The 121,896-nt window shown below is 38.8% G+C and overlaps 5 protein-coding genes across 7 annotated transcripts in view; 2 read left to right on the forward strand and 3 right to left on the reverse strand.

Annotated features, from left to right (window-relative positions):
* LOC130095525 (protein sprouty homolog 2) overlaps nt 1–7,003 on the reverse strand; it is a 12,540-nt gene extending 5,537 nt beyond the window's left edge. Inside the window, exon 1 of the mRNA XM_056262280.1 lies at nt 6,607–7,003. The gene's annotated coding sequence lies outside the window, so the exon portion shown is untranslated. The remainder of the gene's footprint in view (nt 1–6,606) is intronic.
* A 23,292-nt stretch (nt 7,004–30,295) lies between these two features.
* On the reverse strand, nt 30,296–79,585 carry pof1b (POF1B actin binding protein). Its single transcript, XM_056262335.1, has 14 exons — nt 79,572–79,585; nt 76,720–77,524; nt 62,900–62,968; nt 49,380–49,597; nt 47,952–47,985; nt 47,444–47,524; nt 45,524–45,616; nt 44,184–44,297; nt 41,854–42,006; nt 41,000–41,119; nt 36,944–37,072; nt 33,848–33,918; nt 33,616–33,742; nt 30,296–30,344 (listed from the first exon to the last, which is right to left on the reverse strand). Exons 1-13 carry the CDS (start codon nt 79,583–79,585, stop codon nt 33,619–33,621), a joined length of 2,025 nt encoding a protein of 674 aa, XP_056118310.1. The 3' UTR covers nt 30,296–30,344; nt 33,616–33,618.
* A 2,952-nt stretch (nt 79,586–82,537) lies between these two features.
* On the reverse strand, nt 82,538–104,013 carry slc25a14 (solute carrier family 25 member 14). Of its 3 annotated transcripts, none has more exons than XM_056262284.1 (9): nt 103,849–104,013; nt 103,181–103,276; nt 102,309–102,447; nt 95,800–95,894; nt 91,013–91,098; nt 89,796–89,891; nt 89,540–89,664; nt 89,232–89,445; nt 82,538–82,593 (listed from the first exon to the last, which is right to left on the reverse strand). In XM_056262284.1, the coding sequence occupies exons 2-9, from the start codon at nt 103,242–103,244 to the stop codon at nt 82,552–82,554; spliced, it is 861 nt and encodes a 286-aa protein (XP_056118259.1). In that variant the 5' UTR covers nt 103,245–103,276; nt 103,849–104,013; the 3' UTR covers nt 82,538–82,551. The 3 variants fall into 3 exon arrangements, with proteins under 3 accessions (XP_056118259.1, XP_056118258.1, XP_056118257.1); XM_056262283.1 differs by having other exon boundaries at nt 103,181–103,279; XM_056262282.1 differs by lacking the exon at nt 103,849–104,013 and having other exon boundaries at nt 103,181–103,419.
* A 9,433-nt stretch (nt 104,014–113,446) lies between these two features.
* Nucleotides 113,447–114,765, forward strand: LOC130095526 (glucose-dependent insulinotropic receptor). The gene has a single exon (XM_056262281.1). It carries the CDS (start codon nt 113,447–113,449, stop codon nt 114,605–114,607), a length of 1,161 nt encoding a protein of 386 aa, XP_056118256.1. The 3' UTR covers nt 114,608–114,765.
* A 964-nt stretch (nt 114,766–115,729) lies between these two features.
* rbmx2 (RNA binding motif protein X-linked 2) lies at nt 115,730–119,176 on the forward strand. Its single transcript, XM_056262336.1, has 7 exons — nt 115,730–115,818; nt 116,393–116,508; nt 117,398–117,449; nt 117,542–117,671; nt 118,363–118,543; nt 118,674–118,914; nt 118,966–119,176. The coding sequence occupies exons 1-7, from the start codon at nt 115,814–115,816 to the stop codon at nt 119,174–119,176; spliced, it is 936 nt and encodes a 311-aa protein (XP_056118311.1). The 5' UTR covers nt 115,730–115,813.
* The last annotated feature ends 2,720 nt before the right edge of the window (nt 119,177–121,896 follow it).

The raw sequence follows: 121,896 nt of genomic DNA on the forward strand, positions 1-121,896 counted from the left end.
CCAGATTTGCGATGTAGCCTAACATTTGGAAGCTTAACTATTTATGTAAAGAAAGCTTCATGCTTCAGTCCCAATATAGGCCTACACGTATCAGCATCTTCACATTTGGAGAAATGAGATTGGAACAACAGCAAGTCGACAGTATATGATTGACCGTCTCTGCCTTCATAGTGTACAACAGACAAATTAAATTAAGCAGAACTTTTTATAAGTTCGGTGAGTATTTTATTTTGATAATGAACAGGTTTTGATGTCAAATTAGCAGTGCTAGAACTGACATATTGTGCGCGCACATGAGACGCCGGCGCGAACACTTGGATTTTTCCTCAGCAGTGGTGTGGTCATACAGATAAGAGTACATCATTCAAAACGGCAAAGTGTCTATTTTTTATTTGTGTATACATTAAAAATGACTACAAAATGTCATGCCTTTTAAAAATAAAGAACACAACAGGATGCGCGTTCTGCCGTCTCTGTCTCCTTTCTGGCGCACGTGCCCAAAAATCGACCAAAATACAGCGAATACTTGACGCACAGACATAAGAAATATAGATAGAATATCTATCTATATAAACCTTTAAGAGCCTACTTTTTTATTATTTGACATTAAATGCATTATATAAGTCACTTTGGAATAAATAGCAAGTTTTCAGATGCTAAAGAAAAGATGACTTATAGTCGGGAAAAACGGTAGGCTGTTATAAATTATTTCGCGGACCCCCTGGCTATAGTTCACGGACCACCAGGGGTCCGCGGACCCCACTTTGAGAACCACTGGGCTAAAGTAGGCCTACACTCACAGGCTAACGACAAAACGTTTTCTCGCTCATGACAAACAAACGTTTGGGCATTTCTCAGTGAGAAAATTCATAGCCGAGTGGTAGAACTTACGGTTCGATCATCAAGATGACACGGGTTCAAATCCCGAACAAACATGGTCTATTGTAAATTTTATATTTATTAATGCAGAGAGATTTGTGTAGCTCTAAAACTCTGGTACACCATACAGTTTTTTGCTTATATTTATAAAATAAAATTACCATGCATTTCCATTTTACACTAAGGAACAATAGTATCCAACAGAACGACTTTGCATCTGTACCAATCGTATGAGGCCAATCGTAATTTCAAAAGCAGTTCTGTAAAAAAAGTAATTTTATATATATAGCCAATATATATATATATATATTTTATTAGGCCTATTATTATTATTTTTTTGATTCCCTACAACCTAGAGTTTTTAAAAACATGGTTTTAAGTAAAGTGTGATTTGCCAGGGGGACGGGGATTTCCTTCTGGTCTAAACATCCCTGCTTCTGCTGAATTATTTGAATCCCCACACCCCTCCCTCCACAGTAATCAATGCTATAGGCTACTTCACCAATAGACCATATCAAATATAAAATAGAGATATGCAACAGAACAAGCACGTTTAAACAACGATAAACAATAAAATCAAAACCAGCGTTTCAGTTGTCCATAGTTCAAGTGGCCTTAATGCATGCACGGCTTTTCAAAATTTCACAAAGCGTTTTGAGATTATTTTGAATGAAATATTGAAGTTTATAATTAAGTGTTTTGGCAGACCACGCCGAGTGGCCCTATGCATTTTTCTAAAATCGGGTTTTATTCGAACTTTTGCTAACGACAAAAGTTTATCTGTCGTCTCTGTCTCCGGGAACTGCGCGTCACAAAAATGAACCGAAAGCCACTTCAGCTCAGTCACTATAAGAAATCGGCTCTGTCTAATGCCTTTAAATGTCTAAATATTCAGGCTAATAAATGTTATCTGATTATGTAATCCATATGAAAACGAGAGGTACAGAGGATCTACTCAAACATGTAGCCTATGTAAGCGCTTCCCAATGAGAAAATGACAAGGGTGAAAATCTCGCTCTAATGAAATGTAGCAGGCTAAATCGCCCTGAATTAAAATGTAAAAACAGATCAAATAATGTATTTGTCGAAATGTTGCGATATTGTTTCATTTAAGTTCATAATTATTCTATAGGCCTACATGTTATTTAATTTAGCAGCATTACCACGAAGCACCGTGGTTCGATATTTATTTGAATAATAAAAAAAATAATAAAAACTTAATTCACAAATTGCATGCCTGGTTGAAAGGATCCAAAGATCCCTGTAGAATTTATTATTAAGTTGAACATTTTGTTCATGACAACAAATGAACATGCGTTTTTTCAGATTATATTTAGTTTTGCTTGGAAAAAGCTGGCCCAAACCAGTTTTATTTCATCAATTATTGAAATAATGAAATATTTAGTAATAAACTTTTATGACAGAAAATTCACTAGGCTACATGTAACTTAAATCATTTAATTCCTTCATTATCAACACTGTCTAGAATAGCGATTTAAGTGTGAATTACGACTTCTCTTTGTGTTAAATCAGCCTCAGACTCCGATAGCCTGTGGGGGGTTGGGGGACAGTTCAGTGCTGTGCGCGCAGGACAATAGGCCTAGGTGTTAATGTTCCTCTTTCATATGGAGAGCGAGGGAGACTAAATAAACTTGTTAAAAAGAGATTCAGCGCGAGAGAGGCAAAGAAAAACGCATGTTTTAATTTAATTATGTTGCTTTGGACAATTTTCGTTTTGTAGGCCTACTGTTTTAATTGTTTAATGTCATTTATTTGGCAATACAAATTTAAAATGTCGCAAGAATAATATTAGCCTAGTGTTTCTTATTTTGCATCGCAAAAGAAATAAACTCTAAACCCGATGCAACCCTGTTTTAAATAAAAAAAAACACTTTATTTAAACCTTGAAATGTTCGAACTTGGTTTCAAACTTAAGTAATTTTAGTGTTCTTTTACATTACACAATAATTTAGCAGACTAAAGACGAGCTTCTTCATTTTCATTTTCTGATGCAATCGGCTGACAATCTTCCTTCATCAGTTTGTGTCCTTTGTGCAGCGGCTGCGGTTCTACTGGAATGTAGCAAATTTATGTTGTAATGATAATTAAACAAAACTCTTGACTTTAAATAAGTAAACAGTTATAAACAGTTAGCTATTTAAGCATCAAGAAGGTAAAATATAAACGCTGTTGGCCAACATCGGTTAACAACATGTATGCCACATTGAGATTCGATCTCGGGTCGATTGAAGCTCCCTGAATCTCGTGTTGATGCGTTGATCACTGAGCCACCGTTTGTACGCTGTTAGAGTTAAAGTCTTATGCTTTTGTAAAGCTTCATTGATGTAGCCTAAATGTTTTTATTGCAATGTTTTATGTTTTCATTATTTATTCAATTTCATTTCAGTATTTCAGCCTAATTTCAGTATTGTGGTAATGAATTATTTTAACTACGTTTCACTTGTTGAATTCATCTGCTACCAGCTTTCAATCGCTCTGAATGAGCAGCAGATTACGCATTAGAGAGAATAAACGAACACTTTTCAGAGTCTATGATTGTAGCGCCTCTTAGCGGTAAAAGGTAGCAAATACACCCCACATTTTACCGCCGCGGTGGAACGGCTGATGTGGGCGTTGTCATGGCTTTCCTCTACATTTGCGTTTGAATAGCGCGCGTTCTCCGTGGGCGTGTCAGATTAACGCGTAATGAAGTGTAATGAGCTGGGGAAAAAAATTCTGACAGCACTCTCTTTTCATACAGATTACATAAACTGAGAATATTTGTTTTTTATATAAATTACTTCATTGAAAAGAAGAGAATTCAAGCTTCATAAAGAAAAATCTCTCGTGCCTGTGTGACAAGTATTTGCAGAGTTAGAGTTAATTTTTCGGACGCGTTTCAGAATGGACTGCACTGACAGAGAGAAGGCAAAACTCGCATCATGTTTATTTTTCTTCATTTGACAAAAAGCACAACACTTTGTTTTTATTGTGAGTATACAGAAAAATAATATACACTAAACAGGATCGACTGATGTATAACACTTACATGTAAGATTAAAATCAACAGAGTATTTTGAGTCTCTTTTGCACTGATAAGAAAAAAAGTCTGCCTATCGCGCCGGCGCGATAGCCGACCCCAGGGGGTTAAACCCCAACAAAGAGCACACTACCATTCCCTACTGAGTCCCAGAGTACTATTTAGCTCCACCTGCCCCAGACTGCACACCAGGGCGAGGCCGTACTAGGGCTGTGGACTGGTCTATCGTGTCTCTACAGTGGAGCTTGCACAATTGTTTTCTCTTAAACAAATTCTGTGGATAACTGCTACTTGAGTGCCTTCCAAAGTGCTACTGACTGTTGTTTAGGAAACATTCAATAGACGTTGGACATGTTGATTCAAGTCTACTTACATTGTGAGTGTATGCTGAGATATTGATTATGCTGTTCAGGTCAAGTCTTCTCATTTGTAAGTTCTGACCATGACCTCTAAAAGAATTACTCTAAATGAGCAATAACTTTGCTGAAACTGATACATTTTATAAAATTGTGATGACTGGGGAATGAGGGAAATAGGAAGGTTACTACACTACACTACTTCAGCATAGCGCTTGGATGGATCAGTTTAGACCAGGTCAGAATCTGTTTCTGCAATCTAGCATTCATCCAAAGTATTGTTTTTTCCCGATCCCACATCTGAAGACTCCATCTTCTTTTTTTTTTGCTGGATGGTTTTATAATTTAAAAGGATATTCTGTATCTGGGTCTCCAAATTTGATAGCGCTTCTTACATTGGATGAAGTAAAGTAAGTCCATACCCATTCACCACAAATGGCTGTCTGTATTTCTCTTTTTCTTTCAGGTCACATGAGCACTCATCCAACTTTTTTTTTTTTATCACATTTAAACCACTATACTAGGGGGAATAGACATGCAACAGACATCTGATCTAAAAAAGAAAAAGAAAATGGAAGACTGTGAGTACACAAGAAGACAACACCTATCCCAGGATAAGGCACACTTTATGTCCCAGAACTGTGGATACAGCTAAGAGCAAGTGAGAGACAGCTGCATCTAGTGATAGAAAAAGGAGAGAGAAAAAGAAGGAAGAGTGTGGCCTTGTTTACTCAGCCCTGCCTGCCATGAGGGGTAACCTGAAGACAGGCCTCTGCGCTCTGGGAGTATCAGTGCTGAGTGAGCTGTACCTCGCGGCTCTGCCCCGGGGCTCCTTGCACCCGTTACCTTGCACACATCCTTGGCCAGAGTAATCCAATCCAGGGCAGGAAGAGGATGAGAAGCGCATATTATTCATAACAGTCACCACACTCCACTGACTGGGAGAAACTTTAAACCACCAAACAGGGAGGAGAGAACAGGCAAATGAGAAAAGGCAAAACATTCGTCCCGTAAAGGGTCGTTGGACAACATTGGCACAGCTGAAGATTGTTCAGCCTATTTATCTATTGGTGGGTGTGACCATCAGGTGAATGAGGTGCTGATGCTGTTGTTTGGGGGCTGATGGGATGTTGGCAATGACATCATGCTGTGGTGCTATTTTTAAAGCCTCCAGTCTCCTTTCATTGACCCCTGCTGCCACTGATAAGCATCCAGCAGTTCTGCAGCCAGCCATCAGGCCAGTCTGACTTCCTGCAGGCTAACTGTCATTAGAGATATCCATTTTCCATTTCTGCTCTCTCTCTCTCTGACTCAGATAGAGTGGCAGATTGACAATTGCTGACTGAGGGTTGATTAGCTGGTAGTCGTGGGGGGTAGGGGCCGGGGGCCTTGCAGAGGGCATATATATGCTCCTAGGGGCCAGGCTTAACTGTGGCTGGGCTTGAGTTGTCAGGCACCAGGACCCTGGGATCTGCCCTACAGGCCCCTCTGGGAACACAGTGGGATTGAATGACAATAAACTGTATGAGATTCCGGATGTGCCGAATCCGACCCCCAGGAAGGACTGAAATAGACACTGCAGACCAGCAAGTTTGGGTGAGAGAGAGACAGAGAGAGACTGAGAAGAGAAAGGGGGGAGGGTTACTTAGAGAAAGGAGGAATATATAGGATAAAGATAGTATTATGGAGCAAAACACACACACACAGACACACACACACACACACACACACACACACACACAACACTGACAAACATGTAAATCTAAAGCTGTAACTCTAAATATTAACATAGTAATATAAATAAATATTGACAACTATTATGAAAATATAAAACGAAATTTGAGACATTTTAATAAGTTTTTTAAACTGCACCATTCACAAAATTCACATTCCTTTTGCCGGCCTCTAGTTTGAGAAATTTATCACAAACCAATTCCAAATACACAGAAACTTCACCATAGACCATTGTGAGCACACATGTGTGCAGCGCTGTCCCATGTCCAAACTCTCCATCAGCCTCTGCCAGCACAAACTGGGTAGTATTGACATCTCCAACCTTGAGGACAATCAATTCCATGCCTGTACACCCGAAGCCCAGTGCATTGGCTGGGTCAGGGTAGGACTTGAGTTTAGGGCACTACGCGACACACAGAGATCATCTCTCACTCGGATGCTATTCTACTCCCATTATATGTCAACTAGATTATATTTCATTCAGAGAACTAGATCTAGAGAATCTCAAGAGAAAACAGTTTGAGCTAAAAAAAAAAAAATTAGACTTAAACAGATTAGGACTAAGCCTTAAAGAGATTTAAATAAAGAATCTCTTACCCCTAAAAGGAGGGAGATCCATTTTGCGCCAAAGCAGTGTTTTATGTTTGTTTGTTTCTTGTTTTCTTTCTTTCCTTTATGTTTTCTTGAGCAGTTTTCTCTCTTCTGCCTCCTGATGCTTCTTCACAAGTGTCCCACACGTGCAAGCAATCCTGGTTCCTCAGTGCTCAGTCATTCCCTCTGAAGAACACCAACAGCCTTTATCAAGCCAGAGCACTGCATGTTCAAAGAGCACTCAGAAGTAAGACGAAGAAACGAGGGCAACATGTCACACGAAATATCCCAATTTATTTGAGTAAGAAACAAAAATGTCCCCAGGGCAAAGTAACTGAGAGGAGCTTCGCTTTTCAAAAGTAACTTCCAAAAAACAGTGTGGAAAGACCACAGCAGCAGCTCTGTTGTTTGTCGTCTCTCAGTATGAGCTGAAAGTGTGAGTGCTGGATTGTCTCTCTCGGACTGTCTATCTCTCTCTCTTTTTCTCTCTCTATCTGTGTATGGTCAGCGCTTCCTGCTCATGCGATCATCCACTCACTCCCAGAGTGTGTGTATGTATGTGTGTGTGAGAGAGAGAGAGAGAGAGAGAGAGATAGAGATGAAGGGTGGGAAACAGTGAGGGAGAGAGGGAGGGAGATGGGATGGGGAGGAGAAGGAGGGGTGGTTGGATATGAATGGTAGAAGGAAAGAGGGCCGGGCTGAGGAGGGTTGGGTTGGGTTGGGTTGGGGTGGGGGGCACTTGGTTTTGCTGGAGATAGTTAATGGCTAAGTGGCATCATCGGGCTGAAACCCAATCTCTCATTTTCTCCCCCTCAGGAACTGTTCTATATGATTCCCTGAGCTAAGCCTAACAAGACGGATAGAGGGAGGAAGGGAAAAGGAGATAAAGAGAGAGAGAGAGAGAGAGAGAACAAGAGAGAACACAGTGAGAAATGGATAGAAAGATAAAGAAGGAAAATATGAGTCAACAATATGAAAGGTGATGAAAACAATGAAAGAGAGAGAGAGATCAGAAACACAATAACTGACAAGAACTTTACCGATGAATATGTGTCAGTTCATAGAACCATCACGAGACAAACAGTTCTGTAAACATTCTGTAGACATATCAACAATTTCATTCTTGCTGATCTTTCCCTTGCATGCAGTGGCACCAAGTCTTCGGGCACTTAAGCTACCGTTAAGAATCTGTGCATTAGAAAATATCACATTTACTGTAGATATCCTATTCAGAATTAACCCAAAAGGTATCGACACTTTCTGATTTTGAACACATGTAATGACTGGGACACCTGTGTGAACTTGAGGAGAACTGCCTTCATACATCCTCTAAAATCACTTTGACACAAGCTGATTAAAAGTCATTGCAAAAAAAATATGGCTCCGATAATTAGATAGTTCTGTAAAAAGACGTTTGTTTGCAGATACCACTTGGTTTGATAATGTTTCTAATGCAATAAAAGTGTGTCTTAAGTGTCCAAGAACATTTGGCGCCACTGTATAGGAAAAAAAGTAAATGGACTAAATATATATATATAAAGGAAGACCTTGATATTTCACAGAACGTCACAGTTGGTGAACATGAACAGAACATCGAAGTATATGAACATGCCATTTTTAACTCTAAGAGCCTCGTGTGGTTGTAGACTCAACATTTGGGAACTCACTGACCCATTCTGATGTGTTTGTGCCAGCAAGCAGCTGTCCTAGAGCAGGTTACATCCTAGAACAGTGAATAATTCAGTGTCTCAATCGAGTGCATGACAGATTGGAACCCAGCCCATGTTCTTTCACTTCAGTCATTGCCAACAGACAACAAGCTGCCTTATCATAATCGCAGTTTATGAACGAACAAATGTAAATTATAATGAAAAAACAAAAAAATAACTTGAATGCATTAAATATACAGGATATTCATATGTGTCCATGTCAGTCTATTGATAGCACATGGAAGGTATCTCCAAGGTAACAGGACACATTTTGTGTGTATGTGACTGTATATATGTGTGCGTGCGTGCATATGTGTGTGTGTGTGTGTGTGTGTGCGTGCGCGCGTAATAGGGCAGGAAGAGGGGTGCTTCCTGGCTTCCTGTAGAGGGAAATAGCTAGGATGACCAAACAGTGCATGAGAGACGAGAGTGAATAAGGTTTCTCTATACTAAACACATTCAAAACGCATGACAGAACAGCTTCAGCCCCAAAAAAGAATCAGCTTATCTACATATCTATGTTCGCAATGTAATTTGTATAATTTATGCTCTCTCTATAACCTAATGTTCTATGAGATGGATGTTAATTTACTGCATAAATAGCAGTAACAGTTCTGTTTACAGCTATTTGATTCTACTTTTGCCCATCATTTGTTGTGGTCTCGTAATATTCAACTATTCATGAAACATACCATACTTATGTTATTAAATTTAACACACATCATTTTTTTTTTTACAAAAATTAAAAAAAGAACCTTAAAAATTTAGAAACTGACTGCAAATCAAGAGATGCTCTCGTTAAAGTTCTAGCAATTTTTTAAGCAGCTTGTTTCATCACAATGTTTATGATTTGATAAAAAGAAAATAAATTATTGAAACTAAATGTAATTTACAAGTTAATGCCTGACAATCTAAGGATCTAAGACTAAGTTTAATAAATGTTTGAAACCAATGTCCTCAAACCTCTTACAGAACTGTAAAACTTTTAACTACTGATTTTATGGTTTGTTTGCATTAGATATTTGATCATTTACATGGTTGTTTGTATGCTGATTGTTAATGGTGTTCACATTTGAACCACATTTTTAAAAATGGTTATAATGAATGTTTGTGAAAGGCAAGCCATTTTAAAAAAAAGGCTATATTAAACCAATGGAAAATGGTCCAAAATTGTTCATCTAATTTAGTTAAAAACTAATATATTCTTCAAATAATATCTCTATTTATCTTAAAAGTCTTGTAGCTGGCCATGAATGCATTACTTACAGCACCACTGGAGCTCTGCTTTAGGTCAAAAGTTTGTAGTGACTAAAAATACTGTATGGCCATAGTTGTGGGGATCTACATTTTATATTTGAAAGAAGAAGAAAAAACATTGGTAACACTTTAGTTTAGTTTAGTTTATTCTCAATATTAACTAGTTGCTTATTAGCATGCATATTACTAGGATGTTGGCTGTTTATTAGTACTTATAAAGCACATATTAATGCCTAATTCTGCATGACCATATTCTACATCCCTAATCCTACCAAGTCGCAGTTAATAGTTAGTTAACCATTTAACCCATGCAAGGAGTTAGTTTAGAGTTGTTGTTTTCTGAGTGGCATACACAAAAGTAAAGACTCATAACTTCAAAACTATTGCAAGGAGAGTCAAAAGGTAGGTATCGTTTGATAGAAAACTAAATAAAAAGAAAAAAAAACATTACTGCTGTTAAAAGACAAAAGATATATATAATTTGTTATTATTATTTTACATATCTTTCTTATTTGACATGCAATAGCGCAGGAAGGAAATAACAAGGAGGACCAATCTTTTTTGGTGAAGTTTCTCTACATGTGAGCAGAATCTGGATCAAATTTTGTGGTGATAGCATAAAATAATCAAGTTACAGCATTTGGAATCAATGTAGTCTTTTGTTTAGCCCTTGACACCGCCTAATGGCCATTTTTAAAATGATTCCTCCATGAGGAATATCTCGTGATCAACGCAATGGATAATGTTGATTTTGGACTCATTTCAATTTGGATCATGCATTGTAAGTAATGATGTGCCATTTTTTTATGATCTGTGCAAGTGTAAACGTCACGTGAAAGCTATAATTGATTTTACTTAGCTACACATTTGCGCCTGTGGGGTTTTATGTGTCGTAAATCCGTGAGGATGGAATATCTCGTGATCGACGCAATGGATTATGGTTTTGACTCATTTTAATTGTGATAATCTGCTGTAAATAATGCTGTGCCATTTTCCACAATCGGAGCATGTTTCATGAAGTTATAAGCGAAAACGTGACATAAAGTGCAAGTACCACTGGAGTTACACTTTGGGTTTAAAGAGTTAATAGTAAAAATGGGAACCTAATCTAAAGTGTGATCAAAACATTTTATAATTTAAATTGATCTTTTTAAAATAAAAATAAGTTAAAATATATATTTTTTAAAAATAGCTCTTGTTTTACAGGTGTTTCCCATTGAAATTTATTTGAGTATAAGGATCCTTTTCAATAGTAGCTACTGGGAAAAGTAAAAATTTCTGAAAATAATACATTTATAGCTATGACGTACAATTACTCAAGTCCTTTTTTATCTCTACCCATCTGTATGATGCAATAGCATGTATCCATCTCACATTATCAGTATGTGTGTGAGTGTGATGGGAACATTTTCCCTCAAGGCCTGCCACTGCCTCAGCCCATGGCACTCATACTGCCTGAGAGAGAGAGAGAGAGAGAGAGAGAGAGAGAGAGAGAGAGAGAGAGAGAGAGAGAGAGAGAGAGAGAGAGAGAGAGAGAGAGAGAGAGAGAGAGAGAGAGAGAGAGAGAGAGGCAGTACGGGGCCATAGAAGGATCAATGTTAAATGGCCTGGTTAATGACCGGCACACAGCTGACAAAGTCATTCATTTCTGCCGGCACTATGTATTCTGTGTGTGTGTGTGTGTGTAAACAAGAGGGATTTGCACGTTTGTGTGTTTCAAACTCAAATATGAAAAAGAGAGATAGAATGAGAAAATTAAAAGCAGAAAAAGAGACCCAACAAGGCTAGATAAACAAACAAATGCTGATATTGGGGTTTGATAAATAGAGAAACAAAGAGTGTTTGTGTGAATGTGCGTGTGTGTTCTGTTATGACAGTGTTAGTGTAAAGATCACTTCCCATGTCAAAGCACCACTGCAGATAAAGCTGTAATATTGAGTTACAAAACACTCCTCATTCACGGCCCTGCCTCTTCTAGATCGCTTAAAGGGATAGTTCACATAAAATAATTGAGCTGATAAATAGAATAACAAAGTAAACAGTAAAATTTATAATATATGATTATAATATATTAAAATAGTACGATAACTAATACCCGTTTGCAATATCAAGCAGCATGAACTGTTTTTGTACTGCTAAATACCTGCAAAGCTGCTGACAACAGAAGCCTCAACACATTGGTTACAAATGGCTGTGATTTCTGAATTACTTTTTTTTTTTTAAATCTTTTCAATGAATTAACTTTCACAGTGGCTCTTTGAATGATTTGTTCACAAATCAGACCGGGTTCGTTTTCAAGTTCAACTCACTCACAGAGGTTAACGTCTTAACATTTCTTGAAGTATCATTTTTAAAGTGGTCTTAACCCCACACACTCAAGTGGAGCTTATTCTTCCAAACAACTAGTCAAGCCCTCTCATCCTCCTGCTCTGTACCACTGAGCTACGTAAACACCACCATCTGTATCTGATCAGAATTAGTGCCCACCCCCCTCCACATTCTCCATCTTTCCCCGCTGCCCCTTTCGCCGCCTGGTCCCATGCACACATGGAGATACTTACACATCATCACCCCATTACATGGACATGGGCGAAGATATGAACACACACACACACATACACAACCCATCAAAACACACCCCAAACTCCTCTCATAACAGACAAACACACACTCCCTGTCCCCCCTACGCACCACGCAATTGTCGCTAATAGATTGGGGGTGAAGTATCCATATTCCATTAAGTGAACCAAACTCTCTGATTGGCTGAGCTGACGGCCCCTCGGAATAGCCGAGCTGGCCGCCAGCCAGAGGCTCATTTCCTGCCGGCCTGAGAGCCTCCAGCCGCTCCCGCTGCAAATGCACTTCCTGACTATGTATAAAATTTTTATTAATGGCCAGGAGTGCATCAGCAAAGGCTCAGCGAAGGAGAAAGAGAGAGAGAATGACAGAGATGGATGGAGTGAGGGGAAAGACAGCATTAAGTATGATTGAGCTCTGATAGAGGAAGGGAAGAAGAAGGAGAGTTTCCAGAATGCCCTTTTAAGAACATCTTTAAGACAGTGCAGACCTGCCGTAAGTGTCTGTTCGTTGTCTCATAAACAGATAAAGAGAAAACAGACGAAGAAATGGGAAGATAGAATAAAAGACAAGACTTGATGAATGAGAACGAGAGAAAGCACCAGTTCTCCCTAATAAATACTCAGCTTGGGGTCCGGTAGACTGCTGAATAGTTCATACTTTCAACATTTAGGCGTACACTAGTATGAGTAGAGTGAAAGGAGGCCAAGAGAACATGTGGAGAGATTACACAAATGAAGGCAGTCAGTCACCTTTCCCCTGGAGAGATCAGGAGGCTTATGACTGGAGAGAGATAGAGATTCAACAGATGATGGAAATTAAATGTCTAGGCAGGCCACGTCCCCAATCAAAACCATGACTTGACGGACAAGCCAATTGGAGAAGACGAAGGTACTTGCCCATCCCAAAGAGGTCTCAGTATCAGGAGAGTTTGTGTATGTGAGGGCTGAAGGAGAGGGGGGACTCTGTTGACCCTTGGTAGGAGCCCTAGTTACAGGAGCAAGGGGGCTGACAGGAGGTCATATGAAGTAGATACGCTGAGATTTTAAAGGAACGGTTCATGCAAATATGAAAATTCTGTCATTGTAGACTAGGGCTGGATATTGACAAACATTTCACGATTAGATTCCGATTCCAATTTTAAAGGTCTTAATTCGATTTGATTTCGATGTTGATTCAATATTGCTTAATTTCGATTGGGTGCAGTGTGTCGCCAATTTTCCTTTAAAGAAAAATCTCTCTCATTTAGCTGTAAACTATACAGTGATCCCTGTCAGTTAGTATATTAAGTAGTTAATATTACAAATCTATTAGTCCAAACTATTAAATTCAATTGCTATTTAGCTAAATTGTCTTCTATAAAGTTAAAAAAAAATTCTAGTTGACTAATGAGTTCCCTATCTGTTAGTCACTTCAGCGTGACGTTGAATGCTGACACTAGGGGTCGCACATGGGAGCCCCAAATACCTCTGATACTTCAGAAAAGGCCAATGAGAATTTGGGTCTAAATAATACGGGTATAAAATGAGCTAACATGTCACTGCAGACAGGCGCTCATTCTCATTCACCTTGTTGCTGGAAGATTACAGCGCATTGCAGCTATATATATTAGCTAAATATCAGGGGAAGTGTAGCTTCCCCTGGGCTATTCAGCAATCTGAAAAGAGCAGTTTTCCTCTAAAAGAGCTAGAATGGGCCTCCCATTCCTCGTCACACACATTGCACCCGGTGGAGCTTCCGGATGAGTTTGACGTTGCATTACATGATGCACCTGATTTCTCATACAGGGCTCCGGATAAGGATGAGCTGTCCTCAGCAGCATCGGCGGACGGGCCAGTGCCTTCCGACATGGAGGACTCGGCTAGAGTCTCACCCTTGGGTGCGCTGGCCCAGTCTGAGTGTGACGCGGAGTTGCCGGCTATGCTTGCCTGGGCTGGCGAGAGAATTGGGCTAGAATGAAATCCTCCGTTCTGTCCTGAGCACTCTCAGTTGGATGATTGATATCTGAGCTTGGAGCGCGATTCACAGCCACTCCCCACCCCAGTGGCCTTCTTCTCGGAAGTGCATGAAGAGCTCACGAAGTTGTGGAAGCCAGATGTTTTACTGTCATATCACGCTTCACAGGCTTTTCCACCCTCACTACCCTCGATGGTGGGGCAACCACGGGGTACACGGATGTTCCTCAGGTGGAGCGTACAGTTGTGGTGTTTGGCAATTGTTTGGCAATTGACTTCGCTCTAAGAGCGACAAAAGTTACAATACTGGCTCACAGCCAGGCGAGGCCCACACTAGTGATCCAGGAATGCCATCTCTGGCTGAACCTTGCTGAGATGAGGGAAATCGACAAAATGCGCTTTCTCTACGCCCCCATCTTTCTCAATTATCTCAACGACTGGTTGATTCTAGCTCACTCTCGAGATCACCTGTGTGTACACAGGAGCCTGGAACTCAGGTACCTCAGCCGACTGGTGCTTCAGGTCAACTGGGAAAAGAGCAAGCTCTCTTCATTGCAGAGAATCTCTTTTATCGGGATGGAGTTGGACGCAGTCACTATGATTGCGCATCTCATGAACGAGCGCACAGTCAGTCCTGAATTGCCTGAATTCGTTCAGAGGAAAAACAGCTGTCCCACTGAAAATAATTCAGAGGCTGTTGAGGCATAATATGTGTCCTCTGCGGAAGTAACGAAGACTGGGAAGGCCACAGAGATGTGCAGTCATGTCAGAGCTTTTCTTCATACAAGACAGGTTGGAGTCTGTTGTATTCCTTTACCCCTGAAAGTGTATGTGGCATATCGGCACATCACAACACATTGGATGGTAGGTCTTTAGAGAAGCCCAACCTGATCATCAGGTTCCTTAGAGGTGCCAGGAGGTTGAATACCCTTATTCCCTTGTGGGATCTCTCTGTTGTCTCTGTTGAGAGCTCCCTTTGAGCCACTGGAGTCAGTCAACCGTAGGGCTCTCTCATTGAAGACAGTTTTTCTGACCTCGCTCACTTCCATCAAGAGGGTGGGATACCTACAGGTGTTCTCTGTCAGCGAAACGTGCCTTGAGTTCGGTCTGTCCTCTCACGTTATCCTGAAACCTATATGCCCAAAGTCCCCACTATCCCTTTTAGGGATCAAGTGGTGAACTTGCAAGCGCTGGCTCAAGACAAGCCAGACCCAGCTTTATCGTTGCTGTGTCCAGTATGTGCTTACTGCAGTACGTATTTACTTGATTTTGACGTATTTACTCGTATTTACCTTTGCGAGATTTTAGATTTTACAATTTCCAGGTTGATGCAGTTTCGTCCTGTGTGTTGTCAGTAAGGAGCAGGTAAACTGCAACTAGCCGGGTGCTCCCCTGAGGTGAGGAGAATATATATATATATATATATATATATATATATACACTATATACTGTATATATACACACATATACAGGGGTGCACCTAACCTTTTTAATTGGTTCTCATGGGAGAACCTGAAGATGCTGCTTGGTACTCATATTTTACGCGGCACACTTATCCTACAAGTTGTCGTCATCACTTTCCTTCTGACTGCTCTCCTCACTATAACAGTATTTGTAGAATAGTGTTTTCTACACAGTAGAAATTAAATATAGGTTAATCTTTGTTAAAGCTGCATTTTTATTTTATTTTATTAACATTAATGACACAGACAACAGCAGAAATATTAGGTGGATGTCACTTTAAGACTGACACACATCCGGTTTCTTTCTTAACTGTTCACTTATGACATAACTGATAGAATTAGGTATTAGATGGGTATTTTGACATAAGTGTGTATGTGTCGCGAAAGAGGAATCAATTTGGTGTTCGAGTGTTGTCTGAAATGCGCCTCTCTCTCTGCCTGCGCGTGTGTGTGCGGGTGTGTGCGGCTGTGGGCACAGATAACAGAGCGGGAGTCCCGATTTTCGCCTTTTCTTCCACGTTTAAAATCGTTTGAATGTGTAAATTGGAAAGACAAAACACGTCCAAATGAAAAACTTTCACTCTATGATGGTTAAACTTAGCAGTTAATCCGCGAATCACATGGGGGCCTGGTCTGTACAGATCATGGATCAACTGCGATCCGTTGCACCCCTATTAACAACTAATAATTAATGGACACACTTATCATCATGATTGCTATCTTACCAGAGATAGAGAAAAATCCTCATTAAGTAAGTAAACATGTTGCTGTCCCCAAAACTGCCCGAAATGTTGGTACTCAAAAGCACTTCCCTCCACATTTTCTGCTGTGCATCGTTTATTTTTACCAGTCATGCGCACCTGCACACCAGTTATGTGCATCCCTGTATAGGCCACTCTGGTTTAGGCCAAATACCACAACAAATATAAGATAAAAAATATGCTTGATAATGTATTATTTAATTTATTATATTTGAATCAATGTAAAAAAAAAAAAAGCAATGTTAATGAGACTTTGATGTAATATAGTTTTAATAAAATATGCATCAATACAAACATTACAGTTTAATGTTATTAATACTGGAGTGTTTCTCCTTGTTGATAGTGGGTATCAAAAAGAATGGGTAACACTTTACAATACGGGTGCACTAATAAGCATTAATTCATGCTTAACTAATGCACAGATAATACTGAATTGTAACTAATGATTATCTAAGCTATTCATTAATGATTACCACATTAGGAACTAATTAAGAGTCTGTATGGTTAATGTATTAGTTCATACATGCATTGTTATTAATTAAATATGTAATTGTGGATTAATTCCCTAATAACTCATTTTTTTAACTAATAGTGTTAATTAATATGGTAATTACCAGAATGAGCCAAAGCCTTGTATTTCAACTTCCAGATAATACAGGTACACTAATATGCATTAATATATGATTAATTACTTCATTGTTAGTGCAAATTCATGTGTAAATTACTACAATTACTAAATGACTAGTTAATAATGATGTGCCTCAACAAGTAAAGTCATAACATAATGATACCTTTGCAAATCATTAGCTAATGATTAATTAAAGCAGACAACTGGTAGTTGAAGTGCATAGCTTTGACTAATTGTGGTAATTAACACATTAATTTACACTATTAGTTAATAAAATATGTTATTAAGGAATTAATACACAATGACACATTGAATTAATAGCAATTCATGTATTACTTAATCTATTAATCATATAGACTCTTTATTAGTTGCTGATGCAGTAATAATTAATTAATGGTTTAGTTCTTCATGAGTTATACATTAACTCATTTATCTGTGCATTAGTTAAACATGAACTAATACATATTAGTGCACCCGTATTGTAAAGTGTTACCAAAGAATGTATACTGTAATGAAACATCAGCTACAATTTTAGTTATTGGACCAAATCCAGTGGTGAATTTGACTTCAAGTCCTCCACACCCCACTGCAATCTGATCAGCAAAAAAGAAAAGTTAAAGAAAGAAAAAGAAAAGCAAAAAGTTTGCTTCTTAGTCTTTTTTAACTCTAAAATTTGTGTCACTGCACTTAATTGTATTAAGTGACCACCCACTGGCATCGTGTGACAGGAGGCTGGCCAACGCTTGCCAACTTCAGCTGCATGCAATGTAGAATAAAGCTATTAATATATGCTGATGTGACAATGGAAAATAATGTTGGTGATGGGATCAGTCATTCCGCAGAGGAAGCTGAGGGTGTTCTGCTGACATGATATGCGATTATGAATATTAATTATTGAAGTGCAGCAAGAAGTGAGGAAATATGAACCTGGGGCGGAAGCACTTCTGTCTGAATCAGTCTCTCTCACTGCTGAGTGTAGAGTGGACAGAGCCTAATGGCACATCCAGAAAAACTTACTCAAAGCTTTTGCTGCAGTCTCCAAACACTGGTGCTGAGCAGTTTCTATCCCCTTTTTAGGGATGGTTCACGCCAAACTTAAAATTATGTCTTAATTTGCTTACTCTCATTTTGTTCTGACCCTGTACTATTTTCTTTTTTCTGTGAAACACCAATTGAGATGCTAAGCAGAATGTCTAAGCTGTTCTTTTCAATTCAGTGGATGTGGATGGTGGTTCATATTCTCTTATTGTATAATGCCAAGCTGAATTGACTAGAAAAGCTCTATCTTTTCAAAAGGTCATCAATCAATTTCGGCTATCACTCAAGAATGTTTTGTAGACTGTAAAAACTTTTAAAACACAACCATTTCAGCTATTGTTAATTCTAAATCTAATTGTAAACACAGATCATGCATTCTAGGCAATAAAGTGTTCTTCCACCCTGGATGTGTGATAAAATACATATGCATTGCCATCTATGGTGGATTGGCGACATTCAAATAATGTACTGTGCATTCCATCGCTGCTGTACACAGGGGCCAGTGTCTCTCTTCTGAATGGCAACACATACAGAGAGTTTTTTTTTAACTCGCTCCCCCTGGCTGCACCCTCTACTGACATTTGTGGGTATAGCAACTCCAAAATAGAGATAGGGTCGCTTAAATTGACTGTTTGTTATGGGAAAAGAACACTGCCCTCCTTTGTATTCCATGTGGCCCGTAGGGGGGAGCAAATGTGATGGGGTTGAATCTGTTCACTGCTTTGGGGCTCGCTTTGGTGGACATGGGGGGGCGGTATTCGGTGTAGTGGGTGAATTACAGGGGTAACAGCGGGATTGAGGAGAGGTTGGTGGGTAAACTTGGTGAGGCAGCCCAACCCTTCGAACAGTACTGGCCACTACAACGTGGCAGCAACAGTGGCCAGTACTGTTCGAAGGGTTGGGCTGCCTCACCAAGTTTACCCACCATCCTCTCCTCAATCCCGCTGTTACCCCTGTAATTCAACCACTACACCGTATTCCCCTGGCCCTTTGTGATGGTGTGTCAGCTGCAGTGGCTGTGGGATGCAGATATCATTGAGCCTGTGGACGCTTTGCCCTTCGCCAACTAATCAAATGTAAAGTAACTGTACTTTATAACTAAAATATACATTACAAATATAGTTACAAAAAGTTACTCAGTCAAGAACAGCGAGTGAGTTTTCTCTTCGTCTTTTGCTGTTTGATTAACGTTATTATAGCGACGGCAGCAGGAATAATAGGCTGCTGTCACTTTAAGAGCTGCACAGATCCAATATACTAGTAGTAGTAGTATCCTTTTATTCAGACTCATGGTCCATCCGTACAAATAAAATAAAATACAATAATACAAATACAAATACACAACACAAAGTTACAAATGACTCGTTTTTAAAAGACACTTATACCAGTGTTCCCAAAACTGAGACATGCAGCGTGTGGCACTGTACCTAACATTCACCAGCACCACAACAACTTGATTTACAGAATCATTCAGTCGACAAATGAACCTGAACATCGCTTTTCGCAGGACAGACTGCAGTGTGTCCACTCTGGTCATGGGCGTCAGTTTGGTTTGAAATGTGGGGGGGACAGAGACGCATTCGGAAGGGCATTTTCAAAAGTGCTGGGTACAATGACGCGTTCATTCTTTTTTCTCTTTCGCGCAGGTCATGGTTTGAAAGACGCCGATGTCCTGTAGCTTACTGATTTAAATAAATAAAAATGTATACAAAGATGTGATGATGTCCGACCAAAAATGTGATGGTACTTTGGGTTTAAATTTAATATTATATTAAGATCTAATATAATGTTGTTAGTATCGTGAATTTTTACGTGAATATATATATATAGATCCGCCTGCGATGCGTATGTACTGTAATGGTCCAGTGGCAGAATTTTTGCCAAGCGTGTCGGAGGTTGAGGGTTCTAATCCGCACTCGTATAGTTTTTTTCCCCACATCAAAACCGATAATTGTATATCAAGAATCTTGATATACTTTATCACTGATAAACATTATCGGTTTTGATGAGGGGGAAAAAAAACTATACGAGTGCGGATTAGAACCCTCAGAAGCAGGGACACGTTTGTGTGCATTTTGAATTGTGATTTCTCTGGAACGAATAGAATCTCTGCAACGGATTGAAGCGCGCGTCCGAGTGAAGACAACACATTTCAGCGCTAGATCGCCTCTTATTTAACAAATGAATTAAACGAATGCTGCTAGTTAACTAGAGATTTTTTATTTGTATTGGTACATCCGTGACGCGAGATGTTTCAAAAGTGGTGGGGACAATATCGACCCTGGCAAAAAGTGGTGGGGACATGTCCCACCCGTCCCCCCCGTAAATGACGCCTATGACTCTGGTGCTCACAAACAACTCACTCGCACAAGTTGATCTGGGCTTTTTTAGAAACATCCTCAGATGAATGCTACTTGCAATTTCTGAAGACTAGCTTTTTTATAGTTCAGCCACAGATGTGCAGTGTACAAAGGCGAACAGTATGCTTTAAATAGGGTCAACTTGACTCCAGCAGTGCAGCAACCAAATTTGCGTACCAGAACATTTACCCGCACATACAGCATACGGCACTGACGATTAATGTCATTGTCATCTGTAAGCTGATCTGTAATCAGATGACCAAGATATTTCACTTTACTGCAGATATTAAGAACATTACCTGGGAGCCTAAAAACAGGAAAAGTTAAATGTCTGTCTTCTGCGGTTCTGCAGATCATGATAACACTTTTGGAGTCATTGTACTTTACATCATGTTCTTCCCCAAACGCAGAACATATACTAAGGCCCCGTCCACACTACTGCGTTTTCGTTTAAAAACGGAGAATTAAAACGAATACGATCTCCGTCCACACCAGCGTTTTATCTGCGTATTAGAATTGATCTCCGTCCACATTAAAACGCCTGAAAACGCGGATCACGTGACCATTCACCAACACTGGGCATGCGTGTGCCGGTGTAAACAGGAAACGGATTGACATGTGATGGGTGGCTGACGAATCAGGGAAGGATATGTCATGACTGATGACACCCAATCATAGAGCCGAGCGTGAGCCTCTGCGTCATCGTTTCTAACGTCCTCCGTTTTGTCCCGTCTTCACTAAAACGCCCTCCGGAGATTCAAAACGACGGGAGGGGACGGGAGGTGCAAACAAAGCAAAAGGTCTCCGTTTTTAAATGAAAACGCAGTAGTGTGGACGGGGCCTAAGAAGATGCTGCAGTCCAGCTGAGCTCGGGCTAAAAATCACACAATCATCTGCATACATAAGATGGTTCATCACTGTACTACCGACCATACAGCCAGTTTTACCTCGGTTTCATTTATATGATAAATCATTCATGTAAAAATTGAATAAAATGGGGTTACACACTGTTACACATGCATTTTCTTTGTCAACTGTTTACGACCACTTCAGACATAACAGACCATGTTTACGAGGATATTTTTTGTGTGTATTTGTCCATTCAAGTACAAAAAGACGCAGAAGAGAACTCAGTTCAGTATCGTGCTCAACGCAATATGAGAGTCTGCTTTCTGTGCGCATGCTTTGGATGTTCCCAACCCAAGCTCTGACCTTTCCTGCTTACAGAAGATAATGACTTCATATAACAGGCACGCTCATTTATCTTGACAATGTGGTTGTGAATGGGGGGACCAGGATATTTCATGATGAGCGCCTCAGTAAGTTGTTCGATGCACTAGCCAAACATCACTTGACCATCAACAGTGACAAATTTCTCTTTGCTCTCGCCACTGAATTTGTGGGATTCAAATTGTCGACGGAGGACATTTCCCCACTTAATTCCAATGTGGAGGCTATCCAGTCCATTCCCCAAACCAACTTTGCCAGTGCAGGAGGCTTCCTTTCTATGAATGATGGGCTATTACTTGAATTTTCTTCCCCAGCTACAGTCCCCCTGCAGCAACTATTGTGGAAAGATGAACCCTGGGTGTGTGGACTCAACCATTAAGGCTATGGGACACACTCTTAAGGCTCAACTCACATTGCCCCCAGTGCTGGCACATTTCAGCACCTCCGGTGATACCCTGGTAACCTGCAACTCGTCTGCCACAGCCATCGGAGCCGTGCTGTCAAAGACACAGAGTGGCGTTGAAAGGCCCATAGCCTTCACCTCCCAGGCCCTTGACCCAATGGAGCAATGGTATTCAGTGGGGGAGCGGGAAGCACTAGCATGCGTCTGGGCATGCAGAAGATGGCACCTGTACCTTTATGGCCGCTGTTACATTCTATGCGGGTTTGTTGTTGTGCTTTTGTTTTTGTTTTTCCCTCCCTCTCTTGTTACGTCTCCTATTCGCTATCTCGCTCTCAGGTTCCTGTGAGAAGCCGTGTCAGCTGTCAATCATCGTCAGGGCGGCTCTTCTGCATCCAATCTTCTGTCGCCCCGCTGGTTTAAAAGACTTCCAGCGCGTCTCGTTTGGCAGAAGTGTGTGTGTTCAGTGTCCTGAATTGCGTACTCAGTTATTAATCGAATCCCATTTGTGAATGTGTAGTCTAACATTCATTACTTTAGTAGTTGTGCTTTATTCTGAGTTTATTGTTCTTTATGTGGGAAAAGAGAACAGGTCAGCCCGGCAGCAGATCGCGTGATGTACATTGTTCCAGTAGTAATGTCAGGTGTTAGACACACTAGGTAAGAAGTGTGCGCCATACTTTGTATTTTTGTTTTCTTAGTTAGAGAAAGATCTTAGGGCTTCGAATGCGCTGAAGAATTCGGTTTATTTAATAGTTTAAGGGAATTATATTGTTTTATTTGGCTCTTTAATTTGGCGCCACTTGTTCCTTTTCCCTGTGATTATTTGTATTTTCTTTTTCTTTTCTTTTTTTGTGTCTTCATTTGCATTGTACATAGCTCACTCACTGTATCTAGTGGCTTCGGCTTTTTATAATAAATTATCACGTTTCCAACACTGGCTGTATCCTATTCATGGTTCTTTCTGCTTTTTCCAATCTACAGTACCAGCAGTAGTGTGATATCTGAATGCTGTGTTCTATCTCCTACACCTTTAAAGATCGTAACAGCCGCCATTTCACAGTGAGGATGGAGCATCACACTAGTGACATTGCTGGCGACAGGAACAGGCCACAAACCACTGAAACTGCATCGCTGGTACCACCATCTTTGCCAGTTTAATTATAGTCTGCAGTTTACCCTAGGCCGCGTCAATGTGATTATTAAAACCTTTTTTCACCCCCAGGCCAATGGTGGCATGGAGCGTTTCCATCAGTCCCTTAAAAATGGTCTCAGAGCACACCTGGCCCAAGGGTGCTCTTTCAACCAGGCCATTGGCCTCACCCTGCTGCACTACTGGGCCTCACATCATTGCACCACGGGCATTTCCCCCATCACTCTCATGTTGGGTACAGAGCTCAATTTAAAGCTTACCCCTGAAACCTCTCCCAGGTTTGACAGACTCAAGCGCGCCAAAGCATTGCTGTCAATGACTGGTTTTGGGTTCGCAGGCCTCACAGGGGAAGCAAACTGGCATGATCCTGGTCCCTTCCTCTGAGAATTCCCCTTCGGCTTGGCCCGGCATCTTAGCTTTTGAACGACGGCAGTCTAGCCGTCTTTTTAAAGTTCCGAAACCATGTCCAGCAGTTACACAAGGCACACAGGCCATTCCCACAGTGAAGCAAGACGCTCCAACACCTCAGGCTGTCAGGTCAGGCCCAGACCTCCCAGCGACCTGTTCGCACCCGGTCACTGCCAGGTCACTTAAAGGACTTTGTAGCTACATTCCATGTTTAGAGAGCACGTAGGGAATGTGTGTGTGGGGTGGGGTGGGGTGGTGGTGGTGGTGGTGGTGGTGATGGGTTGTAGTGTTGTCTATGGTGGATTGTTCTGTCACCATTAGGCATTAGGGTGACCAGACGTCCCAAAAAATTCGGGACAGTTCCGAAATCTAAGCTGTTGTCCTTAATCCCGAATCCAGCCCTAATTGTCCCGAAAATTATACTAAAGCAAAATCTTGAGTAGTTATTGTCTGATAAAACATTAAAAACTGTCCGTGGAGGTTGAGTCGTCCTGGCTGCTCATTGGCTGCAGCATCTTTTTTGTTTCTTTTTTTGAAGTTCTACAAAGATACCGTAGGTGCGAATTTAGATATGCATTGATAAGCTAATTTTTCAATCAAAATATGAATGGCTATATAGCCTGAAAGGTCTTTTTTTTTTTTTCACAATGACATTTGAGTTCATGATTTTAATGTTGTTTGTTTGTGGCAGACTAAAGACTAATGACAGACTGTTGTTCTTTGAATAAAAATATGTTTGGTTGAAATTCATTATCTTTTATTATAGGCTATGTAGTCTAATATCATAGTAGAAAAAATAGAAAAAAATGATTTAATTATGAATATTTGATATAGAAATTTCCTAAAATGTTTGAAATGTAATTTCCACCCCATGATTATATTAGACACTATACATCATTTGAGATGTGGTGGATATGACATAGGCCTTCAGGTCTTCAAATTAAATAAACTAGTGTTAGTGTTAAAAGTGTGCTTTAAACCCACAGGATCAAAAGGACCTGCAAGATGCTGTGTCTTAAATACAAAATAAACATATTTTGCATTAAATTTGCCAATGCAAAAAACAGCACCAAATGAGCATTCATCAAGTCTAAGTCAACCGCAGCTCAATGTTAACAAAAAATGAGTTGGTTCCTTTCTTTTGTCAAACGAGGTCTGCGTCTATTCACATGAATCAGTGTCTACGGGAAATGGGAAAAACAGGCAGTGAAAAAAACAAGCATGCAAAGGATTCCAGACACAAACAGACACAACTAAATAAATACAGTGGAGACACAGTGGAGAAACAGAGGAAAAAAGATCATGGAACACATGATTTACACAAGAGAGACATATCCTGACACACACACACACACAAGCATCCTCAGAGGATGCAACACAGGTACACACACACATACACACACACACACACGTTTAGCTAAATCTAAATGGGGACTTTCTATAGACGTAATGGTTTTTCTATCCCCTTACACTAACCTCACCCCTAATCCTATCACACAAAACTTTATGCATTTTTACATTTAAAAAAAAAAACTTTAATTACTTTATTTTTATACAAGATTTACAAATGAAGACGTCCCTAACGGGAGGTTTTTCGAGATGTTGTCAGGTTTTGGTCACTTCTGGGTCCAAATTTGTCCCCAAAATATAGTTAAGTAGGTATACACACACACTCGTAAATCTGTCTTTGTGAGGACATTCATTGACACAATGCAATCTCTAGTTCCATACCCTAACCTTACCAATCACAACTAATGGCCTAATCTGAACCCTTACCCTAACCTACCGTTAACTTAATTATAACCTTATTTCTTAAATCATGTCTTGATCCTCAAACAGGCCTTTAAAGGGGTCTCAGAAAGTGGGGATCGGCCAAAATGTCCACACTTTACTCTCTTTTTCCTCACTCCAATGGTCTAAAACTCAAACCAGACCTCACAAAACTAGTTGTACAATTGCACACACACACACACATCTGGTCCACTGTCTTTGTGGGGACTCTCCATAGACGTAATGGTTTTTATACTGTACAAACTGTATATTCTGTCCCCTTACACTAACCCTATACCCCTAAACCCATCACAGAAAACTTTCTGCTCTTTTACATTTTCTAAAAAACATTATTAATCATGTTCATTAATCAATTTCCCTTGTGGGGACCATTGGCTAGTCCTCACAATGTAGGTGATTTCCCGTTTTACTATTCTTGTGGGGACATTTGGTCCTCACAATGTAATAAAAACAAGAGCACACACACACACACACACACACACACACACACACACACACACACACACACACACACACACACACACACACACACACACACACACACACACACACACACACACACACACACACACACACACACACACACACACACACACACACACACACACACAAAGCAACCAAGACAGAAAAACTAAATGTCTCCTCTTGATAATCAGATTAATAGTTAATAAAACTCAGTATTATAAATGAATGCAAATCTGTTTAATAAAATACTGTAATTTGCCAAAGTCCAAAGCGTATAAAAATGTGCAGGAGAAATGGACTGAGTGATATACTGTAGAGAGAGAGAGAGAGACTGAGCAGTGTCTGTAAACCCAATATCCTCTGTGGCCCCAGGGGCTGGGAGTGAACGGCCAGTGCAGGAAGAGATGGGCTGCATTATCCACATCAAAGCTCTGAATTATCAGCCATAATCAATGCGTTTGCATTACTGCCCCTGCTCTCCCACTGCACTGTACAGCACAGCAGGGCCGTGGGATCATCCGGAGAGAGAAGGCGAGCAAGGAAACCAGTGAAGGGGGAAATGGCATTAGTCTGGAGTGATGTCTGTTCTTAAAGTCTTTGTAGGTGCTGTGGGACACCAGGCTTTGGGCTGGACATTTAACGGTGGGCTTTAGGGTCTTGCTGATTGGTGACATTTTGGACAGGGTTTGTATAATTCTGCATCTCATCTTTGTAAATGTTGCAGTATTGTGCAAGCAATTTTTCAAAGCACTTGATCACAATTTTTGTGTGATCTTAAATAGTCTACTGGTGATATTACATTTAACAAATGACATTTTTGTGTACAGGATATGCACATCGCCAAAATTACCATTCTGCATTCTGAAATTAACTTTAGGATTATCATAGGTAGGATTTAAGAGGGAAATACTTTAATTGAATCTTTTTATCAAATATATGAATGAACCAAAATAGTATTCAAGCCCTTTCAGATATAATGACCTCATAGATGGAGGGGATGTCAAAAGCTGTCCTGTGTTACAAAGGAAAAGCTGTGGTTTTGGCGCCCTCTGGTGAATGGACTAGTGATTTCTGGACTTTATTTTTAAGCAATTCATTCCTATATTTTATGGTTACCAAAAACAAAAAAAAAACATTTTCGTTATTAAAAACAAAATAAACTTTAACTGAAATAAAATATTGTTTTTTAAAAAAGCTTAAACCTTTTTTATTTCAGCTAGTTGCCAAGGCAACATTTCACATTTTCATTTAGAAAAATCATGATCCTAACTTTTATCTCCATAGCGAAATCTCAGTTGGCCAGAGAGTGATTCGTCTTTTATAAATCTTTCAAATATTCAGTGTCCGGGACGCCATGAGGAGACTGTTAGTGTAGCGTTTTAAAATCTTAAACTTAAAAGTGTGATATGAATAAATAGTGCTCATAAATGGTTGTAGAGATTATATTCTCAATTGAAACGAATGGAGGCTTGGACCCGGAAACAGTATTCCCGACGTCACGACTAACAAGCCAATAGGGCTTTTTTCACACTGCGCTTAATCCCAGGTCAACGTTGGTCTAAAGATAGCTTTTAAGGAACGTTTCACATTTGTAATTTAGAAGTGGGGTTAGTACCATTTTTTACCCAGGGTTATGTTAACCCCGCATTCCGGAGCCAAATTTGTACAGTGTGAAATGATGTGGTGTTAGAATGTTACAGCTAGACGCTTAGCAACCATAGACTGTAAAAAAAGATGGATGACACACCTTCAAGGTGATGATACACAGGGTAACTTTTTGAGCAATGTTGCCGTCAATGGCCAACCAGATGAGACACAGGGCCCAGGACCGATCTAAATTATCCAGATAGAAATGTAGCTATTGCCCATTTTCAATAGGAAAGTACCCAAGCAACAATCGCGTGGCAAGATTGCCCAGCAACATTGCTCAAAAACTTGCCCTGTGTATCATCGCCTTCACTCTCTTCTATTGTAGAAAAGTGAAGCCGCCAATGTCCCAATATGGCACTGACATCTTGTGCTGATTACGCATAGACAGTAAAAGAGTGATTATGGTGTCATGAGAAATCGAGTCCCCCCCCAGGAATCGGGTCTCCTTTAGGACCCATGTGGTGCCTGATCAAAAGTTGTTATCGCGATGTCCTGACTTATTATAACCTATTTAACTACTGAATCTCTGAGCTGCTGTGAGTGAGTGGAGGCGGGGCTCATTTGCATATTCATAGAACCGCGTATAGGCCTACTAAATGAGGCAAGGGTGTAGAGTCACATTCAAGCTATTTTAAGATAAGAATATTTTTTTTTCAAGGAAAAAAGTTTAAATATGTAATTTTGGTGATCAAAGAAGAGTTTTAAGGGATAAAATGATTGACTACATGGGGACTTAGGGGAAAGCACAAACAATTAAAAGATGTGAAGTTTCATGCAAAAGAGATAAACGCTGCAGATGCAACACTGTTAAGTTAAAGCAGTTGCTCTCCAACACAAAAGATAAAAGATGTATTTAGTCAGGATATCACACATCAAATGTTCTTTACAGTTTAAGAGGACTCTTTCGTAGTTAAATCATATATAAAAATAAAAAAAAGTCTAGATATAACTTGTAATGCTACAATCTACCACTTGATGACATTAGAAACCACTTGGACTTGTCTTGCTTTCCAAATTTGTAATGAAAGTAAACCTAACTAAAAGCACACTCAACAATAATACTGTCCCTTCAAGTGTCAGTGTCTTATGAAGAATTTTAATTGTGTAAAAACACAGGCAGATAGCAGATCTGCAGAGATCCTATGTACCATGCCAAAAACAGACTTAGACATAGACTTTTAAACTAACAGTTTCAGACTATAAAACAAAAATGTTTATTGAGGTTTTAACGTTTATTAACTTTATTTAAAAACAGACAATGTTTACATAAGCTAAAATGAACCATTTGACAGATAAAAGTTACATACAGTATAGCTTTGAGAAATGAGCTTACACTAATCAGTTATTCCATATGCTATCAACCACTTTAAAGCAGTATACCCCCTCACCAGCTTACATTACATACTAGTGGTCTACCGATGTATCAGCCAGAGATATTACACTTTTTGTGTTTTTTTTAAATCGCTAGGAGGGTCCGACTCCTAGAGATGTATAACGATCTGCCATCGGTTGATAACTGTGTGTTTGCGCCCCCTTGTGCCAGTTACAATATCCGACAGCTTTGTAAACAGATAATGAGATTTAATTTTTACATTCTTGTGCTTCTCGTGTACGTTTTCTAGGCTATAAACTACCATTCAAAAGTTTGGGGTCAGTAAGACTTTTATTCAGCAAGTATTCATTAAATTGACTAAAAGAGAGAAACAACTTTTACATTTTTACCCAAAAAAAAAAAAAAAAAAAAAAAACTGTTCAAATAAAATATTGACTGTTTTCACCAAAGTATCCTGAAAATAGCCAGACAGACAGGCAACATGCATTACGGTTTCCACAACAACATTAAGCAGCACAACTGTTTTCAACATTGATAATAAGAAATGTTTCATCATATTAGAAGGATTGAAGGATCATGCAACACTGAAGACTGGAATAAATTACATTTTAAAATAGATTCAAATAGAAAACAGTCATTTAAAAATGTAATAATTCACAACATTTGTTTTTAATGTATTTTAATCAAATGTGCTATGAAGCCTGGTTGAGGTTTATTTTTTATTAAAAACATTAGAAAATGCTACTGACCCCAAACTTTTTGTATTTAGTGCAGTGGTTCTCAACCTCTCCTGCAGGGACCCCCTGACACACCATGTTTCTGTTTTAACCCTGAAATGGCACACCTAATTCAATTAATTGAAGGCTTAATGAGTAGTTGACTAATTGATCAATTAACTAATTCCTACTTCCTACTCTAATAATGACTCATTAAGCCTTTAATTAATTGAATCAGGTGTGCCATTTCAGGGTTAAAACAGAAACATGGTGTGTCAGGGGGTCCCTGCAGGAGAGGTTGAGAACCACTGATTTAGTGGGTCATCCTGCTCTCCAGATATCTGTCATTGAAAAACATGTATCGGTCGACCACTATTACATAATAGGCATCATTTTCTATATAAAGCATCAACTCTGTGGCATAAGAAAAAAAAAGAATAAAATTAGCATAATTAATGTACCCAAATGAATAAGAAAACCAGCAATCACCTTTTACATTACTGACAATGCTTAACTTTCATTCCAGCCAAGGTATATGATACTTGCAAGTCGTTTCTCTCCAAATATTTACATCCTTACAGTAGTGTTGTGGTGCATCATATGAAGAGATGACACACAAATATAAAAATAACTATCAGTAGTCACGCTATATCGTAATAAACAAGATGCTTCTGGAAGATTTTGTGCCATTAAATGCTGTGGTTGCTTCATACTTCATTTGGCATTATCCAAATCCAAAGCCCAAGCACTAAAAGTCAGCGCCACCGCCACCGATAGGAGCCACTGGGAAGAGGGCGGCATGCAGGGAGAGAGAGAGGGAATGAGATTCAGACGGGGAATCTTCTTCTTCCTGTTCATTCCTGTCAGAAAGAGACACTTCTTTAAGAATTGGTAACAAAACACAAATTCACTAGACAGTTTGGCTACTTGTGCATGCTGTATTTTAGTGAGAAACACATTTTTTATTCACTAACCACATGATAACTATCTCATAATTCTGGGTATTTCCCCGTCGGCGTTCATTACGGCTTGAGAATGCTTGGCAGTTTGTCAGATTTCAGGATTCGTTTCGTATTGTAGTAGTTTTGATAGTATTCCGAGTGATAAAATGTCACTCTGACATTCTTTGGAGTAACACAAATCTTTGCAGGAAACTCAATGGATACAGACACGCTGGCTTCCTTCCCAGAAAGTACGCCCAGCGATGAGACTTTGAAAAATTGCTTCATCCATTCTGAAAATATGATCCGACCACAAGATTGGTCAACTGAACACATTTTGTAAAGATGTTCCGGCACTGCTGGTGTCGATGTAAACATTCACTGGGCTGTATAGAGCACATGCTGCAGTTAACGTTTTATCTTAAAAATGATAACTGGTGCAAGAACAGCACCTTTTTTTTGTGGTCTTTGTGGTGCTTACTGGCAATTCTTTGTCTAAACAGAAATGTGATTAAATATGCATTCTGCTTTATTGCATCATTTTGTTTTTCCATCGGTTATTGTGTATAAAATAATGAGGTCACTGGCAAAAAAGCGAGTTCAATGACATCATTCATCTATGCCAGCAGTAGAATTTAGCATTGGCCCTCTACGCCAGGGAGCGATCTATTATTAACTAGTGAACTGTTCCCAGACAAACACATGCTTAAGATAAATGCTGTGGACAAGGTGTGAAATGATGGAAATTATGTGAAACTTCTAGTGCAACTGAAGAAAACAAATGTCGTCTTACCACTTTTTTCTCTCTTTTTGCATAAAAAAAAAATACAAGTACCCAGAATACTCTAATCAAAGTCAATGATGATGAGTGTACCCTACTACTGTTCAAAAGTTTGAGGTCGGTACAATTTCATGTTTTTTGAAAGATGTCTTATATTCACCTTATATATACATATAATATATACAGACTGACAAACCAACACATTATGACCATTCACAGGTGAAGTGAATATCATTGATGATCTCCTAACAAGGCCACATATTGATGTCTGGGAAGATTAGATGTTAAACAAACAATCAGTTTTGAGCATCTGTAGGATGTGCTGGAACAAAAAGTTCGACCAACGGCGGCTCCACCTCGAAAACTACGACTTGAAGGATCTGCTGCTAACGTCTTGGTGCCAGAGACCACGGGACACCTTCAGGGTTCACTGCTGTTTTGACAGGACGCCAAGGACCAACAGCATAGACAGGTGGTCATCGTGTTTTGGCTCTATATATATATATATATTAGGGGTGTAACGGTTCGGTTCGATACGATACACTTGTCACGGTTCGGTACGTTTTCGATATAGCAAAAAGAAATTTTCCTTGATTTCAACTTTTTTAATTATACTTTTATTAAAACTAACATCATAAAGTATGATATTTTTTAACTTTGAGCAATGATGGAGCTATACTTGAATTTTCTTAGGAGCTTATAAAACAAAACAGCTCCTTGGACAAAATGAAATGTAATATTGTAGTAGTTATAAACAAAGGTTTATTTTAGTTCAGATTAACATTTGAGGGCAGCAATTGTATTCATAATGTCAAAATAAACCGACGTAATGTTACTTGAAAGCATTATAGGCTACTATTCCTGCCAAACTTCCATGGTTACAGTTAGTAGTGTTACTACAGTAAATCCATGGTGAATGTTGCTGATCTGTGGATAGTTCATTCATGGCACAATGTTTCTTTCTGGTTTCCACGTCAGCGCTGTTTGATCCGTTAATAACGGAGAAATGTGAATTTTTCTCACTAGATCTCGCAGCGATGTTATTACTTCAGTGGCGAATACATTTCGCTGTGTAGTAACAGTGGTCCTTGATAAAGATCGGCTCGCGCTGCATTTGCCATTTGGTGTTGGGCAATGTTGTGGTCACGCCAGCGTCTCTTACATTATGAGCGCGCTTGCCAAGCGCGACGCGCCTACATTTGAAATGACAAAATTTTGGTCGGCAGGAAAAATGGTTCAACGAACCGTTCGGTTTAAAAATGCGTACCGAAAACCAAACGGTTCAATAGGAATACGTGTATCGTTACACCCCTAATACATACACTACCGTTCAAAAGTTTGGGGTCAGTGAGAATTTTATTTTTATTTTTTGGAGGAAAGAAATCAATACTTTTATTTATCAAGGAATAATTAATTTGATCGAAAGTGACAGTAAAGAGATTTATAATGTTACAAAAGTCTTTTGAACTTCCTATTCATCAAAGAATCCAAAAAAAAAAAAAAAAAACTGTACAACTGACAGACCAACAACTGTTTCAACATTGATAATAATAATAAATGTTTCTTGAGCATCAAATCCTCATATTATACTGATTTGTGAAGGATCATTTGACACTGAAGACACTGACACTGGTGATGCTGAAAATTCAGCTTTGATCACAGGAATAAATTACACCTTACTATATATTCACACAGAAAACAGCTGATTTACACTGGAATAATATTTAATACTATAACTGATTTTTGTTGTATTTTTAATCAAATAAGCGCAGCCATGGTTAGCAGAAGAGAATTCTTTTAAAAGTATTTAAAATCGTACCGACCCCAAACTTTTGAACGGTAGTGTATATATAAATATGCTGATTTGACTCGAGAAACATTTCTTCGTTGAAAATGGTGATGCTGCTTAATGAAGTGTGAAAAGTGTGTGTTTTTTTCACATTTTAATAAATAGAAAGTTCAAAAGTACAGCATTCATTTGAAATCGAAATATTTTGCAACATTATAATTGTCTTTACTGTCATTTTTGATCAATTGAATGCATCTTTGCTGAATAAAGTATAAAAAATAAATAAAAAAAAAACACTTACCGACCCCATACTTTTTAATCATAGTGTATGTTTGTAATATTAAATATAACAAATTATCCAATAAATTCAGAATTTAGCTTTACATGAGCATTTGTGGTAAAAAAAAGAAAGAAAAAAGTTCTGGCTGCTGTACCTTTAACACCTCTATGTAAACCTTTTCTAAAAGCTTTTTTTCCCCCTTCAAAATATCATAGAACATTTATGAACATTTATAATTTACACGACCCCTTTTTAGGTGACCATAGTAAAAAGTCATTTCTACACAACACCTGGAAAAAAGCCTTCCATTCCAACAATTTCAATCCTTACAATCTAGATTACTCGTGTGGTGACCTCGCCCGTCGTCTCGAAGACGATGGTCCTGTCCTCTTTAATAGGTGGTGTGTACTTGTAATCGTCACTCAGCAGACCCAGTAGAGGGTACTGGGTCGCGTATCTGTTCCATGGTAAGAAAGAATTCACAATATAACATTAGGACTGAATGCCAATTTAGTTTTCGCATAGTATTCAGACTATTCATACGTAATAAAAACACACACACCTCTTTGTAACGACAGTCTTCGTCGCACTGCTGGAGCTGTCAATCCTCTGCTGTCGGAGTCGCTTGAGCTCCTGAGAGTGAAAAGTCAAAGGTCAGAATGAAGTACTCCGGTATTGTACTATGACTTCACATTCCTCAAGTGTAATGAAGCTGAGGTAACGCAGAGACGGAAGAAACGAAAGAATGCCAACTATCAAGTGCTGTTCCTTACACTGATGTCCTCATTCAGTGATTTGTTTAGAAATAGATGTTGTTTTCATTGAACATGTCAATATTGTTTTCTGATATAATTCACTTCAGTAAATATCTATTTTTCCAACAAACACATCTAACAAAAAAAAAAAAAATTGCGTTGAGAATGAATGACTGAATTAACCTGGACTAAATCAAGGTGTATCTGCTAGTTCAGCTGCACCAACTTTAAACCCTAGTTTGTTTCCTTCTTTTAGTTTTACAGTAAACCTAGAACCTGTAATTTTGTTAATCCAGAGTTAAAGGTGACATATTATGCCCTTTTTCACAAGACGTAATATATATCTCTGGTGTCCCCAGAATGTGTCTGTGGAGTTTCAGCTCAAAATACCCCACAGATCATTGATTATAGCTTGTCAAATTTGCCCCTATCTCTTTAAATGCAAATGGGCTGCTCCCCGCCCCCTTTCCAGAAGAGGGCGGGGCTTTCACAGCTCATGCCTCTGATACTCCACAAAACTGGAGAATGTCGCGTAGCCAAAATGTCAGAAATGGTCAGTAGTGGTGTTCAGCCTTACATGTGCAAACCAGAGTCGGACACTGATGGACTCGGGAAGACGGTACAACTTTTAGAATGCAACTGGACGTTTCTGAATGGTTAGTGGATACATTTATGTAGTTGTTGTGGAGTTAAGTTGATTCAACTCATCGACTAGCATGCACCGTCATGTTAATCTAAAAATCTTTTAGAAACAGGTTTAGTTCAAATCCAGTGTTGAACTGACACTGGTTTTTTGAAGCAGTCAGGCGTAAATTTGCGCAAATATATAACACATTAACGACTTTCTTTGGCACATTTCCTTCGTAAATGAAATTCAACCACGGTGTCCTCAGTGGCTGGTCACTCTTATGTTTGTTGGTACATCCAATAACACAACATTTGTAATGTTGTTTTGGCACAGACATTGTAATACTCTAGCTAGCTGATACAGCGAGTAAACAGAAATGGCAGACTCTGTGCTTCTCACTCAGGACGGGATCTATGCTAATAGGGCAGATCGTCACCAGTCATGGGCGGGGTTTCACCCTATTCTTATATATATATATATATATATATATATATATATATATATATATATATATACACACTCACCGGCCACTTTATTAGGTACCCCATGCTAGTAACGGGTTGGACCCCCTTTTGCCTTCAGAACTGCCTCAATTCTTCGTGGCATAGATTCAACAAGGTGCTGGAAGCATTCCTCAGGGAGTTTGGTCCATATTGACATGATGGCATCACACAGTTGCCGCAGATTTGTCGGCTGCACATCCATGATGCGAATCTCCCGTTCCACCACATCCCAAAGATGCTCTATTGGGTTGAGATCTGGTGACTGTGGAGGCCATTTTAGTACAGTGAACTCATTGTCATGTTCAAGAAACCAATTTGAAATGATTAGAGCTTTGTGACATGGTGGAAGTAGCCATCAGAGGATGGGTACATGGTGGCCATAAAGGGATGGACATGGTCAGAAACAATGCTCAGGTAGGCCGTGGCATTTAAACGATGCCCAATTGGCACTAAGGGGCCTAAAGTGTGCCAGGAAAACATCCCCCACACCATTACACCACCACCACCAGCCTGCACAGTGGTAACAAGGCATGATGGTTCCATGTTCTCATTCTGTTTACGCCAAATTCTGACTCTAACATCTGAATGTCTCAACAGAAATCGAGACTCATCAGACCAGGCAACATTTTTCCAGTCTTCAACTGTTCAATTTTGGTGAGCTCTTGCAAATTGTAGCCTCTTTTTCCTATTTGTAGTGGAGATGAGTGGTACCCGGTGGAGTCTTCTGCTGTTGTAGCCCATCCGCCTCAAGGTTGTGCGTGTTGTGGCTTCACAAATGCTTTGCTGCATACCTCGGTTGTAACGAGTGGTTATTTCAGTCACTGTTGCCCTTCTATCAGCTCGAACCAGTCTGGCCATTCTCCTCTGACCTCTGGCATCAACAAGGCATTTCCGCCCACAGAACTGCCGCTCACTGGATGTTTTTTCTTTTTCGGACCATTCTCTGTAAACCCTAGAGATGGTTGTGCGTGAAAATCCCAGTAGATTAGCAGTTTCTGAAATACTCAGACCAGCCCTTCTGGCACCAACAATCATGCCACGTTCAAAGTCACTCAAATCAACTTTCTTCCCCATACTGATGCTCGGTTTGAACTGCAGGAGATTGTCTTGACCATGTCTACATGCCTAAATGCACTGAGTTGCCGCCATGTGATTGGCTGCTTAGAAATTAAGTGTTAACGAGCAGTTGGACAGGTGTACCTAATAAAGTGGCCGGTGAGTGTATATATATATATATATATATATATATATATATATATATATATATATATTCTTCACATATATTTCTTATACGAGTACGGGGAAAACCTGGAACCACTCGTTTGGAGAGAAAAAAATATGAATTTTTCATAATAGATCCCCTTTAAGTCAGGTTTAACTTAAAATTGCTCCTGAGGCATTTCTAGAATGAAAGACTGCATATTTACATAGCATGAAGAAAATTAAATGGTTCAAAGAGCAATAGCCTTGTGGGCAGCGCTCCGACAAATGACACAGAAGTGCCTCAGGCGACCTGAGTTCGAGTCCCGGCTCGATCCCGTCTCATCTGCACTGTCCTTTCTAATAATAAAGGCATAAAAGGCTAAAAATAAGGACTGCCTCAACTCATTGCGCTTCATGTTTTTTCCAGCAGGTTTCCAAGCTGTCAAATTTCAGCTCATTGGGAAAATGTCACATCGCATGGCGGATCTGATGACAAACGCATTGTGTGCTTGTTATAAACAACACTGACAGAGCATTTCGTGTCTGTATGAGGGCGTATGTTGACGTACCTCCTCCTGGTGTCTGATGACGCTTTCATGTTGCTCCAGTTTGGTCAGGAGCTCAGTGATGCGCAGTTCCAAGGTGCTGTCAGAGGTGTGTGTTACGGTGCGCTCGGTCTGGATTTTTATAAGCTGAGACTGGAAAAGAAGAAATACACATAAAATAGATAGTTCTGACTAGATGGGATGCATTTGAAGGATTCTACACTAACATTCATAAGTTTGGGGATTTTTTTATAAATGTATTTAAAGAATTATAATTGATTCAGCAAAGAGGCATTCAATTGATCAAAAGTGACCGTAAAGACATTTCTAAATGTTCTAAAATCTTTCTGTTTCAAATAAATGCTTTCTATTTAGCAAAGTATCCTGAAAAAAAAAAAATTATATCATGGCTTACACAAAAATATTGTTATCAGATATGATGATAATAATTAATATTTCTTGAGCACCATATCTGCATTTTAGAATGATTTATGATCATGTGTCACTGAAGACTGGATTAATGATGCTGAAAATGTACCTTTAAATCACAGGAATAAATTACATTTTAAAATATATTAAAACAGAAAACAATCATTTTAAATTGTAATAATATTTCACAATATTACATGTTTTACTGTAATGTTGATCGAATTAATGCAGCCTTGGTGAACATAAGAGAATTTTTTTTAAAAACATTTAAAAAATCTTTTTGACCCCAACCTTTTGAACAGTAGTGTATATTAATGACCCAAATTGTTTATCAATCATACACAGCCTACAGTTTGACTAATTAATTACATTACTGAATGAAATAGTTTGTCTCTTAATATTTATTGAACATTTAGTCTTTATCATACTAGTCATTTTATGGGATGCTTATAAAAGCAATAAACAGCTTTTCCATACTTGTGGGCCAAGTGGGTTTTACCTAAAAACATAATTTCATACATTCAGGGTTCCCACTCTTTTATATGAACACCAGATTCAAGGACTTTCAAGCACTTTTTACTTTATATCAAACACAATAAAGGTGGGTTTGTTCCTGCCAATCTGAACACTATCAAAGACCTACTGTACCTGTGTCTATCATTACTGCAGTATGTTAAGGCATATACTGACAACTAAGATTGTCAGTCAGGGGCGGAGCTAGATTCTCAGTAAAGTGGGGGCGGAGCTTCATCATGGGGCCCTCTGCTACCAAGTCATTTTAAAATTAAAACCGTAAAAAAAGTCAAATATCTGATGAATGCATATGTAATAATGTGTCACTTGTTGAGCCAAGTAAGCTTGTTAAATATATGTTATGTTAAATAAAACACAAAGGCTATCTCGTTCTTTTCAGAGAACAGTCTGTTTTCTTTCGCTTTGAATTGTTCTGTAAAAGTACACATTTCGAGCTTTCTATAGATATATTTCTCAGGTGTGTGAGGCAAGTAGGCTACCTTATACGCTGAGTTTCGGTTCATTAATGAGACGAGCTCCAGTTCACGCGCCGGCGCCTCCGTGTCGTGATTATCTATTGTCTGCTATATTTATTCTTATTTATTAAATCCAGACAATTGGTTGATGAAACATTGATTAAAATTAAGATACAATTAATACAAAACGAAATTCGCCTTAATGAATGGCTTTGTACTTTATGTTTGATGTCTCTGGGAAAGTTTTAAAGTAGTCTTTCAGTGCCGCTTTCAGAGCGCTCACGTCCGTAACGGGTAACTGTCACGTAACATTGTTTTTCCCTCATAAATGCAAACACGAAAAATAAAAATGAATATTTTGTTCTGTGGAGAGCCAACCCTTCTTCATCCGGTGGGTAGTATTACTTTTTGTACTTTTGCCACTACAAGTTAAAGTTTTTTTGTGTCACGTCCGTTACGGATGTGTATTTCCCTCATATTAAATATAAAACGCATGTGTAGACTAGACTGATATTTTTCTAATGTCTGGACTCCTTTATTAAGGAGTATGGATAAACAGGCGTTTCAATATATTGGTATTAAATGCATTTTCTGAGAATTTACATTTCAAGTTTTTTTTTACCTCAAATGTCACTCCCATAACGCTGAAATTATCCTCAACTAGTTTTGTGGTGTAGGTCTACATATTTTATAATGTTTTATAAACTTCAAATAATACTAATAGTAATTTAAAGATGTGGTAGCATTGGATCTGGACGGGAAGGATAACTCTGGGAGTTGGAAGGGGTGTGTCGCGATTCTGCCTTCTCACACACATTTCGTTTCATATCGCATATCAGCCATCATTTCTACTAAAGAAAATGACAAAAATAGTAACGCACAGTAACTTGGATAAGTAATTTTAATCTGATTACTGGTTTGGAAATAGTAACGCGTTAAATTACTTGTTACTGAAAAAAGTTACCGGCATCACTGCTGGCGAGGGCCCTGTTCCTGTCCAGTGACGCAAGATCGGCGGTGTTTGAGGGGCCCCTAATTGGCACGGGGCCCTGGGGCGACCGCACCCAAGCACCCACGCTATCTCCGCTACTGTTGTCAGTATAACAAACAGTACAACAAACTTAAGGGGCATATGACTTTTTTTTAAATACATTGAGGAGAGAGGTAGAGTGTACGGGAGAGAGAGAGAGAGAGAGAGAGAGAGAGAGAGAGAGAGAGAGAGAGAGAGAGAGAGAGAGAGAGAGAGAGAGAGAGAGAGAGAGAGAGAGAGAGAGCGAGTTTGAACGAGAGATGCCGTTTTCAGCTTTATTGTTCCTGCTTTTAACATTTTACACTGATTTTAGTTTTTTTATGAATAATCACTTGATTAAAACGTTAAAATATACATACATTTTGCAATTAAATGAAATTGATATGGACAATGTAATTGTTAGGCATTCAAAAAATATTCAAAATAGTGTACATGATATCTGCAGGGTTTTTTAAATCAATTTGAAGTCTTTTAAGACCTTTAAGACATGCACAAATAAAATTAATTGGGGGAGATCAGCGTTTATGCAACATCCTAAACCATAAAATGACAAGGTTTGACAAAAACAAATATTTATAAATATATAACCTCACATTTCAACCCATTTTTTAAGAAAAGGGGTGAGCCAAAATTATAAATATTAATTTAAAATACAATACCATATATATATATATATATATATATATATATATATATATATACATATACATACTGTATATAATATTCTAAATACCTTAATATTCTACATTTTTTGAAAAGCACATTAGCTTTTTATCAATCCACTGTGTGTAAGCGGTGTAAAAATATGGGTCAATCTTCACATTGGTCTGAACAAAAATGGAAGACCCACTGAATGAAAACGCAAATTCAATCTCTGAAATGCTACTTTTCTACTTGAGCTACTTGTGGAACAGCAGAAATATAGCAGTTACCCCGGTTACCTTGATAACCATAGCACTATTTTATAAACACTCCTGCGCTTATAAACACTACTTTATTAGGGCATTATTAGTTGGAAATCTGATTTAACTATTTTATGTTGCTCAATACAGAGCTAGTTTAATATCTTCATGCGTTTATCATGCAGGGCTGCTGCGCGTGATCACGATCCAAGCACTCACAACGTTTTTTTTTTGCAGTTTTTTCCCACTTTTCCCCCCCCAAACAGTAGTGCTGTTTCTTTCTGGCATCGGCAGTGTATAAATGCCATTTTTTTGTAATAGCACCATGCTACACACCAAATTTAGTTTAGGTTTAATTCAAGCACTTCCAAGCACCTATGTCCTTGAATCCATGCGTCTGAAATTCACGAGTTCACACTTATAAATAATTAGATAGAGTAAAAGAGTATGCGTATTTTGCCTTACGTCCGAGGGAGGGCTCCGAGCTTGGAATGTGGCCCGAACCCAGAGTTCTCCCCCGTATCCCTGACTGGGATAGGAGCTTGCCGAGAGTGAGGAGTCGGAGGGAAGCAGAAAAGACAGTCGAGGAACCAGGACGATATAAGCCTCCGATCGTAATGATAGGCTAGATCATTTGAACATGCTCTTTGTTGATAAAATATCATTTCAAGTACTTTCAAGCATGGGAACCCCCAAATTCATCAACTCCTTTGATTTCTTCCTTATTTACCCGCATGTTCTGGAGCTCTCTGTCCTTCTCCCCCCGTAGTTCATTCAGCATCCGTTCATACTCTCTAGACAGCTCCTGTGTTTGGATTTGGACAGTGGAACTACTGCACTGCCCTGTCAACTGCGGAAGAGATACCAGTAAATGCAGACAAACATAAAAAGGGAAGACAAAAAATACAACCCTAGAATCCAGTATAATGTCTACTTTCCTATTTTTGAGCATTTTACAAACTACAAGACAGCATTATTTACTGTTGTACTATATAATTACCAAAGTAAATACTGAAACATAATATTATAGCATGTATAGTGAGATTGGACCACCCACAGTCTACAAAGAAGAAGAAATTATATTTTTTTGCAGTGTGAATTGAGTGATGAGTTTTAAGGTCCATGAACAATGTTTCTCTTGTGTTGTCTTTACGGCACACTTCACTGCACACACACATGCAGTGTGACCAGTGTAGTTTGCTTTACAAACGTTTGACTGGTTCTTTTATTGAAAACTTTAGTGAATCGCACCGTCAGAGCGGTGATGGATGTGAGCCACAAGTCATCATCATTTTCATTTATATCTGATAGGAAATAACCTGTTCTTGTGAGTCATGTGTGTTATGTGTATAATAAAGGTTTTTGACAAGGCTTACATGCACTTTCACAGCTGGTGTTTGTAATAAATGATATTTAAATAATAATTATATATATATATATATATATATATATATATATATATATATATATATATATATATATATATATATATATATATATAAAAGTTTGTGTTTACATAATATATGAGTGTATGGTGTATAATTATTAAACTGCATTTTGATGAAGACCCTGAGGTTTGCCCACCTTCTTCCTGAGCAGCTCATTCTCCTGCTCCAGGGCCCTCTTGCTGCCCTCCAGCTCTTTGATGCGGAAGTCTTTGCTGGGGTCTTTGCTCTGGAAGGTCAGTAGCTGACTTTCTAGAGAACGCTGAGCACTGTTACTTTCCTTCACAGCCGCCTAAGAGAAATTGGAAATTAAAGATCTGAGATAGATATCTAATAACATGCACATGTTGTTAGTTGTCATCATTAAAGGGGTCATGACAAGTTTTTTGCACAAAACAAAAACAAATATAAGTGTGGAAAAACTATTATTTTCTGTATATTATGCATTGTCTGAAATTATACGTTTTAAGGGTAGTGTAGAGAGCGTCATTGATTATAATGGGTTCTGTTTGCCTGTGATGTGATGCGACGCAACACTCGTATCCAGTGTAGGCAAATGTCAGTCGTTAAGCGACTGAATGCCAGTGGGCGGGGCCTATGGTGCGATGATGTAAAACTATTCGTCGATGTCTTGCTCTGGAGGCAGGCATATACAAATCTATTTGTCTTGATTAAAGCTCCAGTAGGGAGTTTTGAGAAAACGTTGACTTAGCCTGAAAATTTGAACAAGCAGAACTTACAGGTCCCACCCCCTTGCTCTCTGCTGCGCTACAGCCCTCCCTCCACAGCTCGTCCTCCACAGCGGAGCCTGTCGTGAACGCGCAGGCTAGTAAACAGGGCCACCGATGACGGCGGATAAAAAGTTATATGGCACATTCACTAATAGGGACTAAACGTCAACAATATGCTTTACATTGACTATGGCCTGCCCATACTTTGACTACAAACTTGGTCCTCAAATCATTATGTATTTTCCAATAGCCTACATGTAACTTTATAATGTTGCACTCTTTCTATAAGTTATAAATAGCTAGTAAGATAACGTTAATATAACGGTAACTAACGTTACAGTATGTAAGTAATTATTCTAGCGATATATAATGCTAGATAAAGGTGTGCTAGGACATTATTTCAGCAACATGACAAGCCAGTGAATTAGCAGGTTTCAATTGTTGGTTAGCAGAGTGCGTGACATTTTATCTACATGTTATGCGGCTAGAGTTTTGACACCGAGTCAATGGGCTCTGTGTAATTCTTTCTTTTTCGCTTGTTTATCGTCATCAGTCTTTTTCCTTTTACCTCTTTGTTTTATGAGCAGGTGTCACTCGAGAATTGGCAGTTTAAGTTGTTTCTCCGTCATAAGCACAGCTGCAGCACGCCGGCAATCTTGAGTTTGAACGACGGCTCGCGCTGTGCAAGAGAGGGGTGTGATCAGCGCGTACACGAGCGTGATTGACACTGCTAAGACATTCCTCCTGGCTCTGATTGGTTGTTTCTGACCGGGAGCGTGTATTTCTTGCAAATGGCAATAGGACCACTGTGAGGAGCCAGAGGAGCTTGATTTTTACACAGATTATCTGTCTCATATTCTACTGTCAGGACATAATGACAGTTTTAGCAAATACATTTTTTCAAAAGTTACCTACAGCAGCTTTAAAGGGGACCTATTCTGAACCTTTTTACAAGATGTAATAGAAGTCTCATGTGTCCCCAGAGTGTGTCTGTGAAGTTTTAGCTCAAAATACCCCACAGATCATTTATAGCATGTTGTAAATGACCATTTTTGAGTGGAAGGAAAAACATGCTGTTTTCGTGCATGTATCTTTAAATGCAAATGAGTTGCTTCTCCCCACCAAGCTTTCCAGAAGAGGGCGGAGCCTGTACAGCTCGTGCCTCAGATACTCTGCCAAAAACTAAAACATCTGTTTGGTTTTGATTATCATCTCTATCGTGGTCACGCTCACGTGACATTGCAGTTCTTCATCATCATGAAAGTTTATTATCTGCATGTGTTTTAAAGCCATATCAGTCTAAACTTCTGATATATGTTTTTCCGAGCGCACACATCCGAAGCTCGCGCACAGAAAGCTGGATGTCGGACGGCGTCCTGTGAGAATTAAACTAAGTTCTCTTTCACGTCTTATTGCGCTTAAACTGTTAAATACACACAAGGTTATGTCAAAAACACACAAAGTTCACATGAACACAGTCGGTTATGTCTGTGGATGTAAACAGCAAGTAAAGAAATCACATGTGTATATTAGATCCGTGTATTAAAGTGACAGCAGCGTAATATACAGTACCTACTGCTATATATGCGGTTAATATAAATCAAACAACAAAAGAAAAACAGAAATTCACTCACTGCTCTTGATTGAACAACTTTAATAGATTTAATAAGAATACATTTCTTACTTATGCTGCTGTTAAATTGTTGCATTGTTGACATGAAGTGAAGTTTTATGGTACCTGCAGTTGTCTGCATTGCTCGCGTACGTTCTCCAGTAGTTTCTCATATTGAGAACCTTGATTTTTCTTAAAGCTCAGTTCTTTCTCCAGCTCATCCTTCTCACTCTCCAGATGCTGCAAATAGACACAGGTAATTCAAATGCAAGTTCCAACTAACCATATAATTGTGCATGCTTGGTAAAAAAAAAAAATGCCTTAGATTTGTAAATTCAGTAGATCCTAGTCAAATTATATGCTAACAGGTTATATCTTCAAAAACCCTCCACAAACTACAAAATGGTGACTCTTATCACTGTCTGGTTTAATTAATTAATGAATTTATTTATTTTTGCAATAATGACCAATGACCAATAATGTACATTACCACTCATTTTAGAGCTAATCACCTTTGAGTGCTTACAAGTTTTATTAAAAGTAAAACTTAAGAAGAAAGTTTTACAGTTTTTATTTTTATTTTAAGGTGAAATATTACAATTGTAATAATAATAATAAACAACAATATTATTATTATTATTCATATTTTATAGTCATGTTAATTATTGAGTGCAATAATTGATTAGATTGTTTCCCAAATCATGCAGCCCCAGTCATACCATAAAATATATAACATCAGAATGCTACAACTGACCAATCATGATCAGTCAGATGTCACACACACCTGTAAGCATGCATTCATGCACAGTGCATTCAGTGCAATCCCTTCCGTATTTCTCAATCAAGTTTGCAATTTCTCACTCAGTCAAGAGACTGCACACAAAGCTTTATTATAAGCAATTATCTTTTTTTGATTATTTTGAGTGGATAATTAGTGAAAACACAGACACTGACGTAGTTGGTGTCTTCAGTAGCTGTTGGCTGCTCCATTTTGGCGTACCAGTTGACAAGATGCTGCATGTATTTGTGATGACCTTGTGATGGTTCATGTTTAACTGAGCAGAAGCTTTGTTCAGTCAAACAGGAAATAACCTCTTGCTATACCAACAAAGCAGGTTGGCATTTTGTGATATTCTTTTGGTATACTGTATCACAATCTGTATTTGCAGAAGTAAGGTGCATATTATTATATTATGTTATTATATATGAATGTTGTTTTACCTTTAACAAAATAATGCTACTATAATGTTAAAGGGCTGGGGGCTGTTGTGTAGCTGTTACATCATACCATTGAATCTGTGTATACACGCATCACACCTTGAAAACTACAAGGTCAGCTGAAAGCTGGATTGTAAAGCAAACGCACGCCCATGAGGCAAAACCTGATATGTTTCATCATCACATCTACTGCTTCTGCAGGACAAGAGGCTGTCCGATGGTTTAGTGGTAGAATAAATCGCACTCACCCTCAGATCCTCCTGCATGCGCACTAGTTCCTCTCGCAGACTGCTGAATGTGGCCATCAACAGACGCATGGTCTTATCAGCAGTCACACGAGTCTACATGAGGGAGAGAAAGACATTTACTTTGTGTCTGAAACTACTGACAGCTAAAGTGCTTCATATGTATTGACTGTTATATTATATTATATTTAGTGGTGTCAAATCGATTAATTGGGATTAATCACAGCTAACATAAACGTTTTTGTTTATATAATATATGTGTGAATCTACAAACTATATTGCCCAAAATTTTGGGTTGCCTTTACATGCACATGAACTTTAATGACATCCCATTCTTTAATCCGTTGGGTTAAATATGGAGTTGGCCCACCCTTTGCAGCTAAAACAGCTTCAACTCTTCTGGGAAGGATTTCCACAAGGTTTTTATGGGAATTTTTGACCATTCTTCTAGAAGTACATTTGTGAGGTCAGGCACTGATGTTGGATGGCTCTCAGTCTCCGCTCTAATTCATCCCAAAGGTGTTTTATCGGGTTGAGTTCAGGACTCTGTGGAGGCCAGTCAAGTTCCTCCACACCAAACTCACTCATTCATGCCTTTATGGACCATGCTTTGTGCACTGGTGCGCAGTCATGTTGGAACAGGAAGGAATGCTGAAGCATTAAGAGTTCCTTTCACTGGAACTAAGGGGCCAAGCCCAACCCCTGAAAGACAACCCCACACCATAATCCCCCCTCCACCAAACTTTACACTTGGCACAATGCAGTCAGGCAAGTACCGTTCTCCTGGCAACCGCCAAACCCAGACTCGTCCATCGGATTGCCAGACAGAAGCGTGATTCGTCACTCCAGAGAACACGTCTCCACTGCTCTAGAGTCCAGTGCTTTACACCACTGCATCCGGCGCTTTGCATTGCACTTGGTGATAGACTCGGCCATGGAAACCCATTCCATGAAGCTTTCGTCTACACACTGTTCTTGAGCTAATCTGAAGGCCACACAAAGTTTGGAGGTCTGTATTATTGACTCTGCAGAAAGTTGGCGACTCCTGCGCACTGTGCGCCTCAGCATGCGCTCAAGAACAGTGTGTAGACGAAAGCTTCATGGAATGGGTTTCGTCTACACACTGTTCTTGAGCTAATCTGAAGGCCACAAAGTTTGGAGGTCTGTATTATTGACTCTGCAGAAAGTTGGCGACTCCTGCGCACTGTGCGCCTCAGCATGCGCTGACCCCTCTCTGTGATTTTTACGTGGCCTAACACTTCGTGGCTGAGTTGCTGTTGTTCCCAATTGCTTCCACTTTGTTATAATACCACTAACAGTTGACCGTGGAATATTTAGTAGTGAGGAAATTTCATGAATGGACTTATTGCACAGGTGGCAACCTATCACGGTACCAGGCTTGAATTTACTGAGATCCAGAGAGCGACCCATTCTTTCACAAATGTTTGAGGAGCAGTCTGCATGCCTAGGTGCTTAATGTTATACAACATGGAAGTGATTGGAACACCTGAATTCAATGATTTGGAGGGGTTTCCCAATACTTTTGGCAACAGTGCATCTTAAATGAATAATCACATATATTAACTTTCTTTTTGGGGGGGGGGGGGGGGGAGCCCCCAACTGAATTTACAGTTTAAAAAAAAACAGAAAATAATGACAGCACTTAATCTAATCTAACTTGCTCAAAGTTGACTGAATATCCAAAAATTGACTGAAGATGAAGCAAATATCTCTTTTTATCAGACTCCCAGCTCAAACGATGACTGAGAGGCTACATTGTGCCTGGAGGAACATGTGTTCCTGGGACAGGTTTTATGAGCTAATAATCTGCTGTCAGGAGAGGCGTCTGAGGGTGGGGTGTACTGAGAGGTGGGTAGGGCTGAGTGGAAGTGGGCAGGGCAGTCGTTCATCATGTGCGCTAACCTGCAGCAGGTAGCGGATCTGTTGCTTAGTCAGTTCGGACACTCCTTTGGGAATAAGACTCTCTATTTCATCTTTGTCCACCTGCAAAAAACACACATACAGACAAACAATAGTTTAACAAGTTCATCATATATATTCTTTGACCAAGAGCTGCAAGAACATTTTCAACAAAAAAAAAATTCTTCCAAAATATCATTAATTATTAATTAATAAATATGTTTTTGGGAAGTTGCATTATATGACATTTTATATTTTTGTAATATACATATCTTTTCTGATATCAGGACAGGTCTTTCACACTGATATTTTTATTTATTTATGCCCCAATGAAAACGTCAAAAAACATTCTCATAATAGTAGAGGTGTAATAAAGCCACTGTGTGCATATTATAAATTGCACTTTAAATTTACTTTTGAGGGGGGTGGGGGATGGTACTTGAAATCCTGTATGCAACATGGAAAACTTTTAGCCAACTTCATAGGAACTGAACAATCTGCCACTCCCTACCTTGTAGTCAATGGTGGAGTCCAGAAGGTGTTTCCTGCAGAGACGGAGAACAATATGAATGAGTCAAAATCACAAAAAAAAAGCCTTAAAGCAGGGGCATCCAGAGCTGTTGCTGTTCTCACAATCATTTCTAAGTGAATCACTAGATTGAGCCTTGCTCTTAGACAGCTTTAGACAAGGCGGAGAGGTTTCAGGTTTTTGATCACTCTAATGAGTCATTTGAGAAAGTGGCTGCAGATTAGGTGTAGAGATGAGATTTTATTTTGGTCTGTAATAGGTTTTCTCAGTGTTATAGGGATAGTTCACTTTGAAATTAATTTTTGGTATGTTTTAGCTTACCTCAAGGGCATCCAAGATGTAGGTGTCTTTGTTTCCGCAGTAGTTTCAATTTGGATATTTTTAGGTCAAACCGTTCTTGTCTGTCAGTCATATAATGCAGGTCTATGGTCACCACCTCAAAGAGCATGCACAGAGAAGTCCAAATTAAACATGATTTAGTGACTCGTAAATGTAAGTACACATTGATGGCCTAAGACACGAAACGAGCGGTTTGTGTGAGAAAACGAACAGTATTTATATCGTTTTTACCTCTTGTAACCACAGCCACGTCCAAGTGATCTGAGGGCGCGGGCGCTTCGGTCTCCTCAAGCGGTGGAAGTAAATAAATATGGTTGTGAAAAAAATTCTGTTGATATATCGAAATCGTCTTCCATTGCGATTTCCTGTATATCTAAATATGTTTAGATCTTCACAGTGAAAGGTAACACTTCCAGAATCTCTGTGTAAACAATGAGTGACGTACACGCGCGAGAGATCACTTCCGGCGCTTTTGCAGACCGAAGCGCCCGCGCCCTCAGATCACTTGGATGTGGCTGTGGTTACAAGAGGTAAAAACGATATAAATACTGTTCGTTTTCTCACACAAACCGCTCGTTTCGTGTCTTAGGCCATCAATGTGTACTTACATTTACGAGTCATTAAATCATGTTTAATTTGGACTTCTCTGTGCATGCTCTTTGAGGTGGTGACCATAGACCTCCATTGTATGACTGACAGACAAGAACGGTTTGACCTAAAAATATCAAAATTGAAACTACTGCGGAAACAAAGACACCTTCATCTTGGATGCCCTTGAGGTAAACTAAAACATACCAAAAATTAATTTCAAAGTGAACTATCCCTTTAAGTCATCAATCATCTAGATAGTGTTTGACAGGGTTAATGGCTGTTATCTGCATGCAAATCTTTAATTTAAATACTCCTTTAAGGCACAGAGGGAGGAATTCACTAAGACAGAATATGTGAAATGCAATGTAATCTCATTATTGTAATTGAAGCATGGCATTTCATGAATTAGCTTGCGAAAATGTACTTATTATGAGATAATGGTTTTAAAAAAGCATTAAAATGCTGAAGGATGTGCTCTACCTTCCCCGGATCTTCGCCACATGCTCGGAGATGCAGGTGTGAATGTCGGAGTTCTTGCGGTAAACCTCAGCAAGCAGCTCACCAAAGAAGCGGTTGTCCATCTTGGCGACGGGTTCCACCTCGAATACCTCGGTCTTGATCTCAGACGAGAAGCCATTGTTCATTTCCCTCAAATCCACAACTTCCTCATGAATGCTTGAGCTCTCCGCCAACTCCGACTGGAAAAGGGCAGGATGTGAAGAGAGGATACTCTGAGCATGAGTGCACAGCTTTTATTGAGTTACATGAATTTTATCAGATGTTATTCTGCCAGTTTAATATTAAACAAATCAGCTACAGGATCAACACTGCTCTTCCTTGACGCATGCAAAACATAATGCTTACATAACTGTTAGTATGTCAAAATGGAGGAAACTTTTCAAAGAAGCAAACAAAATATGTCTAAGCGAGCTCAGAAATGAGGGTTAACGTTTACAAGTATGTGTTACATTCTTTAAAGTAGATTGTGAGTGATGCATACTACGAGAGACAGTCCACACCTCGATGAATAGTGAGTTAAACCCCACACCCATGTGCATCGATCCAGACTTTTCTAACAATACACTTAAAAGCAGAAAACAAAACTGCATGCTGGGAATTGAGTGGACCATAAAGGTACAAGGCCTCCAGTGGAGCGGGAAAAAAAAGTCATTTCCAGCTACTGAAGCTTTTGATGGAAATATTCATCCGTCTCTATGCAAATTTTGCATTCTGTACATTGCCATCTGCTAGAAAGCATTAGTAGTAGTACTAGAGGAGATGCACAATATGATATCGGCCAATATTACCATTTTTAATTATCTGCAATTGCTCTGATTTTTCAAAGTCAAATTGATTTGCATAGCACTTTCAAAACACACATTGTTCCAAAGCAGCTTTACAGAAAATCTTGATGTTGATGTTTCAAATATCTTAATGCCTTATAGTCACATTTAGAAGAAGCTGGGCGATGATGATATAGGTAAACAATTAAGTAGTTGACATTTGCTCTAAAGTATATTTTGTCTATGCGAGTATACTGTATGTAAACAGATAAATAAAGTAGTTATATATCCAACTTTATATAAAGAGCTGGGCGATAATATATAGTTACATTTTGCAACAAACATATTGCTGTCAAACCGATTAATCGCATCTAACATAAAGGTTTTTGTTTAAATAATATGTGTGTGTGTGTGTATAAATATTCACACAAACATATATATTTAAGGAAAGCTACTTTTAAAAATAATTATAGGCCAAATTCTCTGTGTTGGTGCACCCATAATTAATAGCGTTTTCATTCAGATAGATTGATATTTCTGCATTCTAAAAGCTTTAGCAGTGTGTGTGTTTCAAAATGATTGATGGCACAACATATAATGCAAGACAGAGCAGCAGTTGTCTCAATCCTCCAGTAACTTCCAGAACTCGAGGTGTGTCGGGAGTGGTCGGGCCAGATTCCACTGATCCGTGAGAGAGAATCACTCAGGGTCTGGTTTCATCCAGAATTATAACTGAACTGACACTACAAAAGATCTTTAGGTTTAAATTGTAATCATCTTGACATAAATATAAGTCATTTACCAAGATGACCCGTTTAATTTCTCTAATCAAGATTCTGGTCCTCATCATTCATTGGTTTTCAACTTTAAGAGAAATTTATCTTAAATGCATGTTTCCTCCTGTGATTCAAACTTGTGACCTTAGTGTTGGTAGCACCATGCTCTACCAGAAGAGAAACTTGAGCAAGTATCCTACACGTGTCTCTGCTCTGTCCCATGCATTCAGCAAAAAGTGCATGTTTAGCAATGCAGCAGTACTACTATGAAGAGAGACGTTCGTCCAGGTGTTTGCAGGGGTCAGCGTCTGTTTTGAGAGCACTTATAGACAGACAAGTGTTTTTGACAGTGGGTGTGTCAAGCCTTGAGAACATTCCACACATTCTGTAGCAGAAAGACCAGCAGTGACGGTGTTAACTGGGTGTGTGGACTCACTACTGAGACTTCTGTGTCACGAAACCGGTTTGGAGCTGCAACAACAAAGAGCCGAGCTTGTTAACAGTTACGCGTATTACTAAAATTGTGATTTTTACAGGATTAGCTGTGCATGAGTTGATGCAGAGTTGTGTGAATTACAGAGTGCGTCTGGGTGTGTTCTTACAAGATTAGAAATCATCAATGATTGAAACGTACTTTGGACATTAGTTACTTTTACCATCTGACAAGTTGCAGCAGGTTCTGCACACCACAAGCAAGGACACATAATAGAGTTTAGTTCTTCTAGTTTCACTCAGTGACTAGAGGTAGTATCACTAGAATTAGAAGTCCAACAAACTGCCACTTAGGCCTATGCATAATCAACAAGAGTGTGCATTTAATTTTTTTTTATCACTTTAGGTCCAATTCTCAGTATTAACTAGTTGCTTATCATGCATATTATTATGATATTGGCTGATTATTAGAACTTATAAAGCACATATAAATGTCTTATTCTACATGATCATATTCTACATCCCTTAATCCTACCCAATACCTAAACTTAGCCTAAACGCTTCAAAAACTACTAATAAGCATTAAATTAGGAGTTTATTGAGGCAAAAATCTCAGTTAATAGTGAGACCATAGTCTAAAGTGTGACCAAAAAAAATGTAATATATGGATTATGTCAAGAGACAATGCACAGAAGATTTCTAGTAGTTCTAGATCACCTAAACTCTCTTCTTATATGCAAATTTCATTCAGTTGTACTATTGTAACCTCGATTCCCACAGCAGGATTGAGCAACTCTGCACAAGAATGCACAGAAAGTGCTTCATTAATCTGTAATCCTAAAATAAACATTACAGAAAGTTCATAAAACATTTTTATATACTGTATATCCCACCATGGTAATAAAGATATGAAAAATACCTAACCTGTATATAAACTGTAGGGCTATATATATATATATATATATATATATATATATATATGGCAGTTTGAATCCATAATCACTAGGGCTTCCATTTGAATAATAATTAATCAAATTAATTGTATGATATGTATGTAGATTCCAAGTTCGAGTGCAAGTCTGTTCACACAGGACATGTTGTTGTTGACATGTTCCAGAAATGTACATATGGTTGAGTGGAAAAAAAGTGATACTTTACTATTACCTAATAATTACTCAAAAATAGGAACTCCAGCTTAGTGTCCCTATACTTTGATGTGAAAATAACTACATCTTATCTAACCTTTTGATAAGAGAGTTCCCAAGAATTATGAGAAGACACTACTAATCCTGCAACTGTGGAATGTCCTTTCTGCCTTTTGCTTTCCACAATACCTTACTGTGTGCAAAAACAGGTCAATGAGTGAGCCAAAAGCTTCTCTGTTCCAGTGTAACAGCAGGTCATTACTCTGGTCTACAGTGAAAGGAAGGAGGAGCTCGGTTTTCAAACTAAAGTTGTGTCTGACCACATGAAGCAAGTGGAGAGAGATACAGAGAAACTGAGAGATTTGACATTTGAATGAATGGAGGGACTATAGTTTTGTTTTTTTGTTAGATCAGTTATCTTTGGCTATTGTAAAACAATATCATTCCAAACTATTCATTAATTGTTGAATGTTCTAAATGAAAATAGACTGAAACCCTTTACAAAGAATCTTTCCCTAAACATTGCAATAATATTTTTCTGTTTATAAATCACATGATCCCGAGTCCTTCTGGTTCATTTTAGGATTTTTAAATGCCAAATTCAAATGCTCCCATGCACACAAGAACTATACATGAAAACTATTAATAAAATATTGTAATCCCTCAGAGATGTGGCAAAGAAACATGTTTTTTGCATTCAATTTTCACTCCAAGTCATTGTTTTGCAAGAGCCAAGCCTAAATCATGATCTTTTCAGAGTCAGCTGTCAAACAGTCAAATCATAGGAAAAAGTCAGGAAACAGTCAGGTAATGAGTTGAAGGGTCTAATTCAAGTTAAATTCCAAATTTAAACATTCAAGTCTTAATAATAATAATAATGTATAAAATCATAAGTACAAGCCATTTCTAAATTTTATTAAAGTCCCTGTAAAGGCAATTTCAAAAAAAAATTCTAAACACATTATAAATGTTAGAAATGTATTGCTAAAACATATTACAAAGACTGTGAACTGTGAAGTACTGAATTGTGGAGTTAGATCGTTAAACAGTTTTTCACCATTGCTATTTTCCGGATTTTCTGGGCGGGGCTAAAGCAGGGCTCGATGACGCACTGGAGCCCTTGAGCTCCTGGACACGCCCCTACTTGATGACGCACTGAGGCCACTGAGGCTGGCCGCTCCTAACAATATTATAGAGCACATTCACATCAGTTTGCCGCTCAATCGCGAGTTACTGTCAGTACTATTATTAGTAACACAGCCTACAGATTGCTAGCTACTAGCTATGCCTTCGTCACGGAAATGCGTACTACCTGGATGCGATCACCGGATCACGTACAAAACAGATCGGTGTCCTTGTTTAAATTTCCGAAAAACGATTACATCAAGAAGAAGTGGATTAATTTTGTGAAGAGCCAACCTTGATGGAGAGCTGAGGATCACCGCCAAAACCCGCCTCTGTAAGTAATCATTTTACACGGGATAGTTTTATAAACTTTCGTCGGAGATAACTGTCTGGGATTCACTGATAATCCGCTGTTACTGGTGAATGGGGCCGAACCGACTCCCGCCTCAGCCTTCATCCTCCCGTCGCGCGGACAACTGGTGCCATTCGGCAGTGCGTGCCCACCGTGCGAGCATCCATTCCGGCTGTAGAGTTGAGTGTGGCGAGTCGACGACGGCAGCTTTCCCGCGAGTGGGCGTGGTTTCAGCGCAGCCAGTGGACACGCCCCCAGCGTTTGAGAGCAGAGATTACTGCTCATTTTTTCAAGATTTTGATAGCTTATTTTATGTACTTGCTGGCTTTTTTTATCATTCAAATTTGGCTGGGTGGCTAATAACTAGAGGTGGGCATAGATTAATTTTTTTAATCTAGATTAATCTAGATTAATATTGAAATTAATCTAGATTAATCTAGATTAAAATGGCTCATTTGAATTCTCCCGAAGGCATTCAGAATATGTGTGCTACCAAATAATGACTAAAAGTAAGTCTTTGAGAATAGTTCGCCTCGCGTAGGGATGTGCATTTCTGCCAAAAATGCCATTCGACAATCGAGGAGCAAAAGTCGAATATCTTAAAAAAAAAAAAAATACGCAATGACAGAAAGGGAGGCCAATTTCATCTTTAGCGATTTGTCATCAAACAAACTGTTTATTAATTGAACAAGTAACATGTTTTCGTCCTTTTTTTTTAACATAGTAGGCTAATTGGAAGAAGAAGAAAAAACAATACGCACGACAGTCCGTTTTTCCATCGCCAATGCTCGTTAGATCAAAAAATAATGTCATCATATGTCATAATGATTTTATGTGAACCTGCCTTGTTACTGCAATAGCCTCATTTTTAAACAAATTAGTTTCAATCAATGTAAACTATTCGTGTGATTATGCCACTGCGCAATACACGCGCAATACACACATATACCGCGGGATGGCGGGTGTTCATTTCATAAACTGTGGACAATGGTAGCTTATTTAACCTGTTAACCAGTGCGCCGACGTTCTGAAGCGTTTTTTTTTGTAGCCTATAAATTAATGTATGACCAAAAAACGGATAATGTCATACTTTTTATTAGTGCTATCGTGGCGTAATAATCTGTTTGGTTGTAAATACCTGAATGAAATGAAATCGAATGTATCGTCCTGTGGAATCATTCATTCACAGACAGCTTACGAAGATGTTCAACTAATAAAGATCTTTATCGCTGGCAAAAATATGATGCATTTGCAGATTTGCTTTCACTAGACTAGACTGTAGATCGGCCACTTCACACGCTCTTGATGCTCTTAAATCTTCCTGTTTCGACTCCGAGTGTGAATTGAAAGCGCTTCAGACGATTCAGTGCGCGAGGAACTGAACAGATCAACTGATTCGCGAACCGATTTAGACAGATCATCTGACAACTTGTTTGATGAAGTCTTTGAACAGAATCGACTCAAAAGAGTAATTCATTTGTAAATGAGCATCGCTCATGCCCATACAAAGGACACAGCGCGCTTGGAATAAACTCATTTAACAACGTAGCTATTGCATTAAAATAAAGTAACGAGACGAACGTCGCCCAACGTAGCAAAGTAAAAGTACACCTTGTGTCCCTGACAGGAAAATACCCTGCTGCGCGATCTGTGACAGTAGGCGCGGCGTCATACTACACATTAGAATTGCGCGAAAATATAACGATATTCGAAAAAGCTATTCATGATCCCAACCCAACTTTGATTAACGGCGATATTTTTTTTATCGGCCGATAAGAGTCTCACGTTAACGCAGCACGTTAACGCCGATAACGGCCCAGCACTACTAATAACACATTTTTCTGTGGTGTGACAAACTCAAAACACATACTTAATTTTGACTTTACAGGGACTTTAAAGAAAATATGTCATACTATCACAGTTCCCCTGTTCGAGGACTCTTATTATGTTATTCTGTTGCCTTGATGTTTCTGGTTTTATTTTCTGTGCATTTGTTCCTGTTTCCTTTGTTTCCATTGCCGTCTGGTTAGTTTCCTTAATTACCCTTGTCAGTCTTCATGGTTACCTTATTAGCCTCTTGTATTCTTGCGTATATAATTAAAGGCACACTATGCAAGAATTGTACCTTAATATAACAGCTTCAAAGTCATTTCGGTGGTAAACAAACTCATAGTAGGGCGAATCATCCTAGTAGTAAAGCTTGGGTGGGGGGGGCCTTGGGGGGGGGGGGGGGGGGGGGATGACGACATACTTTACGGGAACGACGTCACACACATCAACAACAACATTTGAAGCACGAAGACACTTGCGCGCATTTCAGACGTGATACTTGACGATGGAAAAAGCCAATAAACGCGGTCGGAAGAGACTAGGAAAAGGAAAAGAGAATCTGACCGCGTGAGGAACCGGACAAGAGTCCCACTCGGTCGGGCTTTCACTCGTTGGCGCGAGCTAAAAAGCAGCACTGGATGCAACAGTGATATGATGCTGACCTGGCGATCTTGTTGATGGACTATAGGGATGGGACGATTACCGGTTTCACGATAAACCACGATAAAATGTCCTGGCGGTTAGTATTACCATTTAAAATTTAATTATCATAAAAACCGTGTTTGATTATCGTGATTATCGCGGTAAATCCTGTCCAGCCAGAATCAGTCTGACGCAGGCGCAAGCAGGCGCACAGATGCAATGTTGTTTTTTTGCGCGAGAAGACATGGCGGAAGGCAGTGACAGCGCACGGGAGATTTTTCAGCCATCCAAGAGGACAAAATCGGAGGTATGGTCGTATTTTGGCTATTACAAGAGTCCCGAGGGCAATTTAATCGAGGATGGGCACCCTGTCTGCAAATCTTGCAAGAGGAAAGTCGCTGCAAAAGGGGGAAACACGTCAAATCTGCTAAGTCATCTAACGTTACGTGACAACCACCCACTGAGTTCATTTTTACCTTAATACCACAACTAACTTGGGCAAATAATTAGACAATTTTTTTGGAGATGAATTATTTCATTATCTCACTTGTAATTATTGCAAAGCTTCCGCGAAGAGAAAAGTTTTACAGCAAGTGGATTTGAGCCAAGACGAACGAACATATTCAAACTATTAAGGGTGACATTTAAGGGATAATGTATTGTATTCATTCATAGTAAACTTATTACAGTTTTATTTTTTATCACAGAAATAATTTCTGGGACATGAAATATTGAATTGTGATTAACTTAAAGGGATAGTTCACTTTGAAATTAATTTTTGATATGTTTTAGCTTACCTCCAGTGCATCCAAGATGTAGGTGTCTTTGTTTCCACAGTATCTTCAATTTTGATAATTTTAGGTAAAACCGTTGTTGTCTGTCAGTCATACAATGGAGGTGAAGGGGGTCCTCCTCAAAGAGCAGTCAAAATTAAACATTATTTAATGACTCGTAAATGTAAGTACACATTGATGCCCTAAGACACGAAACGAGTGGTTTTTGTGAGAAAACGAACAGTATTTATATTGTTTTTACCTCTTGTAACCACAGCCATGTCCAAGTTATCTGAGGGCGCGGACGCTTCCGTGTGTGACGTGTACGCAGACTGGTGCATAGATAAACTAGATGTCGCCTTGGCGACGGCAGTTCATTGGAACGAAACCTTAGCCAAGGCGACATCTAGGGTATATATATCTATGCACCAGTCTGCGTACACGTCACACACGGAAATTGAAGATACTGTGGAAACAAAGACACCTACATCTTGGATGCACTGGAGGTAAGCTAAAACATATCAAAAATTAATTTCAAAGTGAACTATCCCTTTAATGTTTTTAAATCTTGCCGGTTTATAACTCCATTATACAAGTTACAGTGTCCAAATCAATCGTAAAGTAAATGTGATCACTACAACAATATTGTAGTAGTATTAATACTAAATTACTCTGATTTAATTTTCAATACAATCAAAACTGAGACGCAAGACATACACATTTGAATGAAACCAGAGATTGCGTCCACGGTGATCCGAGACATGGATGTGCGCTGTGTAGTGCGTTGCTATTTACAACAGTCATTATAAGTATTCCAGTAGTTTAGTCACCCTGACCCAACCAACATATGTTGTTCATTTAAAGTGTGCGTGCGTGTGTGTGTGTGTGAGAGAGAGAGAGAGAAAGTGATTTATTATTTATTAATAATAATAATATTCAGTCATACACACATCCATAAGTGTTATTATCATTATTAATGATAGGGTTTAATGACGGGTTCATTAAAACCTGCACTAGGAAAACTTATACCTCTCACTCTCAGGGCTCCATGTTAATGTTAATATAATGTTTATGCTTAAAAAAGTGCATATAGCTGCTAGCCTGCTAATTGTATTTTTTGTTTGTTGATTTTCAAATGTTTTCAGGGTGAGCATCAGTTCTTTTTGAACATTTCCATCTCATTTTAACAAAACCGTGATAATATTGATAATCGTGATAACTTTGGTCACTATAATCGTGATATGAAATTTTCATACCGTCCCATCCCTAATGGACTAGTAAGTAAATCTTTGTAAGTTTGTGTGCATTTTATTTTGTGATTTCACCGTAATGAATAGAGAGTCTCCGCAACGGCGATAGATTGAAGAGCGCGTCCGAGTGAAGACTGCGCGCGCGCCGCCACAAGAGACACTATGCATGTATCCATGACACTGATAGCAGCGGACACGAGCGCTCAGGTTGAGTTCAAAAACACATTTTAGCGCTAGATCTCTTATTTAAAGCCACACTATGCAAGATTTGTACCTTAATATAACAGCTTCAAAGGGGTATCAGGCCGTGAGTGCAGAGACCAGTCTAGGCAGACGCTCTGTGTGAGTGGTATTTACGACAGTAATGTTAAATACAAGTACTCCACAGCGACTCTAGGGGTCGCTGTTTGACAAAAACGGAATTCCTGCATAGTGTGCCTTTAAACACCCCATGTTTTTAATCAGTGTTTGTCAGTCGTTGTACACTTGTTGTAAAGTCTCCCGTAACGTCACTGTTTGGACTACAAATATTGGCTTCTTGTTTGGATAATCCTTGTGTCTGTATGTTCATGGACTAAAGACTGCTCGGTAAACAATCCTCACCTCTCCTCGGATAGCATGAATCTGATGCATGAATTCTTCGAAAAAACCACTGCACAAAGTTACAGTTTGTTCGTATAAGATGTTCGCGCACTTAAGCCCATTTTTATATTCATCATTGTGCCTGCATCAGCTCAATGACATCATGTGAAACTCCTCCTAACCAAACTTCAATGTTATCTCACATAACAGCCCTACAATGTAAGACAAGTGTGTTGAGTGCAAGACGCCTAATCACAACTAAACCCTCCTCTGTGTACGAAACTCAAAGCTTATGATGTGCTCCCAACTCCTGTCCCAGCATGTTTGCAAGCACAACCCTATGACAGCTCGCTTTAAACCATTGAGTGTAATGCTTTTCGAACTTTAGGATAGGCCACATGAAAGACCGATGATAACTCAACCTTAGCACTAGACCTTCACGTTCAAGGGTTAAAAACAGAATGAACTGGCAGTGCCCATAGAGACAGTGTTAAAAATAAAACTGATAGGAACCTGAACAGATAACAACTTAGAAGTCTAATTTTTTTTCTTCTGATGCGTAGTAAAGTTAATGTTTGAATGAACTATGACCTGCAAATGCGTACAGTGAAAAGACGATCATAAATGGAGGAAATGTCAGTGAGCAATACGCTGAAAACGACCAAAAATCAGTTTATTGAAATAACCCGATTTACCAGTTTACGTGCAAATCAATAATCTGACAATGCAAGTAAACCGTTTACAAGACTGTATTAATAAACATGTATTTCACTCAGACAGAGTGTGCAACATACTTCAATATAATTATAGTCATGATGAAATATAAATTCTTAACACGATTATAAGGCCGTACAGAGTAAGTGCTTTTTGGGTACGTGTGGTTTCAGTTGTTCCTATATTTTTCCGTAAATTTAGAATACATTTTATTACGAAACTGTTAGTGAATCGTGATTTGTTCTTAAAATCTTTTGTAAGCACATCATCACACACACATTTGTGCGCAAGCATGCTTAATGAATGAGACCCATTATTTTTTTTACATTACGTTTTTGTCATCATTTTTGAACAAGATTAGAAAATATACACAAAAAGCGTACATTATAGCTTTTAGTTGAAAACATTAAACAATGTGTGTAACCAATAAAATATACAGGACAAATGCATCCCAGATAGCAACAAAGTCTGGGCCGAGTCTGGCTCAAGGGAGTAATCCATCGACCGGAAGTTGAAGCCGGCCGGGTGCCGCCATGTTGTAGCAGAACTTCACTTGCGTTAGCATTTCCATTGACTCCCATTCATTTTGGCGTCACTTTGACAGCGAATAACTTTACATCTGAGGCGTTTAAAGACTCCATTTGTCCATTATTTATTTCTAAAGAAACACGACAATGTATAAAGGGCTCCATTACCTTCTATGTTACATTATGGCCACGTAGAAACAGATTTAGTAAAAATAGGCTAACGATTGCGTCATAACCACTCGACTCTCTGTCGCGCTGTACAGAAATGACCGTACAGACAGGAGGAGAAGCTCACAGGCAATCGGGGGGGCGTCCCGTCAAGGGAGAAGCCCATAGATAATGAGTCCATAAAAGCAACGGAATACTTACTCCTGCTCACTCACGCCAAAAAACTCTTTGCTCAAGTTCCCCGTCTCTGCAAGATTAACGTTGGCAATTTTCACGCACAGCTACTAGAAGATTAACGTCTGTCAGACAGGTTGCTCACGTCATCAAGCTTAGTTTGAGTCGGTTTGAGTCTGCGCGTCAAGAAAGGGAGTGCTCAAAAATCGCTAAAAATGGGCTTCAACTGTCTCAACTGAGTTCCAATGAGATGGCTCTGTCCACTATGGTCTGGCTTACATTCGGCACTTCTGGCGCTGTTATTTTCAAACAGCATTAGGCTGAGCTTTGGCTGGAGTCTGGCCAACCAAACGAAACAAAGAACAAACTGTATCTGTTTGGCTGAAGCAGAGCGAACGGGTAAAAAGTTATCGTGCAGAACGTCCATATACAGTCGAGTCAGCATAATGGTTAACTTATAGTGCTTATATTGTTTCACATGTTCATGTTGGGAAAAAAAGAATATTCACATGCTCGGGTGAAAGTTGGCTCCTCAGTCTGATAACAATAATACTACCAAAACACTCCAACGCAGCCTCCATTCTTCGCGAAAGATGGATAAAAAAAACAAAAAAAAAACGGGGAACAGGGGGGGAAAAAAAACTTGAAAAAAATGATATACGACCCCGCCAAATCGCAGAGATGCCGATTCACAAAGGACTGATATCATCACAGGACATCGTGTTATATGGTATTGGTAGGTTTGCGGGGGAATTTCTACTTGACCAAGAAATGGCCGATTCGCACGGGATTAAGATCACAGACCAGGTAATACAAATCCCATGCGAATAGGGCTAATGTATCAACATGTCATGTTCGGTGCGCCTAGAGGCAGACGACGACATTCTGTGATCAAATACAATCAACTTGTTAACAAGCTTCACAGCGCGACAGTGCATTTAGCTATAACTGTGAGTTGTAGTTTGCGTGCTTAGGATTTCACTGCCTTTACGGCCAGCAAAGCAACATATGTAGCTAAAATATGTATTTTTCGAATAATAATTACAGATGAAATATTTGAATACTCGACTATTCGTGCACACCCCTACTTTTTACCCAGTCGTCCAATCACAGTGGAAGAGGGGAGTGACAAACACCACACCGATAAACCGCCACATTCTGCGTGTACACCGGCAACAGACGACAAAAACAAGCACAACAACAGAGCAAAATCATTTAAAGCAAGAGCCAAAGCAAATACTTTACATTGTATTGTCATTTTATATATAGAAACATAGGCATTTGTGCCTTGCTGCGTGTTGCAGGAAAGTAGTGTGGATGACATATCTATTGAAGAATTTCAAGATTATTATTATTTATCTGTGAATTTTTTATTTATAAAAAAAAAAGCTTTACAGAGTGATATCATATGTTGCCCATATTCCATATGGTCTTGCTCAAATCTAGCATTTTATGTATCTCACATACACACAGAAATATTTAGACACTTTTTGCATAATTTAAAATATTGCAACTTGAATGTAAATACCAATTCACTGACACTGCTGTTTTCTTGATACACTAACTTTAAAAAACAACAACAAAAAAACAGTGTTATTTACTGTGTTATGTAAAAATAATATTTTGTCACATAAAATGCTTAGTAAAACATAAAAAACGCAAGGTGCTTGTTTGGTAGTACACATTTAAGCTCTTTTATATACCCGTCATCCTCTTATCACCTGCAGGCTGGTTCACAGCAACAGTTGCGATAAAGGGCAACTCCCTCAAACACTTTCCTTGCAATATTATGACTATTGTCGGGACCAATCTAAATGGGTGTCAACACACTGTCTCCTCTGGGAATAACCGAGTCCATTCTTTCTCTGAGACACACCCTAAACCCTGCAGGTACTGCACTTGTGCTTAAACGCATAAATTGTGGTCATATCAGCATGTGCGTGCAGCTACACACACACCAGAGCCTGCCTTACAGTAAAGCTTGTTCTCCCAGCTCATCTAGCAAGCCAGAGGCATGAACAAACCTAGAGGAAAGCGTGTGTAATACAGTATCTATTACTCATGTATTCCGCGTAAAGCCATGAAAGTCAAGAGGTCAAGGGTAACTTTAGGTGTGTGTGTGTTTGTGTGCTACTGCTAACCATATAATTTCATACAAACAGTATTCAGCCTTATATGTTAGTGAATATATGCCTGTTTGTAAACATAGTACATGTTATTTTATTACCTCAGATGGATCAGGGCTCTTGACGGGACTGGATAACTGGCTGTAGACAGACGTTTGTCCATTTATGTTCTGAAAATAGAAAAAGAAAACATGAATGAATCAGGCGTCTTGAACATGTTTTGTCTTGTGCTTAAAAGTAAAAAAAAAAAAAGAAAAAAGAATTGCATTGCCCACAACTTTTTTCCATGTGGTTTTGGTGTGTCTTTATTAAAATTAGATCAAAATCTAAAAAGGTACAAGGGGAAAAGGCTAACTTTATAACTAAATTATTAACATTAACAAACATTTTAAGCTAAGTTATTATAATAATATAGGCAATATACAGTAAAGATTCATCATTTTGTATGTTTCATTTATTAGAGAGCTAGTGGTCACACTTTTTACTCCAGTGAATAAACAAACTTTGTTGATTACAAAAAACCTATTGAAGGTTTCCACCATTATTTGACAAAGAAAAAGTTAATGAACATGCACTGACCAATAGCAGGATATGTTAGGATATAAAAAGATAAAATTATAATTTTAGATTGGAAGACAGAATTCACATTTATAGATGTTTGAAACCAACATAGAGAAACATGTTTAAAACCACATAGTTACTGAGAAATAGCGTAGCCTATGTGGCCATTGTCAACTAACCCATACATCCCTTATTCACATTAAAACATTAATAACGCTCATGAATTGACATGCACTGACCCTGTAAGACAAACAGAACCTCAGATACTTTGATCTCCTGAGATATGGACACCACAAACACACACTGCCATTTGTCTCCACACCCCAACAGGGTGAAGTTGCGGGAAAGATTTTTTCCCCTCCTTTCCTTCCTTCACATTTGTTCCTTCTCCGCATTTCCTTCCCTTAACACATTCTTCTCTTCACTCGGTTCACTTACAAAGATGATATAAATTATTATAATGTTTTACACTCACCTAAAGGATTTTTAGGAACACCATACTAATACTGTGTTTGACCCCTTTCGCCTTCAGAACTGCCTTAATTCTACGTGGCATTGATTCAACAAGGTGCTGAAAGCATTCTTTAGAAATGTTGGCCCATATTGATAGGATAGCATCTTGCAGTTGATGGAGATTTGTGGGATGCACATCCAGGGCACGAAGCTCCCGTTCCACCACATCCCAAAGATGCTCTATTGGGTTGAGATCTGGTGACTGTGGGGGCCATTTTAGTACAGTGAACTCATTGTCATGTTCAAGAAACCAATAGGCTTTATGCCCAGCTGCACTACTTCCTGAACTTCAGCCAGCTCCTTGTTTCCTGTCTGACATTATTGGACAAACTGATTAACCCAGGTGTGTCTGGTATTTGTTACTGGTCAGGCACACCTGGATTAATCAGTTTGTCCAATAATGTCAGACAGGAAACAAGGAGCTGGCTGAAGTTCAGGAAGTAGTGCAGCTGTGCATAAAGCCTATTTGAAATGATTCGAGCTTTGTGACATGGTGCATTATCCTGCTGGAAGTAGCCATCAGAGGACATGGTGGCCATAAAGGGATGGACATGTTCAGAAACAATGCTCAGGTAGGGCGTGGCATTTAAACGATGCCTAATTGGCCCTTGATTTTCTTTTTTACCACTCATTTATAAACAAGCACTTTCTATTTTTATATCATGGGAACTTATCCTCGATACTATTCCTTATAAAAAACAATCGGATTGCTTTGATATCGCTACTTAGACCCAACTTTGCGAATCTCGGCTACTAGCCTTTAGTCCGCTAGCATTTCACGCGTGGCCTCGCGCCTATTGACCGTCTGATTTTACACCCGTTTCACTGAAAGGATACAGGTTATATCCAGCATTTCAGTCCTAAATTACTAGTGATATTGGTAGTATCACTACTAATCTACTGTTGTTCATGTTATGGCGAACATATCAGATGTGTGTCTAACGTTACCTCTGAGTGCAGGTGAGGACACATTCGAACTCATTTCGGTACGATTGGAGCTTGAATCGGTGGAGAAACAGATCCGCGGTCTGCTAGAGAGGCAAGCCGAGCTGCGGGATCGGCGATCAGCGCTTGAAACGTCACGCGCCGATGCACACAAGTCAGTGGTTAGTAACTTTTTGACTCCGACTTCGTCCACTCCGTGCGTTTCTCTGCCCAGGAGGACGCGATCATCTCTGGCATCATTCACTCCGGCACCAACCCAACACCATGGACCCTGGGTGATCCCACAGCGGAAGTCACGAGCCAGGACCAGAGCAAGAACCTCTCCGCCCCTCCCGGTCTTCGAGATCTCCACCCGGAACCGCTTCTCCCCTCTTCGCGAGTCGGAACGCGACGACGCCGTGATCATCGGCACTTCCATGGTCCGTCATGTCCGTGCTACCTCAGGTAAGGGTAAGGTGCGCACTCACTGCCTTCCTGGTGCTCGTGTTCTTGATGTCGCCGCACAGGTTCCCCAGATCCTGAACGGTGAAGAGCGCGTCGGAGCTGTGGTGCTTCACGCTGGAACAAACGATATCAGGCTACGGCAGACGGAGGTTCTGAAGAAGGACTACAGGAGCCTGATCGAGGCGGTACGCAGCACAGCGCCTGAGGCAACGATCATCGTGTCTGGACCGCTTCCCACGTACCGACAAGGACAGGAAAGGTTCAGTAGATTATTTGCACTAAATGAATGGTTAATGTCATTGTGTAATGAACAACAACTGCTCTTTGTAAATAATTGGAATCTGTTCTGGGAGCGACCTAGGCTCTACCGTGCTGATGGCCTGCACCCCAGCAGAATCGGAGCGGCTGTTCTGTCGGACAACATCTCCAAGACGTTACACACCGTATGACTAGAAAATCAAATTCCAAATCACAGTCTTTGCTGTGCCAATTTAATTGATATAAGTAGTGTAGAACATTATATAGAAACTGTGTCTATTCCTCGTTTAGTGAGGCCAAATAATAAATCCACTGTAGGATCTAGGAAAAATCTTATTGTAATTAAACCTGAAAATCTAAATATCAGTGAACAAAAACAATTTCTAAAACTAGGTCTTCTAAACATTAGATCGCTCACACCTAAGGCGGTTATTGTAAATGAAATGGTCACAGATAATAGCTTCGATGTACTTTGCCTTACTGAAACCTGGCTTAAACCAAACGAGTATTTCGGTCTAAATGAGTCTACCCCGCCAGGATACTGTTATAAGCATGAGCCCCGTCTGATCGGTCGTGGCGGCGGTGTTGCAACAATCTATAGAGATATTCTTAATGTAACTCAGAAAACAGGTCACAGGTTTAATTGGTTTGAAGTACTGGTGCTAAACGTTGCGCTCTTAGATGTAAGAAATAAATCCCTATTATCTCTAGCCTTGGCTACTGTATATAGACCTCCAGGGCCATATGCTGATTTCCTAAAAGAGTTTGCAGACTTTCTCTCAGATCTATTGGTCAATGCCGATAAAGCAATAATTGTTGGAGATTTTAACATACACGTAGATAACACAAACGATGCGTTAGGGACTGCGTTTACAGATTTATTAAACTCCTTTGGGGTCAAGCAGAATGTCAGTGGTCCCACTCATCGTCTAAATCATACACTAGATTTAATTATATCATACGGAACCAATCCAACCGATATAGATATTATACCGCAAAGTGACGATCTCACCGATCATCACATGGTAACTTGTATAATACGCACTGCTGAAATTTGTCATGTTGCGCCACGTTACAGACCAGGCAGAACAATCCTTCCGACCACTATAGATAGATTCTCAAATAGCTTACCTGATCTATCTCAGCTGCTCAGTGAACCCAAACAAACAGATGAACTAGAGGAAATGACCAGCAGTTTGAGCACCATTTTCTCTAGTACATTAGATATTGTTGCACCAATTAGATCAAAAAAGGTTAGAGAGAAAACTAAAGCACCATGGTACAACAGTGCTACGCATGCTATCAAGAGAGAAACTCGTAACCTAGAGCGTAAATGGAAACAAACTAATTTAGAGGTCTTTAGAATCGCGTGGAAGGACAGTATGTCACGTTATAAAAAAGCTCTAAAAGCAGCCAGGGCAGAGCATCTCCGCAAACTAATAGAAAATAACCAAAATAATCCAAGGTTTTTATTTAACACCGTGGCTAGACTAACAAATAAACAGACATCACCCGAGCAAATTATTCCGTTACAGTATAGCTGTAATGATTTTATGAACTACTTCAATGAGAAAATAAAAAGCATCCGAAACACAATTGTAAATGTACAATCCTCTATGGTGTCTTATGATTCAGCCTCAATTATCGCCCCTCAAGAACAACTACACCGCTTTACAACTATAGGACAGGAAGAGCTAAATAAACTTATCATTGCATCTAAACCAACAACATGTTTATTAGATCCAATACCAACTAAATTTCTGAAAGAAGTGTTACCTGTAGTGGAAGAGCCTCTTCTTAATATTATTAACTCGTCTTTATCTTTAGGTCATGTTCCAAAAATATTCAAGCTGGCAGTAATAAAACCTCTCATTAAGAAACCGCAATTAGATCCAAATAACTTAGCAAATTACAGACCGATTTCAAATCTTCCATTTATGTCTAAAATACTAGAAAAGACTGTGTCCGCTCAATTGTGCTCTTTCATGCAAGAAAATGAGATATATGAAAAATTTCAGTCAGGATTCAGACCGCATCATAGCACAGAAACTGCGCTAGTTAAAATTACAAATGATTTACTTTTAGCTTCTGACCAAGGCTGTATCTCAATACTAGTTCTACTCGATCTTAGTGCTGCGTTTGACACTATCGATCATAAAATACTCTTGGATCGACTACAAAACTACACTGGTGTTCAGGGACAGGCATTAAGCTGGTTCAGATCGTATTTATCAGACCGTTACCATTTTGTTTGTTTAAATGGGGAAAAATCGAAGATAACGTCAGTAGACTATGGAGTGCCGCAAGGATCGGTGTTAGGCCCTCTGCTATTCTCAATATATATGCTGCCACTTGGTAATATTATAAGAAAACATGGAATTAATTTCCACTGTTATGCTGATGACACTCAATTATATATTTCATCACGGCCAGATGAAAACACTAACTCATCAAAATTGACAGAGTGTCTTAAAGATATAAAATGCTGGATGACGCATAATTTCCTGCTACTAAATCCAGATAAAACCGAGGTATTACTTGTTGGTCCAAAAAACTATCCACAAAACCACTTACAATACAACTTTAATATAGAAGGATGTCCTGTTACTTTATCCTCTACGGTAAAAGACCTGGGAGTTATACTAGACCACAACTTGTCTTTCGAAAATCATATTTCATATGTTACAAGAACGGCCTTTTTCCATCTTAGAAACATTGCTAAATTACGTAACATGCTATCTGTTTCCGATGCAGAAAAGTTAGTTCATGCATTCATGACCTCGAGACTAGATTACTGTAATGCTTTATTAGCCGGTTGTCCTGCATCCTCATTAAACAAGTTACAGTTAGTGCAAAATGCAGCCGCTTGAGTTCTTACTAGGTCAAGAAAATATGATCATATAACACCGATTCTATCATCTCTGCACTGGTTACCTATCAAGTTCCGTATCAATTACAAAGTACTATTACTGACCTATAAAGCCCTAAATGGTTTAGCTCCTGTGTATTTAATGGACCTTCTATCGCCCTACAATCCATCGCGTTCTTTAAGATCACTAAATTCGAGGCTTCTAGTCATTCCTAGGATATCTAAGTCCACTAAAGGAGGGAGGGCGTTCTCACATTTAGCTCCTAAACTCTGGAATAGCCTTCCTGATATTGTTCGAGGCTCAGACTCGCTGTCCCAGTTTAAAACTAGATTAAAGACGCATCTTTTTAGCCAAGCATTTACATAATGCTTACCTTTTATTATACTGCTGAATCAGATCAAATGCATTTAATACTATAAAACTTGAAGAGACTGTAGGTTATCTGTATAGGTTGCATAGTATTTGCAGTTATTACGTTCCTGTGTATATTGCGTGAATGACGGGTGGTTGGGCAGATATTGTGTTGCGGTAGGTAGTATGCCATACGGAACCGTTGTCCACTGAAACTGCCTATTCACGCACCAGTGGGGCTCGACAGCCTTAGTCAACGGGTTGGCGCGTATGGTTGGGTTGCGGAGAGATTGTGAGATTGTGGTTAGGTCTCAGCAGCAGGAGGGATGTAGAGGTCAGTAAGCTGGGCTGAGTTGAGTGGGGGACGGAGGGGGGTGATTTTGGGACGCAAGAGTCACTGTCTTCATGTTTTGTCTTTTACGCCTGTGTTATGGAAATCATCATTATGAACAGCAGCTACGCTAATTATTTTCCCTTTGCTTTTCTGCTGTTATCTCGGGACGCGAGTCCCGAGAAAATGGCGTTCGTCAGCTCCAGTTTGTATCCAGCCCCTCACGGAGACTTCAGATGCTCCAATCACAAAGCCTATGAAGTGACGACTCAACACGGGCGATATGGACTCTCTATGGTGGACGGCACTGATCCTCAACAACTCGTCTTAAGACCGGCGTGCATACTTGGACTTCCAAAAAATACTCTAAATGTTCCGATCCAATCTGACTTGTAATGCTGCCCGAATCATGCACTGTTCTTCCGTTGGCCAGAGGAGAACTGGCCCCCCGACTGAGTCTGGTTTCTCCCAAGGTTTTTTTCTCCATTCTGTCACCTGATGGAGTTTTGGTTCCTTGCCACTGTTGCCTTGGATTTTGGCTTGCTTAGTTGGGGACATTTAACATTTAATATTCAATAATATTATTGATCTGCCTTACTTAAGGTGGACGTTGACGCAATTTCTTTTAGAAACAAACTTTGTTATATTGTTATATTGTTTTTGTTATATTGTTTTCATGTTATCACTGTGAAGCGCTTTGATACAATCTGTATTGTAAAAAGCGCTATATAAATAAAGGTGACTTGACTTGACTTGACTAAGGGGCCTAAAGTGTGCCAAGAAAACATCCCCCACACCATTACACCACCACCACCAGCCTGCACAGTGGTTAACAAGGCATGATGGATCCATGTTCTCATTCTGTTTACGCCAAATTCTGACTCTACCATCTGAATGTCTCAACAGAAATCGAGACTCATCAGACCAGGCAACATTTTTCCAGTCTTCAACTGTCCAATTTTGGTGAGCTCTTGCAAATTGTAGCCTCTTTTTCCTATTTGTAGTGGAGATGAGTGGTACCCGGTGGGGTCTTCTGCTGTTGTAGCCCATCCGCCTCAAGCTTGTGCGTGTTGTGGCTTCACAAATGCTTTGCTGCATACCTCGGTTGTAACGAGTGGTTATTTCAGTCAAAGTTGCTCTTCTAACAGCTTGAATCAGTCGGCCCATTCTCCTCTGACCTCTGGCATCAACAAGGCGTTTTTACCCACAGGACTGCCGCATACTGGATGTTTTTCCCTTTTCACACCATTCTTTGTAAACCCTAGAAATGGTTGTGCGTGAAAATCCCAGTAACTGAGCAGATTGTGAAATACTCAGACCGGCCCGTCGGGCACCAACAACCATGCCACGTTAAAAATTGCTTAAATCACCTTTCTTACCCATTCTGACATTCAGTTTGGAGTTCGGGAGATTGTCTTGACCAGGGCCACACCCCTAAATGCATTGAAGCAACTGCCATGTGATTGGTTGATTAGATAATTGCATTAATGAGAAATTGAACAGGTGTTCCTAATAATCCTTTAGGTGAGTGTATGTCAATGCAAGTTAACAGTCGTGCTTGGTATCATTTATAATGTATCAGTGCGACTGGTACAATGGTCTCGTACAGTGCGAACCCCCTAGGTCTATAACCCTAGTCAATGCAAATTCCTATTGTAAGTTCATGCCCCACATTGGGGGGATGTTGTGTCTTGGTCTGGGTATTTAATGAAATGCCGAAAAAGGCTCGGCGCGATTTGTAGTCAGATTAACCCATAATACTGAGTGCACTCAGCATTATCCTATTCTCCTGGGGTCAGGTATACATTTACTCTTTACTTCAGAGCATTTGGTGTTATTTATTGATTATCTTTAAATTGATTATGTAATTGGCACGACTAATAATAAATTGTTATATTTGGATTTGTTCTGACTCACTCAATTATTAACTCTAGTAGATTACGTTAAGTCTATAAAATCTCCACAAAACACCACAAAATCTACACTCGGGTTAGTAACGGACTAAAATACAGCTTAGGTGGAGCAGAGGAGCACACCGACTGAAGTTTTAGAGCTCCGCCTAACACAATGGCATTAGTCATGTATAATTAGACTGTAGAGGCTAATAATGGGTTTTCTGTTTAGAACAACAGTGTGTTAGACCAATCTAAATAGAGTGAGCCTCAAACTCTGATTATTGTAATATTATTCTAAATAAACTTTACGTGGGAAACCATGGCATTATTATACAGAGTTACCATTAGAGGGAGTTAAGTTGGTCAGCTTGGTTGGTTCTATGGTAATGGTCGTGACCTCTGGTTAGATATAATCTTATCTTACCTTAAGTGTGTTCAGATCTATGGGGACTATATACTACATTCTAGAATGAGTAAGTAGAGTACGGCCGTCTGACGAGTTTGTGATTATGAGATCGTATACCTGGCTGGTTCGAGACTCAAAGCATTATAGGAATCCGGATGAACGGCTGTCATTTCAATAAGGCCCTGTTTATACGAGAATGCTCGCGGGTGAAAACGTAAAAATATTTTATCAGATGTGCCTTTCGTTTACACGGCGACGGCGTTTTTGGGGCTTAAAAACGCAAAAAAGTTAAACCACCCTCCAGAGTGGAAATCTTAAAAACGCTCCACCGTCGCGTTCCCGTCTAAAAACCAGGTAAAAACGCAAAAGTCTGCTAGACAGTGAAGGCACAGATCTGCTTCACATTGCCACCTAGCCGCCCGGAGTGCATACTACATCGAATTTCACACACGTTTGCGTCAACATATGCACGCAGATTTCCCACCCATAACGCTCCTCTTAACGCAGAATAAAAAGTGATAACGCAACGCCACTTTTGCGTTTTCTCTTCAGATAAAAGTTTAATTGGAATTAAACTACTTTGCCACGCTGGAAACCATCGGAAACTGTTGTTGGGCCGATTGGGCGGGCCTTACAACCAGAACAGGTTTGCGAATTACATGCAGGTTTTTATGAAGTGGGTTTACATTTACACTTTACATTATGTTACTCTGTATTTACTTGAGTGACTCTAATTACCTAATTGTACTATTGTCAAGCTGCTTTAAGCACCAAAAGTGCAGGAACCCTATTGTGTTTGTCCTGATTGATCTGTTTTAGCTAGAACTGCTTGAACCGTAGAACCTCCAAGGCTCAAATCCTCCCTTCAGGTCACACTATAATAATCAAATTTACATTTTTGCCAATAACGACAGAATTCTTTGAGACTATTCTGGTATAAAGTAGATAAATAAATATTGTAACATTGTTAAACTTGTCCTAGATAATTGGTTCGATTGTCACACAAATTTGATGTGTATCATCTAAGGACTGTCATAACAATAAGTTATCAAAATAATTTTGATGTATCAAACCAATGACATTTTTTGGGAGTAGCTCATATTTGAAAAACTTAACAGAAACCATCAGACCTGTATCTTCTGAACGTAAAGTCCAAACTTAAAACTTGTTGCTACAAATGTATTATAATTCTGCAACTACTTTAACCTAAACTTTTGTTCCTCTATCAGTTAAACCATCTGTGGTTAACACAAGCTCAAGATATTTTTACGTTTCATTCTACTACACCAAATACATCTAAAGCCTCCTTGTGATTTTTTCATAGCTTTTACTTGTCTTGAAGAAGGTGGTTATTACCAACAAGAGCCTAAATGGAACAGTAGAGGTTGTTGGGACATACATCACGACAAACAGGTAAACTCGACTATTCACTAGTCCGCTTTCAGACTCAATGTGTTTATAACTCTTGCAAACTATTCTAGCTCAATCTTTCAAAAAAAATAAAAGATGGAAAGAGTAAACGGAAGCTTGATGAAATTTAACAATCAATATTGTGAAACGAGCTTCCACAGGAACCAGTGTGATGCTGACTTAAAAAATAAAATATGTAATTTGTGCCGCACTCTATATATGCCTTCTTGTTTTGACTTCTTGAAAACTGCTTTAAAATAATGTTACGAAAGTTTGGCAACACTGACATTAGACGCAATGATTGCTATTAGGGCTGCTTGATAATGGCAAAAATCATAATTATGATTATTTACCATGATTATTAGTGGGTCTTATTTCATGATATGAATAATTTTAGATATCAGTAAAATCTCACAATTATCGTTGGGCTACTTCAGCAAAAACTAATACTAGGTTACTAATGTAGCGAAGTAATCAAATGTAAAATAACACCTCATAGTCTTCCCTGGATACATTCAATTTAGATTAATCCTTATTAAATCTACAAAAGTTATTAATTTAAGAAAAAACAAGTTCTTTATGACCCGCATTTCTTATATGAAGATTCAAATACAAAAGAAAGGCATGAGTCGGCTCATTTGTCAATTGTAAGTTTTAGTTTAAAATCTTTGTGATTTTAAAGGTGCTCTGTGTAACTTTTCTACTAAAATGAATCCTTTTTTTATTGCCTGTGTGTGAAGGGGTTGTAATCACACATTAAAATGATCCACTTGTCGAGTTTTGCTATCACCTCTGAAGGCCAGTATTCCTATTTCTATGTGAAGTCTCCGGGTCGGATTTACCGCGAAATCCAACGGATGTGACGTGCATGCGCGCTCCCGAGCCTCTCTCCTTATATACAGTCTATTGTAGACGGTCAGGGAGTTACGTCCGTTTAAAGGCACACGTTTTTCGGCTTATATCTCAGTCAATCTTTGATCAATATTCCCAAGACTCTAATCGTTCGTAGTGCTGGACGGGGCCTTTCGAACGAGCCCACCCCCGAGGTCCAACTCGCCCGGCTCCCTGAGTTATAGCCGTTCGAAATCGGGGGTCCCAGCGAACGACGATCCGGTAGGGGGCATCCCCGAGGCCCGCCACTCTAGCGTTCGGGCAAGGGTTCCCCTGGGACCTCCTCCCCCGAATTTGAGCTCTCTGGGTCTTTGCGTTTCAGAGGTACGAGCGATTTTCTTCTGAGATCGTGATCGTCCGCAATTTTGCAGCGCACCCGATGGTTTTCTGCTAATATCTCCGCGAAAACACCACCAAAAACTATGGAACTTATATGGTTCTTTTCAGCTCGACTAGATGGTCCCAACGAGCTCAGTGCTCGCCGAATCCGTCAAGTATTCGCCGAGATATTTGCGTAATAGACGGTATTGTCTATGAGTTCGAGCACGAGCGCTCTTGTAAAATTTGGTTGCAATCTGAAACATCACCACTAGAGGCCGCTAAAAGTTACATAGAGCACCTTTAATAAGAAAAGTAGGCTATATGTTTAAATATTTTACCACTTGCTTGAGCAACTTGATATATAAATCTAGAAGTAATTAATTGAATAATACATTGTTCAAATTTAGCGCGTTTAAACGTGAATACGTCGATGAAATTATTGTGCAACTGTTCTGTGTACAAAGAGAATCACGATGAAGCATTTTTCAGTAACAAATGTTGTTTTTAAAATAAAAATATTGAATAAAAGCTGTGTTTGTGGTATACAGCCGCAGATCAGTTGCACACTGCAAACGTGTCATGTGAAAGCACATGAGCCAGTGCTTCTTCTGCACTGCATAGACTACGTACTGCAATACGTACTGTATACGCACTGCAAAGGGAGTATGTGATGTATGAGCCTGGCATAAGACTGAATGCACGGATCCAATATTCAGTTACGCACTTGTTTTCTTTCTCAACTGTTTACATTCACTTAAGAGTCCAGACACAAACGACTGCGTTTACGAGGATACTTGCCAAAACGGCATTTTGACATTTTTGTGTGTAGGCTATGTGATCGCTAATCCGAATCATATAGTATACTTTGCTTATGTGCGTTCCGCTCTGTCTCGGAGCACGGAAAGCCGCCTGGGGAACACAGCGGCTTAATTTTTTTAATATTAGGCACATCCCTCAGTTTAGCAACAGTAGACTGCATTTTACAACACTCACTTATTCGGCTGATTTGGATGTTAAGTTAGGCTTAGGGGGGAAGGAAAGCCCTCCGTCTGAATGTGGCAGCGCCACAATGATCGTTTTACCTCGACTATCTTGTTTTTCATAATCGTTGGAAGCCAAAATCAAAAATGAAAATCAATTACGATTAATCGCACAGCTCTAATATGCTGTTATAATCAAATAAGGTAAAATGGTAGGAGCGAATATAACTCACAAAATAACAATGTTGTGAACTAAAATGTGATGCTATGCAAACTAAAACGAAAAGCCATGTCGATGTTGATTCATGTTATATTATATATAATATATAATATCTCTCGCTCGCGCAAGGTCTCGCTCGCGCAAGGTCTCTCGCTCGCTCTACGCGGTTTGGAGCACAATCTCTGTCTCGCATGCACGCTCGCTCTAGATAACGGGAGATTTTTAACGAATTTGCGGTATAACTAGTCGATCACGAGTGGCTCAACAGGTAGATATATAGATAAACTCATCTTCCAGGCATTTGACCGCCCGGGTTGACACTTCAGCGTGAGAAATCGGGAGTGTGGCGTGTGAGCGTGTGAAACCAATCAAATGCGGGTGTCTCACGGCCAATGCGTGAGAGTTGGCAGCTATGTCCATTGGTCAAATCAGCATTCACATTTCATCATATAAATTAAGTTGTAAAGTACTGATTATTATGAAATTTAACATAAATGGTATCTAGAGGCTGTTTTTTCATTTGCGCTCACATTCAAAGCATGCACATAAAGCCACCTCTCATAAAGTTTGCGAGTGCCAAACACGCTTAATCGGACAAATACATACAAAAAATAATGCCACAATGTCTGTCTTGCCGAGTTTTCACATAAGCACAATCCTCCTAAGTGAATGTAACCAGTTCAGAAAGAAAGCACGTGTATACTGGATACATGCATCAGGTCTTAAAGTGAAAGCATCTTTATTCTGTTGTATTTATTTGTGCTATCCTTAGTCATTTGTTTATTTGTTCTTATTTTATTGCTAACTGTTTACTTGGCCCTTTTTTAAATCAAACTATCTTGTGATATTGCAACAAAATTAGCCCATTGTAAAGACACAAATACATTGACTCACAATGAGTAAACATTTAGGTGAGATAGTTAATAATATGTTTATATATAAACGCCTACATTGAAATCTATCATCATATAAAGCGATCTAGGCTTTCAATGGAAGGACAAAAATTAGAAAATATTAAAAATATCTATACAGTACATACGCACTTCTTTCCCATGGTATCAAAAAAAATTGTATTGAATATCGACACTTTTCAAGTTAATTGTATCGAGGTTAGAAATTCCAGTATCATGACAACACTAGTTTAGGGTGCCACAAGTTATTGAAAAATTTCAAGGGGTACCGTGGGTCCGTGACTCAAAAAAAAAAAAAAGTTGGGAAACTGCATTAGCACATTCATGTTAAATTCATAGGTTAAATTTCAATTTCTGATCTTAGGGGGCGCTAAAGAAACCTAAAACTTTTGAACTACGTAATGTATGTGCTGCTGCTGACATTAAACTCCTGTATCGACACGATCAGCATCAGCAGCATCTTTTGTCAATTTTGGTCATTTTCTCCACTTTTCCAAACTACCTGGTCCCCTATTTAGCTACATTGAGTATACACAATAGTTGTTAATGATATTAACTATTTAGATACTACTGTAAAGCAAAAGGAAAAGTTAAAAGCATAAATAAACACTCACAACTTGTCTGTAGTCGGTCTCGTCGACGCTGCTGACGTTCACGGGCTGAACGTTCTGAACGTACACTTGTTGCATGACGCGCGGCGCCTGACTCAGGTACACGTACGACTCCGCGGGCCGCTGCTGCTGCACGGGCACCAGGTAACGTGCGCCCCCGTACACCACGTTCCCCTCCATTTGGTTGTTAATGTACTGGACCGGCTGTAGTTGAGACCCAGCGAGGCTCACCGTTCGGTAGGTCGTCGAACCGTCGCTTATCCCGACAGGAGAGGTTTGCTGAAGTTGAGATCCAGCAAGGGTTACCGTGCGGTAAGTCGTTCCTTCGCTCACCCCGACAGGAGAGGATGGTTGCAGCTGAGATCCAGCGAGGGTTACCGTGCGGTATGTCGTTCCTTCGCTCATCCCGACAGGAGAGGATGGTTGCAGCTGAGATCCAGCGAGGGTTACCGTGCGGTATGTCGTTCCTTCGCTCATCCCGACAGGAGAGGATGGTTGCAGCTGAGATCCAGCGAGGGTTACCGTGCGATAAGTCGTCGAACCGTCGTTTATCCCGACAGGAGTGGATGTCAAGACAGTATGTGTGCTCGGTTCCGTGACGGTCACGGTGTTCCGTGTCCTCACGCTGTGGGAGTATGGTAGAGTCATTTCTGCGGTTGTGTAAGTCCAGAAAATTAAAAAAGAATTATCATTGATATGAAAGAGAAAAACAATGTGTGTGTGAAGTTTGCGAAGCCCGTGTGCGCGCCGCTGACCGACTCCTGAAGTCTCTCCAGTAATGTTGTATAAATGAGAAGAGGCGTGTTTTCTCAATCACTCCTCCCTAAGCTCAAATATCTGAAAGGAGCAACAGGGAGGTTCACCTGTACACTGTGGAAAAGGATTGGCACATTTATTAAAGGGACAGTTCACAAAAAAAAAATGAAAATTCTGTCATCATTTACTCGACCTCAAGTTGTTCCAAACCCGTATGAGTTTCTTTCTTCTGCTGAACACAAAAGAAGATATTTTGAAGAATGTTGGTAACCAGACAGTTGATGGTGGCCATTGACTTCCACAGTATAGGAAAAACTATGGAGGTCAATTGCTACCGTCAACTGTCTGGTATCAACATTCTTCAAAATATATTTTTTGTGTGTGTGTTTAGCAGAAGAAAGAAACTCATACAGGTTTAGAACAACTGAGGATGACAGACTTTTAATTTTTGGGTGACCTTTAATATCCTACAAGATGTAAAAATTGAAAAGACATAATTTATTTTAGGACAATAATGTTACTCAGACAATGCTTGCTGTGTTATAAAGTTAGCTTTGCAAATGTTATAGCCACGTAAGTTCACCAACATTTTTTCCTTGCTTTTTATTTAGAATTTAAAAAGTCAATTAAAAATAATTAAAAATAATTTAATTTTACTAAGTAATTAGAACAACTTCAGTTTGCAATGTCTTGCTCATTTTCTTTCTCGTCTTTTCCTCCTATCTTCCTTATTTTATTCTGTCATTAGCAAATTGTTTGAGCAAAACTCTTTTTTATTCTCTGTATTCGGATGACTGGGCGTATTGTTACATTTTGTAATATTTAAAATAAAAAAAAAGTGGCTGTCTGTAAGTTTTTTTTGAAAAAGTTGGGATATATCTAATAATTTCAGTGACATAAAACGATTTCCGGATTCAACAAAAAATTATTCTACCCAGTAAATAATTGTCACAGTAAATTGTAAACTTGCAGAGTTCAATAACAGTATTTCCTCCCAGTATAACACCCAATTGCTTCGTTTTTCATCAATTTGAAGAAACAATATTCACTTATTTTGGAACCGTTTATTGCAATGTGTTTTGGTTTGACTTTTCAAACATTATAGAAAGGAATTTATCCCAAAACTTTTGTATCAGCCAAAAATATGATTTCCTGCAATATTTTATATTAATGAATGTAAAATGTTCAAAGAAAATACCTTTGAATTCTACCGATTGTACGCTAGTTACGTGCGATTTATCCTTGCCGAACTTGTCATGTAGGTGTAAGTCTGATGGTTAAAGATCTGGGCAGGTGTCCAAACTGTTCAACCCTTGGCAATTTGGCATGGAGGTGCAATGTTTCTTCCATGTCTGATTGCAACACTATGATGATCTCATAATATCCTTAAAAAATACACACTTTTTTTAAATCAAATGACTCTAACCTATAAGCTGCATTAATAACTCTGAGGAAATATACACTATATTGTCAAAAGTATTAGGACACCCATCCAAATCATTGAATTTAGGTGTTCCAATCACTTCCATGGCCACAGTTGTATAACATTAAGCACCTAGGCATGCAGACTGCTCCTCAAACATTTGTGAAAGAATGGGTCGCTCTCTGGAGCTCAGTGAATTCAAGCCTGGTACCGTGATAGGTTGCCACCTGTGCAATAAGCCCATTAATGAAATTTCCTCACTACTAAATATTCCACGGTCAACTGTTAGTGGTATTATAACAAAGTGGAAGCAATTGGGAACAACAGCAACTCAGCCACGAAGTGTTAGGCCACGTAAAATCACAGAGAGGGGTCAGCGCATGCTGAGGCGCACAGTGCGCAGGAGTCGCCAACTTTCTGCAGAGTCAATAATACAGACCTCCAAACTTTGTGTGGCCTTCAGATTAGCTCAAGAACAGTGTGTGGACGAAAGCTTCATGGAATGGGTTTCCATGGCCGAGTCTATCACCAAGTGCAATGCAAAGCGCCGGATGCAGTGGTGTAAAGCACTGGACTCTAGAGCAGTGGAGACGTGTTCTCTGGAGTGACGAATCACGCTTCTGTCTGGCAATCCGATGGACGAGTCTGGGTTTGGCGGTTGCCAGGAGAACGGTACTTGCCTGACTGCATTGTGCCAAGTGTAAAGTTTGGTGGAGGGGGGATCATGGTTGTCTTTCAGGGGTTGGGCTTGGCCCCTTAGTTCCAGTGAAAGGAACTCTTAATGCTTCAGCATACCAAGACATTTTGGACAATTTCATGCTCCCAACTTTGTGAGAACAGTCATGTTGGAACCCATCCTGTTCCAACATGACTGTGCACAAAGCATGGTCCATAAAGGCATGGATGAGTGAGTTTGGTGTGGAGGAACTTGACTGGCCTGCACAGAGTCCTGAACTCAACCCGATAAAACACCTTTGGGATGAATTCCCATAAACACACTCCTAAACCTTGTGGAAATCCTTCCCAGAAGAGTTGAAGCTGTTTTAGCTGCAAAGGGTGGGCCAACTCCATATTTAACCCAACGGATTAAAGAATGGGATGTCATTAAAGTGCATGTGCATGTAAAGGCAGGCGTCCAAAAGCCTTTGCAATATAGTTTGTATATATATATATATATATATATAAAAAACTTTCAAACACAACATAGAACTGTATGATGATGCTGTTCATTAGTTTTGTTTAATCCTATGGCTCAATGGGACTAAATGGGACCTATAAACAACAAACTTTCAGTGAAAACTGCGTTTATTATCAGGGTGCACAGTTACATCAGACAAAGCAAAATAAATCAAACCAGCCACAAAAAAAAAAAAAAAAATCTGAAATTTTTAATACAATCATTGTCTATTCAAGCAACAGATCATAATAAATAAGGTGTTTGTGTTGACCAAAGACATTTAACTAAAGAGTGGATCACAAAGTAATTGTCAATTGCAAGCATACAGTATACCAGCTATGGATATTGGATGCTTTTCAATTTTTGAGAGAAAAAAAAGAAGAAAAAAAAAGCAGCGTCGGTTATTTGCTTTTATACCCACTTTGAAAACACACACACATATAGCAAATATTATATGTGTGTGTGTGTGTGTGTGTAGACACTTAATTCTGCACTTTTTCATAAGCTCATTTATCAAATGAATTTGCTGCAGTACATTTTAAATTGGAGTAAATTGTATAATTTTCATCATTGTATGACAGTGTCGTCAGAACATTCATCATGACTTCCATTATACATCCAAATGAACACCCTTCACATTTAAAGTACAACTACACAAAAAAACATTTCATATGATAAAACAGGAAGTATCTGCTAAATCAAAAAACAAATATTTTGAAAACCTGCAAATGATCTGTGGGTGACTAACAGTAAATTGAAATAAAAACACAGGCACATTCGTTAATGTGGTTCTTGGTCTTTGCTACACAATGAAATAAGCATTTTCAAAAGTTATCCAGAGAGGAATATTTCATGCACCATGCTGTGATGACCAATCTAGCAAAAGCCAAAGTCTGAGAAAGAATTGGAAGCAAGTATATCAAAGAGGAAACCCCCTGAAAAGCCCAGGCATTACACACATTAAGCCGTTTCAACTTGTCCCCTTAAAGTCGTGTGAAGAACAGTTTGCCCATATAACTTTAGCAATAATGTTTGATTAGTTTACAGTAGTTTGAATTGCTTATGAACATGTTAAAGGTAATGAACAACAGAGCACATCGAATTATAGCAGAAGTTAAACCTAGCACACCAAGAGGCATAAAACGATCAGGCAAAGGCATAAATACAAAAGCAGGAAGCGGTAAGGCTTGAAATATATTGACATACAATGATAAATATGTAACAGTACTTTCCCAATAACAATAATAAATGTCACTTAAAAACTCAGAAACAACAGTGCAGTTCTGGTTCAAAACATGTACAATTTGGCAAAGGAGGCAAGCACCAAAAATACTACTGACCCCTTTTTCCACAAAATCTGACCTAAAATAATAAAATAAAAAGTGGGGGGAAAAAAAACTGTAAATATTTTATTTTTGTTCTATCATACAGTAGCAGTATTTACACTTTTGACAGTTGCCAAAAATGTTTAATATTTTGCATGTGCTTCTCAGAACACACACACACACACAAACTGCATACACACATCTATGTGGCAATAAAGAGATCGCTGCAAAAGAAGAGAAAATAATAAAAACAGTACACATATGTTGTGCACAAGTGATTTTCAATTCTGTGCGTGTTCAAGCATAAACTCCACCTATTTTCATTGAGAATTTCAGAAGTCTTAGACATATTGGATAAAAGAAGCTTTTATGAAATGAGCAATGTTGACTTAAATGTGACAAATTGAGCAAGAATGATTGAAGTTGCACTAAAATTTGCTTGAGTTTTATGAATGGGGCCCATTGATTTCAATGGGATGTGAGGTCACATCACCAACTTACTAGTTCCTTTGGCATTAATTTGACCTGTATACAAGTCAATCATATCTGCAGTCTACAGATAAAGCAAAAAGATTTGTCATTGAAGCGGTGTCTACATGTGAACATTTTAACTTACAAGGATAACATCTCATTTGGAGTGTGCTGACCTCAAATATTCTAGAAAAAAAGTAGAAAAAGAAATCTACTTATATTCACTAATACACTAACTATTGCTCTACATCCTCACGTGTCTTTAGTGACTTAACTTGAGCATAATCGTATGATGCCAAGCTCTCAAACCAGTGAGGAGAAACTATGCCTGATGTTTTCCAGCTATAGCACTTTACTGCAGATATTCACCGGTGCGGCTCCAAGCTGACTGAGCATATATTACGAGACCACCACTGGGCCTGTGAACATGGCGCTGACGGACAGATAGCTGCCAGGAGTGAAAAATAAAGCATTAACGAGTGCAAAAACGATTGTTTAAATGTGTCGTCAAGTATGTGCAATACAAATGATGAGATGAGAATAAAACAAGTTCTTAAATAAACATACTTCTAGGTGTGTCTGATGGAGAAGGGATGATGAATGTTGAAGGACCAAAGCTCCATACACACACACACACACACACACACACAGAGAGACACAGTTCAGCGAAGTCACAGACTCGGCTACAATGGAAACTTCTTCAGCTGCTCAAAGGTGAGGAAGAACTGAAATTTAAGTCAAGGATCACAGGAATATACAAGAATAGAGAGATGTCAGCATAAGCGTTTACACACACAAATCTTATTCTCATGTCACAATATCCTGTTTTGCCTAAGGTAGAGTTCAGTGTTTTGTGCACTACTTTTTTTTTTTTTAGCAGTGGAGCTCAAATCATATTTACCAGAGTTATGAAAGCAGGTTTAGCACCTGTAATGAATGTGTTGGGGCTGCACACAAAAAAACACAAATGACTTATATGAACCAGATCTTTTTAACAAATCAAAATCAAAGCAATAGAGCTCCGGACGTCACGTGACCTACTCTGTTTAAACCGCCATATTGGCAGGCATATGACCGCTCAGGCGGTCCGGGACGTGAACGAATGACGGCAGCATGAGTTTCAAGGCAACAGAGTTCATAGCACACTTTAATTCAAAATACATAGACTTGTACATAACAAAACTTAACAGATCCCTATAATGCCCCCGGGGTGGTTTTCATGTGTATTGATAAAGGAACTGATAGCTTTCCTGAAAGTAGGCTAATAGGATGAAGAAGAGTCAGCCTCCACAGAACATAAAATATTCTTTTTTTATTTTATTTTTCGTGTTCGCATTTATGAGCGGAAAAAAACAATGTGACGGACTTGACAGTTCTCCGTTACAGACATGATGGCCGCTGTGAAAATGACTTTAAAACTTTCACGGACTTCAGAAAGCACAAAGCCTTTCTTTAAAGTAATTGTATCTTAATTTTAATTAATGCTTCATCAACCAATTGCCTAGATTTAATAAATAAGAAGTAAATATAGAAGACAAAAGATAAGAAACTGAGGCGCCGGCGCGTGAACTGGACTCTTGTCTCATAAATGAACCGAAACTCAGCGTATGTAGGCTACTTCACAGACCTGATAAATGTATTGAAAGCTTGATGTCTACTTTTAAACAGAACATTTAAAAACGAAAAACAGACTGATCTCTGCTTATGTAATCCGTATGAAATCTGCCTTTCTCTCTGGCGCGTTAATCTTGGGTGGGTCTTTCTGGTACAGTTCTAGAATGGTTCCAGTCATTTTTATCTGACAGGAAATTTGTGGTTAGGACAGGAGAATTTTTATCTTCTACTGCTCCTCTCCCATGTGGCCTTCCTCAAGGCTCGATTTTGGCCCCCTCTCTATTTTCATTATATATGCTGCCTCTGGGATCTATTTTTAGAAAACATGGAGTGTCGTATCATTTTTACACCGATGATACCCAAATCTATTTGCTTTTCAGAAAAAATTATCGATTGGCCATGACTGCTCTTTCCTCTTGTCTAGATGAGGTTAAATCCTGGTTATCTCTAAAAATGTTATCCTTAAATAAGGAGAAAACTGAAGTAATTGTTTTTGGCCCTTCTGAAAATACGAAAAAACTTAACCTGGATTTGGGGTCACTATCGACTTTTCGGTCCTCACAGGCACGGAATCTGGGTGTTATCCTGGATGACTCTTTAAAATTTGATAAACAGATTTCTTCAGTAGTTGGGTCCAGTTTTCACCAGCTCCTTCTACTTGCAAAAATTAAACATTTCCTTACTGATAAGACTTTGGAGATGGCAGTGCATGCATTTATTACGTCACGTCTTGACTTGCAATTCGTTATACTGTGGCATTTCTAAGGCCCAAATTGCCCGTCTCCAGCTAGTTCAAAATGCTGCCTCAAGATTTCTGTTGAAAAAGAAGAAAAGGGATCACGCCACTCCACTTTTAAAGGCCCTTCACTGGTTGCCAGTGCAATTTAGAATACATTTTAAAATTCTTCTATTTGTTTTTAAATCACTGCACTTTTAGTCACCTGGCTACCTATCTGACCTGCTGCATCAGTATATCCCCTCAAGAAGCTTAAGATCTGGAGAACAGAATCTTATTTTAATTCCACATTCGAGACTTAAACGCAGAGGTGACCGTGCCTTTTCGGCAATCGGTCCGCGCCTCTGGAACGACTTACCAGTGGAAATTCGATTGGCTCCGAGTTTGACCATTTTTAAGTCTCTTTTAAAAACTCATTTGTTCTCTTTGGCATATTACGATTGTAGTATTGCCTAATATGGAAACGTTGATGGACCAGAAACTGTGTGCCTTATTGTTGATTGTGCTCATTTAATGTTCTTTTGTTCTGTTCTCTTGTTGTGAAGCACTTTGGTCAGTCTGCGACTGTTTTAAATGTGCTATATAAATAAAGTAAACTTGAAACTACTGTGAAGATCGCGAGTCAGCATAGTCAACTTCATATCTTGAAAAACCTTGTTTATTAATAAACATTTAAAATGTCTCCTTGCTATATTTGACATAGGCTATTCATAATCATTACCTTTGCCGGTTCTTTGTGGCAGCTTTTAGATACTTTGGAGCGCCACCCTTGTTACATGAACGCACTATGCATCAGCACCGAAAACGTGATTAAAAAAAATAATAATTTTTTTATCTAAAATAAAAATCATGATACGAACAGAATTGTAGGTTTGGTCTATTGTTACAGCCTTAGTGAGATGAGAAAGCAGGAGTTCAGTCGTTTGTTAGTTGTAAAAAAAACAACAAAAAAACAATGGCTATCTGAACATCTTTGCCAAGCGCAAACCAGTACAGAAGTAATCAATAAATTACCGGGGAGGGTCATGCTTTTTTTCACAATCGTTTTGGAGGGTCATAGAAAAATTAATAACTGGCGAAGGGAGGGTCAAGTCTTTTTTGACTTTCCCAAGTTTTTCCCAGACATGAAAATATCCCAATGATGTGTCATTAGTTGTCCATTGAAATAATCAATAAAATAAAAAATTGTTTATGGAAAGTGTGTGAAAAATTTTGTTTTATGGGAAAATGATACTATATCTTTACTGTCACTATTGTAAAATTATTCTTTTATATCTTTACGGTGGGATTAAATGGGTTAATCAACAGTTTAAACATTCCCCCAAACCATGTTGAAATTTTATGGTTTTAAAATTTAAATAGACTTTAAATCATTCGACCGCTATCGATATCACTGCTACAGCCGCTCTGGCGCTCTCCTGATTTGCCTGCCAAAAAGAGTTTAGACTGCATGACGTCAGCTTCCGAAGCTCTATACCAGAGTAGTCTGATTCTTAAAAGAATGACTCTTATGAGCCGGTTCTTTTAATCAATAATAATAATAATAATTCAAAAAGTTATCTATTCTGTACGTTTTTTTTTTTTCAGACTGATTCTTAAGACTGGTTAATGAATCACTGTCAGACTCACTTTGAACGGCATTGCAAGTTTTCATTATTTATTATTTCATTACTGACTGCTTGTCCGTATGGCAATGTGTTATGGTTGAAAATCGACAAACTTATCCTTCAAGTCTACTTCAAAATGTTGGAATTTCATTGCATTACAATACATAGAAAATATTGAAGCCAGTGGCATCTGCAAACAAATGATGCAAGAACTAACTTAACTCTTCTGAGAAACTCCTTTGTCTTCGATTTCAACAATATATCTATTGTTTCGAATTGTGAAACCTTAAAGGTGCCCTAGAATTTGAAATTGAATTGATCTTGGCATAGTTAAATAACTAGAGTTCAGTACATGGACATGACATTCAGTGAGTCTCAGGCCCTGTCCACACGGACACGGGTATTTTTATAACCGTGACTTTTTTTTACGCGGTTCGGCCGTTCGTCCACACGAAAACGCACTGAAACCGAACATTTTTGAAAACCCCTGCCAGGGTGAGGATTTTCAGAAACACCGGTTACAGTGTTGTCGTGTAGACAGTGAAACTGGGGGTTTTGCCTTGCGACGTCAGAGTGTGCGCCGTTATCCGCTGCGTTTGACGTCAGATTTGCACTTCTGATTGGCCAACGTGGCTTTACGGTTAAGGTTTATATCGCCGCCTGCTCTTGACCGCGCTTGATATAGCGTGTTTTTGCGTTTTCATGTGGGCTGGATTTTTTTTTTAAACGCTGTAGGAAAAACTCTGGTTATAAAAATACCCGTGTCCGTGTGGACAAGGCCTCAAACACCATTGTTTTCTCCTTCTTATTTAAATCTCGTTTTTGAAAAACACCCCTGAAAAATAGGCGAATCTCCACATAACACCGACTGTGACGCAACAGTCGGGATCATTAATATGTACGCCTCCAAAAATGTGCATATGCCAGCCCATGTTCAATGCCAGGGTATGACTTTTCATACCCTTCCCACAGAAAAAAAATATGTCAACAGGCGGGGTTGATGTTTATCTATAATCGGATACCGCAACAGTTTAATTCGAAGTTGTTAGTCTGCTCTGCTCATTTCACCACGGACTTATTTTCTAACCTGGGACAATATCAAGCAGGCTTCTCTCAGCGTCTCATACTGAAGAAGGGGGCAATTCCAACTATATTCCCGCAAGCGGTAAACTAGTGATTTTATTAACGATAATTTACACTGTGTTATTTGGATCCAGCGCAAGGTCCTAGTACAGTAACAATAGCAAACTCCAAGTAACGAGCATACATAACTAAATAGTATGACAAAGTATTTACGCTGAGGTTAATATTTCTTGCCTGTGTTGTCATATAAATCTACAAAATAATACTGTAGATACATAGGCTATGTAAATTCCCTTTTGTCAAATAATTGTACTTTCGTCTATTTCATCAACAACACGTCAGGGGCTAACTACTTAAGTTTAGTTGCTCGCAGATAATGTTAGCTCACTCGATCCTTCTAGCTAACGTCACATTCTCCACCACATACACTACCGTTCAAAAGTTTGGGGTCAGTGAGAATTTTATTTTTATTTTTTGGAGGAAAGAAATCAATACTTTTGTTTATCAAGGACAGTAAAGACATTTATAATGTTACAAAAGATTCTATTTCAAACAAATGCTGATCTTTTGAACTTCCTATTCATCAAAGAATCCTAAAAAAAAAAAAAAAAACTGTACAACTGACAGACCAACAACTGTTTCAACATTGATAATAATAATAAATGTTTCTTGAGCATCAAATCCTCATATTATACTGATTTGTGAAGGATCATTTGACACTGAAGACACTGACACTGGTGATGCTGAAAATTCAGCTTTGATCACAGGAATAAATTACACTTTACTATATATTCACACAGAAAACAGCTGATTTACACTGGAATAATATTTAATACTATAACTGATTATTTTTTTTTTTTTTATCAAATAAGCGCAGCCATGGTTAGCAGAAGAGAATTCTTTTAAAAGTATTTAAAATCGTACCGACCCCAAACTTTTGAACAGTAGTGTAAGTTGAAGCCATACATGTTTGACAAGGCATAACGTTAGTCCATTTGTTAAAATGTTAGAATTTTTGAAAACTGACGTATGATTATTTTGCACGCTTGTATTTCAGAGTGCACCACAGCCCTTGCGTACTAATGATGTAGGCTGCCAAACAGATGATCCTATCGTCTTGTGTCTTTGAACACAATGACGCCGCAGTGAAACAGCCAATCAGAGCAGAACTCCTCATTACTATTCATGACCCTTCCAAATAAGGCAAAAACAGACCATTTCATTCTAGGGCCAATTTCTAGAGTTGAAAATGGACCTGTAAAACCATATCTGGACATTTGAAATGCCCTTAAATAAGCCACATACCCTCTAAGTAGATAAGATAAGAGATAAGAGACAAAATTAAAATATTATTTCAACACATTCTAGGGCACCACATTTATTTTAAATGTTTTGATTGAAAAGTGTGCTTGAGTTATAATTACTTAAAATAAATGCCACTTCATAATATTGTAATACCTGTGATATGTTCATGAAAATATATTAATAATAGAAATACATATTTTCTGGTGTCCAAGTATTTTTGGTGCCCACTTTGTGTGTGTGTGTGTGTGTGTGTGCGTGTGTGCATGTGTGTTATATATCCATGGATCTCATGTTGCAGTGTACTGACCTCTAGTGGTTGGACCATGCACACACTACAAACCCAAGGACATTTCTAAGAGTGCTTTCACACTGGCAGTTTAGTTCGAAACAGAGCACGGTTCGCATGAAAAACTGGAATATGAAAGCTGTCATGTGGATTTGTGAAATCACAAACTCGTGTCCGCACTTGTTCAAGAAGTAAAGTAACCTACTCGTGCGTTTTAGCCCAGGACGTCATGTTCAACAAAAATATTTTCATGATTTATCCTTGAAATGTATCTTTTTCAAATCAACTGGATAATTTAAGTGGTTCAGATAACATAATATTTTGAGTTTCTGTTGATTAAACCAATCTTAAATTTCTAATTTCAATTAACTCGATTTTAAGGTAACCAGGTTACTTTTTAAGTTAAACCAATAATAATTTGTTTACAGTGTAGGGGATGACACTGGTGATGATTTACCTCCAATATGATCGAGAGAGAGCAAATGAATGGCTCACAATCAGCTGTCTCAGAAAGCCGCCTTCATGCGACGCACATATAGTGACCCAAGTGTTGTTCACTCTGCGGAGCATAATAGCACCGAATAAATACGAACAATATATTGACTTGTTCTTTATAATGCGCTAAGCACCAGGGTTTGATAGAATCAAGCAGGTCTGAAACCAGACCACATGAAAAAATCGCACTTGGCCCCTTAAGGTCCTAAAACAAAGTATTTTTTTGATAAAGGATACAATGATGTTCCAGGGCCCCAGACGCAGCCAGTTGGGCCAGAAGCCTTTATAGAGAGCAAAAAAACCTTCATTTCTCCAGGTCTGCATGAGTCCGTCCAGGGTGCCCTTGTACATATGGTTACCGGCGAGCACACGCTGATTCATCATACGCGTCCTCACCACGTCCACCGGGTTGGAGGCCAGCGCTCCTGCCAGACCACACGCAAAACTGGAACTAAACAAACAGATGAAACATGTGACTCATGAAGTCATTGTTTTAATAATTCAAATTTGACATCAACGAGCAAAGAACTGCTAGAAATGCTCACATGAAATGAGTTAACACGGTGTCTCCCATCAGGCCTGAAAGAATCAAATGCTTCTTGGTGATGTCATAGACTGGCAGCTCCACACCCACCACGATGGCTGCCCTCTGTGCAGTAGGAATGACACCCTGAAAACAAGAAGGACATCACCGTATCAAAGCACAATCCCAGAAGCTGGAATGCTAAGGAGATATTCAAACACACATGCTTTGAAATCTCACCACCGATGTCTCAGGCGAGACGTAATGAAAGCACTCACCCTCCACAGGCCTCGCGTGCCCTCGGTCTGGTAAATGTTCATGAAATTAGACATCATGCTTCCCTGTAACAGGCTGCCTTGAGCCTGCATGCGAATCTGATAAAAGAGAGGGAAATAAGACATCAGATAAGACAAGCTCAGTGGTCTGTGTTGTAAAAATAAATTTAGGTTTAGGGCTGCACGACATATCGAAATTTAAAATATCACAAATCGCAATAGCTTGCGATATCTGAATGATGCTAATAGGATACTTCAAAACATAGCGGAAACCTATATATAGGTTATATAAATTCATTTTTTAAATATGTATTTATTTTACACACTTCAAGCTGTTTCTTATCACATATTGCATTTAACAAGTTATCGCACATCACATTTTTCTTCAATATCGTGCCGTCCTAGCTAGGATAAAGATAAGATGAGAAACATACTTATCTTTAACACAGCCGCAAGCAGTACACAAAATGTGTTCGCATGCAATTCATAACCGTAAGCATATTTGGCCAAGCCGTCAAATACTGAAATCAATGTTGCTGTCTATTCAGGAATGTGGGAGAATCGTAATTTATCATTTATTTAAATTCATTTTAAAAAGACCTAAGCATAAATATGAAAATAAATATATCTACACACACATACACAAATACCACAGTTCAAAAGTAAGGGATCAGTAAGATTTTAAATAATAATACTGCTTTTATTTAGCAAGGATACATTAAATTGATCAAAAGTGACAGTAAAGACATAATATCTACAATAGATATTTTAATATTGCTCTTTTGAACTTTATTTATCAAAAAAATCAGAAAAACAATTCTGTTTTCACTAAAATATTACGCAGCACAACTATCATAAGCTAAAACCGTTTTCAACATTGCTAACAATAAGAAATGTTTCTTGAGCATCAAATCAGCATTTTAGAAGGATTTCTGAAGTATCATGTGACTGAAGACTCGAATTCAGCTTCACCATTACTTTATTTTAAATTGTAGTGATATTTCAGTAATTTCACAGTTTTTGGATCAAACAAATCTCATGTGTCAAATTCAATTTTCTATATTTATTTATTAATATTTTGTTTTTGTACATTTATTTATTCACTCGGGATAATTCCGCAACAGAAAAAAAAATACCAATTACATGCACAGTTATATTAACATTTTTCTGCATTATTATACTAAAATTTGTTGTGGCTTTTCAAAGGAGATTTTACAAACCTTTAGCACATCAGTTGGATTTGCCAAAGAGGAGGACAAAACACCGGACACCACCCCACAAAACACATTAATCACCATAGTTTCATCTGAAAAACAGACAAAAGCCCCCATTAGATTCAGAATGCTCTTTAACACGTTTCATTAAAGACTAAAAAAAGAATCAATTGGCAGTTTAATGATTCAAATCGATAATATAACAAACGCAATAAGGAAGGAATAAGACATGCAATAATCAACCACAGATAAACTAATTTAAAGTGCATTAAAGCCTTATTTTTGTAAAGCCTTGTTTCAGTATTTTAAGATGTGGCATCTTAGTCTTTATAGAGCAAGGCACTAAAGAGAAGACCCCAAGAGAGAAAAATGAATGAGATTAGAGTTCAGTGTGATGACAGGAGGAGAAAGAACAAAATTTAAGTGTGGATCAAATTTTGATCAATAATCACAGTAATTCCTTGATCAATGTGACCAACAGTCAGAACAGCCGTTCATTTTGGCAGGAGAACGGGTATTGGTATCCCCACACCAGCAGGCAAAGCCTGTATCAAAATAAGCATTTGACACAAAGTGGCAACATCCTAGGAAAACCATGCAGTAAAAGCAATAGAAATTGGCCAGAAGAGTCTAAATACAGCATGTTTAATACAATAGAAAAGGCCAAGCTGTGACCTTTCTTTGAGTGTTTGTCAGAGGGATTTAAGTAATACAGATGTTGTTTGCAGAGAAGGGAAGGTTCTGTAGCAGGTGAGATGTTGATCCGCTGGCGCCAGCACCAGATAAGGTAATGCTAGAGACCTGTCTGCCTGCCGCTTCAGCACCTTTTGTTTGGGCCGCACATTAGTGATGGTGGTTACACCTTGTTTTCAACAACAGTATTGGTAGAGCCTCGTAACAGTGGAACATTTTAGCTAAATGCTACATTTAAAAAAAACCGACAACCTCAAAATCAAAAATACGTGTTCCTTGAAACCCTGTTATCTAAATCCCATTATGTAACACCAACTTAAAAACACCAAGCAAGCAACAGCCACAGGTGAAGGAACAGAATAATGTTCCAATGAGTTTTTTTTCTTTTTTTCATCTTCAATCAAGCGCATTTGAGCTTCTGTTCACCATATTTGATGCGTTCACGACTTGGATAAAACCACTTGATTCCACTTTTACAATCTCTTTATGAAGCGCCAAAGTTTTGGTGCAATGAGCTTTCAAGGGAGGGACCAAATTCGCTCAGGTTTTAAATCAAACACACCTTAATTTCTGTTCGTAGATAAACAAAAGTGCAACGGATTTGAAACAACAGGAGTAAATTTAAACTCTGGGATGAACTAACCATTTAATAAATCACAAACTATACAGCTAGACAATTCAGTGCAATTCCTGAACAAATTCTTTTTAGTGAATCAAAAACACTTATAAATCAGTCAGGGGTGCGTTTCCTTAGTTGGCCACGGGATACTCACCCTAGAGAAATGAATGAGAACTGAATTTTTGCTCTTACTAAAGTGCAAGTTATTGCTTTCATCATGTCAGGATCGGATGGGATGGAACCAGAATTGTAAGAGAAATCATTCAATTTCCCCGAACCCCATTCGTTTTGTGGAACGACACCATATTCATCAAAATGCCAGATTTATACAAAGAAAACGACTTGCCACTTAATCACAGCCGGTTAGGACAAACTCAGATTAGCACAGGGTTTATTGTTCTCTGATTTACATCATGCCTAGTTACGGCACAGTGTTAGGGAGCTAACTGAATGTATCCTTACAAGGGGCTGATCTGAAATGCATTCAAGGGCAACTGTTAACAATTGCTTATGCAAATCCACACAAACACTATTTGGACAACTACATGAACACTGGACTGATTCTCAACATTGATTTCAGTAGTCTGGGAAGTTAATGGGACAGTTCACCCAAAAATTTAAATTCTGTTATGAATTACTCGCCTTCACGTCGCTCCAAACCCGTAAGAATTTCATTCATCTTCGGAACACAAATGAAGATCTTTTTGATGAAATCCAAGAGCCTTCTGTCTCTCCATTTGTTCCAGTTGCTACGCATACGCAACTACCACTTTGACGTTTCAAAAATTTCATCAAGAGATTGTAAAACTATAAAGAAATCGTTAATCCATATGAATCGAGTGGTTTAGTCCAAATTCTCATTGCTTTATATGATGAACAGATTGAATTTAGGCTTTTATTCACATAAACATTGACCAGCGAACATAAACAGAAGCTCAACCGAACCTCCTTGACTCACGAGAACAAACCTCTTGCTGAAGCTCAAACGTGCTGCGTAACACGAGAATAAACCTCATTGGTTCCTGCTGAAGCTCAAACGTGACGCGTAACACGAGAATAAACCTCATTGGTTCTTGCAGAAGCTCAAACGTGATGCGTAACACGAGAATAAACCTCATTGGTTCTTGCGAAAGCTCAAACATGATGCGTAACACGAGAATAAACCTCATTGGTTCTTGCAGAAGCTCAAACGTGATGCGTAACACGAGAATGAGCCTCATTGGTTCTTGCAGAAGCTCAAACGTGATGCGTAACACGAGAATGAGCCTCATTGGTTCCTGCTGAAGCTCAAACGTGATGCGTAACACGAGAATAAACCTCATTGGTTCCTGCTGAAGCTCAAACGTGATGCGTAACACGAGAATAAACCTCATTGGTTCTTGCGAAAGCTCAAACATGATGCGTAACACGAGAATGAACCTCATTGGTTCTTGCAGAAGCTCAAACGTGATGCGTAACACGAGAATGAGCCTCATTGGTTCTTGCAGAAGCTCAAACGTGCTGCGTAACACGAGAATGAGCCTCATTGGTTCTTGCGAAAGCTCAAACATGATGCGTAACATGAGAATGAACCTCATTGGTTCTTGCGAAAGCTCAAACATGATGCGTAACACGAGAATGAACCTCATTGGTTCTCTCATGTCAGGTGAACATGCTTGAGCTTCCGTTTACCACAACTGATGTGTGAGTTCATGAATATTTATTTGTGATCAATCAAACTCTTTATGAACTTTTTAAGGCGTCACAGTGGTAGTTGCGTAGCTGTCTATGGAGGGACAGAAAGCTCTCAGATTTCGTCTTCATTTGTGTTCCGAAGATGAACGAAAGTCTTATGGTGCGTTCACACCGGACGCGAATAGCGCGTCAGGCGCGAGTGATTTCAATGTTAAGTCAATGCAAAGACGCGTTACGCGCGTAAAAAATTCCTGCGGCGCGAATGAGGCGTAGAGCGCGGCGCGGTAGACGCGAATACTCCTCATTCGCGCGTCAAGTTCGCGCGAATGCCGCGAATTGAGCGTCTGGCGCGTTAAGCGCGTTACGCGCGAATGATTTAGTTAGTGCTATTTGTGCATTCACGCGTTTGACGCGAATTCGCGTCTGCCGCCCGAGTTGAAAAATCTGAACTTCTGCGTCAATTCGCGCCGCGTTAACCAATCAGGAGCCTAGCTGCTTGCTGCTGTCACGTGGTGAAGTATCTGGATGCTTCAATAAATTATTTTGTAATATATGACTGTGGTTCTAATGCACAACAAAGCAAATATTTTATCACATAAAACTTGATTTCAATATATGAGACATATTCATTTTGTATTGAATGCTATTTATTCCATATCTAGATTATATGAAATATTATTATAATGTAAAGACAACCAACATATAAGTTAGTGTCTGGACAGTGATGTGTGAGAGAGAGAAAAAAATCACAGGACAGATTAATCACTTTTGGGGGCTGGCTTCGTTTATTATCAAAACAAAAATAAATGACAGATTAGGTGGATGCGGGCGAGGATGAACCTCGCGCCGGACTGTAGAGCGTGGGCTCGACAGGCATAGCTAGACCACTCGAGGCCGAGGGCTTATACGGCCTACGCTGTCCTCGTCAGCGTCCTCACCATTAGGTCCACCAAACCTAGCTCCTGGAGCAAATTGTGAAACTCTTGAAACCCTCCGGAGGTTCTGGTGGACCCGAGTACAGCGACGATGTCCCCTACGCAGCTGTTTCTGCTCTCCAGAGCATATACGAGCGGTGACTCTCTCGAATAATGCTAATGCTAATGCTCGATAAACATCTAAAAAGATGGCCGCCAACGGGTTTCGAAACTTTCGCCTCCGGATTTCGCCTCTGACGCGCGTAAATTTCGCTTCAAACTTTTGTTGTTACGCGCGTCAATTTCGCCATTGACACGCGAATTAACACAAAGTGGTCAAGCGTCAAACTAGACGCGGTAGACGCGAATTTGACGCGCTATTCGCGTCCGGTGTGAACGCACAGTTAAGGGTTTGGAAGGACATGAGGGTGAGTAAGTAGTGACAGAATTTTCATTTTTGGGTGAATTATCCCTTTAAAGCTATTGCTACTCTAATAAAAAATAAAAATAAAAAACATTTGTGACTGGATGTGTGCAACATGTTTATGTCATGTTGGCTAACAAGTCAATGACTACCCCATATCACTCAACACATTAGGGTGGAGAAAATTTTCTGGAGACGATTCACTCCTTGTCATAGAGCTCCCCGATACAAAGTAGGTGATCATCAATACTTTATGTCACAGAGATGTTTGATATCAATGTTTTTATAGATGTAGTTAGATATTAATTGCAAGATCATGTAATTGAAGCATTCAAGTGCCAAATACAATGTTTAAAGCTTTGTAGCTTTTCCATTCTGTTCTCAAACTACAGAAATGTTGCACTGAGAGGAAAAGATGACATGTTTTATGAAATGAACAGTGTGATCAAAGGATTCCTCCTAAACCCACCTTCAGGATGGCTAACAAACAGTTTCTTCAGTGTGTTGTATGTACCGATCTTGATTGTGCCGTAGGAAGCTTGTCGGAGGAGCGCAGGTGAAATTCTAGGAATAAAAAAACACAACTTCAAGGTCATTGCTTTCTTTCCATTCTGAGGTTATATGGAAATCTAAATAGATTAGTTTCAATGACAGATTAAATTCATCACAAGACCATGCAATGACTAACAAGCACATTTATTAATGCAAGGATTTATATCATTTAAGTTCTAAGGATTAGCCAAACTGACCATTGCTGTTTTATTAGAGTAATCAAAATAGAGAACAGAATGAATTCAGAAAACATTAACGTGTGCACATCATCAAAAGTTTGTCAAAAGCTTTCTCATATGTTTAGAAGACTAAGACAAAATCATGCAAAGCACATATGCAAACATTTGTGCAAATTGTTTTAACACAAAAGTACACAATTCCACCATATTTTTCCATAGTACCACAGGAAAATTTAGAAGTAGATTGGATTTACTCTGAAAATGCTGGCCTCATCAATGCAAATTGCAAAAAAATTGTGATAAGTGGTGGACAAAGACACAAATCAAGTACTTTAGTAAACTTAATAAAATATTCCTCCAGTGAAAGTACTACTTTTAAAATCTACATGAATAAAAGTTCAAAACAACTTGATTTAAGTATTAATAGTAAAAGGTACTAATCGATGAAGCACATTTATCATTTACTTTAGCCAGCACTAGTCAATAAGGAAGATAAGAGCAGACATTTAGTATCTGAAAATATGCTAATGTTTTATTACTAAAAACATGAACTTTCAATATACTAAAATATCAGTTTAAGTTACTGATAAAACGAGTGAAAATGACTAAATATACCATATAGTATAAAAAAATTGGGGAATACAAATTGTCTGTAGTTGTAGTGACAAATAATAGAAGCATATACATTATATGCAGACGTAACATGGGCTAAAAGGCATCAACATTTTTAGAAGAACGCTATGCAAACATCCACAACCAAGCATTTCATTCAACGGGCTTAAACAGCTCGACCTTTTACAGCAGATTTAGTCCTGAAATAACTAATATGATTTTCATTAGGGATGCAGATGCACCGGAAGGATTTTTTTGGGGCCGATACCAATTTTAACAAACAATTATTGGCAGATTCAGATACTGATATTTGTCACTTGCTCTCTTATTTGAAGTTTCGTCATAAGTATTTTGATCATGTTTTAAATTAGCAAAGTTCAAAAGTGCATGCAGCAATAAGTCATACTAACTAGTTTATTGCTGCATCAAACAATTTCTAATGAACAATGATTGGATCCATTTAACATTCAGCACAATCAGCAGGCCAACATAAATAGGCTACATTCATACAGCAGAACAAAGTTTGGAATACAGTAAAAAAAAAGTATTCTTTTTTTTGTTTTACTTATAATGGTACATGCACTTTTTCAAGTTGACTGTACTGAAATGTGTGTTGGCAGTGCCTGTATACAACCATCCTATAATGATAAAAATCCATCCAGTGTTTTTGTTTTAATCTCCTTATATGTTTTTCCCAGTCTCAAATCGAGCCGTTCGACCGTGTGACGTCACACGGTCGGACGCCCCTCCCACGATTGTTGATTGACAGCAGCGTTTCAACACATCCTCGCCCTGAGCGAGCTGTCATCATTAGGGATGGGAATTGAAAACCGGTTCCACTCGAGAACCGGTTCTAAGTTTTACGATCCATTGATATTGTATGCCCTCGACGTTAACGAGTCCTCTTCTCGATGCTCCTGCTCTGAGTCAGCAGTAGCCATAGTATGCAGGCTACAGACCGTGAACTCACAACTGTCCATTTTGTCCTTTATCAAGCACCAAAGCGAATTTTTGTACCGCCAAAGTCTTATTTGATCGGTGTGTCGTCTTGTCTTGTTTGATACGACTGGTAGGCTAAAACTGAATTGCCCTACGGGGATAAATAAAGTTGTTTGAATTGAATTGAATTGAATTCTTAGTGATTCAACTTTTTTGCCTGCCTCACAATAATTCTAGTGAAAAAATAGACTTGGATTGAAAAAAGGACCAGATTTATATCTAGAGACTGGTGGGCTTTCACTTCGTTGCTGAACTTAAAGGGGACATATATTGCCATTTTTATACAAGTTAATTTGATTCTTTAGGCGGGTCTAAATGAAAAATTTGTAATATACTTTAATTAAAAATTCTCATTAGTATTGTAAGAAAACACTCATTTTACCTGGTGAAAAACAGCTCGGTTTTCAGCACGCCGTTTCAGTGTATATGCCTTTATATGCCTCTGTTCTGCGGGCGTTTAGACACAACAGACGTGGAGTGTTGCCTTGACAACAGTTCAGGGTATATTTTGGAGAAAGAATGGCAGCGGGAGTCTCTGAGGACACATCTGTGCAACCGTATCAGTTTGAACCGAAGTCGGACCCGGAACAAGATGACGGCCGCAAAGAAGTTCGACAATTAAGGCTCGAACAGGACGTTTCTGAATGGTTGGATAACGTAATGTCACTTTGGCCTCGTTTACACTGTCAGTGAAATGTGACCCAATTTCGATTTTTTACTCGTATGCGACACAGATCGGATGTGTTCTATGACAGTGTAAACAGAAAAAAAACGCATGCATTCGGATATTTTGAGATCGGTTTCAGGCCTCGTTCATATGTGGAAATAAATCAGATATGTGCCAATGCGACTGTCATGTAAACAGGCAGATCGGATTTTCCGAGGCATTAGGCTGCGTCTCCGCGGTTTAATGACGAGAGAAACCCCGACGCGCACCTGCAAAGGGACGGATGGCCCGATGAAACATTGCGTTGTCATAGGAGAGGAATGTGGACACACGTTGACACAACATATCAAAGGTTGGCTTGCTCATCCTAAAATTTCAGACCCACTGCACCTCGTTAAAGCCCGCCACGATCTCATGAAAGTGCGTATATTGCACAATTTTTTTTTTCACGTGCCATTTACGCCAAAAATAGTTTTTTCGTGCATGATACGCACTTTATGGCGTTCAATACGCACGTTTACAGTGCGTATCATATGCAAGCAAAAACTATTTTTGGCGTAGCCTATAAATGGCACGAGAAATAAAATTTGTGCTATATTCACTTTCATGAGATCGTGTTGTTCCCACCTGTCCTGAGATCTCGCTGCGCGTTCGTCCATCTGTGCAAGAAGACCCCTTTAAACATGCGCGATGTTTCAGTCAAGTGTAAACACATGACTCGGATATGGGTCACAATTTACAGAACGTGTAAATGGACGGTCCAAAAAATCGGATATAGGCAACAAATCAGAATTGGGCATCAAGACCTGCAGTGTAAACGAGGCCTTTGGTCTATCTTTGTGTACTGGCAGGGTAACATTACTTAGTGAGTTGTACAAACGCTATGCGTTTACTGATGTATAGATAAGGTTACTCAGTTTGTAATAACACAATAACCATAACGCGTTGTTCATTATAAACGTGGGATTATGAATTATATTGAGAACGTCGTACATAGAAAACATGCCGTAATGTACCCTGAGTGTAAACCTTAGCCGCATTCATCGTGAAGCGTGCAAGCAGTATGCAAAGATTAATATAAAGGTTAATAAAACTTTACTCTCACTTCTTCTAGAGGTGCAGCAGGAACACGAATAGTTGGTACCGATTCTTTTTTTCAGGAGCAGCTGCTTAGCAAAACCAGCTTTATACTGACCCTCGTTTATAAAGCAGTCTGGTGAGAAATGATTCGAGCAAAAATGAAAGCATTGACGTTGATTGTGGGGAATACTCCTTTGAAAACAAAACTCAGCCACTGCGTCATCAGCGGTTTGGATTTAGGAACATCAAAATGACTATTCAATTCAATTCCAATTTATTTGTATAGCGCTTTTCACAATACATAGTTTCAAAGCAGAAAGGGCATTTCAGAAATGTACATAGAAAAATACAGTTCAGTGTTTCCGTACATTCATTCTGCCGTGGCGGGCCGCCACACCTAAAATCATCCCGCCACGGCTGCAGCTTCTCGGTCCGATATTGTATATTATTGTTAAGCCCCACTAAAGGCATACAAAACATTGTAAAGCACCATAAAGTTTTCGCACTATATTCCAAGACTTCTAAAGTCATTCAATAGCATAATGTGAGGTAAAAATTTATATTTAAGTCGTTAAGTTAAAGTTAATGGAAACTCATCTCTCCTCAGTCATTCTCCATTCAGCATTCAAACAGCACGTCACGTTCGGTTACGACAGTAACACGACGACACTCTCTTCAAGATCAATGTTCCCATTATTATACTTTATTTGTAGATAAAGGTCTATTGTTTGCATAAAATTACTTTATCTTGCTGGAGTTTATAGCGCTTTCTAAATCATATTCCTTTCTCCCGGCTGTCTGTTACTACAGCACTAGAGTAGAGAGCACTATGAATTGTTCTTCATGCGCACTGTAAGTTAACTGAAATTTAAAACTGTTAAAAGAAAAGGCTCAATAAACTGTTGCATAGATATAATACATTAAGCATAGATAGATATAATATCTTCGCTTTGTGCTTTGAACTTTTCAATGCGAAGCGCTGCACGCTGTGACTTTGCGTTGCTTCAGTGCATCATTCTGCGCACGGGATCATGCGCATAATCGCTTTGCCGCTCTTATTGGTGCCTTTCATGTTATAATGCGAGGGGAGGTTTAAACACCTGGGATAAGGGGGCGTGGCCAATGGGAATATCACTCACACCCCCTCCCCCTGGCGAAATGGGCCTGCCACCACGGCTGGAAAAAATCCTAGAGGAAACACTGCACACTCAATTCGAGCATTCAGAAACACTGTCAATGACATCATATTGCATTTGGGCACCAGAACAGAGCAGCAAATACACAGATCACAATACATGGACTAAGCAGGGAACCAATTTCAAGTAATAAATAAATAGATAATAATAATACAGATGTTTACGATGTCTGCCACATATCTAGTTACCGCCGTCGACAGTATTTAAAAACCTGATGGCAGAGGGAATAAAATAATTTGCATATCTATTAGTTTTCCTTGGGCATTAGACAGAATTCCTGACTAAGAACATGGTCAGGATGACTCATGACCCGTCTAGCCTTCTGGAGCACCCGTTTTTTCCAGAGGGAGCTCAGGTCAATAAGCTAAACTCCAATAATCTTGGAGCAGATTTTAACAATGCTGCCGAGACTATTCTTGTCCCTCACAGACAATCTATCAAACCAGCAGACAAAAGAAAATGTTAAAAGGCTTTCAATAAATGAATAGTAAAAGTTATATAAGATCCTCTGAGATACATTGAATGAGTTTAGCTTCCGCATCAAAGGGATTCTTTGTTGTCCACGCTTAAAGGGTGAATGATACTGGCTTCTGGGTTAAAATGATTCTTTCTAAAAATCAATGATTAACTCCTTCGTTTTTGACACATTAAGGTCCAGGAAGTTATCATCACACCACTTCACGAATTGTGATAAGGCACTTCCATGGCCCGGTTGGGCCCCCTGAAGAAGTGACAGTAGGGGAGTGTCATCAGAAAATTTCACAAGATAGCTACCCTGTTGGGAAGTCCTGCAGCTATCTGTGTACATAATAAAAAGCAAAGGAGAAAGGACACAGCCCTGCGGAGACCCTGTGTTTGAAGTGGTGATACTGGACATGTGGCCATTCGCAAGTACCTGCTGGAGTCTGTCTGTTAAAAAGTTTAAGAGCAACAATAAAATCTGATCAGGTAGATTAAAATAAGAGGCAAGTCGCTCAATTAAAATATGAGGCTGCATCTTGTTAAAAGCTGAAGAAAAATCAGCAAATAAAAGTCTTGCATGTGACTTGGGTTTTTCAAGGTGCTTGTATAATCTGTCTAAAATAACAATAAAAATCTTGGAATCATCCACACCTTTTCCAGCTTGATAAGCAAATTGTAATGGATCTAGTTTGCCATCGATTAGGGAGACAATTTCATCTTTCAGTATTTTCTCGAAAGTTTTCATCACAAGTGATGTTAGGGCAACTGGTCTGAATTCGTTCAGTTCTCTTGGATTAGAATAATTAATGCATAGCCTTTAAGTGTTTTAAAAAGAAAATAATAATGGCAGTAACCTCCTAACCATAAGATCCAGGCCAGGAAAAGAAACGGCAGATTAATATGAGATGATGGTTTGAAAAACAAGATGCTCTGTGACCCACAGATAAAATGACCAAGTAGACTGGAACGACTGCAGTCTGTGCACGCCAAAGCAGAAGGCCAGTTTCACTTGACTCAGCTCCGCTACAGACCTCGTGAATTAAATATCATCTATATTTAGAGTTTATTGCTGCTATCAGCTGTATTTAAAACCCACTGAACGGGTTACATATATACCTTTAAAAGGGAACACAACTCGTATCTTCAGAAATTATGCAGTAAAACACTATAACACTGATGCTAAAGTGAAGCATTTGTTGTCATTCAGAATATTTAAATCATTCAAACTCACCCCGAATACAACGCCCAGACGCCTTCTTCACTTCCGATCCTGAACAAAGCGTGGAACATCCCCCGATATCGGACCTCCATGCAGTGCGACTGCCCTTGAACCTGGAGCCGCGTTTTTGTGAGATCAATGGGAAACGTACCTGCAAGATTCAATCATGGGTTACATTTCAGATCAAATCTAGAAGTACTTTATTTGCATATTAGCACTTTATCTACAGTCTGGTTTGGTTGTGGATGGATGTATATTGCCTCTCCTATCTATCATCTAATGTACTACCCTATTTCGACAGTTGGCTCTCTTTGTGTGGTTGGGAATGTTGTTTTTCATGTTCTGCAATTGTTTTTTTAACATCGTTCTTCCACTAACAATCAAAGCTCATTTTATAATCCCTCCAACGTACAAACACGGCTATTGTGATTCTAAAGGTAATACTTTGATAGTTATAAATAACAGTATATTTAGTACAGCAACTAATAGAAGTAATGAATAGTAATAATAATAATAATAATGTAACAGCTTTACAATTATATCAATTATAATAATGATAATAATAAAAATCAAATATTTTATAATGCATGTTTTATTGTGGAAAGGGTTAGCCTAGCCTAATTATTATTTACATGTTAGTGTCAAAATGTAGAAAGAAACTCGGTTCTTTATATTAGCTATTGGACACGTAAACAAAAATACGTCTGAACAAAAAATAATAATATATCGATATTCTCTCAAATATGAATATGCATTCTGTCACTTTCATATGAGCATATGAGATAATAACATGTATTCCGAATAAATATACTATGCAAACTTAAATGAAGAAGTGATCTTTTATAGCTGATAAAAAAAATAGCAGGTGCACAACAGAGACTCACCGAATTCTGCGACAATTGAGGCCATTCCTCCATAGACGAAAGGCTTCCAGTTCAGGTTTGCCATTTCTGTAGCGGCCCCCTCGGCTTGATGGAGTCCTACTAAAAACAGCAGAAACCCAAAATATGAGCAAACCAGCTGTTTTAATCTCACACTGTACAACATAGCGCTACCCGTCTGTGTCACAGCCAGTCTTCCCAGATGCATAGACAAATGTGCACCGGAATATGACGAACCGCATTAAAGAATCATTGCGAGCGCCATAGGAAATTTGCGGAAATTATATTGGTTGTAAAGTCTGTCAGTCATTTTATCTGCGATCCTCATTGGTAGGAGTGATCTGAAGTTCCACCTACTTCCGTCGCCAAGGAGGTTGAGTGACAGCAAGCAAAGGCTCTCACCTATTCTCTCTTCAAACCGTGTAACATTTAATTTTTTAGGTTATCATTGCAAATTAAAAAGAGAAACAGAATGCGAGCAAACTCACCAATATAAATAAAATGGGTCTATGGCGTTGGCGTAGTGTGAAAGACCGCTATACTTGGTTGCGAATCGGACATCTAACGGCTTGTAACTGTTAGCCAGGTACGCAGAACTACTCTGAGCATTATAAAGTACAAAACGGAGTAATCGCGACATTTAGGCAATATCGCTTCGTGAGCTCACGTACCTGAGGCTTGGTGGTTCAGTCACCTCTGTTATTTTATTTTTGACTCCATCGTCTCGACCACATGTAGGATTATTGTACTTTTCGCAGTCAAACTCAAGGAGCGCACCTACGGCTCTTAGTTTACAATCATGTCTCTCTAGCAGGAACTCAACTCACCGCAACCGGAAGTTCCCGCCCGGAAGTTTGAAAGAGAGTAGACTCCGCCCCCTCCACATTTCAATGTCACCCTGTCCGTCAAGGGGGAGCAATCTGAGGTTTGATTTAAACAAACAAATTTTTTTTTTTTTTTACTTTTTTTTTACTTTTTTCCCCAGGGGAACGTTAAATAAATTAATTGGGTTTTTTTTTAATGCTTTTTTATCACCAAATAGCATGTACAATAGCATGTCCACATTACATCAGACCATATCACATGCTTCACAATACAATAAAAATTCCAAAAAAGAGAAAATGAAAAGAAAAGAAAGAAAACAACAGAGAGGGTACATGTCTATATATTGTTGAATAAGTGTAAATATATACTGTTTATATGAAAATGTTAAATGAAGAACATAATGCATATTTTTAGATTTTGACATCGCATCTTTGCACATTTTAATTTTCTTAAGCACTGTAAAATTGGGTTTGCCATTTGTGAATTTACATTTGTGGATATGAAATTTACATAGAAATAAAATAAAATTTATAAGGAAACCAACATCCTTTGAGCAATGGTCCTTAATACAATAACTTAAAATCACATATGTATAGGATAAGAGAGAAATATTTAAAATATTATCAGCATTGAATCTCTTAACATCTTTCCAGAAACACTGTGTATATGATCAAAACATATGGGAAATGGTTTCAGTAGAACTTTCACAGAAAGAGCATTTTGTTTAAATATCACTTTTAATTTTTTTGTAAAAATTGCTTGGTAGGATAGACTCTATGACTTATTTTATATGAGATTTCCTTATCCTTTATTGTAAATACCTCAAATGTATTTTAAAGGAAAGAGCTGAGATGTCAAATTTGGATTTCATGCAATGATAATATATATATTTGATTACCAAAATAAAATAAAATTCAGAGATCAGAAATTGTAAAGATTATTTAGCAAGTTTATTTCATTTTCATCTTTACACATTTTTTATCTCTCAACGGTAATAAAAGGTCTGCTTTTTGCCCATAAAACAGAATGTATTAAAAAAAATACAAAAATAAAAATGTATTGTGAAAAGCTGTAACCGTATAGTAGGCCTGGCAAATGTTACCATTTAATTGAAAATTAAATCACACCACTCAATAACTAAGTAAACCACTTCTTTCTATTAACGTCTCTTTGTTCAACCAAAGAATCACCTTTTGACTCTCTCTGTATTGTCTGTCCATTTGCTCTAAGGTTATACAGATCGTATGTTATAATGCAAGCAAAATTTGTCCATCTTTAACAGGACTATCATGCTCCCACAAATCCACACTACCAGCATCATTCACAATGAACACCCCAACCAGCAAAGAGATCGCATAAAGTGTAATTTCCATCCATTTTAAAACTCTCTTATGGCTTTTTAATCCTTCTGTATATATCATAGATTTGAATAAACAAACTCATCCCAAAAGGAGCCTTTTAATGATGTTTGGAAATATCTTTTAAAGTTCTCACGCTTAAATGTCCACAGTTTTATGTCAATAATGCTGATCTCATGATAAGTGGTCCGTAGACTTTGGTTGTGGTTTCACCTTCCCTCTAGTTGTGATGTCACAGAGTGGTGCGTAGGAGCCTCATCACATGCTGGTACAGCTGCTGAACAACTGACACCAGATTCCTGCAACACACAGAAGTGATGAACTTACAGTTACAGTTATTCATGCACATGAAGGGGATGATTCTCCATTTCAAAAAGAAAAATTCGGTCAACGCTCCCTTATAAGAAAAAGTGTGCTGTTTGCATACTTCCTTAAAACTAAAAATAAGAAAGTACTTAACTTCTCAGAAATATACTTTAAATTGCACTTGAGTATACTTGACCTATACTGACAAAAAAGTGTATATTTGGCCTATTCTTGTACTCAATGTTTTGATCAATAGGCGGTCTATTGATCAAAACATTGAGTACAAGAATAGGCCAAATATACACTTTTTTGTAGTCAATAATCTTATACCTTAAAACTCATCTTTGATCACCAAAATGACATTTAAAGCAGCACTAAGTAGGAATTCCGTTTTTGTCAAACAGCGACCCCTAGAGTCGTGAATAGCACTCACGCAGAGATGGCTCGCACTCACGGCCGGATCCCCTCCCCCTGTACACCGGTACCTGTTCAGTAGGATGGACGCTGTAACGAGTGGAAATAAGGTATGGCCCCTTTAAGAGCTGTGCGCGCCCAACACCACATGTATACGGCGCCGGGTTATTTCTGTTTGATGCTCATTTTATCAGAATTTTATCAGATCTGTTTTTTGCCGTAAAGCAATTCGTTACCTCGCGAGACCTGATATCACACGATACTTCCTAACACTGAGCTCGGCTCGCCGGCCCAAAGTTGCAAGGGTGGTTTTGCGGCTCACAGGCACCAGGGGGGTGCGAGACGACCACCATTCAACACGAAATCAGTAATATAATTACAATGACTCCAAAGCTGTTCGGTTAAGGTAAAAAAGTTACTTAGTTCACCTTTAAAGGGGTGGTATAATGCCCTTTTCACAAGATTTCAAATAAATCTCTGATGTCCCCAGAGTGTGTATGTGAAGTTTTAGCTCAAAATACCCCACAGATATTTTTATATAGCATGTTAAAGTTGTCACTTTTTAAGGGTTAGCAAAAACGCACCGTTTTGTGTCAGGCCCTTTAAATGCAAATGAGCAGCAGCTCCCGACACAGTGGGCGGAGCTTCAAGAGTGTGCGTGTTAGCAGCTCCGATTACCTCACGCAGACACACGCTAAAATGTCAGAAACTGTTCTGCCTTAAACCGGAGTCAGACAAAGATGGAGAGACTAAGAAGAAGTGACAACATGTAGAATGCAACAGGACATCTCTGAATGGTTAGTTGATGAATTTAGAACAGGTTGTACCTAGAGCATGGCGCAGAGCAGGTGGAGTCTTTATACCTAAAGAAAAAGATGCTACAAGCATCAGTCAGTTTCGTCCTATTTCACTATTAAACATTGAAGGTGAGATTTTCTTCAGCATTATTGGTCAGAGATTGTCCACCTACCTATTAAAGAATGGCTTCATTGACACTTCAGTTCAAAAAGCGGGCATTCCAGGGTTCTCAGGATGCTTAGAACACATCAATGTTATCTGGCAACTAATTCAGTCAGCTAAAAAGGAGAGGAAGGAGCTCCATGTGACATTCCTGAATTTGGCTAATGCATATGGTTCAGTGCCACATGAGCTTCTTTGGGCAGCATTTGATTTTTTCAGAGTACCAATGTCAATAACAAATTTAGTGAAAGCCTATTTTGGAGATTTGCAATTCAGTTTCTCAACTCCAAAATTCAGCACTGCATGGCAATGCCGAGGTTGGAATAATGGCAGGATGCACCATTTCTCCACTGCCTTTTACCATGGCAATGGAAGTAATCATTAGGGCATCAAGATGGGTAGTAGGAGGAGAGCGCTTGGCTTCTGGGATGCGACTACCACCAATCAGAGCATACATGGATGACATGACAATCATGACTACAACAGTAGCCTGCACTAATCGGTTATTGGGGAAGTTAACAGATAATATTGAATGGGCACGAATGCAATTTAAGCCCACTAAATCAAGGAGCATCTCGATAGTTAAAGGAAAGGTAGTAGATAAAACATTCTTCATTAATGGTGAGGCAATACCAACAGTTTCTGAGAAGCCAGTGAAGAGACTTGGGAGATGGTACGATGGGGATCTAAAGGACACAGTTCGAGTGGGAGAAGTTAGACGACAAGCAGTGGAAGGGTTGAAGAGCATAAACAGCTGTGCTCTACCTGGCAAACTAAAACTCTGGTGCTTTCAGTTTGGTCTACTGCCGAGGTTGCTGTGGCCACTGACTGTGTACGAGGTTTCTTTGACAACAGTGGATAAGCTGGAAGCGTTGATAAGTTCATACATCAGGAAATGGTTGGGAGTTCCACGCTGCCTCAGCAGAGTGGGACTTTATAGTAAAGGAATATTGCAGCTGCCAGTCTCTGCTTTAACCGAGGAGTTTAAGTGTGCCAAGGTCAGACTGGAAATTACCTTAGTAGAGTCACGCGACAAATGTGTAAGGGAGGCAGCCCCTGTGTTAAAAACTGGTAGAAAGTGGTCAGCAAAGAAATCTGTAGTAGAGGCAAAGGCTGCCCTTCAAATTGGGGATATCGTGGGACAGGTACAGCGTGGAAGAGGGGGTTTTGGGCTCAGTTTAGCTCCTCCTAAATGGCACAAGGCAGGCCCAGCTCAAAGGAGGAAGCTGGTAGTCAACGAGGTGCGAAAGCAGGAGGAGAGGATGAGGTGTATAAAGGCCATTTCCCAGGCCAAGCAGGGAGAGTGGATGAGAACGCAAGATGGGCTGGCAAGACCTTTGGTCAATGGAAGAGAGTAGGATCAGTTTCCTTATTAGGTCAACATATGATGTTCTCCCATCACCGCAGAACCTAAACCTCTGGGTAGGAGAGGATCCCTCTTGTCCTTTGTGTTCATCACCTGCCACATTAAGGCACATTTTGACAGGATGTAAGGTGGCTCTTAGCCAAGGTCGGTTTATTTGGCGCCATGACCAAGTACTGCGATGTTTGGCTTTAGCACTGGAAGGCAAGCGTAGAATGACCAATAAGTTGCCGCCTGTTCTAGCAAAACATTACACGCAGAAGACAATATTCCTCCGCCCAGGCGAGCAACCACCAAGAAAAGGTGTAAACACCAATTCTCGCCCAGGACAACTGGAAGCTGCTAGGGACTGGAAGATGCTGGTTGATCTTGATCAACGGCTTATTTTTCCACCTGAGATTGCCACCACTAACCTACGACCAGATATTGTTTTGTGGTCTGGATCAGCACGCATTGTTCAACTGATAGAGTTAACAGTGCCATGGGAGGATGCGGTAGATGAGGCATATGAGAGGAAGAAACTGCGGTATGCTCATCTGGCCACTGAAGCAGAACAGCGAGGATGGAGAGTCCAGGTTTATCCAGTGGAAGTGGGTTGTCGAGGTTTTGTGGCACACTCTACAACCCGGTTCCTCAGAGACGTCGGATTCAGTGGCTAAGAGTTGCGTCTCACAGTAAAGAACTTATCTGAAGCAGCAGAAAGGAGCAGCAACTGGCTGTGGTTGAGACGGAAAGATTCTAGCTGGCTGTGTACAGGCCGCCACGCTACGGTTTCGTAGAATTCTTGAAAACTTGAAGAGTCTGTTGGTTTATTTGTATAGGTTGTATAGTATTTATAGTCATTACGTTCCTGTGTATATTGCGTGAATAACGGGTGGTTGGGCAGATATTGTGTTTTGCGGTAGGTGGTAAGCTATACGGAACCGTTGCCACTGAAACTGCTTTAACGCACCAGTGGGGCTCGACAGCCTTAGTCAAACGGGTTGGCGCGTATGGTTGGGTTGCGGAGAGATTGTGAGATTGTGGTTAGGTCTCAGCAGCAGGAGGGATGTAGAGGTCAGTAAGCTGGGCTGAGTTGAGTGGGGGACGGAGGGGGGTGACTCTGGGACGCCAGAGTCACTGTCGAGCCCTCTTGAGGTGTCGTGAGCTAGTCAACGAAACACTGAGGACGGAAGGTGCCCACTTGAAGACCCTAGAGATGTCCCCTACTCGGCTCAATCGAGACGGTTGTCGCGCTGGTCCTGTAGTTGCAGCCGTCGCGTGTGCCAAGTACACTGCAGTCGTTAACGCCAGACAGAAGGGGAGTCACACCACCATATGGAAAGAAGCGTAAATGGATGGAGAAGCATAGTTTACTGTAAAGCTACATCTTAGTTTTGCCTATCTTGGCAAAAGCCGAGTACAAATCAGCATGAAGTTTTAACATCTACTCTCGTATAATGGAAATCATGTTGCTGATGTGGAGTTAACTATCTTCAATTAGCATATTCTGTCAGGATAATCTATAAATCGCTTGTATAGGAACTGTTGTGAGATGCACACAGAGTGACTTTCTATTGCATGTGAAAAGACGGATGCTACAGTTTGAGCTGACTCACAAATGTGCTTGGCTACAACAGCTCTTCCTCTTCTCAACATGGACTGCGTGTAACTGGGGGCGGGGTTTCTGTAAATGTTAGGGTTAGTGATGTCACTAACCCCGGCAGGAAGCTTGTGTAGTTCCGAGTCCTACCAGCCGTTTGTTGTAGTCCTTAAAAAACTATTTCTTTAAAAGCAAATATCTCCCTTTGCTTTGAACTTTGAGCGTTGTAACTTTGCAGATGTTGTTTATGCTCAAACAGCAACATTACACACTAACTAAAGTTAGAAAAGTGAAATCATAATCAACCACCCCTGAGCCCTTTAGGTTTTTTCCTTAAAAAAAAAAAAATGGAATATGCAAATTAGCCCCGCCTCTACTCACTCATACCAGGGGCACGTTGAAGCTCAAACCGGCGTGCAAAGTTTTCCGGGTTGAACGACATGTTTCCTGAAAACGGTGTGCCACGGGGTTTGAGATGCGTTTTCTCTTGTTTGGGTGTGACAAAAATGGCAGCCCAATCAGCAGCTACATGTATATAAACCACGCGCTATTAAAGAGACAGCTCGCACAATGGGTCCAAGTAAAGTAATTTACAAATGTGTCCGTGCAGCTCGCAACAATTGAAGATATTAGAAGACATGTTTGTCGTAAAAGTTTAATAGTAAAAATATAGCATATCAACAATGATCAGTAATAATGATAAGCCTAATACTCACAATAAAAATAATAAGGTCATGTAGATCACAGTCCCGGACGTAAGAAGTGGATTATCCTTCACCTGAAATGTGGATCTTTTCATCCTGAAATGCGAGCCAAATGTTGGATCACAATAATTAGGAACCAAAGTTTCCACAAATCCCTTCACTCGATTGGGATGTTCTCTTTTATTCTGGACGGCAAGGGCAGTGACTATAACATCGAGCGTATTTTGCAGTATTAAACACGTATTTATACCGATTTCATCAGGTTTCGAAAATTCTTCAAAAAGAACACAAAGAATGGCAGCTGCCATAGTTGCAACTCTTGCATCATCAGAACAGGGTGTTCAACTCACCACCGTTTCCTTTTAAAAAACGTTTTGCAAGCTCAGAGATCCACTCGTTGACGATCACACATTGACCTGATTGGTTACAAGGGAGTTTGTGACATCAGAAACACCAGCGATTTCAAACCGCGTTTTTGGTTCACTGCAGTTTTAAGGAGAAAATACTCAGCAATGGTGTTGACTTATGAATTTGCACATGGTTTGTCTTAAAGCATACTAAAAACACTGCATAGACAAATATACAACATTAAAAGCTTGATTTTGACCACAGACTTTAAGTATTCTAAGTATACTTGGCTTAATTGTGTTTACTCTTTTGATTGAGTTTGATTGTACATACTGTCTTATAAACTTACATTGTTTGAAAATATTGATTTATAAAAAAAAAGAATACCTTAATAGGAACATAGTAAACTTAAAGTGCTATATATATATATATATATATATATAGTAAACTACTGTATGATGTTTTGTTCACTTAAAGAAAACTTACAACTTGCAGTATAAAACTAATACACAAATTACTGAGTATATTTCAAAGTGTACTTTCATAAACTACAAAATGTGCTACAAGTATTAAAATAGTAAAAGTTTATATCTATAGTACTCAATGTTTACGACTGATACACTTAAAGTATACTTTTATATAGTCTACTAAAAAGTGGGCCAATTTAGTCCCAGCAGTATTGAAATAGTCTACTAGTATGCTTCTAGTACATTTTGATATTAGTATACTTACTACATAAAGTATACTTAAAAATATACTTGAACTTTACTAAAGTATACTTAATAAAATTAACTTTTTTCGTATGGGCTGATCACTCTCAAGGCGCTACAAACGTATTAAACACAAAAGAAGATCTTTTGAAAAATGCCTCAGTGTCTTTTTTCATACAATAAACTTATTTCAATCTTTGGACAAAAACAGTTCTTCAAAGTTTCTTCTTTTATGTTCCATTTTTGCACAAACTATCCCTTTAATTGCTTGAAAATTAAGATTAGATGTATTTTAAATAGTTTATGGTGGCCTTTAAACTCACCGGGCACCATTCGAGACACAGTTGTTTCTGTCCGGGTTAAGGCAAAAGAGTGACGCCACGCAATACGCACAGCACAACATCATGGAAAGCAGTCTCCGCTTTAAAGACATCTTCCCGATGCTCTGAACAACCTGAAGAATCTTCAGTATTCCTTTCAAAGAGCCCAAGACGTTCCTTATTTATCCTCCTCAAGGTGAAGACGGGCAGTGATGTGTCGGCGAGGGGTGGACACAGTGCTGCACAAATCGCATCCAAGAGCTTTCTGTGGGCTGAGCATAGCAGTGGGCACAACAACTGCTGACCAAAATCCACTTTCAATAGCAGTGAAAAGTCTAGTAGGGATGAATAACATCACCACATTGTTGGCCGTTGGGAGTCAGGCTTTATTGTGTAGCACTGTTATAAACAGATCTTTCCTCGGAATGGACAACTGTGTGCAGATTTTTAAAAACCAGTTGTGTAATTTTAAGCCCATTGTACTTCAGGGCTTTGACTCATTCACATGACTTCGAGAGGGAAGTTGAAGTGCATTATTGTGGAATCAATGTAACTGATTCGTCCTGCTCCCAAAATGTCTGACCCTGGCTCCTATGATAAAATGTAAAATGGTTTGGATATGGTAAAGGTTTATTCACCCATGAGCGATTCTGTTTGTTCAGAGTTGGTTCACTCATGAGTAATCACAGCCACGCTGTTAGTGTCCACCCACCTCCCACTCTCCAAACCCAAACCTCTTTCCATGTTCATCAGTTTCTCTTCCCCCTTTTTGTTTGTTCAGAGTAAGTAGACTGATCCCCCATGCTGACAGAGAGACATCTAAGACTTGCGGACAACAAAACGGACACTGGCACATCATCCCATTTTGAGTGAAAGCCAACCGAACACTCACTTGAAATCCTTGTTCTGGATATCTTTTCCTCAGTTGGAATATGTTTTCTGTTTAATTCATTGGAGTTTTACGGAGATTTCATGAGAAATGAGTTCTGCTTCTCGTCACCGTTTCAGGCAAGGAGCACTCTTAAAACATCTGGAAATCGAACAGTATCCTGAGATTACTCCTTAATGAAAAGCCAAGGATAAAGATTTCATCAATAGATCAGCATTGTCTTTGTACTTCAGCAAGGTTAGGTTCATCATAATCGAATGCTCACGGACATAGCCGCTTAGAAGGAAGCATGCTCTTATGGGACCTGGATGACAGCCAGACAGAACAAGGGTCGGACAAACGGAACCACAGCAGCCAAAAGTTTTGCTTTTCCCAATGGGAGCAAAGAAAAATCTACATCCTTGTCTCCATTTCCTCCTCTTGAAACCATCAATATCTTGGTCTGTTTAAACTCTCAACTTTGAAATGAAATGAGACATTTAATTCAACAATGATCGCTTTCAACGTGTCTCAGGAGACTTCACTGGAGAACGATAGAGTGACATCAGCCAGTCCTGAACTCACAACCCCTGCCATCAAAGAAAAAGTAGTATTGACCATGGGCTATATCCTTAGTGTAGGATCCATTTTGATCATCTCTACCAACCTTCTAGTCGCCATTGCCCTGATCTTGCTTATCCGCAAAAGGGGCTACCAGAGTTGGAGTTTTGTTTTAAACCTATCCATTGCGGACATCCTAGTAGGCATGGCCATCACTGGCATCGCCACTGATGCTCTGGAAGGAACGACGGCCTCCATGGAGAAGGGCATTTGTTTGTTGCGCATGACCTTTGTCCTCGCACCCACTGCTGCCTCCATCCTAACCATGTTCTTAATCTCACTGGACCGCTACATTGCTATAAAGTTGCCCCTGCGCTATTCGCAGCTTATGAATGAGAAGATGATTGCTGGGGCTCTGGTTCCCGTCTGGCTCATCTCAATGTTTGTGGGATTTTCGCCCAGCTTTTTGAAACCAATGCAGAAAAAAGACTATCTCAATGTCTGCACGTTCTTCTCCGTCATCGAGCCTAAGACCATCATTGTGGTCTTCTGCCTGTTTTTCTTCCCACTACTCTCGGTCTTCATCTATTTCTACATGGACATCCTAAAAATCGCCTGCGGCCACCAGAAGCGCATCTGCGCCCAGCAATTGGGTACACGCTTTCTGTCGTCTAGCCGCTACTGGGGTCACGTAAAAGCCCTGCGGACTGTTGCGATGCTGGTTGGCTGCTTCACTCTCTGCTGGTGCCCCTTTTTTGTGGTCAGTATTGTACAGGTGTCTTGTCCAAACTGTAAACTTTATCACTTTTTGGAGAACCATCTCTGGCTGCTGGGACTCTCGAACTCCCTTATAAATCCCCTCGTCTACGCCTGCTGGCAGCGAGAGGTGAGGAACAAGATCTGCGAGCTCTTCGTTCATGTTAAAGTTGTGTTGTGTTGTGTAACACACTCCGAGACAGCGGACAGATACCCCACAGACCACCCGACTGTCACTCAGTCAGTAGCGTTTCAGGACAAGATGATAGCCTCTCCGGGGAATTATAGTAGGTCTGTCACAATTCCTGAACTACATCAGGAAAATATTGCCAATAGAGTGGGAATGTCCTTTTAGTCCTCTGGTCATAGGAAACTGTAAAAGGTCTTGCTTCGTCGTTAATGGCTTTGTTAATGGATGTGGAGACCAGAGTATTTGTCTAAATAAAACAGGCTTTATTTGCTTAACATGTCTGCTTCCAATGAACACATTACATTCAAAATATAACCCTAGCACTTAGTTCCCCCGTTTCCTCTTGTTTTTTTTTTTTTTTTTAATTGTAAAATAGATGACTGTAATATAGATTAAACTCATATATATTCAACAGAACAGTGTGTTTTTGTTATCCATTATACAATTACAAATGTAATTTGGTGATAGCCTATAGAAAAAAATGATGAAAAAAGGAAGTCTGGTTAAAAGCAAGACAATGAACTATTATACAAACCGAATGTTTATGTACTTTGTAGCAGTAGATTTTAGCTAGCAAACACTTGCTAAATAATATATTAGATAACATTTAAATATTTGCTTTGACTTCAGTACAATGACAAAATTCAAGAAATTTATTTAATATTGACCAAAACATGTTGTCTTTTTGATATGACATTCATTTTTCATAATCATTTTTTTCAGTATAAATGGGGCTACATAAAAATATGATCTGCTTGTGGTCCTCCACAAGAGTGGGGGTTTTGGCATCAAAAGTTTCCCTGTGTTGTGACAAAAGGCCAACCACTAATTGGAAGACAAATTCAAAACTGTGCGAAAAGCATAAATTGCCAAGAAACATGTGTAAACAGTGAAATTATTGTTATAAGTGTATTAAAATAGTGTAAAAAGTCAAGTGTATTATTTTTTTTACTAAAATTATAGGCTAGGTTAACTTAGGCTATTTCAACGTTATTTCTACTTTTATTTAAATGTTACCTTTAAATGTATTTGATTGTAGACCATTTATTGTTGTACTCCTTTACATTTTTATAGGCTACATGTAGCCTATGTAAACGTTATGTATGTGTTACGCCTTTTTAGTATGTCAATAAAACTATCAGTGTATGCTTCATATGTTCATTGGTTCTTCATCTGTAGAATATTGCAAAATATGAGAAATACACTTTCAGCTACAAACACACAATTAACGCTAAAGGAGAAATCTGAGTTTAACAGTCAGTTAACTACATATCCCACAGTCCTTTTCAACAACCCGGAAAAAGTAGTACCATGTGCAAAACGCTAACTTAGTGGAACTAAATCCTTCCGGAGTGACTGCGGCTCATCACAATGAAGTAAGTGATGCATTGACATTTATGCTTTGAAATGTAATGTCTTCCTTAGTTTTGTTGCCATATGTTTTTCATTAGTCTAATACAGTTACTAGACCCCTCAGTAATGGAAAAGGAAATGTCGCTAAAGGTGAAAGCTAAACAACTAGCCTCAGTGTTTGTAGCAGTAGCTAAAAGCTAAATATTCATCTGGTAAAACATGAAAGTAAACTACTTTTATACTTCGATTCATTTATTCTTTTTGAATAATTTATAGGACATGTAACAAGAAAATGGAAACATAAAACGACCACTCGTTCTGCATACAGCGTGACAGTTATTAATATTACATAATTAGAGGATAGGCTACTGTATTATTACCATAAATGGATATTTGGGATAAAATGTTTGAATACAGTTGACATACTTTAAAGAAGTTAATTGTTTTTAAGTAGTGAAAAGTCATCCTAACGGAAGAATCATAAGTAATTCTGGTATCTTCATGCACAGACCACAACAGAATAATAAACATCATTAGAGAATGCATGTTGTACTAAATAAGATATAATGCAAATATATGTTCATTATCTGTCTTTAGTCCACTCACCAAAGTGAAACTCATCAATGAACTGAATGAAAGAGAGGCTGAACTGGGTGTCAAAGACAGTGTGTCCTGGCATTCAGTCTATAAGGACAGCGCCTGGGTCTTCATTGGTAAGTGAAATGGTTTTGGAAATTTTGGTTTGACTGTATATGTAAATAATAATAAATCATTTAAAAATAAATAAATAAAAATAAATAATAATATAGTAATAAATGGATTAAGAGAAAACCAGTTTAAAAACTGTAAAACATTTTTTTTAAATAAATAAAAAATTACTGTCATACTTAATGAATAAATAATTTGAATAAAATACACAAAAAGATTAAAATAATAATAAGTTGATTTAGAGAAATAAAAATAAAGAAAAAATATAAAAAAAGATCAAGTTAACTATCATTCTAAATAAATCAATAATTTAAATAAAGCACATAAAATAATAAATTGATTACGAGAAAGACAGTGTAAAAAAAAAAAAAAAACTAACTGTTGTACTAAATAAATCATTTGAATAAAATGCATAAAAATATTAAAATAATCAAATAAATAAATAATACATCTAACAGTACACTACTTTAGTGAGTATAAAAACATAGTAACATAACACAAAAATGAAATATGTTCTAAATAAAATTTTATGCATATTTATAATTATAATATTTCACAGTATAAATTGTATATTTATATAGGCAATGCCACTAAAATGCTCTCTGGATGGACTATATTTGCACTGTGCCAGATGGTGGCAGCATTCACCCGTTTCAGCAAACGTGTTCTTCTGTAGACGATGGCATGATCACACTCTTCCTCTAGGAGCCCGTGTACGAGACGGATGCTGATTTGACCTTTAATTAATATGAATTACTCGCATTCATTTGCCAGACTAAAGAGAACAATTTCAAGAATTGCATAATACTTTGTTTTATAAATTCTGTATTTATTGATAATTTATTTTAGGTAAATGCTGTTCAGCTTTGTATGTAAATATGTTGTGATCTGCAGGTGGATTTCCATATGATCTGACAGAAGGAGACATCATCTGTGTTTTCTCTCAGTAAGTCCTAATCGCATCTAAAACACATCATCTTGCAGTGCTTCTGTTTTATTTCCTCCTAGTAAAGCGTAATCCTCCTCTGTGCATCTCAGGTACGGAGAGATCGCCAACATCAACTTGGTGCGAGATAAGAAGACGGGCAAATCCAAAGGGTTCTGCTTCCTGTGCTATGAGGACCAAAGGAGCACCATTCTGGCTGTGGATAACTTTAATGGAATCAAGGTGAAGGGCTTTTCCAGTCGCTTATTCAGTTGTGTGTGTACTAGTGGAATATGCTATCTGTAGTTATTTATATAAACTATATATATATATATATATATATATATATAATTGGTAAATGCTAGCCTAGTTGTGGATCAGTGACATTATTTGTATCCACACTTTTTAAAAAAATCTTAAAAAAGGCAAATCTTAAAAAAGTTCTATTATAGTATAGTTTTAGAGATAAAGGTATTTTTTTAACAATATCATGCATTATTATTATTATTTAGAAATATTACATTTTCGGGGAGTCGCACATGACATTTTACAACCTTAACAAACCATCTTGTTATAAAAATGCAAAATTATTTGATTTAATATAGTTTATAATATAATTTAAATCTATTATTTAATTAATGTTTACATATTTAATTTTATATTTTTAGTTTTTCCTTACAAACCATATTGTTATAAAAAGGCTAAATTATTATATTTTATTTAATATAGTTTATAATATAATTTAAGTGTATTATTTAATTAATGTTTATATATTTAATTTGATATTTTTTTTGTTTTTCTTCATTATGATATCAGTACAGTTATCAGGGCCCCTTTTAACTTATTGCCATATATATATATATATTTTTTTTTTTTTACATTTTTGACATCATGTATATATTTGTTCTTTTTGAATTGTTTTTCTGCTCTACAGATTAAGGGTCGAACCATACGTGTGGACCATGTCGCAAATTATCGGCCACCAAAGGACACAGATGACATCGATGATGTCACCAAACGTTTGCGAGAGGAGGGATGCGCTCCCAACGTGCCCCAACCTTCTGAGACCGAGTCTGAGGAAGATAATGCTGTACCTGTGAAAAAGCCCAAAAAAGGTGAGGAGAGGCTGCATCTGTTCAGCGAATGGAACTACAGTCGAAATGTCATTATTTCAAGATTTTGTATTTAACAAATTCACGTATTTACTTACTTAATAATTGATTGGCTCATGTTGTCGTACCTCAGATAAAAAGGAGAAGAAGAAAAAGAAGAAGGAAAAGAAAGAGAAGAAAAAGCCACTGAAGGAAGAGAAACGTGAGACGTCAGCGTCTTCCCCTGTCAGAGTGAAGAAGGAGAAGGAGGACACGGCATATGAGAAGTACGCTGTGAAAGGACTGGCAGGGAGCAGAAGGGACAGGGACAGACCCGGACAGGATCCCAGGAATCCACAAGACAGAGAGGAGGAGGCGGACAGATTCAGAGATAGGTATGGAGGCGAGCGAGACAGGGATAGAGAACAAGACAATAAGACCGATAGAAACAGAGAGGGCATAAGACACGAAGATGCCAGACAGCGAGACAGGGAGGGGGACAGAGGAAGAGGGGGTGATAGAGGGAGAAATGAGGAACGAGAGAGAGAAAGGGAACGTGATAGAGACCGAGACGGAAGGGAGCGAGACAGAGGAAATGGCCGAGGGTTTGCCAAACACAGAGATCACAGCCGTGAAAGAGAACACAGGCGAAATTGAGCAGGGATTTTTTAATACAAATTTTGTGTTTTTTTGTGTGCGTGTAATTCGAAAATGTAAATAAATCTTTCGATTTTTTATTAAACATCTGTGTGGAGTAATTAACTGTATAATGACCGCCTGATATCACACAATATACTCATTTGCAGTGTTGGGGAAAGTCACACTTAAAAGTAATGAGTTACAATATTGCGTATGACTCCCTTTTTTTGTTACGTTACTTTATTAAAATGACGTTACTTTTTATGGAAAGTATTGGGTTGTGTTGCGCCAAATGCGGGTAAAGATCAACTGTGGCGGGTAACGCTGTCAAATCACTAGCCAATTTGGTGTGTTACTTATGTTTACTCACTTTGCTGGGGAAGTTCGTGTAAGCCAAATCTGCAGATTTAGCGCAAATACTCAACTCGTGAGTCATCATGAAATATTAAATACAGCGTATTGCACAGAATCTGTGCATATCTGGCTTACTTGAACACACACGTCACTACGCAACAAATAACGGCGCGCTTGTTCATTTGCATGGAAGCAATAGCGAAGATTAATAAGCATTTGGTTAACGGGAAATACGTTGTTATTTTCCAACATCCTACATGTTCTTTGTACTGTATTGATCTGTCCACCTAAAACACATTTTTGGTGATGTGGATGAAAGAGGAAGGGAGGAGATTGCTGGATGACAGGATTTTGTTTGAATAAGAAATGAATATATGAAATCCAAATTGTATTTTATATATATATATGTGACATATATATATATATATATATATATATATATAAATATATATAAGCTGTGTGACACAGTTAATCAGGTTAATTTCTTTTTTCTTTTTTTGGCTAGTAGAAGTTCTGAATGACAGGTAACTTAGCCAAATTGGCCATTTGACCCTGGTTGCTTTTTCTAATATAAAAAGTTATATTTTTGGCAAATGTCACACCAAAACACGCCCTTTCTCACCATAAATGAAATGAATAAGCCTCAGGCTCAAGGAAATGCAAATTCACGTCTGTACAGGAGAGGGCGCCGCTCAAACAAATCTTTCTGGATCCTTTCTCGTGCTGCCATTCTGGAATCTGGATCGTAGAAGAATAGGATGCAGGAGAAGAAATTTCAACACAAACATATGTAATGTTTATCTAAAGTGATTATTACTTTTTAGTATCGTTGAATTGGGTCATTGAAGGTCAGCAACAAAGACATTGGTTAATAAAGTGAGATTAAATATATAAAGTATAATTTAACATTTAATTATTGCAGATTTGCATAATATTTTGAATTGGAATTTCACTGTTTTTGCTTAGAGGAATACTGAATCTGTGTTTGTACAAGTGAGATGAGTAATTGCTCACATTTATTCTAGAACTGTAATAACCATCATGTTCACACACAGCGCCTCTGCACCTCACTCCTGATTTGTCAATACATGAGAAAAGAAGTTGCTTATTTGAAAAGTAACTCAGATATTTTATTATAAATTTGAAAGTAATGCTTTACTTTACTAGTTACTTGAAAAAAGTAATCTGATTACATACCTCGAGTTACTTGTAATGCATTAACCCCAACACATTTGTTTGACAAATAAATAATCTTTATTTGAGTTTAAATGTGGTACAAAAACCAAAAAATGTCTTGATGAACAGTGTCAACTGAATACTCTAAAATCAAGATGATGCAATCAAAGTACACCAATCATTATAGATTCAGTTGTAAAACTATTAAAAGACATTTAGTTAAGGGCGTGAAGTAAAAAAAAAAAATTATATATATATATCAGACCAAGCAGTTTTGCACATTATCCACTTATACCTGTTCAACAGGAAACAGCATTTCATTGCTAATATTTCAAATGACCGCTATTGCCACATCAACATATTCAATAACCTAGCAAGAGAGGATAAAACAGAACTACACAAATATACTCTGAATAGATAAACACACTGAATGTATTTGTAATAAACAGAGTTGTGAATGTGGTTTGTTGTGGTGAATTCATCTAGCTTGTCTAATGATAAAAAATAGCCATAGAAATCCTTTTTTTTTTATGTCCAAAATAATTGATTTCGGTAGCAAAACGCCAGTTAGCACAGCTTTTTATACTGTAAATTAAGAAAATTGCCCTTAGATGTAATATCCTTAGTTACTGCGAGCAGTTCAATTCAAGTCAAATATGAACAATCCATTAATTGGCCAATCAGGAGTATTGCAGATGTGACCCCATTAGTCTCGATCTGTCACAGACTCTAAAGATTCAAGTCAATACTCAAGGTTAAAGGTCAAATGTTTGTTTGCACTGTCACTCTCGTAAGATGTCCCTCTTTTCATGCTCACTCACTAGAGTACATCACAAACCCAGGTTTGATGAAGCTATCAAAAAATAAAGAAGAAAAAATGCTTAAACGGTTATTACAAAAGAAGCAGCTGCCATACGTCATCAGGTCTTTGGATGTAGCGGTCTTTTGTTGTTGTAAGTGGCCTTATTAGTGACATTTTTTGCCAGTCTCACAGTATTTCCCAAACTAAATTATGTGAATTATTATTTACCATAAGAATGTTCATATCAATTATTTCATTACTTTATCAATGTAACATTATATTTTAATGAACAGGTCAAGAGCAAAGCATTAGGTTTCTGCAGAAACACCATTCGTTGTGGAAAGTTACATTTGAACGACATCTAAAAGCAAAATAAAAACACACTAAAAAAAGTTGGCGCCTTAAA

The sequence above is a fragment of the Rhinichthys klamathensis genome, unplaced genomic scaffold, assembly GCF_029890125.1.
Source record: "Rhinichthys klamathensis goyatoka isolate OS25496 unplaced genomic scaffold, OSU_Roscu_1.1 h1tg000191l_1, whole genome shotgun sequence".
NCBI classification, from domain to species: Eukaryota; Metazoa; Chordata; class Actinopteri; order Cypriniformes; family Leuciscidae; genus Rhinichthys; species Rhinichthys klamathensis.

Bases quoted from the DNA above. Each gene is read 5' to 3' on its own strand.
- pof1b (XM_056262335.1), bottom strand. The intron at 47,986-49,379 runs GTAGAGCACATC...CCGTCTCTGCAG, and splicing joins GTGGCGAAGATCCGGGGAAG to GAAACACCTTCTGGACTCCA. The intron at 41,120-41,853 runs GTGGGCAAACCT...TCTCTTCCGCAG, and splicing joins ATGAGCTGCTCAGGAAGAAG to TTGACAGGGCAGTGCAGTAG.
- slc25a14 (XM_056262282.1), bottom strand. From the start codon at position 103,385: ATGCATCTGGGAAGACTGGCTGTGACACAGACGGGTAGCGCTATGTTG. The intron at 102,448-103,180 runs GTGAGTCTCTGT...TGAATCTTGCAG, and splicing joins CTCAATTGTCGCAGAATTCG to GTACGTTTCCCATTGATCTC. The intron at 89,665-89,795 runs GTGAGTGCTTTC...TCTTGTTTTCAG, and splicing joins GCACGCGAGGCCTGTGGAGG to GGTGTCATTCCTACTGCACA.
- LOC130095526 (XM_056262281.1), top strand. From the start codon at position 113,447: ATGATCGCTTTCAACGTGTCTCAGGAGACTTCACTGGAGAACGATAGA.
- rbmx2 (XM_056262336.1), top strand. The intron at 117,450-117,541 runs GTAAGTCCTAAT...TGTGCATCTCAG, and splicing joins ATCATCTGTGTTTTCTCTCA to GTACGGAGAGATCGCCAACA. The intron at 118,544-118,673 runs GTGAGGAGAGGC...GTCGTACCTCAG, and splicing joins TGTGAAAAAGCCCAAAAAAG to ATAAAAAGGAGAAGAAGAAA.